The following is a 144,179-nucleotide window of genomic DNA, read 5'->3' as shown; positions in this document are numbered from 1 at the left end:
GATCCGGAAAATACAACTGGATTGGCATTCCATACAGGCACTGACTGTGGCTGACAAAAAGGATAACGACGTCAAAGATCCTAACTGACGCGAAAGAAGTGTTCCAGCAAGGACTCGGAACACCAAAAGGCATGACAGCAACGATTAAAATTGAAGAAAACGCAAGCCCAAAATTTTTTAAGGCCAGACCGGTACCTTATGCGATCCGCCCAGCCGTCGAAGCAGAGCTGGAGAGTCTGGAACGTTCAGGTGTACTGTCCAAGGTAGACTGGAGCGAGTGCGCTACACCCATCGTCCCTGTGATGAAAAAGTCGTTGAGCAGCACGCCTGGGGAGCCAAGGAAGGTTTGCATCTGTGGGGACTTTAAGGTAACAGTGAACCCGGTCCTTCACACCGTACAACTTCCACTTCCGTGGATTGAAGATATTTTCGCCTCGCTATCTGGAGGGAAACGCTTCACTAAGATTGATCTGGCCCAGGCGTATCTGCAAATGGAGGTAGAAGAAGCATCAAAAAAATACCTCACAATCAACACCCATAAAGGTCTCTACCAATACAACCGGCTGGTATTTGGGGTAGCATCAGCTCCGGCTATTTGGCAGAGGGCAATGGAACAAGTCCTGCAAGGGATCCCAGGGACCCAGTGTTATTTGGACGACATCCTGGTCACGGGCGAAAATGACAGTGATCACCTCGCCAACTTGGAGCAGGTGCTCACTAGATTGCAGGAATATGGGCTCCGAGCTAACCGCCCCAAATGCGAGTTTTTTAGAAAACAGATCTCGTATTGTGGCCACATTATCGATAAAGAGGGGTTACATAAGTCCCCAGAGAAGATTGAGGCAGTAGTCAAGGCTCCAGCACCGGAAAATGTGTCACAACTGAGGTCGTTCCTCGGGCTGGTAAACTACTACCATAAGTTCTTGCCAAATTTGTCTACAATACTACACCCACTGAACACCCTACTGCAAACTGGGGTGCCATGGAAGTGGAGTGATGAATGTAGACGAGCTTTCCAGAAGAGCAAAACACTAATCACATCGAAAGAGGTATTGGCCCATTACAACCCGGCATTACCAATTCGGTTGGCATGTGATGCGTCACCCTATGGCATTGGAGCGGTGCTGTCGCACAAATTCTCGGACAGCTCAGAGGGGCCAATAGCCTTTGGGTCACTAACCTCAGCCGAGCGTAACTACGCCCAGATTGACAGGGAGGCCCTCAGCCTAGTGTGGGGAGTGAAAAAGTTCAATCACTATCTGCACGGGCAGAAATTCACCTTGCTGACTCATCACCAGCCTCTTGTCTCCATTTTTAATCCGAAGAAGGGCGTTCCCGTGATGACTGCGCAACGACTACAAAGATGGTCACTTTTTCTAGGGGCGCACCACTATGAGATTGAATATAAGGGCACGAAACAGCATGGAAATGCTGATGGGCTATCACGCCTGCCACTGCCTACTGCGGAGGAAGCACCAGCAGTGGATCCTGTCGAAATATTCCATTTGACTATAGTTGAATACCTACCGGTAACTAACGCTTGTATCGAAAAGGAAACCCGAAATGACCCGACACTGTCTCGGGTATATGATTTGACGGTGAAGGGATGGCCAGCACATGGCGACTCACTGTTGCCAGCATTCTCGACAAGGAGAGAACACCTGTCAGTCTGCCGGGGGACCTTGATGTGTGGATCCCGAGTGGTAATTCCACCCAAGTTAAGGGATAGAGTGCTCAATGAGCTTCATGAGGGTCATCTGGGAGGGGTAAAAATGAAAAGCCTAGCCAGGGCTTATGTGTAGTGGCCGGGAATCGATAAACAAATTGAGGACCTGACCAAGAGCTGCTCAGGATGCCAGAAAGTCCAAAATGCACCACCACAGGCCCCTCTACACCCATGGGAGTGGCCCTCATCTCCATGGCAATGGGTGCATATTGAGTTTGCTGGTCCATTCATGGACTCAATGTTTTTAATAGCCATGGATGCGCACTCGAAATGGCCTGAGGTCATCAAAATGTCCTCCACCACCACGGAGAAAACTATTGCAGTCCTACGGACCATTTTTGCCAGGAATGGCTTGCCAGAACAGATTTGCTCCGACAACGGACCACAGTTTGTGTCCGAAGAGTTCCGGAGGTTCTTGAAAAAGAATGGGGTAAGGCATTACACATCCGCCCCGTATCAACCAGCCACAAATGGATTGGCTGAGAGGTTCGTACAAACCTTTAAGAAGGCAATAAAGGCTATGTACAATGACAACATTCCGCTGCAGCACAAGGTGGACAATTTCCTGTTCGCCTACCGGAATGCGACACATGCAGTCACCAACCAGGCCCCAACCATGATGTTCTTTAACCGAAGGTTAAGATCTCGCCTGGATTTGCTCAGACCAAACGTATGAAGAGATGTTGAGAGTAAGCAATTCCAGCACATCCATGAGAAGCCAACAAGGAGCTTCAATGTAGGGCAACCAGTCTTGGCCCGCGACTACCGAACAGAATAATGGCAGCCAGGAACGATATGCACATGGCAGGGCCCCCTAATGTACACAGTGGACGTTGGGGAGAGCATCGTGAGACGCCATGCTGACCAGATCCTAGAGTCACAGGAACAAGTCAACCCCATGCCTCGCCCATACGTACCTGGTGATGAACCCGATGTACAGGTTGCATCTACCCCAGAAACAGTAGCATCGGAAGCTGATGAACCAACCGACGACAGGGGGCAGAATCGCCTCCGCACCAAGAGCAAGACACTCGGGAAAGGCGCTATCCAGAAAGGATCAGGAAGCCTCCCCAAAGACTGAATATATAAATAGACTATTTTCAGCTAATGTTGCATGTTAAAAGTGTTAATTGTAATTAGTTTGATATTTCATTGTTAAATGAGTGTTATGGTACTGTTAATCTAAAAGGGGAGGAATTGTAATGTATATACCTTTAAGGGGGGAACTATCTTTTACAGCTCATGTATACTGTAGTACCGGCAGTGACCACACCTGTATATAGCACCGAGTAGTAATCTGTACAGATCAGTTCCTGTGTTAGCCACGTTGAGTAAACACTTGTTATACTGTTCTCCTGCAGTCTGTGTCTTATTATACACAGACACAACAGAGGGCTCTTCATTTCAACCTTGCTGTAGCTAGGGGACCGTGATGTGGATTCATTTCTGCTCATGGATACGGTGTTCATGCTAATTGGAACTTCTGTTGAGTCTGGACTGTGCCAGGACTGATAAAGGGTTTTGCGCACTGAATCATTTGGAGAATAGCCTCGGTACAGAGGTAGCTGTATAGTGAAGTTAGGAACAATGGATACCTGCAGGGGGTGGTGAAGATAACATGGCAAACAGCCAGCTGCACAGTCAAACATGTAAACCCCTGTAATGTTTCAAAGGCAGTGCAAATGGAGCTGGTTGGTTTCAAAACCTCTTACTCAGGGGTGGCCAATTATTTTGGGCTGGAGGCCCAGTTAACAATGCTGCACGGGCAGTCTCTCTTCCAGCAGCTCACTCACACCTGTTAAAGTGGCAAAAAGAATTGCCCACCCTTTGTGTTGGCTTGCTCTTTGCCTCTAACAAAGATGGCGGCGGCGCCTCCGCCTCACTCAAGTCGTCATGGGCTTCCTTGCCAGGCACGTTCCTTACCGACTGCGCACGCGCGGTCTTCAATGCACTCGGTGACCCCCACCCCACCGCGCGCCTCCTCCCGCGGCTCGCGGGAACCGTTTGATTTGAAACACCAACCGCCAATGGGCGCGCGACAGGCCGGGTTATCGTCAGATCGACACCAACGGCCCGCGGCCGCCCGGCTCCTCACTCCGAGCGAGCTCAGCTCGGGGCCGGAGGTAACCTTTCACCCTCTCTGCTCGGCTTGCACAGACTGAATAGAAATCAAAAGGATTGGTTAAAACAAATATATAGAAACATTCCGATGGAGAAAGGAAAACCATTAATTCATTAAAATGTAAAGGATTTAGAAAGGAGCAATGCCCGCGATAGTCTGTTAGAGTTCAAGGCGTGTGGGTCAATCACTCGGCCCTTTGACAGGAGAGGCTGCAGCAGGACCTGTCTTGTATAAAGCTCCCCTCCCTCCTTATATATACCCCCTGTAAATACCCCTCCTTATAACCCTATACAGTATATATACAAAAAAAAACCTCCCTCGTTATATATAGACAAACCCCCATGTATATACCCCTCCTTATAACTTTCATACTATATTATATATATACCCCTCATACATATATATATATATATATATATATACACACACATATATATAGCCCCTCCTTTATAATATGTATTTATATATATATAATGATGAAGCCACCTTATGTAAAGCTGCCTCCTTGTATGTAAAGCCCCTTCCTTTAACCCCTCTTTTTATTATTTTATGTGTATATATATATGTGTGTGTAAAACCCCTGTGGCATTGCCCACGTCAGTTGATGAATGTAAGACAGTCAACATGGATTTACAAAAGGTAAATCATGCTTGACTACTGGAATTTTTTGAGGATGTAACTGGTAGAATAGATAAGGGAGAACCAGTAGATGTGATGTATTTGGACTTTCAGAAGGCTTTCGATAAGGTTCCGCATAAGAGATTGGCGTGCAAAGTTAAAGCACATGGGATTGGGGGTAGAGAACTGGTTGGCAGACGGGAAGCAAAGAGTTGGAATAAACGGGTCTTTTTCCGAGTGGCAGGCAGTTATTAGTGGGGTACCACAGGGATCGGTGCTAGGACACCAGTTATTCACAATATATGTTAATGATCTAGACGAGGGAACTAGATGTAATATCTCCAAGTTTGCAGACGACACAAAGTTGGGTGGGCGTGTGTGCTGTGAGGAGGATGCAGAGAAACTCCAGTATGATTTGGACAGGTTGGGTGATTGGGCAGATGCAGTATAATGTGGATAAATGCGAGGTTATCCACTTTGGTGGCAAAAACAGGAAGACAGATTATTATCTGAACGGCAATAGATTGGGAAAAGGGGAAGTGCAACGAGACCTGGGTGTCCTTGTGCAACAGTCGCTGAAGGTAAGCATGCAGGTGCAGCAGGCGGTTAAGAAGGCAAATGGTATGTTGGCCTTCATAGTGAGAGGATTCGAGTACAGGAGCAAGGATGTCTTGCTGCAGTTGTACAGGGCCTTGGTGAGACCACACCTTGAGTATTGTGTGCAGTTTTGGTCGCCTTATCTGAGGAAGGATGTTCTTGCCATGGAGGGAGTGCAGCAAAGATTCACCAGACTGATACCTGGGATGGCAGGAATGACGTATGAAGAGAGATTGGGTCAATTAGGCTTATATTTGCTAGAGTTTAGAAGAATGAGAGGGGATCTCATTGAAACTTATAAAATTCTAACAGGACTAGACAGACTAGATGCAGGAAGGATGTTCCCGATGACAGGGGAGTCCAGAACCAGGGGTCACTGTCTAAGGATAAGGGGTAAGCCATTTATGACTGAGATGAGGAGGAATTTCTTCACCCAGAGAGTGATGAACCTGTGGAATTCTCTACCACAGAAGGCAGTTGAGGCCAACTTATTAAATATATTCAAGAAGGAGTTAGATATATTTCTTAAGGCTAAAGGGATCAAGGGATATGGGGAGAAAGCAGGGACTGGGTACTGAATTTGGACGATCAGCCATGATCTCATTGAATGGCGGAACAAGCTTGAGGGGCCGAATGGCCTACTCCTGCTCCTATCTTCTATGTTTCTATATACAGGATGGCAAGAGTTGGGAGAAAGACTTAAGCAACTCAGTCCACAGATTGTCTACAGGCTAGAGTCTACATCTACATAGTTACAGGCAACTGTTTACATTCATGATTTCCATTCCAAATGTTAGATGGATAGTTTCAGTGCTCACTGCTGACACAAGCATTACCAAAATATGGAACAACAGGAAGTTGGACAGGATTCGCATGCATGCACAAGATTTTTAGATTATGTTGACAGATTGGCATTTTTTTCATGTGATCCAGTGGGTTTGTTTGCTACTTGTCCCAAAGGTTAGTAGTTATGCAGCCTTTGTTTTAAGCCCTTTGACCAGATGACAAATTTTAGCTCCAAATCAAACATTTAGGTGAATTTGTGATCAGAATTTTGGCTAAATTGAGGCCTTTATGGAGTTGGGCCGTTTGAATGTGTTATCTGTATTGTGTGGAATTTTATGTTGAGGTAGGTTGCAGTTTTTGGTCCCGTGAATTGTATTTAATTTCAGCCTGTCTGTTAAGATTACTATCAGTAAACTAAAATGAGAAAACAATACTCTGACTGCTGTTTTCCCAGTACTGTGAAATGCACTGCAGCATGGTCACGTGGAATTCTCACATAGCAACATAGGAAAACATGGGATGAGAAAAAGACCACTTTGGTACCATTATTTCCACAATTCGATCCAACTATTTAATCTCACTCCCACCCCAAGTAAATTGGGGCAAAACTCTAGAATACATGTAGCCTTCAAAAGGGAATTGGATAAATACTTGAAGGGAGAAAAAATCCCAGGGATATGGGGAAAGAGCGGGGGAGTGGGACTAACTGAATTGCTCTTTGAAAGAGCTGGCACAGACTTGATGGGCCGAATGGCCTCCTTCTGTGTTGTACTATTCTCTGATTCTATCACCTTACATCCTACTTTATTCATGCTAGACGGTGTGCTTGCCTTTGTATAACATTTGTATGACCTCAGCAGAACAGGAATCCTCATGTTCCACACATCATTTGATTATCTTTTGCTGTACTTTTCTCAGTTCCACTCCTTACAATCTATTCCTCTAATTCTCTCTCAAAGTTTTATTTGATAATGCTATTGATTGTTTATCTGGAAGTCTATTCCACGTATCAATAAGTTGGGGATGGGGGAAAGAGAGTCCTAATCTCAGTTCTTGCCTGGGACTGTTTATGTTTATACTTATCCTCTAGTTTTGCACTTGGAATCGACGTTAAATAACCAGCTTGTGTCTACATTTTCCATTCAGCAGGCTGTGTGTTCTCTCAATCTTCTTTTCTCCAAAGAAAATAAGTTTTGTTTTGTTTTGTGAGCTTAGAGTGCGAATTCCTAGACTCCTCTGATTCCTAGAATCATCCTTGTTCTCTAAACCCCCAACACATTGGTGTCCTATTGAAAGTAGATACACAAAGCAGCACACAGTGTTCAAAACATGACCTTACATGATCCATACAAGGTGAGAATAACATAATTAGACTTGTAATGAAATGTTTGGTGGCAGTGATTTATATAAATAGTAATCTCTTTTTGATTCTTTAGGTATGTTTTCAGTGGTTGAGCTGAAATATTTTGGAGACCAACGAGCTACATTTAAAATCTTAAAACCATGGTGGGATGTTTTCACAGATTATTTAACTATGCTGATGCTTATGGTAGCAGTTTTTGGAGGGACATTACAGGTAATACATTGCTTGTATTCACATATATAAATATAGATATATAATGTGCTGCTCTGATTTATCTGGTTTACCAAATGTCCATTCTAACCAGATATTTTAAATGACTTTCAATGTAATGCCGTTTCACAGCAAATGACAGATTTTTAAAAAATGTTTTCAGTAGATTTCTAGCAAGATTAAAACCCTCAAACTGTGGAATAAGTATGTATTATGTACTAAGTACTATTTTACTATCATCATAGAGAGCAGAATTATTCCAGATACAATCAAATTGTGACTAATATACCTACACTTCCTGCAACTACAGTTAATTTAAAGAAATATCTGGACTAAGTAATGTGCCTGTCCACTATAATGAAACATATGTTCATTTTAATGCATTTGGTTTGGGAGACTGCCTTTTTTCTAGTTTACAAGATTGAACAAATTACCTCTAGCAACATTTATATACATAATTGTGGATGGCTGAGAGTTGTAAATAAAACCAATCTTTTTTGAGTTCATTAGACATTATAAAACATAGAGTGAAGTAAAGGTCATCTGAACCCTCGGATTCAATTGCAACCCTACTCACTTTCTACAATCTATAAATGTATAATGTGTATATGCTCTCAATAAAATGTGGTAATTATAGTTAAAAATAGCGCTGCAGTTACATTTATTTGTACAATCGCAAAATACTGCGGATGCTGGAAATCTGAAATAACAACAGAAAATGCTGGAAACACTCAGACTGCTTCAATACTATCAGCTGAGGATAACATTGTTCCATAATTCACACAATTGATACAACATGGAGAGCAGTGGATATTGGGAGCAGTTACATAGATTTAGACTGCTACCATGTATACTGTGTCTGGGAACTACATACAGGTAGACTATCCTTTATCCGAAAACCTCGGGACCAGCCGTGTTTCGGTTTTAGGAAAATTTCGGATTTCGGAAGGTGCGCGAAAACACTTCGGTTTTCAGAGGTAATTCGGTTTTCGGGAGTGCGGATAAAGGATACACTATCCCTTATCCGAAAGGGTGGGATAAATAACGACTATAAGTTCGGCCGGGGGGTCGGGGGTGGGGGTCGGCGGGGGTCGTGGTCGTGCGCATTTCGGTTTTCAGAAGTCATGCTTTGCTCCACTTTCGGCTTTCAGAGGTTTTCTGGTTTCGGATGTGCGGATAAAGGCTGGTACACTTACGCTGAGCGATTTCGGTTTTCAGAAGTGCGGAAAAATGCTACACTATCCCTTATCCAGCTAGGCCTGTAAGTCGTGCGCCACTCTGGTCATGTCGTGCGCACGACTTACGCTGACCGAAAAAACCTTCAGTTTTTAGAGGGTTTCGGTTTTCGGAAGTCCGGATAAAGGGTAGTCTACCTGTATTATACCCTTTATTTATATAGTACTTACTTTATGTACACTAAGCCACTGTCCCCAGTTCACAGAACAAGAACAGGACCAGATATTCTGAAATTTGTATTACTTGAGGCTAAAATGCACCTATTATGGCCAGGGGATCGTAAGCAGTGGAGGAAAGGAGAATTGGGGTGAACGAGCAAAGGAGGGCCATGGATAAAGTTGCAAAGGAGAGGAGCTCAATTAAGGAGCTACCAGTACAGGAGCCTTCTTAACAAATTAAGAAAGAAATGCAAAATATAGGAAACCTACCATACAATAGATTCCTGATCTTGTAGCCTGGAGAGGGAATCATCAAATATTGTAAAATTAGATTGTAGATATCACCCTAGGTCAGGATAGTGAAACTGAAAAGGAGGAAGAAAAATATCTTTGAAAAATGTTAGAATTTGATAGTTCTCCAAAAGCCAGATTTGCCAAGCAGAATCTTTTGACCATTACGTACCAGGTGAAGCTAAACATAGTGCCAGGCATGCAATCGTCAAAATAGAACAACCATTTATTGCCTGCCACAGACTTACTCACAGATTTACCAATTTTAAGAATATCTCTTGCCTCCACTTTGCCTGCCTATACAGAAGCAACAAAATTAAAGAAAATAAAACAAGAATTTCTTTATCCCTTGTAGCCACCCACACATACAAGGAGGATGGTGGGAAAATGACAGCACAGAAGCTGTTGCCCATACTTAACTTTAAAAAAAGGACCCGACTGCTGCCAACGAACCGGACGCGTTCTGCGCATGCGCTCTTCTGGTTCGTCACGGGAGCGGGCTGGTTAAAAAAATGTTAAAAAGCCGGGAAGGGAGTGGGCTGGTTAAAAAAAAAAGCCGGGAAGGGAGCGGGCTCATTAGAAAAAGCTAATTAGCGTGCTCATTTAAAAAAAAGCAGAAACATCATGCTTCCGGTTGTTGGGAGTGTGTAGTCACTCCGTTAACATAAGAACATAAGAAATAGGAGCAGGAGTAGGCCAATCGGCCCCTCAAGCCTGCTCCGCCATTCAATAAGATCATGGCTGATCTGATCCTAACCTCAAATCTACTTTCACTCGCCATCCCACCCGAACCCATGTGATCTCCCGGGAGAGGCGAAAAACCAGGTAAAAAACCCAATGGCCAAATTGGGAGAAAAAATCTGGGAAATTCTTCTCCGACCCATCTAGGCGATCGAAACTCGTCCAGGAGCGCAGCTTCCGGTCATTGGTAGCAGTCACTCTGTTGCTGCATAGGGTGATCCTGCATCCTAGTACCCCATAATGCACAGCTTGCAGGGTTCAGCTTCATAATGAACACTGTTCTTTGTCAACCTTCCAAAACAAGATCAGGTTGCTTAAAATGATCAATCAGTAGGTTGGACAGCTTACATTGTGCATTTTCAAAGCATATGCATTAGTTTGCATCCCCGTTCTACACATTGCCAACATTTGTTTCTTTATGATGGGTCCCATCTTAAAGACGCAATCTGCAGTAAGATATGTTCTGTGTATAGTTTTTAGTTCAGTCAGCAAACTCTGGCATTCTTGGAAGCCAGATGTGTGCAATGTAGTCAATTAATTGCCAGTAAAATCATAGAATAATACAGCACAGAAGGAGGCCATTCAGCCCATCGTGTCTGTGCCAGCTCTTTGAAAGAGCTATCCAATTAATCCCACTCCCCTGCTCTTTCCCATAGCCTTGCAAATGTTTCAACTCCTTTTCATGGGGAAGACAGAAACTAGGGGTCATAAATATAAAATAGGCACTAATAAATTCAATCGGGAATTCAGGAGAAACTTCTTTACTCGGAGAATGGTTAGAATGTGGAATTCACTACCACAAGGAGTAGTTGAGGCAAACAGCACAGATGCATTTAAGGGGAATGCTAAAAATACACTGCAGATCTGTAGCATCTGACAAGATAAAAGATTTCAATGTTTTGGATAGAGTCTTGAGAACAGAAAAGGGAAAGTTGGGGGACCTGTTTTTAGGACAATTAAACTTGGCGGGCAGGGCTTTCCACTAGGTTGCGCTGATTTTTTCAGCGCAATTCGCCTGAAATCGACCACACCAGCGCAAAAGATTGCGGAATTTTAAGCGCAAATTCTGTTCAGCGCAAATCGAGTTTCCACGATCTTTTGCGCAAGTATAAAAAAATCGCACTAGAAGCCGGCCCTGTCCACAAAACTGGCCACGCCCCCAGATCGAATTAATCACCATTGCGAGTTTCCGTTAATTACGCTCGTTCGATGAGGCTCTTAAAATTAAGGGTTTTTTTAGGTGCAAGGACACTAATAGTCACATTTTAGAAGCTTTAAAAAGTATTTTAATTTACTAAGAAACTGACTACTGTATACCAATGTAACTAGCAAATGGTTCTGTGTAGTTTTTTAAAGTAATTTTCAGATATTTAAAATCAGGTTACTCATAGGCGGTGGACTACACACTCAATAAAAGAAATGTTTATTTTTTGTGATAAACCCCACTTTCAGCTGTATTAATAAACCTGCAAGTGAGTTTGAGCGGAAACATAAGAAAAAAACCACCTCTCAGAACTAGCGCAATTTTGTGCGCAATTTGCGCCTGGATCGCTGATTGCGCCCAAAGCGGAAACTCTTGGCTGGCATCTTCCTGGTCTGCAGGGCTCAGTTCTGCCATTTACCAAGAGAGCCATGGGGTGCACTGTCTGGGACAGTTTCAATTTTTAAAAGGGGTCCTTTAAATATATTTTCTTTTAAATGTAAAACAGTAATGTCATGATGAATACATACAATTTACATTTTTTTAAAAGACAAATCGTGGTTTAACTATAACAAGTTAGCTGAACTTTACACAAAGTGAAGGTTTCTCTTCAATATATTGCTCTAAATGCCAAACAAAACGTAGATACATGTGCACAATGTTGTCAGAATTGCAGTACCATAGATTCTATGCATTTCTTTCAATGATGCCGTAACATTGAGACATACAAACAATGTTGTTTGACAGAAAAATAGATGGGGCGATATGACAGTCCGACATACTTAGTTGAACTCATGGCAAATTTATTTTATCTGTTGTATTTAAACAGATATCAACAGACAAGATCATCTGTGTCCCTGTGCCAGAGGGCTTCTCGATGGCCACCATGCAGTGGAACAAAAGTGCTCTTAAAGGTCGGAAACTAAATAGTTTTGATTCTGGGTTTAAGACCGATTTGGACCGCGAACAATACAATTTAATGGATCAGTATTGTTATGACCATGCAATTCAGTGGTATTCGAAGTATTTCCCGTACATAGCTATCATTCACACACTTATATTTTTGGTAAGCAGTAACTTCTGGTTCAAATTTCCAGGAACAAGTTCCAAAATTGAACATTTTATATCAATCCTTGGAAAATGTTTAGATTCTCAATGGACTACTAAGGCACTTTCAGAAACTGTTTATGAGGATTCGGATCTGCAGATTCCACAAAGAACAGTTTTATCAACTGAACCATCTGTATCTTGCTCTTTAAACCTACAGCAATCTTCTGATACCACCTTTTTATTGGGACAAAATGAAACCAGTAACGACAGACTATGTGAGACTGAAGCACAAGCATCATTGTGCAAGCCTCCATCTAAGACTTTCAAAACTGTTGGAGGTGGTGTTTATGGTCATGCTGCAGTGAAAATCCTAGATAAAAAGGAGGGAGAACAAGCAAAAGCATTGTTTGAAAAAGTCAAAAAGTTTCGTCTTCACACTGAAGAAGGTCATATTCTTTATATTATGTACATAAGGCAAACTGTTTTACGTTCTGTTCAAACAATTCTTGTTCTAGCCTATTTTGTAACTCGGATTCCTCAAATGAAACATATTGTCCACTGTGCAGATAAAATTCATATCACAGGCTTCACAGAATTTTTTTGCATCCATGGCCTTTGGAGGATCTTCAGGATGTTGTCCATCGTGTATGTAGTAGTCATTTTCATTTATTGTATAACTTGCATCTACACATTGTATTGGATCTTTTACTTTAAACTTAAGGAATACTCATTTGCATATGTCAGAGAAGAAACTGGGATTGATGACATTCCAGATGTGAAGAATGATTTTGCATTTTTACTGCATCTGATTGACCAATATGATAAACTGTATGCCAGGAAATTTGCTGTGTTTCTATCTGATGTTAGTGAAAACAAACTCCGTCAACTGAACCTGAGCTACGAGTGGACACACGAAAAGCTTCAGCAACGTATTGTTACTAATGCAGACAACAAAACGGAATTACATCTCTTTATGCTGCCTGGTATTCCCAATAGTGTTTATGATATTTATAATCTGGAAGTACTAAAATTGGAATATATTAAGGATGTCTCTATTAGTGCAGCCATCTCACAGCAAACTTCACTCCAAGAACTGTGGGTGTACAACTGTATAATAAAAGTAGAAAACCGAGCACTTGCATTTTTAAAAGATACAATAACAATTTTAAGAGTTCGGTTTGCAAATGCTTATGAAATACCACAGTGGATGTACTGTCTGAAGAATCTCCGTGAACTGTACCTGGAAGGCAACTTCTTAATTGACAACAAAACTTCTATTGTCCTGCAGTCATTATGTGACTTAGAACGTCTTAAATCTTTGCACCTAAAATCCAATGTCACCAAAATACCTGCAGCAGTCGTTGATGTTGCCCATCACCTTCAGCACCTCACAATCCACAATCAGGGCAAAAAGTTCACCACTCTCAACAGCCTTAGGAAGATGCTTTGCCTGTCTGTTCTAAAGCTGTATAATTGTGATCTAGAGCGAATCCCAAGTGCCATATTTAGCTTGAGCAATCTTCAGGAATTGGACCTCAAAGACAACAACCTGAGGACGTTAGAAGAGCTGGCTAGTTTCCAGCATCTTCGCAAACTCACCACACTGAAACTTCATCACAACAAAATTACACAGGTTCCTCTATACATTGTCAAGGCTAGCTCACTGGAAATGCTTTATTTAACTAAAAATAATATTACTGTTCTTCCATCAAATCTATTTAAGCTCACTAGGCTACGCCATCTTGAAGTCGGTCATAATAATATTACAAGCATTCCCACTGAAATAGACCAACTGGAGGACCTTCATTACTTTGATATTGAAAGTAACAAAGTATCTGAGTTACCTTTGGAACTGTTTTACTGTACAAAGCTCAGAATATTGATACTTTCACACAACCTTTTGACTTGCATTCCACCCAAGGTGAAAAATTTGACGCAACTGCGGCAACTAGAGCTGAAAGGGAACAAATTGCAGTATTTGCCACCTGAGCTAGAAAAGTGCCAGTGTTTGAAGAGAAGTCAATTGAATGTGGAAGAGGACATTTTCAACACACTGCCATATGACATCAGAGAAGAGTTTCTAAACAGAGAATCTAGGTGAACTGCGAGTATACTTAAATACTTTGGTTAAATGAACTATTTCCCACACATTTTTATGCACATCGGGAGTGTTTGAATAGACCTGCGTACATTTTTTATTCAACCAAGACAATTTTTCAAACGACAACTTTCACTTATATTTTCCTTTACTGATACTAACTTTTTATTCCAGATTTATTTAATTAACTGAATTTAAATTCCCCAGCTGCCGTGGTGGGATTTGAACTAATGTCTCCGGATCATTAGTCCAGTAACAGAACCACTATGCTACTTTACCCCTATTTTACATTAGACAGTCTATCACACTTTGCAAAATCCAGCCTTAGACATTTTCAACACTTCTGAGAGAAGATCTAAATTATGCTTTAAAATTAATAGAAAATTATTCATAATATGCAGCATTTATCAGATATTTAATGTGTTTGCTTTTATAACATCTAAAATGTTATTAATGGTTTATTTTTTGTTTTTTTTCAGATAACTAGTTCCATGAGGCAATTTTTGCTCTAATTGTACAATATCCACAAAGAGTTTGCAGGAGATTCAGCCTACAAAAATGTTGTATGGAAATTACATTTAATGTATCAAGTCACAGACAAATTTGCTCTGACCTGTGCTATGTACAAGTTGGGTTGCTGCCATTTCTGTATTGTATGTAAAAGCTATAAAACCTTATATAACAGTGACATTTTACTTGCCGTGACAAACTTTCTCTGAGAGTTGGCTGTGTAGCAGACTGAAAGCTTTGATTAGATGGAGAAAGTAGCAAGTTTCAGAAACCGCACATTAAAGCTTGTGTTCCTGGGGGTTTCTTTGGAGACTGAGTAACTACCTATCTGTTGTGGTACTGGTCCATACAAACCAAGAAGGTTCCATATTTGATTTCTGGTCTGTCCTGCTCTTAGTTGGACAGTGGTGTCACATTACAGTTGGCTGCAGTTTTCCTAGGCTATTGATGGGGATAGGTTAGCTATGGTTTCTGTTCCTGATAACTATCCAGTGGTGTCAGCCATGGCTCAGTGGTAGCACTCTCGCCTCTGAGTCAGAAGGTTGTGGGTTCAAGTCCCCCTCCAGCGTCTTGAGCACTAAAATCTAGGTAGTACTGAGGGAGTGCTGCATTGTCTGAGATGCCGCCTTTTCGGATGAGATGTTAAACCAAGGCCCCATCTATTCTTTCAGGTGGATGTGAAAGATCCTATGGCACAATTTCGAAGTGCAGGGTGTTCTTTCTGGTATCCTGTCCAATATTTATCCCTCAATCAACATCAATAAAAAACAGATTACCTGGTCATTATTACATTGCTGTTTGTGGGACCTTGCTGTGTGCAAATTGGCTGTCACGTTTCCTACATTACAACAGTGAGTACACGTCAGAAAGTACTTAATTGGCTGTAAAGCGCTGAATTAGTGAAAGGCACAATATAAATGTAAGTCTTTCGTTCTTTGGGAACATCAGGTCAGGGTGTGGCTGTAAAAGGTCCCCATCTTTCCCCCATCCCTAATGTTCAAGTGGCCTTCTAACACTCTATGTGGGCTTCAACATGCCACTTAGGCAAAGTACTAGAATGATTTCCGAGATGAGCTTCCAACCACATATCCGCACCATCACTAAGACCACCTATTACCACCTCAGCTCATCTGCTGCTGAAACCCTTGTTACCTCTAGCCTTGACTATTCCAATGCACTCCTGACCGGCCTCCCATTTTCTACCCTCCGGAAACTTGAAGTCATCCAAAACTCAGCTGCCCATGTCCTAACTCGCACCAAGTCCCGTTCATCCATCACCCCTGTGCTCACTGACTTACATTGGCTCCCAGTTAAGCAACGCCTCGATTTTAAAATTCTCATCCTTATTTTCAAATCCCTCCATGGCTTTGCCTCTCCCTATCTCTCTAATCTCCTCCAGCCCTACAACCCTCGAGATCTCTGTGCTCCTCCAATTCTGGCCTCTTAAGCATCCCCCATTTTACTCACTCTACCATTGGCGGCCGTGCCTTCAGCTGCCAAGGCCCTAAGCTCTGGAATTCCCTCCATAAACCTCTCCACCTCTCTTTCCTCCTTTAAGACGCTCCTTTAAACTTCCCTCTTTGACCAAGCATCTGCCCTAATATCTCCTTACGTGGTTTGGTGTTAAATTTAGTTTGATGACGTTCCTGTGATGTGCCTTGGGACTTTTTACTGCATTAAAGGTGCTACATAGATACAAGTTGTTAATTTTAGTGACCATGAGTCACTCCTAAGAGAAGGGGAGAAATAAGAGACAGCCACAAAGTGATCCTGAAGTTGATTTCTAAAGAAATGTCACATTATGACAAGCTGTGGTCTTGTGAAGGGCAGAATATGCTGCCACCCTGCTCCCAAATTTGGGGGAAAAAACAGTGTGAGAAAGAGTTAACACAGTCAATTTTGTGGCTTCTTGGCAAGTAACCAGTTTTTTTTTGGTACTTGATTGGAGATACTGCTTTCCATTGATCTGTGAGGTGCATTCTGTTATTCCTTATTCATTAAATAATGAAAGTAGTGCCTAGATTTTCACTATGTGGGTAGTGGTTTCTTTGTAATAGGAATGTTAATCCAAGCTGCATGCCAAGGGAATTGATATATTGAAATTTTTCTCTAGTATTTCAGTTCATAATAAACACGGCTCCCATTGTACTCCATAATTAAAAAGGCTAATGGAATGTTGGCCTTTATTGCAAGAGGGCTGGAACACAAAGGGGTGGAAGTTACATTACAGCGGCACAGAGCTCTGGTTAGACCCCATCTGGAGTACTGCAGGTAGTTCTGGGCACCACACCTCAGGAAGGATATTTTGGCTTTGGAGGGGTGCAGTGCATATTTACCAAAATGATACTGGGGCTAAAAGGGTTAAACTATGAGGAAAGGTTGCTTAGACTAGGTTTGTATTCTCTCAAGAGGTGATCTAATTGAGGTGTTTAAAATGATTAAAGGATTTGATAAGGTAGATAGAGAGAAAATATTTCCTCTGGTGGGGGTAGTCCAGAACAAGGGGGCATAACCTTAAAATTAGAGTTAGGCCGTTGAGTTGTGATGTCAGAAAGCACTTCTTCACACAAAGAGTAATGGAAATCTGGAACTCTCTCCCCAAAAAGCTGTTGAGGCTAGGTCAATTGAAATTTCAAAACTGAGATTGCGAGATTTTTGTTAGGCACGGGTATTAAATGTTACAGAACCAAGGCAGGAAAATGGAAGATATAGATCAGCCATGATCTAATTGAATGGCGGAACAGGCTCGAGGGGCTGAATGGCCTACTCCTGTTCTTATGTAGTGATAATACACAAGAACATAAGAAAATCCAGAGTGAGCAAAGGTCATTCAACCCATCAAGCCCACTCTATCCACAGCCTATGTATGATTATTCAATCATAGACTCCACTCTACCCTGCCCTGCCCTCACCAACCGTTGATCTTCCACTTGAGGGAGCACTCATTTCAACGTTGTGTCGTTTCACATTATAAAAGACATTTTGACTAGCTTACTTATTAAATTACAAAGTGCACTATCTTTAAATTGTACCACAGTAAATAACTTTGATAGCACGCTCATGTATTTTATCTACAAGAACATGATATTGCAAAATAATCATTTGATCAGGCTGAATGTTGTACAATATATTTTAACAAAAAATACTCAATCATTAGAAATGATGGTGCTTAATGATGCCATTCAGCCCATCGCATCTATGCCGGGACAAACTCTTCAACTGGAGCTACCCACTCTAATCCCATTTTCCTGTCCTTTCCCTGTATTCTTTGGTAGTCGTCCTTTTCAAATACTTATATAAATACAAGTCCTTTTCCTTCCTTTTTATTCAATTCCCTTTTAAACTACGTTACAGCATTTCATGTTCTAATAGGCCTCTGTGTGAAAACATTTCTTCCAACATCCCCTTTATTCTTGTGATAATCCTGAGTCCACGACCCCTTGTTATCAAATAGTCAACCAATAGAAACAATTTTTCACTATTTATCCTCTCAAAACCTTTCATAATTTTGAAAAACTCTATTATATTCTGTCCTTAACCTTATCTATTTCAATAATAAAAGACCCAATTCTTTGAGCCTTTCTTCGTACAGTAACCTATTATTCCTCGTATCATTCCAGCGCATCTTTGCTGTGCTTTTTCCATGGCTCTAATATTATTCCTTTTGTTAGTTTAAATTATCTCTTAAAAAAATTCAGTTGAATTTTTGTCAAAGTTGTTAATGTTAAAGTTTTCATAAGAATTAGGAGCAGGAGTAGGCCCTTCAAGCCTGCTCTGCCAGTTTTGCATTCGTAAGAAAAGTGCTATAGTATTACTGACAGGTATTTTTATTTTTTTGTTACTTAAGCAGGAGATGCTTTCCTCAATTTTATAGCTGCAATTAAAAAAAAAAATCAGGTCTGCCCTGGACCCCGAGTAGATTTTCACGTTGCTTAAAGCCCAGGGATGTAGTCAGCAGATGCCAGCTATTGACTCAGTTGATAAGCAACTGTATTGATAGAATAGGGTTCAGAATTCTCTTAACTTCTACTAGAGCCAGCATTTATTCTGCACACAGTACATTGCCATGTCCATTTTCAGCCAGTACTCTTACAAATGATTTTCAGTAGAATTAATTCTAACCGAGTGTATTTTACAAAATACCAATTAATGCCAAATTGTGGTTTCAAGATCTGTCTGTGTAAACTGTTCTGTGAAGTTGTGACGCTGCCTTCTCACAATTACGACTTGAAATCATGTGATTCTGTGAGAAGTTTCAGGTAAAGTGCCAAGCACGGAGAGAGGCCTCGGAGGTGAAAAGCTCATGTAACAGCAAAATCAGCAGCTCCATTTGTGGCCTGGCCCCTTAGTCTTCCTTTTTTCACTCTCACAAAGGAAAACTAAGAAGGAGAGGGATTCATTTTGATGAAAACTGCACGATAACTAAGTATAAAGCACAAGCCCCCAATCTTACAATTCCATCTGAATTAATTGTGACAAGATAATCACTCCAGTAGCGGCAGATAAAATACTTGATCTGACTGCAAGCATGAGAAAACTGTGATTGGTTGAGCTTTAAACAAGGCTATGTTATCGTTTTCTTCAAGTCCCATTCTGAAATGTTTGAATAAAGTGCTGCTACTGGTTAATTTATCCAACTTCTCTGAACAAGTGAAAACTTTGCAATCCCTAATTTAGAGAATATATAGTAAAGCTACATGATTTGCAATTACAGTATAGCAATCTTATCACTATGGGCTCAGGAAACAAGGCAGATCATTTTTCTTTAAATATGACATGAATAAAATCCTGGATGTTTGCACTAAGTCTGCCTGTGAATATTGATGTTGGTATAAACAATAGGAAAAAGTACACGTTATGAAAATTACAAGCCAGTAGTGAGGTCAACATCTTACACTATTACTATTTGCTTAAACATGTTAGCAGATTCATTATCACTTAAGGGTGGTAAAAAAAATTCAGTCACATAGAAAAAATACTCTAAAAGGTGCAATATTTGTTGTTCATAACAGCTGCTGGGTGGAAAATTTCAACTTTTTGTATACGATAAAAAGCTGTCGTAAAAATAAACTACTGTAAGTGATTAGAATCAATATTTTATTGAACAATGGCCTTGCGTAGTGTACACTTTTAAAAAAAGAACAATCCATCTCTTGTGAGTTCCTGCTTACTGGATCTGAAGACTTATTATTTTGAGGATTCTTTCATTCAAAAAGAATAAGGACTACTGCACATAAAGATGAGTATCAACACACAGCCAATCTTTATTCAGTTATTCTGCATGGCACAACAGACTAAGGACACCTGCAAATGCCTCATAGTAAAAAAAAAAGAGCTGCATTCACATAGTACCTTATCTGAAAAATGTTGTATAAGCAAGTTCTGCAAGCTATACCACTTTCTTTTGTTTACAGTATTCCATTTGTTCTTTTTTTCAAAAATTCCCTGAGCTTTTTAATTCTATAGATGTAGTTCCAGTTAGATGAGTTAGTCATTCTTATAAATACAATTAGTGGCACAATGTTAGGTTTTACTGTATTGAGCTGCATAAAAAAAATACATATTCATTTTTCTGAGGTGTAGTAGCCAAATGGTGTCAAAATATCTGAATTTGGGTTTTGTTAATGTTAGTTTGAATTCAATGTATGAACTCTGCTTCAACAATTGTATGGAGCAGAGAATTCCACATTATAACCACCCTGTGTGTAAAGATTTTTTTCCTAACCACCCCTTTAATTCTTTATGTGGTTCTTAAATTTGTTCGCTTTTGTTAACATCCAGTGAAAACAAGCAATCACTATTTACCCTATTATAACCTTTCAGAATCCTGCAAATCTCCATCAATCAGCCCTTATCCTTCTCCGCGCTAGTAAAAAAAAAACCTCTGATTTTTCAAGTCTCTCAAGTTCAGCTTGGCTCAGTGGTAGCGCACTCACCTTTAAGTCAGAAAGTTCAAACCCCACCCCAGGACTTGACTACAGAAATCTAGACTGGCACTTCAGCACAGTATTGTGGGAGTGCTGTATTGGCAGAGGGGCTGTCTTCCGGAGGAGATGTTTAACTGAGGTCCTGCCTGCCTATTTAAGTAGATGTAAAAGAAACCATGACACTTTTTCAAAGTTCTCTCTTGTGTCCTTGCCAACATTCATTCCTCAACCAACACTACAAAACATATTAATTGGTCATTCATCTCATTGCTGTTTTGTGGAACCTTGAATACTCCATAGAAACATAGAAGATAGGAGCAGGAGTAGGCCATTCGGCCCCTTGAGCCTGCTCCACCATTCAATGAGATCATGGCTGATCATCCAAATTCAGTACCCTGTCCCTGCCTTCTCCAATCTGACTAGGGTTTCGTACAAGTTCAGCATTACCTCCTTGATGCTGTATTTTATGTCTCTGGATATAAAACCAAGAATCATGTTGCTTCCGTATTTAAGCTCTGTTTCACGTTTCTACTGCATCTGCTATCTATGCCCATCCTAATAGTTTATTTATGTCCTCCTGCAGTCTTTTATAATTTTGGTGTTATCAACAAATTGTTCCCCCAATTTGCATGTCCATATGCAGTCCCAACACAGACCACTCACTACATCTTTCCAGCCTGAGAAACTTCCTTTTCCTTTCTGTCCTCCAATGAGCCCTATCCATTTAGTCACATTTCCCTTAATTCCATGTGCTAATATCTTTGCCGTAATTCTTAACTGCTTTATGAAACTTAATTTCCTTTATCCTCTCAGTTATTTCTTCAAAGAATTCTATAAGGTTAGCTATGCACATCCTATCGTTAAAATTGAGTACGGCTCGAGGGGCCGTATGGCGCTCTCCTGCTCCTATTTCTTATGTATTGAGGGTCTAGGAGCAGGTCTCCATACTGCCACCTTGGCCACAGAAGGTGTGCACTGAGTGACGATTCAGTGTTAACTGGAAGAAAAGTAACGAGTAACCCTGCATACTGTGTTGACAGTGAAATAACTGGCAGGCTTTTAACATTAGTACTGCAGTCCATCACAGGCAAGTGTTGCCGGGAGCTCAGTCTATGATTGACTGACCAGCTCTGTATCTCAGCAGCTCAGGGAACAGCACTATACGGAACCAAAGATGTGTGTGGTCAGCATAGGATTCCTTGAGCTAAAGCCACTCATAATATTGGCACGGTTGATAATCTGCTGAAGCGCAAAGGTTTGCCATATGGGCCTAGAAGTGAGACAGAGGCTCGCCTACTGGTATGCTGAGCAAAAAGCAGCAGCAAAATTGTGAAAAAAAATTAAAATCTGAAAGTCCTTGAATTCTGCAAAGAAAATCCACAGGAGGTGCTGGAAATACACAGCAGGCCAGTCAGTATTTTCACAGAGAAAAGACAGGTAATTTTGGGTGTTTACTACTTCATTCTGATGAAGGGTGCAAACCCAAAACAGTAAAAATTGGGAATGCAGCTTGGTGTACTGCTCCTGATAATTCATATTGCTAGAAGTGGGAGATGGATTGTGTGTACAATGTGGGTGAAACAAAATACTTAAATATTATTGGCATAATTGGCAATATAAACTAAAGGATACAATTCTAAAGGGGGCGCAGGAACAGAGACACCTGGGGGTATATGTGCACAAATCGTTGAAGGTGGCAGGACAGGTTGAGAAAGCGGTTAAAAAAGCATATGGGATCCTGGGCTTTATAAATAGAGGCATAGAGCACAAAAGCAAGGAAGTTATGATGAACCTTTATAAAACACTGGTTCGGCCACAACGGAGTATTGTGTCCAATTCTGGGCACCGCACTTTAGGAAGGATGTGACAGCTTTAGAGAGGGTGCAGAAAAGATTTACAGGAATGGTTCTAGGGATGAGGGATTTCAGTTATGTGGATAGACTGGAGAAACTTGGGTTATTCTCTTTAGAGCAGAGAAGATTGAGAGGAGATTTGATAGAGGTATTCAAAATCATGAGGGGTCTAGACAGAGTAGATAGATAGAAATTGTTCCCACTGGCAGAAGGGTTGAGAACCAGAGGACACAGATTTAAGGTGATTGGCAGAAGGTCCAAAGGTGACATGAGGAAAACCTTTTTTACGCAGCGAGTGGTTAGGATCTGGAATGCACTGCCTGAAAGGGTGGTGGAGGCAGATTCAATTGTGGCTTTCAAAAGGGAATTAGATAAGTACCTGAAGGAAAAAATTGCAGGGCTACGGAGAAAGGGTAGGGGAATAGGACTAGCTGAAGTGCTCTTGCAGGGAGCCGGCATGGGCTCGATGGGCCGAATGGCCTCCTACTGTGCTGTAACGATTCTATGATAAGTCAGGTAGTAACCATATAGATTTTAAAGTTGTCAAAATCAGGAAATTGTTGGGAGTGGTAAATATTAATAGTAACAGTGACTCATAGCAACCCGAGTTAAATGTAGGGTGCCGTATTTATTTTGTTGAGAGACAGATAGGAAAATATCTGTCATGTTTTTGGAACCAAAAATTAGTGATTGTCAATCCCAATGAGTGATACTGGTCAAATCTATAAGGAACAACAACAGAAAATGCTGGAAACCCTCAGCAGGTTAGGTGGCATCGTGGAGAGAGAAACAGAGTTAACGTTTCAGGTTGATGACTCTTCGTCAGAACTGGAAAAAGTTGGAGAAGTAACAGATGTTTAAGCAAGTGTGGGGCAGGGAAAGGGAGGAGGGGAGGAAAGAACAAAGGGAAGGTCTGTGATAGGATGGAAGGCAAGAGAGATTAAAAGACAAAAGGGATGATGGTGCAAGGCAAAAGGAGATGGTAATGTGACAAGTTAAGAAACAAAAGATGACTGTGATGAAATATTCCATTCATCACTGCCTGTGACTGTGGTTGGTTCCAGGTTCCCCCTTACCATTGTATTGCCTGTGACTGTGGTTGGTTTCAGGTTTCTCCTCACCATTGTATTGTGTATTGGAATGTATGGAATGTGTTGTGTGTAGGGCTCCGCCCATACCTGGCCTCTATGTAAGCCAGCTCAGTCTGGCCTCACAGCCAGTACTGCAGACCTCCAGGGAAGATACCTCTCTCCACTGCGTGTTATCTTCTAAGTTAATAAAAGCCTTGTTTTGTTTCGCTAACATCGAGTCTCGGGATTATTGAGGCACATCAATTTTATTAACTTATTTTTCAACACAATGGATCAACTCCTGAAACCCGAACGTTTGGATTTGGATCAGCATGCTCCGGACGCATCAGCACGCTTCGGACACTGGTTTATGTGTATGGAATTCTTCCTGGACAATTCCGCAGCCGTCAAAGACGCTACGGACGCTGCGAGTATGAAACTCGGAATTCTGAGGAATTGGGTAAGCCACCGGGTTTACCCCCTCATCCAAGACGCCGACACGTACCTGGCCGCCTGCGACATCTTAAAGGCGCATTACCAGCAGCCTACGAATGAGGTGTATGCTAGGCATCTGCTCGCCACTCGCGCACAGCGACCTGGGGAATCGGTGGAGGAGTTCCTAGGCACCCTGAAAATGCTTGGCAAAGACTGCAAGTGCCGAGATGTAAAAGCCGCAGTGTACACCGACGAGCTTGTTCGCGATGCCTTTATCACAGGCCTCAGCTCCACTTACATCCGGCAAAGACTGCTGGAAAAAACGGGATTGGACCTGAAACAGGCTGCGGACACCGCGCGATCCCTGGATGTGGCCCAGAGAAACTCGGACGCCTACTCTTCAGCCCGCGCCGTCCACGCCGCCACGTGTGCACCAAGGGCGCCGCCATCTTGGAAGGCATCTTCCCCGCCCGGCAGCCCGACACCGTCGGGGCCCCGCTCTCCCCCCAGAAGCCCTACGACAGCCGCGACGCGTCGGGGACCCAACTGCTACTTCTGCGGGCAGCCAAAGCACACCAGAAACCTGTGCCCGGCGAAAGGCACCACCTGCTTTAAGTGCGGTAAGAAGGGGCACTTTGGGAAGGTGTGCAGAGGGAACCCCGCTGGAAAACCAAAACCCGCCACCGCCGCGTGTGCGCCGTGGGAGCGGCCATCTTGGACGCCATCTTACCCGACCTCGTGGGGTCCGCCATCTTGTGAGCAGACAGCGCGGACGCCATCTTGTCTCGATCAGGGCCCTACAGTGGCATCGGTCACAGTGGACCAGACCAGGCCCCACCCGCTATCCAAATCAATGGTGGACATCGAGGTAAACGGGTGCGGGGTTAAATGTTTAATTGACAGTGGAAGCACGGAGAGTTTTATCCACCCGGAACTGGCACGACAACTCTCCCTAAAGGTGGTCCCTACTCGGGGTACAATCTCTATGGCTGATAAAACCCAGACATCGACCATTCTGGGTTACTGCACGGTACAATTGTCCGTTAACAGGACTGTATACGATAATTTTAAAGTATTAATCATGAAGAATCTATGCGCGAGCGTGATCTTGGGCCTGGATTTCCAGTGCAACCACCAAAGCATCACGCTCAAGTACGGTGGGTCCCAGCCGCCCCTCACAGTGTGCGGCCTGGCTACCCTGAAGGTAAAGCCGCCTTCGCTATTCGCGAACCTTACCCCTAACTGCCGGCCAATAGCGACCAAAAGCAGGAGGTACAGCTGGGAGGACAGGCGGTTTATCGCAACCGAGGTAGACAGGCTCCTGAAAGAGCGCATCATTGAATGCAGCAATAGCCTGTGGCGCGCCCAAGTGGTGGTGGTAAGGGGTAGCGAGAAGAAACGGATGGTGATCGACTATAGCCAAACGATCAACAGGTACACCCAACTAGACGCCTACCCGCTACCCCGCATATCAGAAATGGTGAACCAAATCGCCCAATACCGGGTGTTCTCCACCATCGACCTCAAGTCAGCGTACCACCAGCTCCCTATCAGACCAGAGGACCGCCCGTACACCGCCTTCGAGGCGAACGGACGCCTCTACCAATTCCTCAGAGTCCCCTTTGGGGTGACGAATGGGGTCTCGGTCTTCCAGAGGGAGATGGATCGCATGGTCGATGACCACCACTTGCAGGCAACCTTCCCCTACCTCGACAACGTCACCATCTGCGGTCACAACCAGCAGGATCACGACTCGAACCTCGAGAGGTTCCTGAAAACCGCACAAAAGCTCAACCTCACCTACAACGAGGACAAGTGCGTTTTCAACACCACGCGCCTCTGCATACTAGGCAGCGTGGTGGAGAATGGGGAAATCGGACCAGACCCCGACCGATTGCGCCCCCTACGGGAGCTGCCCCTGCCCAACACTCCCAAAGCCCTGAAAAGGTGCCTGGGGTTATTTTCTTATTATTCCCAATGGGTCCCCAACTACTCCGACAAAGCCCGCCCCCTCTTGAAAGCATCCTCTTTTCCGCTCTCTGCTGAGGCCCACGCCGCCTTAAAAAGCATTAAGCAGGATATTGAGCGGGCCACGCTACAGGCAGTGGACGAGAACACTCCATTTCAAGTGGAAAGTGATGCGTCTGACTTTGCCTTGGCGGCCACCCTCAACCAGGCGGGGCGGCCCGTAGCTTTCTTCTCGAGGACCCTCCAAGGGCCCGAGATCAGACACTCCTCCGTGGAAAAGGAGGCCCAAGCCATCGTGGAGGCAGTGCGCCACTGGCGCCACTACCTAGCCGGCAAACGCTTCACCCTACTTACCGACCAGCGGTCGGTAGCGTTTATGTTCAATAATAAACAGAGGGGGAAGATCAAAAATGATAAGATTCTTAGGTGGCGGATCGAGCTCTCCACCTTCGAGTATGACATCATTTACCGGCCAGGGGCCCTTAACGAATCCCCAGATGCCCTCTCACGAGGGATGTGTGCCAGCGCCACCGGGGATCGGCTACAGACCCTCCACAACGACCTCTGCCACCCAGGGGTCACGCGGCTGTTCCACTTCATAAAGTCCCGCAACTTACCCTACTCGATTGAGGAAGTTTGGTCTCTGACCAGGAACTGCCGCACTTGCGCTGAGTGCAAGCCTCGGTTCTACCACCCTGATAGAGCCCACTTAATCAAAGCTACACGGCCCTTTGAGCGGCTCAGCTTAGATTTCAAGGGCCCCCTCCCGTCCGTCGACCGCAATGTTTACTTCCTGAACATTGTGGACGAATACTCCCGGTTCCCATTCGCCTTCCCCTGCCCAGACATGACCAGCGCCACGGTCATTAAATGCCTCAACAGCCTGTTCTGCCTGTTCGGTATGCCGAGCTACATCCACACGGATAGGGGGGCGTCCTTCATGAGTGAAGAGCTACGCCAGTACATGCTGTCCAGGGGTATCGCCACGAGCCGTACCACCAGCTACAACCCCCGGGGTAACGGTCAAGTGGAGCGAGAGAACGGGACAGTATGGAAAGCAATCACTCTAACTCTAAGGACCAAGGGCCTCCCTATCTCCCGCTGGCAGGAAGTCCTCTCAGATGTGCTCCATTCGATACGGTCGCTATTGTGTACTGCCACTAATGCCACGCCTCATGAACGAATGTTTAGCTTCCCCCGGAAATCCACCTCAGGTGTATCCATGCCGTCATGGCTCTCCACCCCGGGTCCGGTATTCGTGCGAAGGCATGTGAGGGGCCATAAGACGGACCCTCTCGTGGAGCCAGTGCACCTACTCCACGCCAACCCCCAATACACGTATGTCCGGCACGCCGACGGAAGGGAGGACACCGTGTCAATAAAAGACGTCGCCCCAGCCGGTAACGACAACAACCACGGCAATAGCAGCAACAACGACCACAGCAACTCTTACCCACCCACTACTCTTTCATCACCCCCGGAAGAACATCGACCAACGGCACCCCCACCAACTACCCCTTCAACAACCCTGGCGGCACTCCCGGCAGAGACCCAGGAGGCCACCGGGGACACCCAGCCGACACCCGCGACACCACAACAGCCACGTCGGTCGCAGAGGACTACCAAACCCCCGAACAGACTAAATCTATAGAAGGGGTGAATGTGATGAAATATTCCATTCATCACTGCCTGTGACTGTGGTTGGTTCCAGGTTCCCCCTTACCATTGTATTGCCTGTGACTGTGGTTGGTTTCAGGTTTCTCCTCACCATTGTATTGTGTATTGGAATGTATGGAATGTGTTGTGTGTAGGGCTCCGCCCATACCTGGCCTCTATGTAAGCCAGCTCAGTCTGGCCTCACAGCCAGTACTGCAGACCTCCAGGGAAGATACCTCTCTCCACTGCGTGTTATCTTCTAAGTTAATAAAAGCCTTGTTTTGTTTCGCTAACATCGAGTCTCGGGATTATTGAGGCACATCAATGACTCTACTAGATAAGGTGTAAATGGCAATGGCAGAATCATCAACAGATGCCATGAGAGAAAAAAGAAAACATAGGGGCCGAGGTTATAGTCTGAAATTGTTGAACTCGATGTTGAGTCCAGAAGGCTGTAAAGGGCCTAAACTTTAACTTCCAGCATCCGCAGTATTTTGCTATTGTACAAATGCATAAGGAATTGCAACAGAAAATGCTGGAAACACTCGGCAGGCCAGGCAGCATCGAGGAGAGAGAAACAGGGTCAACGTTTCGAGTTGGGGACCCTTCGTAAGAACCAGTTCTGACGTTTCGAGTTGGGGACCCTTCCTCAGTCTGACCCTTCCTCAGGACTAAGGGTCCCCGACTCGAAACATTGACTCTGTTTCTCTCTCCTTGATGCTGCCTGACCAGCCGAGTGTTTCCAGCACTTTGTTGTTATTTCAGATTTCCAGCATCCGCAGTATTTTGCTATTCATAGAAACATAGAAGATAGGAGCAGGAGTAGGCCATTCGGCCCCTCGAGCCTGCTCCGCCATTCAATGAGATCATGGCTGATCATCCAAATTCAGTACCTTGTCCCTGCTTTCTCCCCATATCCCTTGATCCCTTTAGCCTTAAGAAATAGATCTAACTCCTTCTTGAATATATTTAAAAATGAATTGGCTTCTGTGGTAGAGAATTCCACAGGTTCTGGGTGAAGAAATTCCTCCTCATCTGTCCTAAATGGCTTACCCCTTATCCTTAGACTGCGACCCCTGATTCTATAAGGAATTGGTTGCCTTTTGAAAATTGTATAGTTGGGGGGGACTTTCTGCCGAGTTGAGTTTTGACAAAACAAATGGGTGTTTTTTCTGGGTATTGCTTTTGTGCGCAGGAACTGTTAACCCAATGACAGGAAAAGCCTGGCTAAGACACACCGCCGGTGCGACGCTAAATTCCGTCCTCCTGGTTGAAGCAAGTGGAAAAATAATGATAAAATATTAAATTCTAAACGGGTGGTGATGCCAAAAGCCCGTGCCCACGATTTTGAAAAGCTGTTGTTTGGTGCTGTGAGCTGGGTGGCGAGAGGCGGGTGCAGCGACTTGGTAAAAGCCAGTCCCCCTCTGCCTTTGCCTTGTCTGAGGGGCGGAGAGGAGGGGTTAGTGTGAAGGAGCCGGGCGGCGCCAGTGACTGAGGAGCAGCAGGAAGACATGGACGGGCTGAGAGGAGCGAGCCGGGGCTGGGGCGTCAGCGAGACGGACGGGCTGAGGGGCTCGAACCGGGCCTGGGGCTCGACGGACACGGAAGGACTGAGAGGTAGGACAGGCTGGGGAGAGGGAGAGAGAGAGAGAGAGTGAGTGAGCGGCCGCATTTCCCCTTTTTTCTCAAACCGGGGCCTGCGGAAACAGGCGGCTCTCGCCACGCGGCGTGTCCTCCGTCGCAAAAAACAACAAAAAGCGCAGGGGGGTGGCTGGCAGGCAGGCAGCGAGGCATCGAGCAATCGGCGGGGCCCCCTCTCCATCCACCCATCTCTCGGGGTGTGTGGCCGAGGGTCCCCCCAGCAATGGTGCGGCCGCTCCCTCGCTGCGTGCCCGGCCCGACTTCTCCCGTCTAAAATGGCGGCCGTCTTGCTTCACTCCAAAAATGCAGCTAATGCGTTAAAGGCAGCGGGGGTCGTTACCGCCTCTCTCTCTCTTTCCTCCTCCCCCCCGCGCCAACCCGTGTATTGTAATCATCGCCGATCCTGATCTTGAAAACAACATCAAAATCTCTAAATATGTCTGCTTAACCGCCCGTCTTATTCGTCGTCGGGAGCCATTTTGAGTTCGCTTGGCGGCAGAGCCTCTCAGTCTGCTCTTACCTTGCCCAGCGGCCGCTTTTTAAACATAAATCTCCACCGGCAATCGACTGCCCCAAATTATTATATTTAAATGCGTGAAATACGACTGCCTGGTCGTGTTTTTAAAAAAAAAACACACCACAGGGGTGGGTATGTTACTTAATTTTATACGTTTCCTTTGTTTTATTGTTTGGTTCCTTGTTGGGCCCCGCTTAAAGGGGATGCAAGCCCGTGTCTCCTTGCAGATTTTTATTCGTAAAAACACACACACTATAATTTTTGCATGTAATTCTTCAATTGAGCGTTATTTAATCATTATAAAAACAAACACAGAAATTGCTAGAAGGATAGAATAATATTTCAGGCGTCAGTCTTGGTTATAATTCAAATATTAACCTCTTCTAAATGATCAACTTGCTTTGCTTTTTTAAAATTTCAGATTTTTCTTCATTTTTTAAAAATCCCAGCAGTTTAGGTTAAGTGTTTGGAATAGATATACAATTCTGACTACCCACAAACTCGGAAATGATTCAATATGTAATGGAAAATTGGTGTTTGTGATCACATGTATGCAATTAAAAGATTGGCATAACTTAAATGGATAAGGTAATTGGGGGGGTTTTGTCCAGGGTTGTATTATTTTTGTCTGAGTGTAATATAGGAAATGCACGGATGTAGTTTGTCTCTAGCCACTAAAGGGAACTACTTCTCAATGTGTTGTAAGGCGATAGGCCAAATGACCCATCAGCCTGTGATCGATGTAATCAAACCCATATGGCAGAATTCAATTTTGAATACTGGGCTCACAAATGACCTTTTGTCAGTATGTTCCTAAAAGTTTTCAAAAAGGAAACCAGCTTTAAATGCGCTCATCTGCTGCTGAAACCCTCATCCATACCTTTGTTACCTCTAGACTTGACTTTGACTATTCCAATACTCTCTTGGCCGGCCTCTCACCTTCCACCCTCTGTAAACTTGAACTCATCCAGAACTCCGCTGCCTGTATCCTAACTCGCACCAAGTCCTGTTCACCTATCACCCCTGTGCTCGCTGGCCTACATTGGCTCCTGGTCTGGCAATGCCTCAGTTTTAAAATTCTCATCCTTGTTTTCAAATTCCTCCATGGCCTCGCCACTCCCTATCTCAGTAACTGCCTCCAGCACTACAACCGTCCGCGATCTCTGCACTCCTCCAATTCTGGCCTCTTGTGCATCCTGTTTTTTATCATTTCTTCAATGGTGGCCATGCCTTCAGCTGCCTAGGCCCTAAGCTCTGGAATTCCCTCCCTAAACCTCTCCTCCTTTAAGACAAACCTACCTCTTTGACTAAACTTTTGGAGACCTCCTAATATCTCCTTATGTGGCTCGGTGTCAAATTTTGTTCGATAACACTCCTGTGAAGCACCTTGGGACATTTAAGGCACTATATAAATGCAAGTTGTTGTTGTTGACAACTTAGAATCATAGAATTGTTACAGCACAGAAGGAGGCCATTCGGCCTGTCGAGCCGGTGCCGGCTCTCTGCAAGAGCACTTCAGCTAGTCCCACTCCCCCATCCTCTCACCGTAGCCCTGCAAATTTCTTTCCTTCAGATACTTTATCCAACTCCCTTTTGAAAGCCGTGATTGAATCTGCCTCCACCACCCTTTCAGGCAGTGCATTCCAGATCTTAGCCACTCGCTACGTAAAAAAGTTTTTTCTTACGTCGCCTTTGGTTCTTTTGCCAATCACCTTAAATCTGTGTCCTCTGGTTCTCGACCCTTCTGCCTATGGGAACAGTTTCTATCTATCTAATCTGTCCAGACCCCTCATGATTTTGAACGCCTATCAAATCTCCCCTCAATCTTCTCTGCTCCAAGGAGAACAACCCCAGCTTCTCCAGTCTTATCAACGTAACTGAAGTCCCTCATTTCTGGAATCATTCTCGTAAATCTTTTCTGCACCCTCTCTAAAGCCTTTACATCCTTCCTAAAGTGTGGTGCCCAGAATTGGACACACTACTCTAGTGTTTTATACAGGGTCATCATAATTTCCACACTTTTGTACTCTATACCACTATTCATGAAGCCCAGAATTCCGTAAGCCTTTTTATCTGCTTTCTCAACCTGCCCTGCCACCTTCAACGATTTGTGCACACATACCCCCAGGTCTCGCTGTTCATGCACCCACTTCAGGATTGTACCAGTTAGTTTATATATCCTCTCCTTTCTACCAAAATGTATCACTTTACACTTTTCTGCATTAAATTTCATCTGCCACTTCCCATTTCACCAGCCTGCCTGTGTCTTCCTGAAATCTATCACTATCCTCCTCACTGTTCACTATACTTCCAAGTTTCTGCAAATTTTGAAATTGAGCCCTGTACACCCATGTCCAAGTCATTAATATACATCAAGAAAAGCAGTGGTCCTAGAACCTATCCCTGGGGAACACCACTGTATACCTTCCTCCAGTCAAAAAAACAACTGTTCACCACTACTCTCTGTTTCCTGTCACTTAGCCAATTCCGTATCCATGCTCCCACTGTCCCTTTTTTTCCATGGGCTTCAACTTTGCTGGAAATCCATGTTCACTACGTCAACTGCATTACCCTCATCAAAGAACTCAATCAAGTTAGTTAAACACAATTTGCCTTTAACAAATCAGTGCTGGCTTTCCTTAATTAATCCACACTTGTCCAAGTGACTGTTAATTTTGTCCCTGATAACTGTTTCTAAAGCTTCCCCACTACCGAGGTCAAACTGACTGGCCTGTAGTTGCTGGGTTTATCTTTACGCCCTTTTTTGAACAATGGTGTAACATTTGCAATTCTCCAGTCCTCTGGCACCGCCCCCTGTATTTGAGGAGGATTGGAATATTATGGCCAGTACCTCCGCAATTTCCTTCCTCAATTCCCTCCTAGGATGCATTCCATCCGCTCCGAGTGATTTATCTACTTTAAGTGCAGCCAGCCTTTCTAATACCTCAATCAAATCAAATCAACTTTTATTGTCATTGTTAGTGCACAAGTGCAGTACAACGAAATGTAGGCTTGCGGCTCCCGAGTGTACATTTAGATTAAGACATTTAAACATTCAACATACATTTGGCTTGTAATACATTAACATAAACATAACCATAATAAAGTGCATTGGCAGATGTGCAGGCTTTAGAGTTTATTTGTGGAGTTCAGTAGGATGACAGCCCTGGGAAAGAAGCTGTTCCTAAATCTGGTCGTACGGGTGCGAATGCATCTGTAGCGTCTCCCAGATGGCAGGAGGGCGAACAGACTGTGGCTGGGGTGGGTAGGGTCTTTGATGATGGACCGTGACCTCCGTAAACAATTCGTCACACTGGATGGCAATAGGAAGCTCTTTAATAATGTGCTCTATGGTCGGTAGCCGGGTGCCGGCAATGCGTTGGGCAGTTTTGACTACCCGCTGCAGGGCTTTCCGGTCATAGGAGCTACAGCTGCCATACCATACTGTGATACAGTTCGTCAGGATGCTCTCTATTGTGCAGCGGTAAAAGTTAGAGAGGATCAGGGGTGACAGGTTACATCCCTTCAGCCTCCTTAGGAAATATAGGCGCTGCTGGGCCTTCTTCACCAGAGAGGAGGTATTGAGGGACCAGGAGAGGTCTTCCGTGATGTGGACTCCGAGGAACTTAAAGCTGTCCACCCTTTACACCACAGCCCCATACCTCCTCTTTATCAATTTTTATCCTATCAAGTATCTCCACTACTTCCTCCATTACTATGTCTATGGCAGCATCCTCTTCCTTGAGACTAGGAGAGAGGAGTTGGCCTGTGCAGAGTACATTTTTAAGTGGGGTTTTCCTGTGCAAATGGGGATCTTTAAATGAGGACCTCCAATGAATATCTGAATCAGTTTCAAGCATTGTAAGCTTTTAAGATAACCATGAAACTGCAGTGCCTTTGATCACCCACTTTTAAGATCGAATTTTTTAGTGAATGAATGAAGTTAGAGTTTGGCAGTGGTAAATCAGTTTGTTACCCATACCTTAGAGCTTGTTGGAGTTTGGCATTGAGAGTTAAATGGAGAGGAGAAAGCTAAATGATAGACTGGGGAGAGAGATGCTGCTTCCTGCTATCATTTTTTTTTGACATGCATTCTTGCAGCCATTAGCAGCTCTCAGTACTTCCCTCGGCTCTTTGTCCTTTTTATTCTGAGTCTCATTGACAGGATCCCATGATTAAAAATGGAAATTAACAGTATGAATGCACAAACCGTGCATTCATGGAATTGACGTCAGCCGTTGAACAATTCGTCACACTGGATGGCAATAGGAAGCTCTTTAATAATAAAAAAAAAAAAAAGAAAAAAGCTAACTATAAGTGGGAGGGTTCATTTTTTCCAAGTAGAACACTGAACATATAAAAAAAAAAAAATCCTGGAGCGTAAATTTTACGATGTAAGATTCCTGGATTTAATTTCTTTTAAGTTCTTCAAATTGAAACATATCTCTTATTGCGCTAAGGCAAACCCCAAGATGTTGAAGGGCACAACTTTTGCACTATGGAGGGTAGTCCCTCCATGACCTCGCCCTTCCCTATCTTTGTAAGCTACTCCAACCCTCCGAGAACTCTCTGTTCCTCTAACTCTGGCCTCTTGTGCTTCCCCAATTTCCTAGCCCCACCATTGGCAGCCATGCCTTTAGTCGTCTAGGCCTTAAGCTCTGTAATTCCCTCCCAAAATCTCTTCACTTCTCTGCTTCCCTCCTTTTTAGATTCTCCTATCTCTTTGACCAAGCTTTGTCAAACATCCTAATATCGCCTTCAGTGTCACAATCTTTGTCTGATTATGCGCCGTGGGACGTTTTACTAAAGGCGCTATATAAATGCAAGTTGTTCTAGTTGTGCTGCTCATATGTCTATCAGCATTTGAAAAGGGAAATCCGATTTAACATTTGGGTTGTCAGACACTAGAATAGACCTGTTTGGTAGCAGAAGTTTATGAAAAATAATCTGACTGGAATATTTTCATGAACATTGCAGACATTACACATTTTCCAGTGCTTATTGTGATACTCAGTGCATGTTCCTGATGCACCAAATAAGTTTTAATTTAAAATAGCACACAGGCGCCATCTAGTGACCATTGTGGGCGGTGCCTTCATTCTCCTCGATGCGAAGCCCCAATGAAATAAACTGGAAGGGAAACAAGTAAAACTAGTAATTCCATTCTAATTCTGCACATTTCTGCTGCCAACTTGCAGGTGCGTTGAGCTTCAATTTTACTCGGTTGTATGATAAAATGATCTCTCGCTCAGGCAGTACTGGGTTGTTTTGTCTTGTTGGAACACTGTGGCCTTGCTATAATATACTTATTGGGAACATGAAATATGTTTGCTATAGGAAGGTGTTTATTTTGCTGAAGTGCTATATTGTGGATGTTGTGATTGGGACTTGTTCAATGTCTGTCTATAGCATTAGTATCTTTACTCAACCTTGCTACAAGATGGATCAGGATCTCCATAGTGCAAGTGTTCAAAGCCTTGCTGATACACTTCTTGTGCTCATTATATTATGGATAGATCCAGCAATAAGAGTACTCAGATTATAGTAAATATTTGAGGAGAGAGTGTATCACCACAGTTTTGCTTTGCTCCACATATCTGATTGCACTTGTGAAATGAGGTTTCTCACATTAGGTAACATTACATAAAATGTAAGCAAACAAAAAATATATTTGAGACTCGCTCAGTACAGCAGCTGCTCTGGGTGCAGGTCGAGTGCTGTGCTGTGGCTGAACACACCGGTAAGCAATCCAAAATTGGTGAATGTTTGTTGCAGCTCATTGTACACTAAGCAATGCTCGTTATCGAAACTGCATTTTTTAAGCTACCTGGCAATGTTCCCTCTAAGCTGCGCAGTAATGGGAAAGGTCCCACGCAGGCAGCTCACCGGCTTCTCCACAAGGTTTGAGAATTTTAAATCCGAGGTGTTGAGGAATCGGGAGCCAATGTAGGTCAGTAAGAGCAGTGGTAATGGGTGTGCAACTTTGTGGGGGATAGGCTACGGACAGCAACATTTTCGATGCAAGATTGGCCTGCAGAATATTGGCATAGTTGTGTCTGGAGGTGATGGTTTCAGCAGCAGATGGACTGAAGTAGAGGCGAGCAACGTTGTGGAAGTAGGTGGTCTTTGTGATGGGAGGACATCGGTTGAAAACTCAGCTTGGGGTTGGATCAGACAGCAAGCTTACAAACAGTCTCTTGTGGCCTGAGATGATGGCCGGGGAGGAGAATGGAATCCGTGGCAAGGGTTTGGCATTTGTGGCTAAGACCAAAGATGATGGTTTTAGTTTGAACAAAGTTTAACTGGCTCATCCAAGACTGGATGTCAGTCGAGCAGTCTTGACGACACAGAACCTAGGTCCTTCTGGTTATTTATGGGTCATTATCACATCAGATGGTGCATTTACTCATTGAGTTGTCCAGGCACTTCAACACCAATAAATCTATATAATGTACGTTATTGGTATTTCAGGTCATTTCAACTCTAAAAGTTGTTAGTATGCTGTAATATGCCCCAGAGTCTTATTCCTTGTACTGTATATTGATATGTAACTGGTCAGTATCAAATTAGCATGTTGAAAAAAATTGCAATGGAAACCATGAAAGTTTCCACAAACTCGTAGAAAATTGGGTCCATCTAAGAGCACTTAATCAAAGAACCCTCAATACTGTAGACCTCTGAGAATTTTAGGGATTTTTGGTTTACCCTTGATTTGGCGCTATCATGATTTGAATTTTCATTGGTGCACAGGTGGATCGGAATGGCTGAACAGTGGCACCAGCAGTAGTTGGAGCACCAGGGACAACTGGAAAACAGGTGGGTTCTGAATGGCTAAGCAACGGAGTACTGGGGGATCTGGGAAACAGTCTGTATTCACTTTTCATTTGTCACTGCCATTTTGAGTGATACAGCAGCCATCTTGTGTTAGTACAAAAGCAAAATACTGCAGATGCTGGAAATTTGAAATAAAAACATTAGTGTTCCTCAGTCTAGTAGTTTAGTATGGTGGCAGCCATTTCAAGAGTGATCGACAGTTTTGACACAATAGTGAGCCAACTTGTGTTTTTTTAGAAACAATGTTTTGAGAAAATTTGAACTAGCTGGGTTCTTTATTCAGAAAAATTCAATTGCATACAAAACTGCACCAGGGTTTCCTATTGCACTGTTGTCACCGGGCTTATTTAATGTGTTGGCACAAGTACACAATTCAACATGTCAAATTGTTCCCATCACCGCAACTACCATTGACTCCTGTAGACTTCACCTTGGGGTTATACAGCTCAAAATGTTCCCTGGAGCCACAATTCAAGTTCGGAAGGACAAAATCCCAATCTCGACGGTCGTATACAGGAAACTCTTATTTAAACGGCACCTAAATATCCGGAATTCTCTATTAACCGGCAAAATTCTCACTCTGAAAACAACACCTCGATAACCGGCAATGTTGCCGAGTCCGAGTCTCCCGCGGTGGCCGAGTTAGTCAGTGGGGGTAGTCCTCCAAACTGCCACTACTCGGCTTCTTGGCGCTGTCGGAAGTCGGAACACCTCAAAACCCCTGTAACAGGAGTCTGACTCTCCCGCGCTGCCGCTAGTCTCTTCTGATCCGCCATTTTACAGGGGTACTGTGCGTCTCCCACGCTGCTGGTAGTCATTGCATTGCATTACCCTCAACTGGCAGTACTGTACTTAATCAAGCATCTTCCACCATCCATTTAACACAACATTCTGTAGGTGAGTACCCAATTACTGTATACTGCACATTACTTGATTTTTTTATTTTTCTTTGTTAAAAATAGCCTCGGTAGATAACCCTCTCTGTCATCTGGAATTTTTGATCAAACGGCAACACGCCGGTCCCGTCGGTGCCGGATACCAAAGAGTTTCCTGTACTTGATATAAATAATATTTCTACTATTACTATCCAGTTTGAAGTATTTTCCTAGGTGAAGTGGAAACACTGGGTAATTTTCCTTGTAGGTTACTGATAAATAAAGTTGGCATCTTCCAGTGGATATGTTGTGTGCATATGTTAAGTGGTCCCTTGCGTGCCAGAATTGCTGCTAGTTCTTCACAATATTTGCAAGATACCTCCATGCTGCAAAACTTAAGGATATCGGCCTTTAAAAGCAATCCTAATGATTAGCAATTTAGAATTCCCACCTCCTAAATTGGTCTTTTTTTGTTTATAAAACAAACAGTTTTACACTTGCTATTTGTGATGCTAGTAGCTGTATCTTTTCAAATAATTTGCACTTTCTGTGCCAAATTTTTAAATACTGTATACTGCAGGGCTCAAGATACATTTGCAATTGCTTTGAAGAGCAAACTGCTAAGTAATTTAGTTTGAATTGCTGATACATCAGCATGAATCTGATTTAATACAATTCAATGGAAAATCTGCTAATGAGGTTGACAGTAGAGCAGTGATAATGAAGTCAAACAAGAAGTTGAACCCTGTAGCATCGTTTCTGTGGTGCATTGCATGTTAAGTCTGAAGTGTAGTTGTGTTCAATTTTGTTTGCAATTTACAAAATCTGGTTAAGATAACCAATGGTTTGATAAGTAAATTTAGTCTTCCAATGCAAAACAGTTGAAACCTGATCTGATTGGTGTCACAGAAGAGATTTGGGTTTGTGTGCATCATTCAGAGAATAATCTTTACCAATGCGTTTAAGGAGAATTGTAAAAGGCACACTGAAAGATTACAGGGTAGGATTAAAATTGGCTTGTCAAAAAGGATTGATGAATTTCTAATATTGATAATTTATATAAAATTAAACACACGAGTGAAAACATACGAGTATGGCAGACTTTAACTTTAGCCGGCGGTGGGAAACTGGCACTAGCAGGTTGGCCACCTGTTCTACACGCTGACTGGTTTACCTTTCCATTTAAGCCAATGAAAAGAAAATTGGGCAGTGTGTATAATGGGCGGCTGGATGCCTGTTTTCCATCTGCACCAGTCTTGTGAAAACTTAATCGTTGCTTATTGCTGTTCAGGCTGCTGTAGGCCCAGCATACAGAATTTCTTAATGCCAACAGTTTTGCAAGCAAAATTTAAATTATTACGGGCAGGTAAAAAATCCAATCTAGATGTGCAGCGCAATCAAATATCAACTCGGGAGTTTGGGCACATCTCATGGCAGACGGCTGGAAAATGAATTTAATATCTTGAAATCTCCCTGGGATTCCTCATGATTATCATATCTTGTGAAGATGTGAAACTTTGAAGTTTGTCCTGAAGCATTGATTCCCTATTTTCTGATTACAGTAGTCTCTGCCTTAATTACTATATGTTTTTCAATTGGAGGACATATATCTGTAAATCCCCAACTCCCTCCTTAGCAGCAAATGAATTTCCTGAAATGAATAGCTTAAGCAGTAATTTGTGATTAAATCTGTTGAGTACAATTATTTGTGACTGCTTGAGTGGGTGAATTTTTGATAAAAATCAAAAGGTCTAGTCCTTGTTGCTGTAGGGTTTTGAAGGGAGAAAAATTTTCACCATGGAGAATATTGATGTCAAGTCTTGTAAATTTTGGTTGCAATAAGCTTGACTCAAGAAATACATCCATTAAGGGAAAACTGGACATGATTTGGGTGGGGCGGAGGGGGGGGTGGTGCACAGTGGTGGCAGGCAAGTATGTGGTCTAAAATATGAATAGGAAATTTGATCTGTGACCATGCAATTGGGGTCACCTGGGTTTGAAATGAAGGCGACAGAATGATTAGGCAGACTGGCCTGCTGTAAAAATCAATGGTTTTCCATAATATTTTATAAATATTATAAAAGCAGTGGTTGAGTTTAGCATGCAATACTGGTGAAAGAGGTTGCTGTTTACAGGGTAGGATATCCCTTTAATTCCTGTTCATAATGAGGTAAATGTATTGCAAACTGTTGGTTGTATTGTGTAAATGGATAAAATCTGATCTTGTGTACAGAGCAACTCCGGGATTGACCATACTGATTTTTGGTATTTGCAATGTACCTGATCCAAAATTGTTATGCTAAAGAGTAGTCGGTTGAAATTTGATAAATTAATTGAGAAAACCATTGCTCTGTTACTCTCCTAAATGGGGTCCTTCCCAATTCCTTCCTTCTAAAGGTAGACTTGTGTCAGGAGAGTTTCCAAAATGCATTTTTTTTTAAATAATAAAAAGTTGGTCCCAAATACGTGTGAATCTTCCTTGTTTCATTTGGGCAGCTAGCGCTTTTGAACATCTGAATTATGCTGCGTAAGAAAGTTCTCATAGTTTTGCAAGATGGGGAATTTCTGCTTACAGTGTACAGCAGTTGCATTGGGCAGGATCTGAGAGAAGGAAGAAAGCTGCCAGTATGGATAGGAGAAGGGTGTTGGTGTGAAAGCAGAGAGAGGGAAAAGGGTGCCAGTGTGAACTGAAATGGGAGGGAGAGAAGAGTGCTGCTGTGCGTGTGGGTGGGAAGACGATAATGCCAGCCGGGGGGGGGGGGGGGGGGGGGGGGAAGGGAAGGGGGGGGGGGGGAAGGAAAAGGGGGGGGGCGGAAAGTACCTCTGAAGTAAAGGAGAGGTGAGTGTCACTGTGGCAGCGATTATAAGCAATTTAACAATCAGATTTAGCAATATAGAGTGCCAATATACATCTGCAATAGCCTTCAATTTCTCTGAAACAAATGAGGGAAGATGCCTGCAATTTTTGCCCGTCATCCACTGTACACGTGATAGAATGTTTAAGTTGTGGCGAGCAAATGCCCCACTGCACCTTCAGTGTAACTGGATTTTATAGATTGGTATTTACGGCTCCCCCCCCCCCCCCCCCATTTGTCAGCTTTTTATAAAGCTGTGATGCTGTTAGTCAGATTTCACTCATTTTCTAGGTGGCATGCAATGGTCTCTGTTGTGCCTTGCCTGTTCTTCACAAGTGAGCCTAAAGAGTGAATGTTGATGAACTCTTCCAGCATGGGCCAGTGCAGCTCATCCTCTTATTCTCAGTCAGCTTCTACATCAATTAGTGAGCATTGATGGACAGCAATCAATAGGAAAAACCATGGCCATTTTTCCTTGTCCATGTCTTAACCCCCCCCCCCGATCTCTAGCTGAAGTCAGCCAACTCTGCAAAGAACGGGTGTTGAACCTGGGGCCACACTTGTCTGTATGACCAAGTACTGCATCATGTTCTATATTTACTCACAGAGCTAACGAGATGGGGAGTGAAGCTGAAACCTTCTGCTTTAATACAAAGAAAATGGAAATGAGAAATGTTCATTCAGCCAATCTAGCTCTCCCTGCCAATTAGTTGCATGCATTTTTGTCTCACTTTTGCCTTGATGCCAAGCATATATCTCTACCTGCTCAGCCATTTATTTTTGAATGCTACGAGGGATTAATGGTCTGTTAAATAATCCATTAGTTAAATGTAAATATTCATTTTAATGAGAGCTCTGCTGAAAAGATTAACTTTTTTTTTAATTAAAGGTATGATGAGTGGTGGTGACTATGAGCGTAGCTCTTATGGGAGCTCCAGGTCTTTCCTGGAAACTTACCCTAGTAGGAGTGAGAGGTAGGTGAAACCAGCTTAGTTACTTATTACTGTCTTATCTTTAGAGTCGTGCTGCACATTTTTAATTCAAAGATAAGAAGGAAAAAGTATTAAACTCATTACAAATTTTAGATCAGTACTGGAGCTCAGATAAGCTTAACATAACCAGGCAGGTTACCTTGCAATAATTCTGCCTGGTTATGAATTTTTAATTTCTAAGGCTAATTGTATTGCAGTAGCTGATTTATACCACTAGAAACTGCTAATTAGACGGTTTGAAATTATTCTGCCATTTTAGCAGTACAGCCAAAAAGGGAAGCTACAGTTTAATTATTTCACTGTCCTATTGAGCTTTAGAGTGATTGTTTTCTTTAGATCCAACCCCAGCAGAAGCAGGTCACTGGTCACAAAACCAGCCCTACCAAAATTGAGGGTACATTTTAAAGTAAAAGATTACTGTGTTTGTAGAATGAGATATAACCTGGGGGGGTGGGGGAGGAATTCAACAAATATCCAAATTATGTAATCTGTAAATAAAGTTAAAAAAATTGCAATAAATTGAGTGTATAATTTCTAGGCATAATGGGCTTTTGTAAGGAAATCCGTATTTATCGAAGGTAAGATTAATACAGTAGCTGTTCGGAGATGTTAAGCAGAGTTCCTTAAAGAGGGCAAGTCCTTTTGCTATGGTCTTAGATTTAAAAAAAAAAAAAATCTGACGTTACACTAATTTTTTCAAAGTTGCAAAAGCTTTCCATTCCCCAGCACTGATGTTTCTCACCTAATGAGCACAAAACTTAGCAAAAAAGTTTTCATGGGGAAATTAAAATGACCATGTGAAACTACCTGCTTCTCTCAAATTGGATTTGCTTGATCCGTAATGGAGATTGCAATTTAAAATGTCTAAACGCTGGGGGTTTGGCAGCACAATGGAAATAACTAGGTTCAAATGTAGCTGAGACAGAGGAGACAATGGTCTTCTTTCCTTGATGGCTGTTTACACCTCAAGTCAAAACTCAGTTGGCTTGTTTTTAATCCTGTTCCCAGTGGTCACAAAGCCACACCACATAAGTACCCTGAAAACATAGAACGGATTTGTTAAAATCATTCAGATATCAAAATGATAAAGTGTGGAAATAGAAGTGTTACACTGTACTCTTCTAAGGCTGGAATTGAAGCTTGCTGTGTCTAGGCATTGTAGGGTGATCTCTGCATTGCACTTTGACCTGAGAGAGCTCGATACGCCCCACCACATTCCCATCTTTCACTGTGGGTTCATACACACTTGAACTCCATTTGAATTTTCAGAACCCATTTCCAATACCGTATGGCTACAATAGCCAGTAGTATTTGTAGGGTCTATGTCATCATCCTGTATGCTTATGTGAAGGGATTTGTAAACTTTATTTTTAAAGTTGACCGTCATAGTTCAGGAAAAAAACTTCATAAAGTTATAATTGAAGTTGCTGTGAAACCTGGGCTTCTCCGAGCATGAGTGTGCCTATGGATGTTCAGAAGATGCTGCATCTGCACTGAGTGCTTAAGTGCATTACAGGTACAGCTGAAAAGATTATGGCCACAAATTTGGTGAAATGCCACAGAGCAGACCTGGAATGCCTGGCCTTTAACTCTTGAAAGATATGTCGACTTATCCACTGCATGTAAGCGTACTGATGATTTCAGAGACTACAAAAACTGTTCCATTCACAACCCTGTTCAGAGGCAAGGCTGTCTGAAATCTCCATGCTAAGATATGAAAACTAATTGGGTTAACATTGCTACTATTGCATAAAAAGAAAAATGCTCTCTGGGCACTTGTTCAAAAAGTGATTTTTAAAGATGAAATTTTATTAACACAAATATTTGTAAATGTAGTTCAGACAGAATTATAAAGGTTAGCTGCTTATGATTGTTGCTAACTGTGAATATGCTTTCATATTCTAGGTAGGTTTTAACATTTTAGTGAAATGCTTTAACTTTACTGTAAATAAGTTTTCACGCTCATTTATTTAAAAAATACAGGAAAGTAGCAACTTCCATGAAGTAGTCTATATTTAATACTGACTACAGTAATTGTGTATTGATTAATAGTTTCAGTACAAAAAGGACTTTTACTTATGCAGAAAAAATGCAACATAAAAGAACTGTTGTAAATCTTAGACCTGTGTCAGCATGTATTTATTAACCCTTTTCTTAAATCATGTATGGTAAAATGTTACCTTTTGTTGAGTTTGAAAACTTATTTTCATAGCACATTTAACAATATTTTAACTAATGCTGTATATATTATACATACGTGAACAAGAATATATACCTACGAAAAAGGGAATGAATATTTGAACCCTTTTTAGCAGGTAAACAGTGTTTTGTTCTGGTTTTTATTGTATTTCACTGGTAACTTTACCGGTTTCCTTACTGTGCAATTTTTCCAGGTTTGGACCTTATGAGTCGCATGACTCCAGGTCTGCTCTGGATGGCCGTGATCTGTATAGATCTGGCTACGATTTACATGAACCAGGACGAAGTCGCTTTGGGGATAGCTATCCTGATCGATCCGAGAGCTCCTACAGGAATTTCGGTGATCAATACCTTGACCCTTATGAAGGTAGAAGCCAGAGCCGGTTATATGATAATGGCAGGCCTAACTGGGATGACACCTACACACATTCAAGTTCAATGCCTAGGGTGTGGGCTGATTCGGAAACAGGAAGAGGAAGTTACTCTTCCTACAGCAGCTTTTCTTCACTCCTTTCGAAGCCTTCAACTGTAGGCTCTCGGGGGAGGGGAATGCTTGCTTATGCTGGCAACGAGTATGGAGGCGGATCCCTTTCGATTCTGGGAGGACAAGGAGGAGGCAGAGGTCGAGGCAGAGAAGTAAGTACAGAATCTTTGAGATTCTATTCCCTTGCCACCTTTTTTTAAAGGGTACAAAATTAACTTTTTCTGGTCACTAGCATTATTTTGCTAGTGAGGGAAAATAAATTTTCCACATGAGCTAAAACATTTGATTGGTAGTATAGTTAATGCAATGTTTTAAAATCAAGTGCAAATTTTTGTTAACAGTAGGTGTTAATTTTGGACCCCATTTTAAAACAGTAAAACTATTTTGAGTTAATAATATTCATACTTGCACAAAATATTTTTTCCTTCCCGAAACCCCTCCCATTTTGGATTTAAGTTTGGAATACAATCTCCACTGTAGGGATTTTCAGTGTTTAAAAGAAATGTAAGCCATTTTTTCATAACATTGGATTGTGTTGAAATTTCCTTCCAAATTTAACTGTTAGTCTGAAAAACTGCTGTTGCTGCGGGATGCTTTCGTATGTGAGGCAGTTTAAGTGATGCTCTGCCAAGTCACCAGCATTCTCATAGGAGAAACGGAAGGCATGGTTGCAGGTGGACATCGTGGCTGTTTTTGGCTCTTGCATCCATTCACCGCTGTTGGTCAGGCAGCTTTGGAAATTGTGCTGGATTCAGCACAATTCTTAAGACTTGTTAAATATCTGAGCTCACAAAAAAAAGGCCCAGTGCCATTTTAGTTTTAACACCAGGCCTGATTTGCTCGGGGGAACCGTGCTCAAATTAGGCAATCTGGTGTGTCCATACCCATCTTTTATTAAAAAAAAAGTTATACCCTCTGGTCCAAGTCCTGAAGCAGAACTGCTGGAGCTGTGTTCCCACCCACTACTTAACTAAACTCTTAAGGAGAAGGAAAATTTGTGCTCATTGTGTGCATGATAAAACAAAAAGTGTGATTTATGGTGACAATCAGAATGAGCAGATACCCCATTTCTTGCATCTTTTATAAATTATTAAATTATCTATAGAACAAAAACAATTAGGATCACTAGCTTTAGGAGAAAACATAAAAACAGTGCCAAGAACAGTTTAACTGCTTATTATGTTTAGATTTCTGTGTATGCACAATATGCCTTGAATATCTGTTTCCTTGTGCATTTTTATAATTAATATGAATAATTTATGCTTGTACATGCTTATTGGTTATTAGTTGTTTCAGTTCTTTTTGATAAATATTTGCAGAAATGAGTTTCCTCTAAATATAAAATGTACATGTTTAATTTTTGGAAGTTGTTTAGACACAAGATTTTAGTGTATTGTGGGAGGTTTTCTAATGGTATCCATATTTGATAAAATTAAGTGGTTAAAATGTTATGTCATTCATGCAATTATCTTTTTATTATTACTAGATGTCTTAAAGTATGCTTTGTAACTACTGTACATTGTACTATTCACCAGCATCATAGCCACATCTCCTGCCAAAATCTGACTTGATATGAGCTATCTAGTTTGGATAACATTTTTGCAACTATGAATGGCCACCAAGTCTAGCTATACCATGGGAATGCAGTGCATATCAGTCAGCTAGCAAATTGGCTAAGTTATGCATCAATAGTAAAGTGGATTTTTTGCAAAACTTTCAGGCATGTAGTGTTTTGCTGAACCATTTGCCACATGGTAAACGGTTGCAAAATGCTGTATATTCATATTCAAAAGAGCACCCCATGTTGTACCAAGTGAGAACTTTTCCACTTCTCTCACTCGGCCATTCTTATATGTTCAGTTGAGATTGCCAGTTCATTTTGAGGATGGTTTTACTATCAAAACTAAGTTCACATAGCCAGCACAGACTTTCATCCCACCTCAAGTTTTTAACTTAGATTCTAAAGATGAAAGCGTAGTGTGGTCACCCAGGCTCCAGATTCTAATTCCTAACCATTCCAAACCTACTGATTGTCGTAATGTTTGAACAGATTTCACAAGGACCTCTTTTTTTAATACTCAAGAACTGCAAAAAGACAACTTTTTTTCTGACCAGATTCGCAAGTGTTCAAGGCCTCTTCCATTCCAGCTTGGCGAGGGTGGCATTGAAAGTGGCTTTCTGCTGCTGTTGGCTCTGCAGAGGTTGTATAGAGAACCAGAAGCCTGGAGTCCCATCACACTCATTACATTAAATGTGCCATACATTAAAATGAATACTGTTTTTGTTGCAACAAAATTCCAGTCACCGTATTTTTAATTAAAGGTAGTTAGTTGCCAAAAAGTGCAAGAATCCCAGTCACTAACGATAAAAATTGACAAACAAAATTCATCAATATTTGATAAACATTAATAATAATAATTCAACTTTATTGTCATTGTACAACGAAATGTGATCTTGCAAGCTCCCATGAGTCCAGTACAAATAACATTAACATTAAACGTAAATAGCACCGTCCTGGGAGAAGCAAAGCCGCTGCGTTTGTGCGCGCTGCCATTCCATTTCCACCATTCCTCCTGTCTGACAATCTTCAGCCCAACGCCCGGGCCTGCTCACCAGCCGCCCCTCCCGGGGCTCCTTCCGTGACCTTCTCACCAACCGCCCCTCCTCGGGGCTCCTTCCGTGACCTTCTGCACCTGGTCTTCCCTGATGGTCACTCCTCCAGGTACTAACCAGGCCTGGCTCTGCTTAGCTTCCAAGCCTTGCCAGTGACCCTGTCCCTAGTCCCAGGAACTGGCAATAGTTGTTAAGCTCAGTGTATTTTAGTTGTAGTTATAGTGAGAATCTGTTTGCATTCCACAGTCAGGCATACTGATCCGTGCATCTTGAAAGCTTTGTTTCTCAATTGTAAATCTGGTTTCTATTCCTTTGCGTAATCATAAAACTGAACTGTGAGCATAAGTTAGGACAGATCTGTATTTTGCTTTTGCTCGAAGGGTCGTATGGCCGACTCCTGCTCCTATTTCTTAGGTAAATTCTCTGACCGGTTTCATTTCCCTTCCCTTAAAAGAATTCAATTGAATAGCACTTGACATCTCAAACATTGGAGTATTTCAACATGAGCCCTGAAACTTTGCATTCCATTACCATTATCGGCAATGCATCATATTTTGGAGATAAAATTATCACAACCTAGACCCATCACCGAGCCAACAGCATCTACTCGGTTGGTTGCTTGCTTGGTGCATTTCTCTTCATGCTGCTGCTTTCTCTCCCAGTGTCACTTGCAAACACCGCATCCCTCCCCTAAACGCTGGCCCTGCTCCACTGAAATCTGCTTCTGCAAAAAAAAAATTGTTTTCTACTTCGAGTGCAATGCACACAAGTGCTGCAGCCACTGGATCCAAGAGCCCTTGAGTAACAAGAGCCAGATGTGGCTCCCAAGCTCTGTGTCAGCCATTGCCCAACTAAACTGAATCACTTAACTTCTAACGAGACTGGAAAGCTGTGGAAAGATACATTTGCAACATTAAGTATCACTTCATTTTCTGATGATACAGCAGTGGCTGGGTGAAATAATTTGTTCATAATCTTTTAACACCATGCTTTTAGCTAGCAAATTAGAATACAGCAGTAAGTTCAGGTTTTTTTTCCTCTTGAAGAATGTCAGGACAATAAAAGCAGTATTGATATGCCACTGATACATTTAGTTACAAAGCATGCTAGAAGCATCTAGTGATATTTAAAATATTCTTCTGTTCACATTTGAATGGACACTTTTTTAGGATTTTTTTGTTCCCTATTTCTTGACAGCAAAATGATCCTTTTTGCATTAAGGGATAATCTTGTCAAATATGTAAATACTGCATAACTGGTCTGATACAGCCAGTGTTGTCACTATATGCAAATTAATTTACGGATGAAATGCTGAATTAACGCAGTCTGACAAAACTTTAGTAATTCAGTATATTGATAATCTAGACCTGGATGCAAAAATCCATTTATTCGAATTAATAAGATTTTTGCACATGGCTTCTTCACCTGCCATGATTCACATTTTAAATTAGCATATGTGGAACTGTGTGCCATCCCACATGACCATGCATTTATAAACAGACACTGATCAAATGTAAAAAAAAAATACGCTTCAAATTAAAATAAAAGCTATATTGTCTTTTTCCTGTTTTCCTCCCTTTCTTTCTGGCAGTGCATCGCCTGAGGCTGAGTGGAGAAAATTATTTTCCCATGTGCCTAGTTGCACACAGCTGAAGTGTGACCTGGGGAAACCAAAGACGATAATGGGATTTCTCTTTTCCAAAAAATATCTATGCACTGCTTTAACAGTGTGAAGTCAAAATGCAGTAACACCAAGAATACTTGTAAATTTGTCGGGTGGTGCATTTTTGTTTTTTTTTTGTCATGTTTAATAAAATAATAGTTATGGGGTAGTTCGATTTTTTTTTTTTTTTTTTTCCCCCCCTCTTTTTTCCTCCAGAATTTCTGCTTGATTGTCCCTAATTTAGAATCTTTGGTTGCATGTCATGTGCTGCAGTTGAGATAAAAAATAATTTTTTGATTTGTGAAGAACTGTTCAGATGCTATAGTTAACCTTGAAGTAGTCCTCTATTCTAAGATTATTTTTGCGTTCTAACATTCCCTCTCAAATCCAAAGATGATTTTGAGTATATTTTGACCTAGTTCTTGTATACCTCTCTTGCTTCTTTTCACATAATGAATGACTTACAAAACCCACCTCTGTTATCAGATGCCTTCTTCCCTGTATTCAAATTGTCATCATAGGACAGAGTAAGGTCCTGTAGCAATTATGTTGCACTGAAGGCTTGATGTAGAACCCCAAACTATGGTTTTGAATGACATGCCATGGAGCTGTTCCAGTCATCACAAAATAAATATGTGAAACCTGGCTAATGACCATCTTCAGACCCAGTTTCAGGTGGCATTTTAAACACTTGCTCTCCAAAAATAGATTCAAAATCTGAATAATTTGGACATGTGGGACTGTGGTTTGCGCATACAGCTTCAATGTACAGCTAAGACCTGTGGACTGTAATTTTAAATGGGGGGGGGGGGGGGGGAAAGAGGAGATGAGAAAGAAGTAAACAGGAAATTGTAAGAATACCTAAAGTATGAGGAGAGGGAACTGAGAATTTCTACAGTAAATCTGAGAGCACTGAAAACCTTTATGGGGGGCAGGGAAGTTAGGCATATCTTAAAAGATTAAATAATGCTAATGGTAAGCAATTAAGAATTTTTTCTTAATGATATTCCAAACATAGTATATTGAAATTATAGAGTGAAAATTATTTCCTCAAAGTTTGTCACTACGAAGCAAAGTTTACAAACACATGACTCAACTGATTCAGTGCATGCTTGTTTTTTGAGAAGTGACTTAGATTTTTATGATTAGGGTTGTAGACATTCACAGGATGATAGTTAGATTTTGACATTTTGGCTAGATTGACTTGCAGATTGTAAGAAAATTTAGGTATGTTTGTGGTCAATGTAGTAACATTTGTGCTTGGCTTTAAAAATACATTACAGCTGCCAGACTTAGATTTGTTCTCACGAGCTGGGAGTAGTCTGTCATACAACAGAGGTGGGTTTGGATCCAATGCCGGAAGAGGCATGAAAAGGAAAGGGGCACAAGCCAACAAAGCTGCAGTAAAGAAACAGAAAATTGCAGCTGCTGAAAAAGCTCTAAAAGCAGCTGGTAAGTACTCACGCATTGCCTTATTGTGCAGAACACTTGCATGTCTCCATGTTACCAACTTGAGGAACTGAATTGGTAGAGTAGGCTTGTTACTGGGCCCAATTAATAGTAAATTTGTTGATGCTAATTAATTAATTAAAAAGGTTTTTTTACTTTACTGAGAGTAATCACAGTCGGACAATTAAACTTTTTTAAATTACTTCTGAGTAGATCTCTGGCAAGGCTGCATTTTTGATGAAGGTGGGCTTAACAGGCCATTCCTGTCCACCTCCAGGCTGACCCTAATCTGTATGCTGTCGATCAGATAGCTACAGGACAGCCACTATGCCATTGCTGTGGCACATTCCAGATCAACTTAAACAAAAAGTAATTTTAGTAATACTTTAGCAGTTGAGATGCATGGTGCCCTTATTCTAAAAAACTGAAGCATGCAGGCCTCTTAATCTGTGATGTGCAGTGTATTATGAAGAGGGCCACAGTGTAATAAATACAGTAAGAGCATTGATTTGTTTTTAATAGTGATTCATGTCAATTCAATAAAGTGTAATGGAGGATGCTACAAAGCATCAGAATTTGGAAAAATGTGCTGTTTTTGGGCTAACTCGATGTATGTACTATCGTATATCATGCTAATTCTTCACAATGAAATTTTGAATGATCAGGCATTGCTTTGCTGCTGTCTATATATTCATAAATGTGTGCATATTATAATTGTTTTTGATGTACAAGACCAGTGTAATGAAAGAACATTGATGTATTATCCATTTGAATTTATTTCAGTGGCCAAGGCAGCCATCCAGGCTAGCAGTGCAGCAACTAAAGCATCAAAGGCCCAGGTAATAGTCTCATTGAATCTAGATTTTTACTTGTGGTAAAACTGTATTTTGTAGTGTCTATAACCTGGTACTAAATAGGTAGTCGTGCTCAAGAGGCCAGAAAGATGGGTATTGCATGAAGTGAAAATTTGAAAACAATGCAATAAAGGAGTGTTTTACCGAGGTTCGGGTAAAGTACATTATTGGGCAGAGTTGTGGAGAGTACACCTAACCTATGGTATGTTTTATCTGACATTGGTTGCAGTGGCACTCTTGTCAAAAATCGAAAGCATCCCATTCCCTGGTGCTGATGTGCTTATTGTAAAGGATAAAATTGTCCATGAAGTTAGACTGCAGTTTTACAAATAACTCTTATCTTGTTTTAATTTTGTTCCTTTTCAGAATACCACAACAAATGTGGTTCAGGATCAAGAAGCAAAGGATGAAGATTTTACTAAAGATGCTTATGAACCAGATGCATATGAATGCTTTGACAAAAATGAAGGTAGGTAATTCAAGTTTCTTCATAAAGTATGTTGTTGCTTTATTTTCAATAGTAACTTTAAAAAAAACAAACAAATTATTCCCATCAAGGTAAAAAGAAAACCGAGAACGAAGATGAAGAGGAGAAAAAAAAACTTGAGGCGAGAAGAGAGAAGCAACGGCGTAGACGTGAGAAGAATACTGAAAAATATGGCGAGGATTACCGGTAAGTGTAAATGCAATGGAGCCCACTTACAGGAAACTTTCAATTTACCGGCACCTAAATAACCAGAAATCTCGGTTAACCGGCAAAATTCAGGAGTAGGTTCAGGTAACTTTTATTACTTGCCTTCCTCCATTTGTTGCTGTGCAAGGGTGTGGTTGCAGCTGTTGCTGAGCTACAGAGACGCTTGCAACTTGTGGCCATTGTTCTGAAGCAACAGGGTTTGTTGCTTTATACGGAGCTCTCCGCTCCGTATCTTTTACTATAGCGTTCGGTTATCCGGAATTTTTGATGAACCGGCACCACGTCGGTTCTGTCCATGCCGGATTTAAAAAAAAAAGTTTCCTGTACTATTAAAGCCAACCTTTACAAGCTAAATGCCACAAAAATTGCGTTACTATATTGCATTAAGTAATAAAAAAAAAAGTGCACATGGACTAGGAAGTCCAGTTTGCATAAATGTTGCCAAAGAGTAAAGTGGGTGTCAAATTGTGGCACTTTGTATATCCAGTTCTGATTGAAAATTTGCCTGTAAACATACTGGAAGCTGCCACAATTAATGTCACCTGGATATGTAAGGGTGTATTATTGAAGTTTCTTGGAAGGGTATTGCATGTTGCTTGTTTGTGGACTTTTAGTTGAAATCTATTGCATTGGGGAGAATGGAGAACCTACTCCCCTTATCCGCCCTGCTTGACTTAAGCCCTCTGCCAAGAAATATTCAGCCCCATCACCCTCAATTGTACTGCTACTGAAATGCACAGGACTACATATGGTCTTCAATGTATTCTACAAGTACCATCTGACCTATAATCTAAGAAAACATGTACACTTTGAATTCAGTAAAAAAAAAAAAAATTCCAGTATATCCTAAGTTGGGAGAAGAAGCCTCAGCAGCGTGCTTAACGGTACGAAGTTGTCTATGGATATTGATGGTGTTTATTTTATTGGAGGCCAGAAAGGTGAGGCAGCTTTCTTGTGCATTTAGCTGTTAAACCGTAGTAGAATACTCTGGGACTTGGTGGGAGGGGAAGGAATGGGGAAGTCCACTTGCAAATTTCACCTGGACAATTTTCATCCCCAGCCTCTCAGATGAGCTCTTTAAAACTGGAAAATAACCACTCGACTGATACAAGCTGATTGTTTTACGTAGATTCAAGCAGCTCCATTTCAATTAGCACAACTAGTGCCTTTTTTTTAATTTTGTGATGCCAACCTGGAGATATTAGCAGCATAAAAAATTTCAATCATGTTCTCTGTAAATTGCATAGGGGGAATCACTTGATACTGAAATTATTATCCACTCTTGCTTCTCTCCCTTTCCCAGTTTAAGGAAAGTGCGAAATAACAACAGAAAATGCTGGAAAAACTCAGCAGGTCAGGCAACAGCCGTGGACAGAAACTTGAGTTGACGTTTCGGGTCAACTCAAATTTCTGTCCACGGATGTTGCCCGACCTGCTGAGTTTTTCCAACATTTTCTGTTGTTGTTTCGGATTTCCAACATCCGCAGTATTTTGCTATCATTAAGGAAAGTGCGTATTGTTTCAGTAATTCCACTTTAAAATGCACGAATGTGAATTTCCTGTGGAGTTGCTTGCACTTCTAGGAGTGTAGTGAAATTACAGAAATATCAGGCAAGTTTGAGTCTTGAGACTAGAATCTACTGAGGAATGGCAAGCAGAAAGGGTTTCCCCAAATCATTCTATAACCAATTATTTTTGGACCACAAAGTGGAATTCACAGATTTCTGTATGAGGTGCAGAGGTTCAAGAAGGTGGTTCACCACCACCTTCTCGAAGGCAGTTCGGGATGGGCAATAAATGCTGGCCTTGCCAGCGATGCCAACATCCCATGAATGAATAATTTAAAAAAATCTGAAAATGAACTTGTATCTTTTATTTTTTAGGAATGCATTTACGTGTTCCCTTTGTAAATTCCGAACCACAGAGGAACAAGAGATTGAGGCTCACCTGGAAACTCCTTATCATAAGGAAACTCTTGAGTACATTGGAAAAAACATTCAGTTTGAAAAAGGAGCTGCTGACTTTCTTCATGTAGGTTATGTCTGTTCTGTGGAATTGATTTGAATTTTGAACTGAACTGAATCTGCGTATAAAGTTAGAAAAACAATTATGCCTATCCCAATAGTAGTCCATACAAAATTCTGTATTGGTCCAGCTTAATTTGAGATTTGACCCTATACCAATACCACAACATATTTCATGTCGTTCATAGTTTACAATTCGTATATTGGCCATAGTTTCCTACTTGGTTGGAAATTATTTTTGAAGCACTTTATATTCTATGGAGTGAATGTAATTGATCAGCATAGAGCGCTGACAACTACTGCCAACTTAAAAAGGATAGGACTTGCATTTATGTAATGCCTTTTACAACCTCAGGATGTCCCAAAGCTCTTTACAGCCAAACGACTGTTGTAATGTAGGTAAATGCGATAGCCAATTTTTGCACATTCAGGTCCCACGAACTGCAATGAGATACATGACCAGAGAATTGGTTTTAGTGATTTTGATTGAGGAATAAATATTGGCCAAGACACCGGGACAGCGCTCCTGCTATTCTTCGAATAGTGCCATGGGATCTTTTACACCACCTGAGAGAGTAGGCGGGGCCTCGGTTTAACGTCTCATCGGAAAGATGGCATATCCGGCAGTGCAGCACTCCTTCAGTAGTGCAGTGAAGTGTCAGACTGGATTATGTGCTCCAGTCTCTGGCGTGGGGCTTCAATCCACAACCTTCTGACTCGGGCAAGAATACTACTACTGTGCCATGGCTGACACCTAACATGAGACCCAAAATTGAATTGACCTATACATATAAACTTCAAATTTACATATTGAAGAGTGATTTCCGGATTACTTCCCAGGGTTTGGTTAAGTTATAAACAGCTTTGGCTTTTTTCTTCTGATTTATGGTACCCATTGAACCTCTTGATTAAATCACTGCCTTGTTGTAATCCCTGGGTATTCATTATTCTGCATATAATCTCGTTTTCCTGTAAAATTTTGTTTCTTCAGAAGTGCATAATTTGTTACTGGCAGCCTTGTTCATATATATTTTTCTGCTAGAAGGCACTCGTGGGCTGCTTGAATACTGAACAGTGCAATTAAGTAATTTTTTTCCCTTTCACAGCTCCTTATGGTAATCAATGCGGAAGCAGTCCAGCCTGTGGCATTCATACCCTTACTGCTAAACAGCTCTAGTTTACTGTGCAAATTGAGCCTGCCTATTACTGGACTATTGATTAGTACCCTGCAGGGTTTTTAAAGCAAAATATGGAGAAGATTCTCTTTCTTGAATTTTTTTATTATACACATTTTTTGGTACAAAATGCTGTTTATGCAAAATAGAAAATTAGTTGAAGAAATGGGATTATATTTACTATAGCAGTTTGAAAAGCTGAATGGCCTGATCTATGGCGTATCAAGGCCATTTTACTTTCTCGTTTATATTGCTTTCATGATGCCGAGTGTTAGAAAGATTTATAGCACTAAATGTTCAGCCTTAATGGTCATTACTTCTCAGAATATGTAAGGTTGTAATATAATCTTGGAGTTTGAATGATTTGTAAACCAGTAATAATACTTGCATTTATATAGTGCCTTATTGGATTAAATTCTCAAACCACTTTTTTTTTAATGCTGTTATGTAGGCTAACACATCAGCTGTTTGGCACTGGCAGTGTCTTAGAAACAGCATTGAGCTGACTTTCCTAAAGCCAACTTAAGAGTTTGCTTTCATGATCTTTTAACAAGACTTTTGACCATCTTGTCAAAAACTTAATTTATTTAGGCATCTATGGTCAACAAAAATAAGAAGATTGCTGCTCGTAAACAGCTGCAACAACAGGAGCAAAAGGAGCCAGCACAGAAACTCTCAAAGGATGTTTTGATGGGTAGGATATGTATTGGCACATTGTGAATCACGCATTTCTTATTGATGTAATCCTATTTGCTATGCAGAGGGTGAAGCTTAAAGATGTAGTGATGGACATCACTGGCTATTCACTGTTCTAGATCTCCACAAACAAGTTCATTATTGTGGAGTTTCTTAATCTAATGAAGATACTGTAGTGATTATATGACAGCTTTGAATGTGCCATTCCCCTTTCAAAACATTTTGTATTGGAAATGGGTAAGTAGATAGCGAATATAGTGAAAATTTATATTTCACTGGCAATGATCTCCATTTTGAAAGAGCAGATTAATCATACTCTGGGTTAAGCGATCTGCTTACCTCCGGAAGCAAATGGCTGCCGTCATGAAAATTTCCTTTGAGTGAAAAATGGTTTTCACAGGGCTGCATTGGTTGAAAATGTGCTGTATTGCTGAGTTGCATGAAGTCAGGATGCATTTTTAGTAATGCTGTATACATTTTAAAAATTGGAATTTGTCCACCGTACAAAATTGACCATCCAATATAACACTCAATTATCCATTTTAAAATCATATTCACCCCTGATTGTCTCAGTGATGCACTGTGTTCTCTACTGAGCAGAAGTGGTCCCATTAATTTTCTTTGCATGCCTGCTAAGAGGATTCAATATGGTAGCCCCTTGAGTCTGTTCCACCAGTCAATGAGATCATGGCTGATCTGTATCCTTAGCTCAATTTACCCACCTTGGCTTCATTTGGTTTAATACCCATGTCTAGCAAAAAATCTATCGATCTCTGATTTTAAAATGATTAATTGAGTTAGCATCTACTGCTTTTTGTGGGGGAGAGTTCCACACTTCTACCACCCTTTGCATGAAGAAGTGTTTCCCAACATATCTCCTGAATGACCTGGCACTGATTTTAAGATTATGTCCTCTTGTCCTAGACTTCCCCCACCAGCGGGAAAAGTTTCTGTCTGTCTACCCTGTCGATTCTATTTCAAAATCCTAAAACCCTCAATCAAATCACCCCATAACTTTCTGTATTCCAGGGAATGCAAGTATAGTTTATGTAATCTCTCCTCATCATTTAACTCGTGGAGCCCTGGTAACATTCTGGTGAATCTGCGCTGCACTCCTTCCAAGGCCAATATATCCTTTCTAGGGTGTGGTGGCCAGAATGGTGCACTGTACTGCAGATGTTGTCTAACCAGGGCTATGTATAGCTGTAGCAAAACTTCCTCCCCTTTATATTCTAATGCTCTAGATTTTGTACCTGACCACTACATTTTAGTGATCTCTGTACCTGGACCCCTGAATCTCTTTGGACCTCCACTGTTCCTAGCTTTTCACCATTTAAATAATACTTGAATCTATCTTTTTTGATCCAAAATGGATGACCTCACACTTGCCTGTGTTGAAATCCATTTGCTCACTCACTTGAATCTTATCAATTTCTCTTTGTAATTCATGCTCTTGTTTACACTACTTGCTATGCCACCAATCTTTGTGTCATTGGCAAACTTGGATATATGGCTCTGTATTGTGTTATCTAAGTCATTACTAAATATAGTGAATAGTTGCAACCCCAACACAGATCCTTGTGGCACACCACTAGTCATTTCCTTCCAATTCGAGTACATACCCATTATCCCTACTCTCTGGCATATACCACCTAACCAGCTCAATAATTTGCCATCAACTCCATGAGCTTTAATGTTATGTAGCAGCTTATCTAAATCCTTCTGGAAATCCACACAAACTACATCATGGGTGTTAATACAGGAGGGGGAGAGAGAGCTATGCAGATTGCTCTAGCAACAGGCAGTGAAGGCCTTGGGGCTGAAACTTGAAGTGCTGCCAATAGAATGGTCACAACAAGTACACTGCAAATTATGTGATGGGTAAAGACTTTTAGATGTGCATATGTTGTCGAAATATGTAGATTTGTGTGCATATATACAAAATGACTCTGCATTAAGCCAGAGACTACAGAAGAAGGCAATGCCAGCTCGATAAGAAGAGTGGATAAGGAGAGGCTTTGTGCTCAGGTTTTTGGAAAAGAGAAGGGACAAAGAGACGAATGTATGCCTACGTTCTATCTGCTGACAAAACTCCGCTTATAAATTGCTTTATACTGTGGGGCAGGGGCTGTGTAGCCCATTCACATTACAGGAAACTTTGTGCTATCCGGCAATCTGGAGCCACCGGCAAAAATCAGCAGCCGTTTTTTATTCTTTTTGTTTGTTTTTTTTTGCTTTGTTTGAACAGTCAAGCTGTGCAAGCTCTGTAGCTATAGCAACAGCTTCAGCTACAGAGCTTGCAGGCCACACCCGAGTGTTTAGAAGCTGTTGCTAAGCAACAGTGTTTGTTGTCAAATACGGAGATAAGAATCTCCGTATCTCTCAACATTAACTCTGGAGAGTACGGCAGTTTTGAGGCAATGGCAGCAGCTCGGTCCCGTGGGTGCCGGATAGCACAAAGTTTCCTGTACATTGAAAAAGCCGGTCCCGTGCTGCGCGGGACCGGCAGGGAGATGTGCGGCTATGCACCTTATAGGGAACATAGATTGTAACTGACTTCCGTTGTTCACTTGAGTAGTAATGAAGGATGTTTTTAATAACAATGGGTAATATGTAAATGATGGTTCTTTAGAAAGATCTTTTTTGTTTATAATTGCTTTTGTATCCAACATATATTGGCTAGAGTATATGGCATATATTACTGTGTATATATAATGCACATGTACATGCTTTTGTAGTATAAAATCATTTTTGCCATCAATGGAAATTCTGAAGAAAAAAATAAGGTATTTACTGAACAGGATTAAGCTGCTTCACAACAATAGAATTAGTGGGAAGATCAGATAGACTTCCTGCAGATAATGTTTTTCAGTTTGTATATCCAGTGTTTCACTAACAATTTTATTTAAATGTATGAAATTCAATTATACAAAGCAAATCTGGTTATTCATGGATGTAACTGTTAGACAATTCAATAACATTGTGAAAGCTGGACACAATGTATCCATTTATGGACAGACATGAATGGGGGAAATTTAACACAATTGTGCATTCTTGGGCTGAGTTCTTCAAATGAAATACAAGAGTCCTAAATGGAAATCACTTCTCGGCATTTATTGTCCTATAAGTCTTATTAAAATGCATTTTTATTTTCTTCCTTTTGGTTTTTAGGAGTTGCTCCAGATGACCAAATGAAAAAAGTTGAAGCTGTTCAGTGTGCAGTCTGCAATACCTATATTCCTTTCCTATTTCACTCTGTGCAGCAGCATTTGAAGTCCAATGAACATACCAATAGCAAGAAGGTATATGTTTTCTATTTTTATAAAGAAAACTTAACAGACGAGTATTTGAGCCCAGCATTGTTACGTTTTTAAAAAGTTTATCAAAGTATCTTAACGTCCCAAAAATTTTTTTTTTAAACCACCTCCACTAAGGTTGAGAATGCAAATTGGATTGGTTTATAAATGGTATGGACATGTTGTCTATATACTAGTTTTGAGCTAGCCAATAACAAGTTACACTTGCACAGTGCCTTTTTTAACGTCACAAAGTGTCTCAATAAAGAAAGGAGATGGGTTAGACACCAAGCCAGAATCAAGAGGGAGAAGTGGGAGAGAGAAGCTGTTGATAGCTGAAGATTTTGCCATGAAGAGTGGAGGGAGGGTGGTGAAAACCCAAAGTAGCTCTGAGTGGGAAGAGTAGAGGGTACGAGCTGAGAGGTAGGGCTGGAAGAGGTAGCAGAGATGGGTGGGGCTAGGCAGTGGGAAAATTTGTAGATGCGAACCAAGATTTTGAAAGCAATACATTGCAGGTATCCAGTGGGGTTTGGCAAAGACTGGTATAATCGGTAAGTGGGGCTTAGTTTGGCATAGGAGCTAATCAGAAATTGATAAATAGCCGAGGCTGGTATAATTTGCAAGTTAAATCCAAGGTGCTTCAAGAATATAAAAGTTGCCTATTTTTGGCCCGTAATTTCCGATAGGCTTCCTGCGTGCAGGTGCCTCCTATCGGGGGAAAAACAATCTACGCCCTTTCCTGAGGTCCGGCCATTTCCGATCCTGGACCTCTCCATGACGAAATGCACAGGACCCACGTATCCCAGGTGCGCAGGCGGTTTGCAAGCGTCCCTGGGATCACGTGGGCCAGGCGAGCCAATGGGAGAAGGGATTACTGAAAAAAGACATCAAAACATTAAATTAAAAAAAATTTAAATCGCGTTTTTAAAATGAGTTAAACTTACCTTTTTTAAAAGTATTTTAAAATTATAAATGAGTGGATTTTTTTTTTTTTTTTAAACTTATGCTGGTAAAAGCAGGCCATATGTCTGCTTTTACCAGGCGTAAGATTTTTAAGGGATTTCAGCGGCGGAGGTTCTGCAGAAAGCGGAACTCTCCACCTGCAGAGGCCCTTCTCCAGGGCAGGCGTGCGACCTCTTGACAGATCAGAAATGTCGTTTTTCAGCGCGTGCGCTTCGCATGCCTGAAACCGGCATTTGCGAGGCCCCTACAGGTGTGTGTACACCCATAGGGATCGGAAAATACGGGCCAATGTGTTTTGTTGTCTCATTGACCATTAAGTGAAGGTAAACATACTTGTGCTACTGAACAATTTTCTTTTTCTGTTAGTGCTAACTTTCTTTCTTATTTCAGAATTACCATGACCAGGTCAGAAGAGAGAGTCTCCTCACAGCCAGCAGCATGCTGAACAACCCAACTGTAAAGGCTAAATTTGATATGTTCTTAAAGGTAAGGCTTCTAATAAAGCTTTGCATCATTAAAATGTATAAATGATTGTGATTATTCTGAGCATAAAGTAAAAGGGCTGCCTATTCTAGGATTATGACCTAGCGATGATGAACGGGCAGGTGATTGAGCTCCCACAACACTGCTGCTCTTGGCCTTCTTGGTGGTAGAGACCATGGGAGGGAGGTGCTATTGAAGCACACATTTTCTTAAGGAATGAGATTCAGCCTGGTTTCACTGAGAGTGCATTGAAATGATTGGGCTGATCTGCCCGTAGTTAACAGACTGCCTTGAATTATTACTTAAAATAACCCAAGGCTGGCCAATTCAAGGGCATAACTCAATTTCTGTTTCTTCTTGCACTATATTTTTAAGTATGTCCATTTATGTATTCGTCAACAGTTGAAAGGGAGGGGCAAAACATCCTGCATTTAAACAACGTAGAAGAATGTCCAAAGGAGCTTCACAAAGTTGGAGACAACCCATGTGGAGCCTTTTTGGGAGAGTTACGAGCAGGCGATCAAAGGCTTGGCAAAAAGAGAGGTTTTCAGGAGATGTAAATGTTGAGCGAAACTGCAAACTGATTAAAATTGCTTATCAATGGGCAAGGCTTCAGAAGTGTGATAGAAAACATAAAAACATCGAAAAATAGAAGCAGGGGTAGGCCATTCGGCCCTTCAAGCCTGCTCCGCCATTCATTATGATCATGGCTGATCCTCTATCTCAATACCATATTCCCACTCTCTCCCCATACCCCTTGATAACTTTTGTGTCTAGAAATCTGTCTATCTCCTTAAATATATTCAGTGATTTGGCCTCCACAGCCTTCTGTGGTAGAGAATGCCACAGGTTCACCAAAATTTCTCTTCATCTCAGTTCTAAATGTCCTACCCTGTATCCTGAGACTGTCGCCCCTCGTTCTAGACCCCCCAGCCACAAGTCAGCAAGGAGAGCAGGGGAGGAATTTATGTGAAGGGTGAGGTAGAGTGAGAACAGAGAAGTCTGATGAGGACAAGGGGAATTTTTAGGTATATGTACAAATCACAAGTTGAGTCACTGTTTGGTGCAGGGGAGAAGAGGAGATTACACAGGATATACAGCACAGAAACCGGCCATTCGGCCCAGCCAGTCCATGTTGGCGTTTATGCTCCACTCGAGCCTCCTCCCGTCTCTCCTCATCTAACTCTATCAGCATAACCCTCTATTCCCTCTCCCTCATGTGCTTATCTAGTCTCCTCTGAAATGCATCTATACTATTCGCTTCAACCACTCCCTGTGGTAGCGAGTTCCACATTCTCACCACTCTCTGGGTAAAGAAGTTTCTTCTGAACTCCCTATTTGAATTCTTGGTGACTATCCTATATTGATGGCCTCTAATTTTGCTCTTCCCCACAAGTGGAAACAGTCTCTTGGGGGAAATTTTAGCATTAAAAAAACAGGTGGGTTTGGAACATGGGGGTAGTTAAATTGTTAAAAATGGGATACCTGACCCGATCCCGCCCACTTACGGTTCTGACGAGGGCAAGTGACCAACCCGCTCCCAGGGGGCAGAATGTCAATTTAAATATTATAACGAGGCTGGAAGCCTTTTTTTTATTTAACCTCCACTCTTTTAACAGCATGTGGACGGGTTTCACACAATTTGTGAAACCCGGCAGCTACAGCAAGATGTGGACTGCTCAGTCCAAGAGTTAAGTGCCTTTATACCTACCTCCTGGATCCAGGGTTCCTGCCTAATTCATCCCCCGCAGTCGGAGACCCCCTCACGAGGCCTTCGATCACCTCCCCAGGCATTCCCCCCCCAAGCGATGATGCGCGTGCCAGCCACAATCTTCCCTTCACTCGCCCCGCTCCCCTGTTATCCGACCACAATCCCCCCCTTCTCTTCAAACCCCCAATTGTCTGCCCGATCCACTACCCCCCTCCTTTGTGCAGCCGAAGGCCTACCCGCCCGCAGATATTTGTTAGCGAGTTGCCATGGGATCTAGGGTTGGTGTGGCTAAACAACTTTGCAAAAGGTGGAAGGGATGAGCAGGGTGAGGACTTTGAAAGAGGGAAAGGTGCCAAGGTAGGATGTGGCTATGAGAACTATGCTGTTGTTTGGATAAAGCTTGTGATGTGTAGCCAGGTTATGGGGCTTTGGTAAGCCGTGTATTCACCATTTGGATTTCTTGCTTGTGTATAGGGTGAAAACCCTTTTGAAAATCCTCAGGAGCAGCAACAACAACAAAAGCCTGATCAAGCATCAGACCAAGCTCCAGATCAAACTCCAGAAGAAGCACCAGAAGAAGCACCAGAAGAAGTACCAGAACAAGCACCAGACCAAGCAACAGAGCAAGAAGAAAACCAAGCTGATATGGGGGAAGGGGCAAGTGAACCAACTAACCAGTAGCATCTTCAGAATGAGCATGAAATAATTTCAATTCTGAACCTACAAAATGCAGCAGTAATGAAAACGATATGTTTGCTCCGCTGTCCTTCAAAAACACTGTTGTAATGGTTTAATATTCCTTGGCTGATTGTAATCGAAATGCTTTTTCGCAAGCCTGTGTATTTGTGTTTTTTGTTAACAAAATAGTGATAGTTTTCCATGAATAACCATGTATTAATGGAGGAAATGCTAACTGCACTCTCGATACTAAAGAAGACTGAGTAATGAATGACTTGGTCAAAAATGAACACTTGTAGTAGAGGGAGAATGTGTTCAATTAGGCCTTTGAGTTCTCTAATGCTGAACAATGTTCATTAATGTCTTTTAAAAAATCTTTTTATGCATCTTAGTATGTATGCTGTTTAGAACTTTGTAGTATTCAATAACCCAGTGCTTATTTGTTGCATAGTTTAGAAAGATATGGAAATTACCGTGTCATTTTTCTTAGACATTTATATCGGAACCAATTAGAAGACAGTTGTGTGACTAGTTTGGTAAGCGAATACTAGTTCGTATTGAAAGGTTTTGCTTGTTTACCTACATTGTAAAGTCAAAGTCTGGCTTGATCATCCTTTCATTGATGTTAACCTATGTATACCTTTGTACGCTATTGATGGCAATAAAGAATTTTAGATATGCAATCTATTGATTTTAACTTTCTGTTTGTGAACAAAGTTAAATATTTGACAGCAGCATAGCCACTTGCCCAGTGCACGTTAAAATTGGAAGAGTGTGCAACTGTTACTTAAATATGTGGCCTTCAAAACCTGAGAACTTGAACAAAACCTGAGAACTTGAACAAATATGAGTTGATCAGAGAGCCAACGTGGCTTTATGTCTGGCTAATCAAGTTCACTTTTTTTGATGAGATCAGTACCAAGGTAGATAATGGAATGTCAATGGATGTTATTTATATGGACTTCTAGAAAGCAGTTGATAAGGTTCCACACAAGAGATTATTAGTAAAATTGAGAGCCTACAGTATTGGAGGTAGCCTTTTGACCTGGGTTAGAAATTGGTCCGTAGGTAGGATATGAGAGTGGGGATAAAGAGGTAGATACTCTGAGTGACGTGTTGTTCCCCAGGGATCTCCAATTTTCACCATATTTGTTGATGACTTGGATGAAGGAATAGAGAGTTGTATATCCCAAGTTTGCACATTACACGGAGTTAGAAAGGGCAGCAAGAAGTGGCAATGGAAGCTGGAAGTTGCAAAGAGACAAACAAATTCGGTGAGTAGATAAATCTATGGCAAATGGAGTTCAATATGGGCAAGTGTGAATTCATCTGTTTTGGACCCAAGAAAGATAAATCGGAGTATTTTCTAAATGGTGAGAAACTAGGGACTAGAGGAGCAGAGAAATTTTGGAGTTACAAGTACCCAAATCATTACTTTAATACCCGTGGACTAGCTTTTAATAAATGGAATGTTGGCTGTTAACTCTCAAGGGGGGCTGGAATACAATGGGAAGGAAGTTATACTTTAGTTGTATAGAGCCTTCGTTAGACCCCATCTGGAGTACTGTATTCAACTTTGGGCACCCCTCCTCAGGAAGGATATATTTGCCTTGGATTGGGCGTGCTGCTGAGTCACCAGAATGATGCTCATATTCCCTTTTAATATAGAAGATTTAGGGATGATTTGACCGAGGTATTTAAAATGTTAAAAGGATTTGATAGGGTAGATACGGAGAAATTACTTCCTCTGGTGAGGGAATCAAGAACAAGCGGACATGATCTTAAAATTCGAGCTGAGCAACTTCAGGAGTGAAATCGGGAAGCACTTTTTCACAAAGTATAGTAGAAATCTGGAACTCTTGCCCTCTTTCCTCCCCTGCATGCCCCCAACTCTTTTCCCCCCCCCCCCCCCCCCAAAAAAAAAAGGCTGTAGATACTAGGACAGTAGGAGCTTTCAAGATTGAGATAAATAGATTTTTGTTAGGTAAGGATATCAAGGGATATGGAGCAAAGGTAGAAAAATTGAGTGGAGGTGCATATCAGGCATGATCTAATTGAATGACAGCAGGCTCGAGGGGCTGAATGCTCTTCTGTTATGTTCTTAAAATGGTCATATCTTTTCACATATTTAGAACACATTGCTGTATTGATGGGTATTAGCACCAAATGGATGACAAGACTAGATGCTGGCTCCAACACTTGCATTATTACGTAATCTAAATTGCTGTGGCTGTGTTTCAACAGGGTTCATCTAGCACAGCTTGTCCTTAATACCTCTCTATCTAATATCTGCCACTCAGTACCCTAGGTGCGATGAGCTTTATGTTAGCTGGTATTTTAAAATAATGCAAAAATTGCTAACACACAAAAAAAGTTTCTTTTTCACATTTGAAATAGATGAAATATTTACCTCTATTTGATCTGGTCAAAAAATTGTAGAGTTAATTTAAAAGGTGTTGCTCTTTATTTACTGAAATTGTGGCTAACATCAATACTTGAGAGTGGGTGGGATGTTGCAGTATTTACTTTATATAAAAAAAAATATATATTGCTTCCCACCCCCAAACAATTTCTTCTCCGTTGTGCAGGCGGTAACGTATGCTGAGATGGGGTTCAGTGGATGCCAGCTGCCCATTGGACCAAGTGGCCATTCGTCATGTACGGCAGGTTATTTTGGGGAGCGCCACAACTGAAGCTGATGAGCACGCAGTGCACTTCTCAGCTGTGGTCACCGGATAGCGATCAAGAATTGGGATCCTGGATAATCGTCTCCCCTCCATAACCGGTGTGTGGAGTCCAGTTATAGTGCTCCTCATACAAAAATCTTCCTCTTTGACCTGGCGAGGCTTGGAGTTGTGGCTTTTCTGTATAGCGGGGTCAGTAAAGCTTTACATTTTTATATATCATTGCAACATACACACCTCACATTTTACTTGTGTTGTGATTATTAATGATTTTATCATTTGTTCATTAGTCTCTTGCTACAAAATTAGACAGAAATGTGTTTTGTGGTCTCACTGGGCTCCAATCCCTACGTGGTGCTCCTATGGACCAAGAATTGAGGTCTAGCTCAGTGAGGCTGAGTCAACTGAGCTGGAGAAGATCAACTGCCATGAATAGTAAAAATTTATAAGGACTGGTGCTCAAGTGAGTGAGTGTCCATCATAACATGGAAGAAATTCTGTTTAAAATTGGCTGAACTACTGTAATCTAGAAATTTTTGCTGTCCATTCAGTTTTGCTATATTTGGGTCCACGCATTAAGTAAATTTAAATTTACATCGTTGATCAAACTCATGACATAGTATAGCAGGCAATATGTATGTGAAAATATATATATGAATTTTTAAAATTGGAGCAGATTGCATCCAAGAATATTTCAAAATGATAAGAACAGAAGTAGGGGAGCAACAATTGGAAAATTATGCAGCTCTTGAAATAGAGGAATAGTACCAACAGATTGTAAAATAGTTAATGTTCCAGTTTTTAAGAACAGTCAGAAGCACAATCCTGAGAGTAGGCCTACCAGCTTGACATGCAAAGGAATTTAAAATATTGGTGTCTTATTCTAAACATTAATTAAGGTATTGGCAATAATTCCAAGTGTTGCCTGGGTTTATGAAAGGCAACCCATTATTTGAGTATGTAATGGATTAGTACAGTAAATGATTGATTGTAATGTAAATATTGTATGTGTTGACTTTCATAAAGCATATAAGAAGTTGCTTCACAAGAGACTATTTTGCCTGAAGTGAAACCTCTTCGGATAGCAGAAGCAGCAATCCAGCTAAATAGTCAATGATAATTTGGCAGCTGTGACCAACCGAACACCTAGATCCGCCTTGGGGATCCAGCTGTTCAATGCTTAGTTTTCTCACCTCTGCCAACTCACGCAGGATGAGGGTGCCCGGGGTGCTGGCCCCTGGTACTTTGCCAAATTGTCTGTTCCTTATTTGTGACCCTAAACCAGGAGTATTGGCAAGTACTTGACTCAGGAGGATATTACAGTTAAACCCAACTTGTCCAACACATTTTCCAACAAGTCCCTGGACATCAACTGGCAGTAGGAATCCAGGTGTTGAAGCCAACTGCAGCTACCCCAGCTGAGAATGGGCTAACTCAGCATAGAATCAAACCTAGGAATTTTTCATCTGTGTGATCTAGTGTTTTACTAGTCAGTATCTTTATCCATTAGGCTATTGTGGAAGTTTAAAAACAAAAACAAAAAAATGATATTGTTGAAGTTATTAAAAATAGAATGGCTCAAATTTGCAAATGCTACCGTTATGAGAAAACCAGATGATTGGAGGAAAGGGGTGAAGTTCAGAGATGACTGCGCAGATGAATCACAAGACAAATATAATAGAAAAGTGTATTTGATATAGATGTAGGCACTATAAACAGCAAATATGATTTCAAAGTAAAGGGTATACATTTATGTAAACAAATGCAAAATACTGCGGATGCTGGAAATCATTTATGTATGTTGAGCGAGGGGGAAAAATTGTAGTTATAGCGTGTGTAGGGGGGGCATCTCTTAACTGGTTTAAGGTAATTCACCTGGTCAGCAGCCTTTGCCTGCACTCTGACCAATTCCAATCTTTTACCTGGTTTACGGTAATTCACCTGGTCAGCAGCCTTTGCTGCTACACTGTAAACCAATTCAAACAGCGGTTTCGAATTGCTACCCCACCTTCCAGTTCTGACTGGAGGGTTTATAATTAATGATATCAAACAGACAAATGGTCTGGATGAGAGAGAAATCAAGCTTTATTAACTAAAAGAAACGATACCACACGAACACAGTAATTACAGTAAAATGCTTAACGGGAAGGCAGACGGCAAAAACGAGGGGTAAGTGGCTACAATGTTAATTTAACAATCTTAGCAATATCCCCTTAAATCACCACCCCCCCCCCCCCAACTCCTGACTAGGTTGCCTTGCTGAGGAGTCAGAAAACCTGCTCACCTGTGGTCCAGCGAAGTATGAGAGAGATAGCTTTTCAGGAGCTATCTTTATACCTTGTGAGCTCCTGCTGTTTTGCTGTTTGCAAAATTCGCGCCCAAAGTTCCAGTATACAAGAAAAACGCTGTGATTGGCTGATTCAAAGTGGTTGGAATGGGTTAATGTGTCTGCACTGTGGGGCCAAAACGTTCCCGCCCACATCCGGAGCTCACCTGGGCTAAAACAAAAGGGAATCCAAGTGCCCTATTGTTCAGAATGATGGGTGATTCAAGCCCATCCATTCCTAAACTGTTGCATATCAAAGAGTCCTTTCCACAGTTTCAATGTGCCTCATTGTGAGTGCTTTGAATGGGTTTGGATTTCTGTATAAATAGAGGCGATTGTTCTGCGGTTAGTCTCAAGTGGGCTAATCTCTTAAGTAAATAAACATCCTGCAGTTTCTTAGAAGGGAACCTCCCTTTGATTGGCAGGTCTTTCTCACAGCCACTGCTAGATCCTCCCACACAGACATACTCCAAGCTGCTAGTTGCTCTTTTAAGCCTCTTGGCCATGCTTTCTGACGGCCATTTTCAAACTTCTTTGAAATATACGCAGTTCGAAACTCAGAGGTACCATTTTTAATAAAATGTAATGTCTTAGATTCTGATGTTGCCCAACTGCTGCTCTGCCCAACGCAGCTTTTCACGATTCTGGGTATGTTTTAAAAACACTGTCCTACCCAGAGGCAATTCAAAACACATGATTCTTCATCCACGATGTGGATCAATATTTTTCAATCTTCAGGGAAAATAGGGGAATTTTGCAAACCCCTACACGTGTGACTCCAAATATTTGAGCACATAATCTTGGGCTGATACTTCAGTGCACTACTGAGGGAGTTACTGCACTGTCGTAGGTGCTGTCTTTCAGATGAGCTGTTATACTAAGGTTTGGATGTAAAAGATTGCATGGCATTACTTGAAGAGCAGGGCAATTCTGATGTCCTGGTCAATATTTATCCCTTAACTAACTTAACTTTTTTTTTTATCTCATTGCTGTTTGTGGGACCTTGCTGCATGCAAATTGGCTGCTGCATTTCCCTACATTACAACTTCAGAAGGATTTCTTTGACTGTAAAGTGCTTTGGGATATCCTGGGGTTGTGAAAGGCTCTATATAAATGCAAATTCTTTCTTTTCACTTTTTAGTGACTAGTTAGCACAAATCTGTTTTGTCCTAAATAAAAATCCAGAGGTTGCTGTAAATTTTTGATCGAAGCAGTGCGAGCTTTTATATAATTCTCTTGATTCTGGTGCTGCCAAAATAACAACATAATTGTGGAAAGTGTTTCCTTTTTCACGAGGTCAGACTGAAACCTTTCCGGCTGTAGCAGTTCCTCAACCAGGTGTCTAAATAAAACGCTATCAACTGCCCATGTTAATTTTTTTAGAAATGAATTCCACCACTGATTCATATCACTGGATTGAAACTCTAAACTGCCTTTCTCTTTTAAGGGAATTTTCTGCACAGAATATCTGCCTCTAACCAACGGTTTTTAAGTTTAAAACCTTAAATGGAGATGGACTGAGAATTAGTGTATATTTTACAACATTTAGGAATATATAGAAATTTGTATGGATGCATTTCCTTTAAAAATATTTACGCATCATTCAATATTGTGACGGTCAAGTCTGAAAGAATCCTGCCAACTGTTGAGATACACCAACTATTTTATTCCATTAAAACCCCCCTTCCAAATCGACTAGACATAGAGTGCATCTTTAATTTTTTTTTGATGCCTTCTGTGAATTTGCTCCCTTTTACACCTTGATGTCTCCCTGTACCCAGTGTTCCCTCCAAGCTGCCCACGCAGCAATCGGGAAGGTGCCGCTCAGAAGCTGTTCCCTCTGAGATACCACGCGTGTGTGGTCGCGCAGCAAATTTAAAGGTGGTGCGCACAAAAGAAAAACATTTAGAGAATTTTTTAAGCCTTCCCCCCCCCCCCCCCCCCCCCACCCAGCATCCCGCCCCTGACTCTGCTACGTGACCGTTCGCAGGTCCCAGGGCATCACCTTGTTCAACGCTGATTTGATTGTCATAGAAACATAGAAGATAGGAGCAGGAGTAGGCCATTCGGCCCTTCGAGCCTGCTCCGCCATTTAATGAGATCATGGCTGATCATCCAAATTCAGTACCCTGTCCCTGCTTTCTCCCCATATCCCTTGATCCCTTTAGCCTTAAGAAATATATCTAACTCCTTCTTGAATATATTTAATGAATTGGCCTCATCTGCCTTCTGTGGTAGAGAATTCCCAGGTTCACCACTCTCTGGGTGAAGAAATTCCTCCTCATCTCAGTCCTAAATGGTCTACCCCTTATCCTTAGACTATGACCCCTGTGTCTGGACTCCCCCCGCCATCGGGAACATCCTTCCTGCATCTAGTCTGTCTAGTCCGGTTAGAATTTTATAAGTTTCAATGAGATCCCCTCTCATTCATCTAAACTCTAGCGAATATAAGCCCAATCGACCCAATCTCTCCTCATACGTCATTCCTGCCATCCCAGGTATCAGTCTGGTGAATCTTCGCTCTGCACTCCCTCCATGGTAAGAACATCCTTCCTCAGATAAGGTGACCAAAACTGCACACAATACTCAAGGTGTGGTCTCACCAAGGCCTTGTACACCTGCAGCAAGACGTCATGTCTTTGCAGCACACAGACCATACTCCCTAACCTGACTCAGGCAGATCTTTATTTTTCAAGGCTGAAGTCAACATTTTGTGCTGTCCCATGTCTCTGCAATAACTTTTTGGTTTTAACTTTTCCCCACCTGAAAAGGATGGTGTATTCGCAGGTGAATCCGAACTTATCAACTAATTACTGGAATGTCTTTTAATTAGGTCCAATGTCCAAACTGACCGTTGCCCTTCTGCATTCATTATTAATAAAATAAAGCAAGCCTGTCTTATGATTACACTTTTAAAACTCACTTAACAGGCAAAAACTAAAAGTTAATATTACTACAATATAAAGAGACTTCAAAGCAGTCTACTTAACCCTTTCCTTATACTTACCACTGGCAAAGTGAATTGGTGCAGATTTGAAATCGCACCATTAAAATGCCCAGAGTTTTGAAGCACAAAGCATTTAGGTCTCTGGAAAAAGGGAAGAGAAGGCGGTTAAGAAGGCAAATGGTATGTTGGCCTTCGTAGCGAGAGGGTTTGAGTACAGGAATAAGGACGTCTTGCTGCAGTTGTACAGGGCCTTGGTGAGACCACATCTTGAGTATTGTGTGCAGTTTTGGTCGTCTTATCTGAGGAAGGATGTTCTTGCCATGGAAGGAGTTCAGCGAAGATTCACCAGGCTGATACCTGGGATGGCAGGAATGACGTATGAGGAGAGATTGGGTCGATTGGGCTTGTACTCGCTGGAGTTTAGAAGAATGAGAGGGGATCTCATTGAAACTTATAAAATTCTGACAGGACTGGACAGACTAGATGCAGGAAGGATGTACCCTATCGTCGGGGAGTCCAGAACCAGGGGTCACAGTCTAAGGATAAGGGGTAGGCCATTTAGGACAGAAATGAGGAGGAATTTCTTCACCCAGAGAGTGGTGAACCTGTGGAATTCTCTACCACAGAAGGCAGTAGAGGCCAATACATTAAATATATTCAAGAAGGAGCCACACAAAAGATTATTGCTTAAGATAAAAAATCACGGGATTGGGGGTAATATTCTGGCATGGATAGAGGATTGGCTATCTAACAGAAGGCAGAGAGTTGGGATAAATGGTTCATTCTCAGACTGGCAATCAGTAACTAGTGGTGTTCCGCAGGGGTCAGTGCTGGGTCCCCAACTCTTTACAATCTATATTAACGATTTGGAGGAGGGGACCGAGTGTAACATATCAAAGTTTGCAGATGATACTAAGATGGGAGGGAAAGTAGTGAGTGAGGAGGACATAAAAAACCTGCAAGGGGACATAGACAGGCTAAGTAAGTGGGCAGAGATTTGGCAGATGGAATACAATACTGGAAAGTGTGAGGTTATGCACTTTGGCAGGAAAAATCGTAGAGCAAGTTATTATCTTAATGGCAAGAAACTGGAAAGTACTGAAGTACAAAGGGATCTGGGGGTCCTGGTGCACGAAACTCAAAAGGTTAGTATGCAGGTGCAGCAAGTGATTAAGAAGGCCAATGGAATGTTGGCTTTCATTGCTAGGGGGATAGAATATAAAAATAGGGAGGTATTGCTTCAGTTGTACAAGGTATTGGTGAGACCGCACCTGGAATACTGCGTACAGTTTTGGTGTCCATACTTAAGAAAGGACATACTTGCTCTCGAGTCAGTACAAAGAAGGTTCACTTGGTTAATCCCGGGGATGAGGGGATGGACATATGAGGAGAGGTTGAGTAGATTGGGACTCTACTCATTGGAGTTCAGAAGAATGAGAGGCGATCTTATTGAAACATATAAGATTGTGAAGGGGTTGGATCGGGTGGATGCGGGGAAGATGTTCCCGATGATGGGTGAAACTAGAACTAGGGGGCATAGTCTTAGAATAAGGGGCTGCTCTTTCAAAACTGAGATGAGGAGGAACTACTTCACTCAGAGGGTGGTAGGTCCATGGAATATGCTGCCCCAAAAAGCTGTAGAAGCTACATCATTACATAAATTTAAAACAGAAATAGACAGTTTCCTAGAAGTAAAGGGAATTAAAGGTTACGGGGAGCGGGCAGGAATTTGGACATGAGTCTAGGTTCGGATCGGTCATGGCCCTGTGGGTAGCGGAGCGGGCCCAGGGGCCGTGTAGCCTGATCCTGCTCCTATTTCGTGTGTCTAATTCTGTTAGATTCAGGAGATGGTTCTGTGATAGTGGATTGGCGGTTAGGATCAGATCAGCCATGATCTTATTGAATGGCGGAGCAGGCTCGAGGGGCCGATTGGCCTACTCCTGCTCCTATTTCTTATGTTCTTAAATCTAAAGGGATCAAGGGGTATGGGGAGAAAGCAGGGACCGGGTACTGAATTTGGATGATCAGCCATGATCGCATTGAATGGCGGAGCAGGCTCGAGGGGCCAAATGGCCTAATCCTGCTCCTATCTTCTATGTTTCTAGAAGTTAAATGACGGGTGTCTTCAAAAACAATGAGTTCAGTAACTTTATTTTTAAAGTAATTTTGTGGATTGTCCTTAACTGTTGATTTCTATCTACATAGATCTGTCACAGGAATTGCATTACTCAGGATGACTCTCGGGATACCAAATTCTATTTTTTTCCAGCCTAAAGCCACCAAATTTAGTATTACTGTACTCCCACTTGTATTGCTTGTGTCTCGGGATCCCTGCTGATAAACAAGAGAATTGAGATTTATGAGTTTATTTCATTCACAAGCTGGGACATGTGAATCAGGTCATAAATCCAGAGGTGAACAGGTATACAAAGCCGCAGAGATTTCCCCTTATGTAAAACTGGAGAAGCCCAGGATCCCCAACAGACAAGCATGCAGTGTGTTTTTGAACTTACTGGTTTTGAGTTCCCTGCGGGTTTGCAGCTACCATGGTTGCACACCTGCTCAGATCCATTAACCACCTATACCCAATGCTGGGGTTTGTGGGGGTGGGGGTGAAGTGCAATGTTTGTAGCTGATGCACTGATATGCATAGGCCACAGGAGGCTCATATTATCATGCACTGGGGCCTGTTGTGCATAGCAGGGGTGTGCCTATCCCAGGTAGGTGCTAGGCTTGTTCTTTTTTTTGAGGTCCTTGTCCCATAATGGGGTCTTGGCGCCCATATAAAATGGACGCTGGATGATAGACGTATTTAGGCATGTTGGTTCCAGTTCTTGAAGGCTTGAATCTAATTGGTGGTTGCATTAAGTAGCTGAATGTTGACCCAGCAGTTTCATCCTTCATTTTGTGATGTCCTTGGGTTTCACTACTGCAGCTATTTGCATCTTAAAGCCGCACCTCGTCTGCCAGCTGTGGGTGTTAGCTGAGGGAAATATCCTTGAGCTTTTGCGTAGGTAAGATTGTGGAGTATCCAGATGGCTCGATCTACTGATTCTGGGGAAAGAAAGGCAAGATCAGAGGCAGCAAAAGTTACCGTGGCAACCTTCCCGAGCCCAGCAAATTTCTTCCTCACCTGCTCCCAGGATCAAGCCAGCGGTAAGGCAGCCAATGTGCACACAGCAGGGTACCGCAGAGAGAAATGAGATTAATGAGCAGATAATTGTTTTTTTTTAGCGGTTTTGGTTGAGGGATAAATATTGGCCAGGACACTGGGGGGAAAACTCCCCTGCTCTTCTTCAAATAGTGCCATGGGATCTTTTGCATCCACCTGAGAGGGCAAGTAGTGCCAGAGTTTAACATCTCATCTGAAAGACATCACCCCTGGCAGTGCAGCAGCCCCTCAATACTGCACTCAAGTATCAAATTACACGCTTAAATCTCTGGAGTGGGACTCGAACCAACAAACCTCTGACACCGAGGTGAGAGTGCCACTACTGAGCCAAGGCTAGCATCTTTATATACATATTTTGCCTTCCAAGGTGCTTCCAATTTCTCACCAAGTAACCATTCTTCATGTATGAGTCCAGAACTGTCAGCAGGCTATTTATACAGGAGGGTGGGAGCAAGCTTCTAGATTTAGGTACGGCCGACTTCAAGATGAGACAAAGACTGTCCACCGTAAACTGGGCAAATCTATTAAAGGGTAAAACGACAGTGGGAGGTGTACAAAAAAGAATTTAAGGTGATACAGAACCAGTTTATACCCCTATTGGGCAAGAGCCCTACTTGCCCAAAAAAAAGCCATGGATTTAAAAAAAAATTCGTTTATGGGATGTGGGCATCGCTGGTAGGGCCAGCATTTATTGCCCATCCCTAGTTGCCCTTGAGAAGGTGGTGGTGAGCCGCCGCCTTGAACCGCTGCAGTCCGTGTGGTGAAGGTACTCCCACAGTGCTGTTAGGGAGGGAGTTCCAGGATTTTGACCCAGCGATGATGAAGGAACGGCCGATATATTTCCAAGTCAGGATGGTGTGTGACTTGGAGGGGAACTTGGAGGTGGTGGTGTTCCCATGCGCCTGCTGCCCTTGTCCTTCTAGGTGGAAGAGGTCGTGGGTTTGGGAGGTGCTGCAGTGCATCTTGTAGATGGTACACACTGCAGCCACGGTGCGCCGGTGGTGGAGGGAGTGAATGTTTAAGGTGGTGGATGGGGTGCCAATCAAGCGGGCTGCTTTGTCCTGGATGGTGTCGAGCTGTGGTGAGAGAGGGAAACCAAGGAATTGTTAGCCTAACATCTGTTGTTGAGAAATTACTAGAGTCTATTATTAAGGATGAAGTGACTGAGCACCTTGAAAATTTTCCACTGATCAGAGAGCCAGCATGGATTTGTAAAGGCCTGACGAACCTGATTGATTTTTTTGAAGAGGTGACTAAAGTAGTGGACAGGGGAATGTCTATGTATATTATTTATATGGACTTCCAAAAGGCATTCAATGAAGTCTCTCATAAGAGACTGTTAGCTAAAGTTGAAGCTCATGGATTTTAGAGCAAATTATTGACCTGGTTCGGGGATTGGCTGAGTGGCAGGAGGCAGAGAGTAGGGATAATGGGCAGGTACACTAATTGGCAGGATGTGACTAGTGATGTCCCACAGGGATCTGTGCTGGGGCCTCAACTATTCACTATTTATTAACGACTTAGATGATGGGATAGAGAGCCACATATCAAAGTTCGCCAATGACACAAAGCCAGGCAGCATTGTAAGCAGTTTAGATGGAAGCATAAAATTACAAAGAGATATTAATAGATTAAGTGAATGGGCAAAACTGGCAAATGGATTTCAATATAGGCAAGTGTGAGGTCATCCACTTTGGACCTAAAAAGGATAGACCAGAGTACTTTCTAAATACAGGAAACTCTTTTTTATCCGGCACCGACGGGACCGGCGTGGTGTCGGTTGATCAAAAAGTCCGGATTACAGAGGTATACTTTATCAAGGTACGAGAGCCCCGTACACGGCCACAGGTGCAGGAGCCCCGGTTACACGGCACTTGTGCAGGAGTCCCGGTTACACGGCCACAGATCCAGGAGTCCCTGTTGCACGGGTACAGGAACCCCGGTTACACGGCCACAGATCCAGGAACCCCGGTTACACGGCCACTAATATATGGTAAAACTTACCTGAACCTACTCCTGCATTTTGCCGGTTAAAAGAGAGTTTCCTGTAGTGAAAAGCGGAGGTCCAAAGAGACTTGAGGGTCCAGGTACACAGATCATTAAAATGAACAGGTACAAAAAATAATCAAAAAGGCTAATGGAATGCTGGCCTTTATATCGAGAGGACTAGAATACAAGGGGGTAGCAGTTATGCTGCAGCTGTACAAAACCCTGGTTAGACCACACCTGGAGTACGGTGAGCAGTTCTGGGCACCACACCTTAGGAAGGTTATATTGGCCTTGGAGGGAGTGCAGCGTAGGTTTACCAGAATGATACCTGGACTCCAAGGGTTAAATTACGAGGAGAGATTACACAAACTAGGGTAATATTCCCTAACATTTAGAAGATTAAGGGTTGATTTGATCTAAGTTTTCGAGATATTAAGGGGAACTAATAAGGTAGATAGTGAGAAACTAGTTCCACTGGTTGGGAAATCTAGGATTAGGGGACATAGTTTAAAAGTTAGAGCCAGGCCTCTCAGGAGTGAAGTCAGGAAACACTTCTACACGCAAAGGGTGTTAGAAGTTTGGAACTCTCTTCCAGCAGTATATTGTTAATTTTAAATCTGAGATTGATGGATTTTTGTTAAGCAAAGTTCACAGAATCACAGAAACCCCACAGTGCAGAAAGAGGCCATTTCGGCCCATCGAGCCTGCACCGACACATATCCCACCCGATCCCCGTAACCCCTACACCAACACATATCCCACCCTATCCCCACGTATTTAATCCCCCTAACACTAAGGGTCAATTTATCATAGCCAATCAACCTAACCCGCACATCTTTGGACTGTGGGAGGAAACCGGAGCACCCGGAGAAAACCCACGCAAACACGGGGAGAATGTGCAAACTCCACACAGACAGTCACCCGAGGCCGGATTCGAACCCGGGTCTCTGGCGCTGTGAGGCAACAGTGCTAACCACTATGCCTCTGTTGTTAAGTTGTTAAGTGATATGGAGCTAGGTCACAGACCAGTCATGATCTCATTGAATGGTGGAACAGGCTCGAGGGGCTGAATGGCCTCCTCCTGTACCTATGTTCCTATATTCCCAAGAGCAGTAATCTCAGACAATACCAATCCTATCTTCATGCAACATCATCTTACCTTCCAGAGGAGGGAGAGAGGTCTTTCGGTACTGATCAAGAATTCTCATTGATTTTTCTCCTCACTCCAATGGCACTGAGGCCAATTGTCGCACTCATGGGCTAACCCAGTTCTAACCAAGGATTGAACCTTCCTGATCTATGTTATTCAGCACCACACCAAGCAATGCACTTTAACCAATGCCCATGTGAACCAACTCCCAGTGAATTAAGTTTTATGAATGAAACAACAAAGATTTGCATTTATATAGTGTCTTGAATGTAGTAAAACGTCCCAGGAGCGTTATCAGACAAAATTTAACACTGAGCCACATAAGAAGCTATTGGGACAGGTGACCAAAAGCTTGGTCAAAGAGGTAGATTTTAAGCAGCGTCTGAAAGGGGGAGAGAGAAGAGAAGCAGAGAGAATTTAGGGAGGGAATTCCAAAGCTGGGCCTAGACAGCTAAAGGTACAGCTGCTAGTGGTGGGGCGAAGGAAATCGGGAATGCACAAGAGGCTAGAATTGGAGGAACACAGAGATCTCGGAGGGTTGTAGGGCTGGAGGAGCTTACAGAGCTAGGGAAGGGCAAAGCATTGGAGGGATTTAAACACAATAATAGTCTGAAATTAATTTAAATAAGACAGTAAAAGAAAAAAGAAAGACTTGCATTTATATAGCGCCTTTCATGACCACCGGACGTCTTTACAGCCAATGAAGTACTTTTGAAGTGGAGTCACTGTTGTAATGTGGGAAACACGGCAATTTGCGCACAGCAAGTTCCCACAAACAGCAATGTGATAATGACCAGATCATCTGTTTTTGTTATGTTGGTTGAGGGATAAATATTGGCCAGGACACCGGGGATAACTCCCCTGTTCTTCTTCGAAATAGTGCCGCGGGATCTTTTACATCCACCTGAAAGAGCAGACGGGGCCTCGGTTTAAAGTCTCATCCTAAAAACCAGCACCTCCGACAGTGCCGCACTGGAGTGTCAGCCGAGATTTATTATGTGCTCAAGTCCCTGGAGTGGGACTATGAACCCACAACCTTCTGACTCAGAGGTGAGCATGCTACCAACTGAGCCACAGCTGATACTGTACGATAGCAAAATACTGCAGATGCTGGAAATCTGAAATAACAACAGAAAATGCTGGAAAAACTCAGCAGGTCAGGCAACATCCGTGGACAGAAATTTGAGTTGACGTTTCAGGTCGAACCCTTCTTCAAAACTGGAAAGAAAAGATAGATTGGAGGCAGGGCTGCGATCGGACAAAAGAAACAAAAGAAGTAAAAAAGAGACAATAAAAGGTATTAGAAGCTAGACAAGATGGTAATAGGCTGAGATTGGGTGTAAAGTGTACTGGCAGGGCAAGGGATAGCTGCCAGGTGTGAGAGTGAAACAAAAGGAAAGGGGGGGGGGGAAGGAGTGGAAAAATTACAAGAACAAATGAAATAGGGGCCGAGGTTATGATCTGAAATTGTTGAACTCGATATTGAGTCCGGAAGGCTGCAGAGTGCCTAATCGGAAGATGAGGTGCTGTTCCTCGAGTTTACGTTTAGCTTCCGTGGAACAATGCAAGAGGCCAAGGACGGTGAGGTCCGAGTGGGAATGGAGCGTTGAATTAAAATGACAGGCGACCGGAAGCTCGGGAAATTTGAGTTGACGTTTCGATACTGTATTTGTTTTCCTGCTTGTTACAATTGGCATTCTGCACCAATATTTTCACAAAGTAAATTTGCACCAGTTCATGCAACACAATCCCTCAATCAGCAGGTAGAGGGCACCATAACTATAATTCTTCAGCTAGAAATGACAAGCAACGAACAGAGTATTTTTTATATATATAAATATACACACACACATTAGAGAGCGATATTATTGTTTGATAACCCAATAAACTGCTTAGATATTATGAAATACATTTTTCTGCAGCATTTAAAGGAGAGAAAAAATGTTAGTAAAATGAAAGGTTGTACATTTTCTTAACTATAACATAAATAGTAAATAGGATGTGAAGAGTTCCCTGAATCTAATGGCTGCGGCTAGTAATTTTCTACTATCACTAGTTGACAATTGTAGCTAGTAATGTATGGTAATTCTTCCACATCAACAACAGCGAAAAGCTTTTTTAAAATTTGTTCACGGGATGTGGGCGTCGCTGGCCAGGCCAGCATTTAACTGTTGGAAAATGAATGACTCGTACCAGGCTTTGACAAAGTTTTGTACGCACGTTGCGGGTGTCAGCAGCTATTTGTTGGCATTATAGATCACATTTAATGCAGCAGAATGCCATTTAATTATGTCATAATGCCAAATTGTCAGCAATGTACGAGGCACATGAGCAGCTCCATGCTGATTAATTCTTGAGGTCATGGGTTGAGGCGCTTAATCAAAATGCAAGTGCCATTTATTGCATAAACTTATGGTGTTGAAAGAATTAATGATGAACTTTAGAATGTCAGAAAGATTAGGGCCATATTATCCTCTAGGTGCTAAGTTTAAGGAAAAGTTAGTTATGACTTAGATAGACAGGTGAGAGAGAATGGTAAAATGTGGCGATGGTCTTTCCGTCCATTTTAACTGTTGTTCAGAGTCTGTCTCCCAGTCTAAAAATGGGTGTGTAGAAATTAGGAAACAACTCATGACCGTTCAAGGCCCATTCTGGGAACGTTGTGCAAAATGTTGGGTTAGTTGTACAAATTGTATCTGACGGGCGTATGAATATTTCTTTTCCAGTGCAAAGACAATGCAGTTAGCTCAGATTGTGATGCAGCTGCAGCAGGAGATGCTTAATAGAAGCCTAAAACTTTACAGAAACCAAGGATTTCAAACATACACAGCTGAGGTCTGAGTGATTTAGAACCTTTGTAATAGGCAGTAACGAAAGGATTTATAGTCAGGCCTTCAGGTCTTGCCACTGCCGATTGCTAATCTGAAGAAGCTATTTCTTTATAAAACTATTCATTCTGCCAAACATTTGAAGTGAATAATTAATGTAGTTCTTTGTGAGTTACACAGGCTTTTAGATTGATCTCGTGTTTTGTGAAGGAATAAAGAACACGTGTAGGATTCTCCCTCCCTCTCCCCAATTGACTATTAATGATAGCAAAATACTGCAGATGCTGGAAATCCGAAATAACAACAGATAACGAAATATCAAGTCTTGATAAAGGGTTTTGACCCGAAACGTTGACTCTAATTTCTCTCCACGGATGTTGCCTGGCCTGCTGAGTTTTTCCAGCATTTTCTGTGACTATTAATGATGGTAAGGAAGATTGGAACTAAGGGCAAGGATTTGGAGGTATCAGTGTAGCATTGACACAAGTGAATAGTGTAGAGGATATTCCATCCCCACAGACTAGGTGCAGTAGCCATTGCCAGCTAGCTCGGTGCAGCCAGAGTTTGAGGAGTGTGCCTAAGAGGCTGCACGAACTGATTATGTTCAGAGAGCTGAAGATATTCACTTGGCTTTACTTTGAAAGAACTGACCCTTTTTTTTTGCAGCGTGAAAGACCACAATACATATTAAAATTAGCACAATTTTATTGTCTGTCATTGGACGTGGCGCCTGAAGGCATATGCTCTAAGTCTGCTTTTCTGGTGCACCTTTGAGTCATAAAATTCTTGCCCCCTTCTCCAGGTGCCCTACTCCTACGTACTCCCCCAGCTGAAGGAGAAACAGTGGTGGTTAGCCCCTCAGCTAACTGACCGGCCATATTGGATTTGTCGCAATGCCTAACTGCACGTGTAACTTCCTCTGATATACCGGCATCAGTGCCTGGGGAGCTGTTTACTTGAAGCACAAGGGGGGGCCTCAGTGTTCTCGGATGTGCCACCTGCATTCTCTTGTACAGTGCCACTGACATGAGTGCCAGCTAGCTGATCTTGCGCATCTTCACGTACGCCACTGTTGTAGGATACATGCTCATGAGCCCCAATAATCTTTCTGAGCATCAAACAGTAGTCAGGGTATGAGTTAGCTGAATTTTTCCTTATTTAGTGGTTTGTGGCTGCTCCCCACAGGCTGTGACTGGGGCAACAACAACTTGCATTTACATAGCACCTTTAATGTAGTGAAACTTCCCAAGGCGCCATGGAATGCACACAGGCAAATGCCCGCTCAGCTTTGCTTATGTGTTGTTTAACATCCTCTGTTTGGAAAACAGGCCCCTAAAGATCTGAATTCTGATGCAAGTCAGAAAGGTAATTGCTGGGCCTCCATCCTCCACTTATTCACCCCTTATCACCTCACCTTTTCTGTCCCCTCACCCCCAGTGCCCTGTGCTTCCTCATGCACGTCACTATATATGCTTTGTGAGGTGTCTGAAACTAGTGGTGCTTGCTTAAATTGGGCGTGGTGCTCTGTTGACTACTACTCTGCAGCTGAAGGCTAATTGGTTCAGTGAAAAGAGCAGAGGAGAAATCAAAAGTATATAAATAGACTTAACCGCGTGATTTTGTTGTCCTGACATCAACTATTAACCATTTGTGAATTAGTGTATCAACACATTGATGTAGGATATGGTAGACATCCTGGAAGAATTGACAAATATAGTACGTACTGCTTCCTCTGCACATCCATTCAAGTTCATCTGACCGAATGCCTTTGAATCTCCTTATTAATGGAACAATTCTGTTTTCACATACAGTAAACTCTTTCGTATCCTATGGGACCAGGATGGTGCTGGTTGATGAAAAATTCTGGATAACAGAGAGGTATACCTACCAAGGCAATTTTTAACACAAACAAAAATAAAAACCACTGACTAACTCGGCCACCGCGGGAGACTCGGACTCAGCAAAACGAGTGCTGGATGGATTCGGCAAGATTACCGGTTATCTATTTTGCTGGTTATTAAAGTATTCCGGATGATTAAGTGCCATTTAAACAAGAGTTTACTGTATTGGGTTAATTGTTTCTCCTGGGAAGCACTGCCACCTGTTGCATGCGGGTGATCTTCGACTTCCACAGCGGAGAAGCCATGCCGCCCGCCCGCCTGCCCATTGTTGCCGGTGTGAGGCTGACAAGCCGCCGACAACTGCGAGCGCAAAGCGGGCACCCTGCCGCAGTTCGCCGGTTGTGGGAGGGCAGGACATCATCCACCTCCCATGCTCAGCCCAGCCGGCAGGTGGGGGGGGAGGCTATCCACGTCTCTTCCCTCAGACGGGCTGGCAGGGGGCTGGAGTTTTCTGTGGTCCTGCTCCTGCTCTTCCTAGCCCAACAAATTAGGTTACTTGAGCCATATCGTGAGCGGCCCCAGTGGCCCCTGGGAGGAGCAGACCGCTATTTAGGCCACTCGGTGCCGCCTGGTATAACTGGGCAGAGCGAGCACGGTGCCTACTCTGCCCCTTTGTTCCTGACAATTGTAATCCGTGTTCTACAACCAGCGTACGATCCTGATTTGTATATTTAAGCAGCCTCTTGCCTCTTTCAGGCAGTAAGGGTGCTGGCCCCATGTAAGGCCTGCTTGAAAATTGCATCAGGGAGGACTGGGTATCAATGGCTGAGGTGTCCGCACAATATTCAATTGGTAAAGTCCGTTTTTTTAGGTGAGAAACGGGGGTGGAGGGGCGGAGGGGCAGCAAGTTGCAAATCAAACCCACCCCCTCACCCCACCCCTTCCAATTAGGAGCTTGTTTTGTAAAGTGATTTGGCAGTTTGAGATGCTTTCATTGTTTGGTATGAGTAAGCATTAGCCCTTAAACATCAAAATCACACATGTCCTTCATCTCCTTATTAACAGAAGGTAATTTGGCACAGGCATTCATTCCTTAATTGACTTAATTGAATGAGGATCCCTGATGATAATCGCTCAAACTTTGGTGGCCGTGCCTTCTGTTGCCTCGTCCCTAAGCTCTGGAATTCCCTGCCTAAACCTGTCTGCCTCGCTACCTTTCTTTCCTCCTTTAAGACACTCCTTAAAGCCTACCTCTTTGACCAAGCTTTTGGTCACCTGCCCTAATTTATTCTTATGTGGATCGGTGTCAAATTTTTTGTCTTAAAATGCTCCTGTGCAGCGCCTTGGGGCGTTTTACTACGTTAAAGGTGCTATATAAATACAAGTTGTTGTTGTTAATGTCAGTAAAAAGTAGCCCTTTTAATAACCCATATATCCATAGCTGTGACTTGCTTTACCGTGACACCAGCCTTGGTTCAGTGGTAGAACTCCTGCTCTGAGTCAGTTGATAGTCGGTTCAAGCCCCACGCTCGAGATTTGAGCACATAATCTAGGCTGAATGCTGCACTGTCAAGCTGTTGGCTTTTAGATGTGATGTTAAACTGCAGGCCCTCTCTGCCCCCTCAGCAAAAGATCTTATTGGCACTAGTTAAAATAGAGCATGGGAATTCTCCTGGTATCCTCCCCAACATTTAGCCCTTGACCAAAAACAGATTACCTGGTCAGTTACCTGATTGCTGCTAGTGAGACGTTGCCATGTGCCTGCCTCCATCACAACAGTGACGACACTTCAAAAGTACTTCATCGGCTGAAAAAGCACTTTGGGATGTGAAAGGTTGCTATATAAATGTAAGTTCTTTCTTACTAATAATGGCCCCTTTCATGCCATGAAAATTCTTCTGAACCTTCATCCAGCTCCTCACACTATTGGACCCTGAGTTTACCTGCTCTGTTCTGTATCGCCATGCCCAGGACGCCAAAAAGATTGTTATCTCTTTCTAAAATATCAGCGTGGTTTGGTTGGTAGAATTCAGAGAATCAGAATCCTGGAAACTTACAGCACAGAAGGAGGTCATTCAGCCCATCGTGCCTGTGCCGGCTCTTTGGAAGAGCAGTCGTGCTTAGTTCCATGACGTTTTGTCCGTAACCCTCATCCTCAGGTACCTGCCCATCTCCCTTTACAAATTATTTATGGAATCAGCTTCCACCACCTCGTCAGGTAGAGTGTTCCAGATCCCGACAACTTTCTGAGTGAAAACAATTCTCCTCATCGCCCCTCTAGATCTTTTGCCAATGATTTTAAATCTATGATCGCTGGTATTGACCCACTCGCCAGAGGGAATAAATAGAAACATAGAAGATAGGAGCAGGAGTAGGCCATTCGGCCCTTCGAGCCTGTTCCGCCATTCAATGAGATCATAGCTGATCATCCAAATTCAGTACCCTGTCCCTGCCTTCTCCCCATATCCCTTGATCCCTTTAGCCTTAAGAAATATATCCAACTCTTTCTTGAATATATTTAATGAACTGGCCTCCACCGCCCTCTGTGGCAGAGAATTCCACAGGTTCACCACTCTCTGGGTGAAGAAATTCCTCCTCATTTCAGTCCTAAATGGCTTACCCCTTATCCTTAGACTATGACCCCTGGTTCTGGACTCCCCGGACATCAGAAATATCCTTCCTGCATCTAGTCTGTCCAGGCCTGACAGAATTTTATAGGTTTCGATGAGATCCCCTCTCAATCTTCTAAACTCCAGTGAGTATAAGCCCAATCGACACAATCTCTCCTCATACGTCATTCCTGCCATCCCAGGTATCAGCCTGGTGAATCTTCGCTGCACTCCCTCCAATAATTTTTCTCTATCGACTATCTAAACCTCTCATCATCTTGAAAACCTCTATTAGGTCACCTCTTAACTTTCTCTGTTCCAAGGAGAATTCTGGCCTCCGAGTTACTTTAATATCCACCTGTGCAGGATCATGGTCTAAAATCCCATTGTATGGTTTGAAGAGGAAGAGGTTCTCTCAGTGTTTTTGGCAAACATTCTTGCCTTAACTAACACAACCAAAAGTAGATTAACTAGTCATTCATTTCATTACTGTCGGTGAGATTTTGCTGTGTGCAAAAATGGTTCACCAAAACTAATTGTAATTCATTGGATGTAATTGTTTTGGGATGTTTCCGAGGGTTATGATGAGGTGCCGTGTAAATGCCAACTCTTTCTTTTGACTCTCATCGACGAGCACCTCCAAGCCTTGATCAGTAAATTGGGGGTTTGTGAATCTCATTAGAATGGTTTTATATACTCTGTAGCTGGATAAATAAATGGCAACTGAGATAATTGACAAGTGTGAAAGGAACATTGTTCCAGGTCTATCGTGATTAGATAGTTATCCGTCCTTGCCTCTGTTCACTTTGTCTTTCATGGCATTGTTGTCAGCTCCAGTATGCCAGACGCCATTTTTACTTGGTCTTTAAAATATCCCTTTTAAATGAATTAACAATTAAAATCCGTTCGAGTTCGCAATGTTGACTTCACCCTGTCCCTGTGATGTGATTGCCTGATGCATAAATTATTATACAGTATAAATTCAGCTGCCTTGCCCGCACTAGTGGACTGAAAATGGCAAATGTGTCAGGATAAGGCGTGGAGCTCTTGGGCACAAATATAACAGTTGCCATAATATGAAAGGAGTTGCTGAACTTTGATTGAAAGCTTCTTCCAAGTCTTGATGATAGTGGCTTTAGTGTGTGGGAGCTCATTTATGAAGAGATTTAATAGTTGTTTCCTATTCCTCTGTGTTCTCATTTACTTACAAATCAATATAGGCTGTAACATTGATTTTTTACCCCCCTTAGTTTTTCTGTTATGCTAGTTGTCAAGAGATACAGAAATGCAATACTGATTTGCTAAGTAATAAAAGCAATTCCTACAGTAAGGGGAGCGTCTATCTTGTGCATTTTAAATAAAACTTCTGTATCTTAGATGCCGTTAAAGTTTTAAAGTCATGAGCAGGAGGGTTTGTGTGAGAGATGTGCATTGTTTTTGCCTCATCCGTTGATATCTATTTTCAAGATCTAACACCAGATTCAGATGAACAAAGTGCTTTGACCCATTTTAGCTCACCTCTCCAGAACCAACTAGAGTCCATCTTTAGCACTCTAGGTACAGAGCTGCGCCCACCAGAGATGTAGATCAAAAATTTGGGCTGTTTACCTTTTACGTGGCCCCCTACGATTTTCTGTCCACTAGAAATAATAAATAGATGTGCTTCCAAATTCCTGATACGCATGCCCAACATGTAAAGCTCTGCACCAGGAGTGCTAGAGACGAGGTCCACTGTATTTTTTAATATTCATCTGAGTAGGTGGACAGAATCTTGAAGAGCCAGGACTATAATGTCTTTGTTCTGGTTCAGGTTTATGATCAATGTTACCTCTAAATTTTTTGCGCGCGGTACCTTTAAGTTTGCCGCGCACACGCGGTATCTTGGAGGGAATAGCTTGTGAGCGGCCTGTGCGGTACGTTCCCGATTGGTGCACGGCCACGCACAGCTTCGAGGGAACTTTGTTTATGATACAATGGCCCAGAAAATCGGGTCTCCACGGGTGAGTACACACGGGATACTCACCCGTAGGCCCAATGGAAGTGCCGGTTTCGTGCATGCACTGCACATGCGCGGGAAACCGAAACTTCCGTTCCCTTAAAGGAAGGGGTTCAGAGGTCAAACGCGTACGCTGGAGAGGCAGCGCATGCGCATGGAACTTACGTTTTTTTTGCAGGTTTCTCCGGGAGGGGAAGTCTCCAGGAGTTACACTTTTAAAAAGCAGGCACAAGGCCTGCTTTTAACAAGGTAAGTGGTGAATTAATTAAAATTAAAACATTTTTTCCAGAGGTTTATTATTTTTAAATACTTTAAAGAAAGGTAAGTTTATTTTTAGCCCCGTTAGAAAATGTAATTAATTTTTTCAAAAATTTAAATTATTGTTTAAAATAGTTATTTTATGTAATTTATAGTTATTTTAAAAATGTGATTAAAAAAAATGTATTTGAAGTTTTAGTGATGTTTTGGGGCTTATAGTATTTATAGGTTGGACAGCTCTTCCTGTCAAATTTATGAATGAAGCGTTCCCTGCTACCATTGGCTCTCCATGGCCCATGTGATCCCAGGAGACGCATCGAACTAACTGCGCCCCTGGGATACGCAAGCACTACGCGCTGGCAGTTGGAGGAGGCCCAGGATCGGAATCCCACGCGGTCCCACAGCTCAACGGCCGGCGCGCTAGGTAAGTGCAGGTCGGAGGCTTGCACCCGCGGGAAGCCCCCGACCCGAATTTCTGGGCCATTGCTTCGTGTCACGCTCAGTAAGATAGATAGGCCCTCTCCATATGCTTCTTAAAGGCCGTCACTGCGGAACAGGCCATGCCCGGCCTTCTCGTCTAAACCCATGCTGAGTTTCTGTAAGCGGACTGCACTTCCCATGGACTGAAACTTGCCTTCTTTATTCTCTGCTGCACCGGGTTACCTGAGCCCAATAAGTTGCTTACCGGAGAGCATGTAGGAAGCTCACTCCTGGCAACTTGGAAGATGCTCACAACAGTATCGACTAAGTTACCGTCTAGATTTACTCTTCAATACTTATTACATTACTTGCGCTGAGTTAATACGTTAATTGTCTTCTACTGTCACAGAATTTAACCAATTCACACTTTCACGGCAAGAAGCTTGTCGAGAGTCCCTGTTAACAGCAATTTTACAGTTTTATGCATCTTTCCTGCTGCCTGTTTCACATAAAATCTTCCACTTTCCTGTTCTCTGATTCAAGATTTTTATGTGTCTGCCACTAAACTTTGCCAAACTGCACATCAGAACACTGACTTGTCCCTGCTATAAACTCCCCAAGATGTCTTCACAGGCCAACAGCGTCAATAAACTAAGAGCGGCCTCCAATAATCCCGTAGTACATGATGCCCCTGCATTTTACCCCTAAATCACACCCAAGGGGGAGCATTCTATCTGTCCCAATAAATGAAAAGGTTGATAGGATAGCACCAAATATACAGAAAATCAAATCAGTCTGGGTGTTTGACATCCAATCATAGAATTATACAGCACAGAGAGATGCCATTTGGCCCACTGTGCCTGTGCCAGCTCTTTGAAAGAGCTCTCCAATTAGTCCCACTCGTCCGCTCTTTCCCCATAGCCCTGCAAATCTTTCCTCTTCAAGTGTATTTTCAATTCCCTTTTGAAAGTTACGATTGAATCTGCTTCCACCGCCCTTTCAGGCAGTGCATTCTAGATCATCACAACACGCTGCATTAAAAAATATTCAAGTGGCCTTCCACCTGTCACTCCCTCTGATGTCAGGAATGATATTTTTTGAGGTTTCAATTTTAGCAATCTTGCTTTAAAGGTATCAGAAGTGCTGGGTTTCTTGCACTGCAGCTTGTGTTCCAGAGCAACCTTTAGTCTATTGTCAACAGGGTCCCCATATTTCAGACTTCAGCCTGGGGACTTTAGTTGCCATATAATCCCTGAACAAAGCGAGACAGTTCATTACATGAGCTACTTCTTTGTTTTCCCACTTTCTTTGTGGAAATGCTTGTTTTCCAGAACCCCCCCCCCCCTCAAAAAACTGATTACTTGGGCAGCTTTAACTCCCGATCCCATCTTGCAAGCCTTACAGGTTTTCTGAAATCCCATGGAAATTGGCATTCAACATTGGAGTTCACTACTTGTAGTCCAACTGGCTGCTCTTTGGGGTCAGTTACAACTGCACAGATTTGCAGTCAAGCCAAGCAGACTTATTATGACCGTGCTTCAGTCTGCCACTGTCTATAATTTAGGCTAATAAAAGTGTTAGCATCTGTGTTAGTGTTAGACCATCACAAAGATGATCTCGAATGTCAGGAATGTAAAAAAAATACATATATATATATATTAAAAATGTAATGTTTCTATTGACAAGTATTAGTTACACTGGTCTTAAACCATCAGAGGCCACAAGAGGATCATAAGGGCTTCGCTAGACTCCCCCCATTGTGTTCTAGCTTGTTGTTTATAGAGTCGTTCTTATCTAGTTGTGCAATGTCCGCCTTGCATTGAATGCCCCTCAATTTTTGTGAACAGTAGATTGAAATATAATATTAAAAATAAATTTCTTTATGCACAGCTGCTAATTTTATAAAGGATGGAGATGTTTACTGCTGGCAGGGTTGGGCTTTGAAGCTCTATGTGGTGCCCCTTGCAGTGGGTGACACTTGTCTGAGTCCCATGCTGAGACTGCACTGTATGGGAGACACTGAGCAGGCATCAGACACCTCCCACACAGACGGAGGGAATTATTTGAAGGAGAGTCGCCTCCAGGCTGCTGTCTCCTCGTGGTCCTCACCGAGCAGTGCTGGCAGAAGTCTGAGAGTAGATTGGCAGCCTGGCTTCTTGGCCACAGGATGTGTGTGGACCAGGGCAAAGATTGTTTACAAGCTCTGATACTGAATTTCAAATTTTAAACTTTAATTTTTTTAAGCACTAAAGAGGTGGCAGACATTAAAATAGAAATTTTAAATACATGGGGGTAGATTTTGACTTTGTGTGATAGTGTAAAATGGAGTGGTTTGAAAGCACTTTGCAAAATTCACGCATTTCATTCGCACTTCATTAACTGGGAGGTGCAGAAAACGTGGATAAACTCTACAAACCCAAGTATGCATCTCTGCTGATGAATAGATTAATCATCAGAGGGTTGCCATTACACTGAGCAGTATAAAGTAGCATTAAAACACTAGAAATACCAACCAGAGGAAACCTTCAGGAAGACATTTCCAATGTCGTAACACAGCAACAAAGGCAACTCTTCCTCCTAAAAGAAATTTAATAAAGCATTTACACCTGAAATTATAAGATTCAAAACTGCATAAGAGATTTTGCACAGATAGAAAGCAAAATCTAATATTTAAATCAGATTTTAAGGCTATAAAGGTATGTATATTTAAAACAGGGAACGATAGCATAGTGGTAATGTCACTGGGCTAGTAATCCAGAGGCCTGGACTAATGATCCAGAGACGTGAGTTCAAATCCCACCACGGCAGCAGGGGAATTTCAATTCAGTTAATTAAATAAATCTGGAATAAAAAGCTAGTATCTGTAATAGTAACCATGAAACTATCGGATTGTGGTAAAAATCCATCTGGTTTACTAATGTCCTTTAGGGAAAGGAAATCTGCCGTCCTTACCCGGTCTGGCCTATATGTGACTCCAGACCCACACCCTCTGAAATGGCCTAGCAAGCCACTCAGTTGTAAAAAAAACGCTATGAAAAACAATAAAAATAAAACCGGACAGACCACCTGGCATTGACCTCGGCACTGGCTACAGACCTAGCCCAGTCGACCCTGAAAAGTCCTCCTCACCAACATCTGGGGACTTGTGCCAAAATTGGGAGAGCTGTCCCACAGACTAGTCAAGCAACAGCCTGACATAGTCATGCTCACAGAATCATCACTCCCTCCACCACTGGTGTACCATGGCTGCAGTGTGTACCATCTACAAGATGCACTGCAACAACTTGCCAAGGCTTCTTCGGCAGCACCTCCCAAACCTGCGACCTCTTCCACCTGGAAAGACAAGGACAAGGGCAGCAGGTGCAAGGGAACACCACCACCTCCAAGTTACACACCATCCTGACTTGGAAGTAGGTCGCTGGGTCAAAATCCTGGCACTCCCTCTGCAGCGGTTCAAGAAGGTGGCTTACCACCACCTTCTCAAGGGCAACTAGGGATGGGCAATAAATGCTGGCCTTGCCACCGACGCCCACGTCCCATGAATGAATAAAAAGAAAACGCACCTATGTATTATAACTACACTATACAAGTTTTCATGAGCTCCTTTGCTAGGTTCAGCTGATGGTCATCTTTTGGTTGAAATCCAAACACAATGCAATAATTTCTAATGTTCGACATTATGACTGGAGTAATAGTTTCCTGGTCACAGCCGACATACTCTCGGTTCAATGGCTTTAAATGCTAGAGCTCGTAATCAGTTTAAAAATCTCCAGTCAATAAAATGTTTCATCGACCAAATACTCAAAGGAAAGGAATCTAGCTTTCATGGTGGTATAAATGTTATCAAGAGAGGGGTTAAAGTTTATTAGTGAATGTGTAGTTAATGTTTTATTTGGTAGGAAGAAAAAGCTTGTGAAGACTTTGCCATTATAAATTAATCTTTAATGAAAAGCTCTCCACTGAAGAACAGAATGTTCAAACCTAATGTAGCAGATATAAGATATTCTGAGTTTTGTCTGTTCTAACATGCCAAGAAAACCCACAGGCAATTCAAGAACATAGGCATTGCCCAGATCTGCCTTCCAGCAGTCTGATCTAGAGACAACGTTCTCATTAGCTTTTCTACACAAAAATAAAAATAAAACATTAGCTTTTTAGCATAAATTCAGTCAAGATGAAAAGTATACTTACCATATCTAATTCTGTGTGGTTAATAGTTCGTTACAGGAACAAGATCAATTAGAATCTTCAGATTAGAAGACCGTGTACTGACGAAGTTTATTTAAAGAACTACCTGACTAATAGTGGTAATCTGAGACCATATAACCCAGCCGAGTCCCAAGTGTCCTGCTATGCAAGCAGAGAGAAGCCCACAGGCAGTCCCTCCAAGGTGAAGATGATGGGCACCTGTCCATCCTAAAAGTACTAGCACATATCCTGTGCCAAGCAATTTATCAACTGCTTTTCCTTCCCTATAGATGCACAATATTGGCGCTTGGTTTTCCCGAACAGGTAACTTTGGGATTTCATTGTACTGTGTTTACTAGATCCTCATTTATTCACCTTAAATTAGCTCTCTAAAGAGCCACTGCCCAACTAGAACCACTTTGTTTACCAAAACAATATCTTGAAAATGGCACTGGTGCTAAACGACCATCATTATTTTCAGTCCTATTCTCTGCAATGAGCCCAAACGGAAATCTTATTAAATATGAATGTGCTTAGGGTGTAAGTTGGTTAAATATTTACAGCCTTGATGTTAATGTATAATCTTTTTACCATTACCAGTCAACTGAAGTGATGCTACTGCAATAAACCTTGTTGTTACTTAATAGATGACCACATAATTACAAACTATGGTGTTATCTTGCACACACTGTGATCACAATTTCCCATTAATTTAAGAGAATATACAGGGAGATTGTTTAAACAATTGTTCAGAAATACAGTGAAGCCTGTCAGTTGCTGGACCAGAAGTTTATCTTCATTGAAGAAACTCAATAAAATGAAGGTTTTTTAAAAAAAAAACAGACTTTATGTGCTATATTAACTCTTTGTACATTTTCTGATAGAGATAAAAATTCTCAAATTGATCATCACAGAGAACTATTTCATAGCGACAGTTTAGTACTTTTGCATTATATGATGTGTTTTTGAGCCATCAATAACCAATCACCCATAAATTGGTGGTTTTATAAGGGTGTTTTTATACACTGGGTGTTGTATATATGGATTTTGAAAGAATAAGGAGGCCACATACTCCTTGGAAAATAAGGGCTCAATTTTAATAGCCCTGAGGAGGCGGATTTGGAGGCGGGTCTATAGCGAAAATCGGTAAAAATGGCTTCAGGCACCCAACTCGCCCCACCCGATTTTCATGAGTGTCTGTTTAGCAGCTCCCAAACTGACCCGTCTGGAACCGGTGGGACAGGTAGTTAACAGCCTGTTAACTGCCTTGCTAATCCTATTTTCATAGTGGTTTCCCATTTTCGTGCCTCTGGCTCCTGTTTCCCATCTTGTCAGAAACAGGCCAGCTGCAAGGAGACGAGTTGCTGGAGGACATGATTTGTATGCATTGGTGGAGCGCTTTAAAAGTGCCCCTGAAACATGGCTGACATTCAAATACAACTATTTTGCTGTTGTAGGTATGGGATAAGATTTTGGACATCTACTGAGCTTGTGACTGTTCAAGCTGACACCCATCTGCAGTGTGTCATGAATGGAATAATTTCAGGCCACTTCGACTGTGCGCATGCAAGCTTGTTGCCTCAAATGAAATCTATAGCAAGAGGATGGGAAAAATGTATGTCCTCTCATCCTTGTCCTCTTAATCGGACGAGCAGCAGCCGCGTGGCTCAGTGCAGGTCTTCCTGGGAAGAGGAGTAGGAGGAGGACGAGGAGCGCCTTGCATGCCCTGTTGTGACCAATGCAGCATCCCTCCAGTCCACTGCTGACCGTCAAGCAGGGTATGCACACTGCCATGCCACATTCGCATACGCTTACTCTTCAACCATAGGTGGCTACCATATGGCTCTGTAATTGTAGGCGACATTCATCCAACGTCATACATCATCTCTGCTATACCATTGAGAGGGAGGAGGTACTAGCAGTTTTAGCGGCCTTAAAAGTGGATAAATCCCCAGGCCCTGACGGGATGTATCCCAGGCTGCTGTGTGAGGCAAAGCAGGAGATTGCAGGGGCTCTGACACAAATTTTCAGAACCTCTCTGGCCACAGGGGAGGTGCCAGAGGACTGGAGGACAGCTAATGTAGTACCATTATTCAAGAAGGGTAGTAGGGTTAAACCAGGGAATTACAGGCCAGTGAGCCTATCAGTGGTAGGGAAATTATTGGAAAAAATTCTGAGGGACAGAATTAGTCTCCACTTGGAGAGGCGAGGATTAATCAAGGATAGTCAGCATAGCTTTGTCAGGGGGAGATCATGTCTAATCAATTTGGTTGAATTTTTTGAGGGGGTGACGAGGTGTGTGGATGAGGGTAGTGCAGTTGATGTAGTCTACATGGACTTCAGTAAGGCTTTTGACAAAGTCTCGCATGGGAGACTGGTCAAGAAGGTAAGAGCCCATGGGATCCAGGGCAATTTGGCACATTGGATCCAAAATTGGCTTAGTGGCAGGAGGCAGAGGGTGATGGTCGAAGGTTGCTTTTGTGACTGGAAGCCTGTGTCTAGTGGTGTACCGCAGGGATCGGTGCTGGGTCCCTTGCTGTTTGTAGTGTGCATTAATGATTTAGATATGAATGTAGGAGGTATGATCAGTAAGTTCTCAGATGACACAGAAATTGGTGGAATGGTATAGAGCGAGGAGGGAAGCCTCAGGCTACAGGATGATATAGACAGGTTGGTCAGATGGGCAGAACAGTGGCAAATGGAATTTAACCCTGAAAAGTGTGAGGTGATGCATTTTGGGAGGACTAACAAGGCAAGGGAATACACAATGAATGGTAGGACCCTAGGAAGGATAGAGGATCAGAGGGACCTTGGTGTGCATGTACATAGATCCCTGAAGGCAGCAGGACAGGTAGATAAGGTGGTTAAGAAGGCGTATGGGATACTTGCCTTCATTAGCTGAGGCATAGAATATAAGAGCAGGGAGGTTATGATGGAGCTGTACAAAACGCTAGTTAGGCCACACTGGAATACTGTGTGCAGTTCTGGTCGCCACACTATAGGAAGGATGTGATTGCTTTAAAGAGGGTGCAGAGGAGATTCACCAGGATGTTACCTGGGCTGGTGCGTTTCAGCTATGAAGAGAGACTGGATAGGCTGGGGTTGTTTTCCTTAGAGCAGAGAAGGCTGAGGGAGGACCTGATTGAGGTGTACAAAATTATGAGGGGCATAGATAGGGTAGATAGAAAGGAACTTTTCTCCTTAGTAGAGGGGTCAATAACCAGGGGGCATAGTTTCAAGGTAAGGAGCAGGAGGTTTAGAGGGGATTTGAGGAAAAACTTTTTCACCCAGAGGGTGGTTGGAATCTGGAACTCACTGCCTGAAAGGGTGGTAGAGGCAGGAACCCTCACAACATTCAAGAAGCATTTAGATGAGCACTTGAAACGCCATAGCATACAAGGCTACGGACCAAGTGCTGGAAAATGGGATTAGAATAGATAGGGCTTGATGGACGACACGGACACGATGGGTCGAAGGGCCTCTTTCTGTGCTGTATAACTCTATGACTCTATGACCTTCTTATTTCCTAACACTTTCACCACCAGCATTACAAAAGCAAGTCGCCCTGAGCACTCATTGCGCTTTTGCCATTTCCCAAAACACATAGGCCACACAATCAACTGTTTGCCATAATTTTTCTTTTACACGACAGAAGGATCATAAACCAACAGTCAGAAAAAAAAGACAAAACACCCACGTGAGTCTCCTTGTGACTATATGTGCTTAATCTTTCTCTTACGCGTGCTTCTACGTGGTGCTTCCCTTGTGGCTTCAGCAGATGTAGAAGCACCTTGCTGACCAGGATGCTACGCCTGCTTAGATGCCTTTGGCGGGCATCCTCTGGGTTTGGGAGCCTGGGAGGGCACTTCAACAGTCTGCTCTTCCTGTGGCTGTGCAGGGGCTGAAACAGCCATCTCAGTTGTCTCCGCAAAGTGGGTCTCTGACCGAGGGCTCCACAATGGCATAGTCGTGTGAGCGCTTTGAGAGGAGCCCACACTTCCTGTGTCCAGCCAACAACATCCCTCTCATGGGTCTGCCGCACCTCAGTGCTGGCAAGTGGCTGGAGTGCACCTTGCTGCACATCAGGGGGACCATGAGGACCCGTATCTGCACTGGCAGTCCTCATCAAAAGAACGTCCATGAAGCTCTGATCTCTCTGCTCAATAGCTGCCCATCACTCCTCCAGAGATGACGTTCTATTTTGAACAGTCACCGGCCTAGAAATTCAGTTGCGTTTGCGCCCACTTAGGGGCGAAAGAGTGGGTTGCGCCGGAAGTTTTTTAGTGCCTGAAATTAAGTTGGGCCCTAACATCGGCGTTAGCCGGTAGCGCTGCGCCGGCACCGATGACGTCATCGGTGTGCGCAGCGCCCCGGTTCCAACGCGATTCCGTGCCGAAGGCCAAATTCAGTTGCGGCCGCCTCGCCCGCAGCGGCCACAAACAACGTTTGGAAAACGGGGCCTTGCAGCTCTGAGAGGCCGGCGCATAAAGGTGGAGGGGCGGCCGGCCGCTTTCCCGGCGGCCGCATGGCCGCACCTCCCTCCCCGGACTCCTGCACCACCCCCCCGCGGCATTGCTGTCTGACTCCCGCGAGCCCGGCACTTCTCCGTGGTGCTGGGCTCATTTGCCGGGGGAATCCAGCGGCGATCTCACGGCTGCAGGCAGCTCCTCCTTAAGAGAAGGAGGAGGCCTGCAGTACCCCAGCCTGCCGCACCGCATCGGGTGGCGCAGCGGCAGCTGGACGCCTGAAATAGACTTTCATCGCCCCAAGCGAGGCGGCCAAACCCTGCAGTAGCGCCCGCCTCCGTCTTGGCCCGTCGCAACTGAATTTCAGGCGGGCGCTGCGGGAATCCGGGCGAGCGCTAAATTTCGGGCGCTGAAGACCTGGCGGGGCCTTACTGAATTTCTAGGCCACCATGTTTTCCTGACTCTGGTGACTTAATTCCTCCATGGCAGTAGCCATCCTTTCCACGGAGGTAGCCAGCCTTTCCACGGAGGTTGCCATCCTATCCATGGAGGTTGCCATCCTACCCATGGTGGTGTGTTCATGCGCCATTGCCTCCGCCATGGCAGTGCTGATGTTACAGATGGACTCCTCCATTCTCTCCACACTCGCACTAACCCTGGAGGCAAACCCTTCCAGAGACTCCTGCACTTGTTCCTGTATTTCACGAACTGCTCTTTTTCTGGATGGCCCCAGAGGCACAGCGTCTGCATGCAACTCAGCAGAGCTAGGAGATTGCTGTGACCTCCGCCGAGGACTCTGCACTGCTGTTGCTGTCTCCACCATCTGCTGATGCTCACTTGTGCGCTGTGATAGACCAGGTGGCAACACTACTCTAACTCGCAAGGGCCCCACCGAGGTGTGCATTGCTGCGCTGGTGCTGGGTGCTTTGAGTTCAGGTGACGCTGGTCCCTCAGAGGCTTCAGGTTCCTCTGAGGAGTCGTTTGGCTCTTCGTCCTGAATCGTGGAGAGGGGGGCGCTCGATGCTCCTGTGGGAGAGTAAAGGCATGATTTAGACATCTGATATTGATGTAGCAGACACATCCTTTTGAGCAGATGATACAACGCGATTCTCTATGAACATCATATGCCATTGCAGTCAATCACTAAATGTCAGCGAGAGCGATGAGACTCTATTATGTCACCAGCTTCCTCTAGTGTGTCCGTCTCTCCATCGCCCACTTCCAGGTCCTCGCCACCTCCAACAATATCGTATACAGCCTCCTCAGCACTGGTCAATGTGGCTAGGGTAGGTGTTCCTCCTCCAGTCAGTGCTCTCTCCCTCTTATTGTCCGCTATCTTTTCCTGCAAAGAGGGACACAAGCGGTGTTTCAGCCACAGTGATGGAGTAAGTGTGAAGAATCCCTACCATTGAAGCTTTGAGGGAGACGAAGATGGAGTAAGGTGCCAAGATGAACCTAGCTCCCTGTGCGTTGTTAGTTGTTGTCACTGCATGACAGTGAGAGCGAGTCTAAAGGGTGCATAGGCAGGATGCTGAAGTGATTCAGTGCAGAGACAGATGGATAGGTGAGGGTGCAAGGGAAGTAAGGGTAAGGTGGGATGTGGCGGAGGCTTAAAACGCAGAGTGCTGGTGATGAGAAGAGAAGAGAAGCAGATTGAAGGTAAGTGTGATGGAATACTCACTTTTGATGTTCGCACAAGATCATTAAACTTTTTTCGGCACTGGATACATGACCGTGCATAAATGCACCTTGCGCTGACCCCCTGAGCAGTGCACAGCCAGGCTGCCTTGGTCTGCTGAGGAGGCTTCCTTTGGCCCCATTGAAATCAACAAGCTCATTAAATAAAAATCGGACATCAGCAGCTGATCCCGCCAGAAGTGGCTCCGGAACCCGTCCACCACGCAACCCGACTCCAATCTGCCTCGGAAATAAAAATTGAGCCCTATGAGTCTGAATGGGGTAGAGGAACAGAGGGATCTGGGGATACAGATACACAAATCACTAAAAGTAGCGGCGCAGGTTAATAAGGCCATAAAAAAAAGCAAACAAATTGGGCAGAGTCAACGTGGATTTATGAAAGGGAAATCCTGTTTGACAAACCTATTGGAGTTCGTTGAAGATGTAACTAGTGGAGTAGACAAGGGGGAACCGGTAGATGTAGTGTATTTGGATTTTCAGAAGGCCTTCGATAAGGTCCCACACAAGAGGTTGGTGAACAAAATTAGGGCACATGGAATTGGGGGTAATATACTAGCATGGATTGAGAATTGGTTAACAGACAGAAAACAAAGAGTAGGGATAAACGGGTCTTTTTCAGGATGACAGGCTGTGACTAGTGGGGTACCGCAAGGATCAGTGCTTGGGCCCCAGCTATTCACAATCTACAGTATATCAATGATTTGGATGAGGGGACTAAATGTAACATTTCCAAATTTACTGATGACACAAAGCTAGGTGGCAGTGTCAGTTGTGAAGAGGATGTGAAGAGGCTTCAAGGGGATCTTGACAGGCTCAGTGAGTGGGTGAGAACATGGCAGATAGAATATAATGTGGATAAATGTGAAGTTATCCACTTTGGTAGAAAAAACAGAAAGGCAGAGTATTTTCTAAATGGTGAAAGATTGGGGAATGCAGATGCTCAAAGGGACCTGGGTGTCCTTGTACATGAGTCACTGAAAGTGAATGTGCAGGTGCAGCAAGCCATTAGGAAGGCAAATGGTATGCTGGCCTTCATTACAAGAGGATTTGAGTACAGGAGTAAAGAAGTCTTACTCCAATTATATAGGGCCTTGGTGAGACCACACCTGGAGTACTGTGTACAATTTTGGTCTCCTTACCTAAGGAAGGATATACTTGCCATAGAGGGAGTGCAATGAAAGTTCATGAGATTGATTCCTGGGATGGCGGGACTGTTGTATGAGAAGAGATTGAATAAACTAGGCCTGTATTCTCTTGAATTCAGAAGAATGAGAGGAGATCTCATTGAAGCATACAAAATTATTACAGGGCTTGATAGGGTGGATGCTGGGAGAATGTTTCCCTTGGCTGGGGAGTCTAGAACCAGGGGCCACAGCCTCAGGATAAAGGGTAGGCCATTCAGGACTGAGATGGGAAGAAATTTCTTCACACAGAGGGTGGTGAATCTTTGGAATTCTCTACCCCAGAGGGCTGTGGAGGCTCAGTCATTGGGTATATTCAAAACAGAAGTCGATAGATTTCTGACTAGTGAAGGCATCAAGGGATATGACAATAAGGCCGGTGAATGGAGTTGAGGCAGAAGATCAGCCATGATCTCATTGAATGGCAGAGCAGACTCGAAGGGCCGAATAGCCTACTCCTGCTCCTATTTCTTATGTTCTTATGTAAAGCACTGTATTCCATTTCCCACATTACATCAGTGACTCCACTTCAAAAGTACTTCATTGGCTGTAAAGCACTTTGAGACGTCCGGTGGTCGTGAAAGGCGCTATATAAATGCACGTCTTTCTTTTTCTTTTCTTTTTCTAGAGAGATGGAATTGAAATGCAAGGAAGTTATGTTAAACTTCTATAGAAACTTGGTTAGACCACACTTGGAGTACTGTGAACTGTTCTGGTCTCTATTATAAAAAGGATATAGAGGCTCTGGAGAACGTGTAAAAAAGATTTACCAGAACTGAGCAGTTACACCCATCAGAAAAGATTGAACAGGTTGGGGCTCTTTTCACTAGATAGAGAAGACTGAGGGGTGACCTGATAGAGATCTTTAAGATTATGAAAGGGTTTGATGGGGTCGATGTAGAGAAGGTGTTTCCACTTCCGGGCAAGACCAGAACTAGGGACCATAAATATAAGATCGTCATTAATAAATCCAATAGAGAATTCAGGAGAAACTTCTCTACCCGGAGAGTGGTTAGGATGTGGAACTCGCTACCACAGGGAGTGGTTGAGGCGACTAGCTTAGATGTATTTAAGGGGAAGCTTGATAAGCATATGATGGAGAAAGGAATAGAAGGATATGTTGATGGGGTTAGATGAAGAAGAATGGGAGGAGGCTCATGTGGAGCATAAACACCGGCATAGACCAGTTGGGCCGAATGGCCTGTTTCAGTGCTGTAAATACTTTGTGTCATAAACCTCATCATCGAGAAACTACCTATGAAATAACACTGGGTGGCCAGCTGGTGGCGCCGTTCAAGGAGTATAAATACTCGGGCGTTGGCCCCAGCTTGCCAGGGACATTTTGTAAAGACAAGGAACTAGTGAAGTACAACTAGACTTCCATGTTCTGAAACAAGTTGATTAAAGCCTTGCTTTCTACTCAAACCAAGTGCGTAGTGAGTTTTATTACGTCACTTTGTAACTTTATAAATTTTTTAATTTTCAGAAGGCATTCAATAAAGTGTCAATAAGAGTTTTGTTACAAAAATTAAGGCACATGGTAACACACAAAAAGAGGACAAGACCAAGCGTTCCATCCAGACATGTTGTAGCCTACATGTGGCATCAACCCAACCCCCAGACCTGCAATCTCCTGGATGAAGCAAAGAAACAGGAAAAAATACATTAGGCCAAATTAGGGAACAATCTTTAGAAAATTCCTCTCTGATCCCCAAAGACAAGCTCCAGGGGAACGGCAGTATTGATATCACTAGTCACAGGTAACCCCAACTATCTTCTATAACTCCAGATGTCTTCCACTTGTAGAAAGTCATCCTACTATCTTTGGAGGTCTACAGGAAACCACCTCTGTTTGGTAATCTATTATAGAGATGGATGGCCTGGGTTTTACCCCGGAGGTGCATTCCGTGCAGGGGGTGGAGTGGGGTGCTGTTTTGAGGTCGGGAAGAACGGTTTTCCCGCACGTCCTGCAGTTTTTTTTACTGCGAGGCTCCTTTAAATTTTTTTCAGTTGGTTTCCCGCCCACAGCCAGCCTGATTGACAGGCTGGAGGCCTGTCGGGCGAAGAAGCCTACAGCACAAGGCCGCAGCCCAGGAGAGCAGGTAGGTCTAGTGGGGGGGTGGAGAGATTGCGGGGGGTCCGATTGCGGGCTGGAGTTTCCGATCGTATAGGGGTTTGACTGTGGGGGGTTCCAATCCCGAGGGGAGATCCGATCGTGGGAGGGCCGATGGTCATCGCGGGGGGTCTGATGGTGGGGGGGGGGGGAAGTGGGGTTTGCTTTACTGGGTAGCTTGTTGGGCCTGGAGGAAACACTCCTGCTCCTCCTAGCCCAGAAGCAGTGCTGTAAAGGCTTTTACCTTATGGATTCAGCCCTTCACGCCTCTTTCCAGCTGTCGCGTTTCCCAAGGCTTGGGAAACCCGGCCGACATGAGGTAAAAATAGAATGATTGTTAAAATGAAGGCACGCAGCCTCATTATAATACTTAAATGACCAAACTGACTCCTGTGAGCGGATTGGTTGCCCGCCCCTCGTCCCACCTCCATTAAAACCGGAAATGGGCGTGTTTGAGGCGGGTTGGGTTCCTGTTTCAGATTTTTTGAATTTTAACCTCTGATCCAACCCACCAGTTTTTGGGAGTTAAGATTCAGCCGATGACGGCATAAAGAAGCACTTCCTGGTGTCTAACCTAAGTCTATGGGGGTGAAATTGGGGCGATAGCTTTTAAAAGTTTGGAAAATTAGCGCCGGTTTTTTCTAACTTTTAAAAAATTTGTTTTTCTCGCTCCAAGAGGGAGGTGGAGCATTAAATCAAGCGCTCCACTTCCCTCTTGGAGCGCGATTGGCAGCAGGCGGGGCGGTGAGTTCTGCAGCGCTGTACCCCGGGCCATGCAGCGCTGCCGCGTTGGAAGGCTCCTACCCTCCCTTAAAGGGACGAGCCATCACTGCAGGCTCTGCAATAGAAAGGGCACCTACCTGGAGCACCAAGGGAGCGATCAGCCTGGCACTCACTCAGAGTGGCGGGCTGATCGATCGCGGGCAGGAACCTGCGAAAGAAACCGGATCAAAAAAGGTACTTTTTTTTTTACTTACCTCGGCCACTTCGCCTTTAAGCATCGCCCCCCCGAAGCAGCCGGTCGCCCGATGCACGCCCCCTGAAGCTGGCGTTGTTTTCGTGCGGCGATGCTTCAGGGGGCGTAAATGAATTTCAGGTCCAGGGTGCTACCGGGGCGAGGTGTGGCCGGATGATGTCACGATCTCCGGCCGCAGGCGGGTGTGGCGATAGGGGTTACCGTCGCCACAAACCAGCAGCTGAATTTCGCGGGCGGGTGGTGAGACCGTAGCTCCCCGCTACCGCCCCCTGGAGGCAATAATGGGAGGCGCTAAGGTACCGAATTTCATTATCTTTTCTTATTTTGCGCTGATGACCCTATTCCTTCCTTATCTATCTAGCTCAGATAACCTATTCACCAAACAATCTATTCCCTTCTTCATTCTAAAGACTTCAATCATATCCCCCCGACCTCTATGTTTCTCCAATGAGATAAGCCCAGTACTCTGAGCCTACCCTGATAACTAGGAGCCCTAAGACTAGATATCATTCTGGCAGCTCTCCTCTGGATCTTCTCCAGGGTCTTTTTACCCCCCACCATGTGAGAGGACTGGCTTCCATGGATTCAATCTTAGCATCACATCTCATCTAACTATCAGCTTAGGCAACTCAGTATCATCTTCAGTAGTGAAATCAGGTGCAAACTGACCATTCCGTACCTCAGTCATGTTTCAGGAATCTAACCAAAAATGCACCTCAGGATCTCTCAAATGCCTTATGTGATCCTTGATCACTCTCTGACTCCGAACATAACTTAAAAAAGGGCCTTGCTGTCACTGCTGTGCCTATTCACAGTCATTTTTTTCCATTGCTCTTTTGGCCAATCTGATAGCAAATTCTGTTACCCTCCACTGGCCCTTATCTTAAAAGTTTCAAGTCTGCCTTTAGTATTGTCAGCAACTGTAAAAAGACTGATGGTGTTGGAACTAGAGTGATCCAATACCTTTTGATGATAATATTAATTGTAGTTACTTTGAGGCATTCAGTCTCAGAGAATGTTCAATTACAATCAGTGTGGGAGTTGGAGTTGCAGAAACCAATTATCAGAGAAGGCAGGTGAAGCACTGACCAACACCAAGTTAAATATTAGGCTTGATCCAACAAGAACAAACACAACTTGTATTTATATAGCGCCTTTAACATAGTAAAACGTCCCAAGGCGCTGCACAGGAATATTAAAAGACAAAAAAATTTCACACTGAGCTACATAAGGAGAAATTAGGGCAGGTGACCAAAAGCTTGGTCAAAGCGGTAGGTTTTAAGGAGCGTCTTAAAGGAGGAAAGAGAGGTAGCGAGGCGGAGAGGTTTAGGCAGGGAATTCCAGAGCTTAGGGCCTAGGCAACAGAAGGCACGGCCACCAAAGGTTGAGCGATTATAATCAGGGATGCTCAAGAGGGCAGAATTAGAGAAGTGCAGTTATCTCGGGGGTTTGTGGGGCTAAAGGAGATTACAGAGATAGGAAGGGGCGAGGCCATGGAGGGATTTGAAAACAAGGATGAGAATTTTGAAATCGAGGCGCTGCTTAACCGGAACGTGGGAGATCAGCCAGGAGTGCGTTGGAATAGTCTGGTCACAACTTAATGCTGCATGCTCTTTGGGAGTGGAGGAGATGCTGTGACAAACTGGCTTCTACTGACATTGTCAATTTCTGGGAAGACTAATAAGCTGCCCCTAGTGACTCCTGGAATGAACACACTCTACAGAATTCCATGGGATAGTTTCAATCTCTAGTTACTAACTATATAACAGAACCAATGGCCTTATGCCACATCAAAGCAAGTAAATAATCCAACAAAGGTCCCAACATTGCCCGATTGCAAGTCTATGACTCACAAGGCATCGCAAGGTGTCGGGTTGTCTTAAAGGGATGCTTCAGACTCTCACCTCCACTTGCTCGGCAAATTTGTAATCACTAAATAGGCCATTTGAGGAACAGAAGGAGAACCCTGCAATCCTTACACAGCTTAACTCAACTAGAATGTTATGCAGTGAAGCAGACTGCACATACAAGCTGCCTTTAACAACTGTAAGGAATTCCATGAATGGGAAACTGCACTCTGATTGAGAGTCTGCCGGACATTTACTACACAACCACAGAGCGATGCTTAGGGCGGTAGACTGTATGAGAAAACCTGAATAAAGCATAATGAGACCAAATGGACCACAAAGGTCAATGCAAGACTTTTGCCCTAAAGCAAAGTACCCCTGAGAAAAAATACTACAGGTGCCCAAGTGTGCAAGATAAGCACAGCCCCTTATTCAGCCGAAGAAGTACGCACTCTCGCTACATCATTTAAGCACTGCCAGCCAATCCGAACTCCTGCAGCAGACGTAACAAGATCAGGCCAACCATTTGCAGGCTTAACATTACTGCAACAATATCGTGGCGAATGGTGGGGTGGGGCAAAGGCTAGGCAGTTGGGAGTTGGCAGGAAGGCAGGAACAGGGTACTGAATTTGGATGATCAGCCATGATCTCATTGAATGGCGGAGCAGGCTCGAGGGGCCAAATGGCCGACTCCTGCTCCTATCTTCTATGTTTCTATGTTCTATGTTCTATGAAAGTGCAGTTATAAGTAACAGAGATTGAGAGGGGTTTTAATAGAGATTTTTACAATTATGAAATATTTTTTAAAGTGAAAGATTATTTCTACTGATTGGCGATTCTGTAACAAAGAGGCATAGATAAGATTATCCCTAGAAGAATGAAGGAGGAAGTAGAGGGTTATTAGAATATCCATTGTTTAATCACTAGTGGCTATTGAGGCAAAGACTATGACATTATTTTAAAAGGAACTTGATAAGCATTTGAAAAGGAGATTATAAAAGGCAGTGAATTGGGATTAGAGCAGACAACTGCAGTGGAAGATCTAGCACAGCACAGTTGTGATGGGCCGCAAGGTCTCTTTCTATGCTGTAATTTTTGTGATTCTTTGCCTTCTATAAGTAAGACAGTGATGTGGTGCAATCTTTTGTAACCTCGCTTCATTTGGATTCTACTGTTTGTCAGGGCTATGCTATAAAGCCACTACTTTTAAGTTCTAAACATGCCCTTGCTCTTCCCAACAAGCTATTACTTTGGAAGACCTATCCCCTGTTTATATTACAGTGATGAATTTAGAGGCAGGATTGTAATATAAAGCAGGAAGCAGTGGAGTCTCTGAAGGCACAGAACACCGCTTCGTAAAATGGTTTTTACAGTGCTGGCCTGAATGGACCTTCCCTTGACATCAGCAACGATCCATGGACAGAAACTTAAAACATGCCTTTTAAGCCACGACGTTGTCAAGTCAGCACATGCGCAATTGCTTCGAATCGTGCTTCTGAGTCACTGCATTTCTGCAAATCCTGCACACGTGCAGTTAAGAACATAAGAAATAGGAGCAGGAGTCAGCCATTTGGCCCCTCGAACCTGCTCCGCCATTCAATAAGATCATGGCTGATCATCGACCTCAACTCCACTTTCCTGCACTATCCCCATATCCCTTGATTCCTTTAATATTCAAAAGTCTATCGATCTCTGTCTTGAATATACTCAACGACTGAGCCTCCACAGCCCTCTGGGGTAGAGAATTCCAAAGATTCACCACCCTCTGAGTGAAGACATTTCTCCTCATCTCAGTCCTAAATGGCCAACCCCTTATTCTGAGACTGTGACCCTTGGTTCTAGACTCCCCAGCCAGGGGAAACATCCTCCCGGCATCTACCCTGTCAAGCCCTGTAAGAATTTTGTATGTTTCAATGAGATCACCTCTCATTCTTCTAAACTCCAGAGAATATAAGCCTAGTCTACTCAATCTCTCCTTATAGGACAATCCCCCATCCCAGGAACCAGTCTGGTGAACCTTCGTTGCACTCCCTCTATGGCAAGTATATCCTTCCTTAGGTAAGGAGACCAAATCTGTACACAATACTCCAGGTATGGTCTCACCAGGGCCCTATATAATTGCAGTTGACCCTAGTGTTGGCGCTAGTAAACTGAATTTGACCACAATGCAAGTAGGGTTAATTCAGAATACCAGCGGCCCCACCATCATGCTTTTTCAAATCTCCTTTGTTTTCTGCTATTCACATACTGAGCGTACCCATAAAGAATCGTACAATTTTACAGCACATAAGGAGGCCAGTCGGCGCATCATGTCTGCAGAAGCTCTCACCTGCCTTCACCCTATCCCCTTTCACAGAATCATAGAATTTAACAGCACAGAAAGAGGTCATGAGTGTAATACTGAGGACAGCTTTAAACAATGAAGAACACTGATCAGCAACGTTGCCCCTAAGATGCGCGGGCGAGCGGCCGCACATCGATCAGGAGATCCCGTGCAGGCCGCTCACCAGCTGTTGCCGCTGGAAAAGATTCCGCGCAGTAAATTTAAAGGGACCACGCATGAAAAAAAAAATTAAAGGAACATTGCTGATCAGTAGACTTTTAGTTAGGGAACTGTTGGATGTATTGCAACAGTTCCCTAAAATGCATGAGATATACAGAATATTCATGTAGAATCTATTTCTCACTTGTGATGTAATTAAAGAACAGCCTTGATTATGGGTGAGTGAACGAGTTTATAAAGGTTTCCTCACTGAACAGGCTGCAGGCCAAGACGTGTGCAATAGCATTTGAGGCTGATATTCCAAGCGCACATTATTCCATTATATCTCAGGGGGCAGGATAACATAACTCTGTTTCAAACTGTGCCACCCTTTTTTTAATCTATTATTTGGCAGCTCGCTTTTTCTTTTAAAATTTTGGATTCTTTTCCCCAGCACTGTTTTTAATTCAATATTTATGACAGAGAGCAACGTGTTTCTGCAGTCCATGCCATGACACCGTACAAAGACATGACCCCGTTTCTATCTAATGACTGGTCAGCCTTTGATACACTTCCTACGAAGATTTGACCCCCGTCCCTGTCTTATTACAATTACATGCCATGATAGAATGGTTATTTTAGTACAATCATTTCCTGCATACTAACTTTCAAAAGGGAATTGGATATATACTTGAAAAGGAAAGATTTGCAGGGCTATGGGGAAAGAGCAAAGGAGTGGGACTAATTGGGGAGCTCTTTCAAAGAGCCGGCACAGGCACGATGGGCTGAACGGTCTCCTTCTGTGCTCTATGATTCTATGAACTTGTTATTGAGTCCTAGAATCATAGAATCATAGAATGGTTACAGCCCTTTCCCCGTAGCCATGCAAATTTTTTTCCTTCAGGTACTTATCCAACTCCCTTTTGAAAGCCACAATTGAATCTGCCTCCACCACCCTTTCAGGCAGTGCTTTCCAGATCCTAACCACTTGCTGCGTAAAAAAGTTTTTCCTCTTGTCGCCTTTGGTATCTGAAGGGCCGAATGGCCTACTCCTGCTCCTATTTTCCTATGTTTCTATGGTTCTTTTGCCAATCACCTTGAATCTGTGTCCTCTGGTTCTCGACCTTTCCACCAATGGGAACAGTTTCTCTCTATCTACTCTGTCCAGACCCCTCATGATTTTGAACACCTCTATCGAATCTCCTCTCAACCTTCTCTGCTCTAAGGAGAACAACCCCAGCTTCTCTAGTCTATCCATGTAACTGAAGTCCCTCATCCCTGGAACCATTCTTGTAAATCTTTTCTGCACCCTCTCTAAGGCCTTCACATCCTTCCTAAAGTGCGGTGCCCAGAATTGAGGCCGAACCAGTGTTTTATAAAGGTTCATCATAACTTCTTTGCTTTTGTACTCTATGCCTGTATTTATGAAGCCCAGTATCCCGTATGCTTTTTTAACCGCTTTCTCAACCTGCCCTGCCACCTTCAGCGATTTGTGCACATATACCCCCAGATCTCTCTGTTCATGCACCCACTTTAGAATTTTACCCTTTAGTTTATGTTGCCTCTCCTCATTCTTCCTACCAAAATGTATCACTTTGCACTTTTCTGTGTTAAATTTCATCTGCCACGTGTCTGCTGATTTCACCAGCCTATCTATATTGTGAGCTATGGGGGCGGTTTACTGGTGGATGGATGGTATGTGGCCACCAGATGGAGACAAAGTCCCCCTTGCACTCCAATTCAGGAAGGCCACACCTACCTCCAAACACATGAGGCAAATCTGCCCATTAACTCACTAGTTTAAAAGGCCAACTAGTGCGTCCCTTCAGGGCCAGAGAAAGGGGACATGAGAGAGGACCAGGCCAGTCCCTGAGGGGACCAAAGCAGTGCCAGAACTCCTTGAAGCCAGGGCCTGAGGAGAAGGCCAGTGCCTGAGTAGATTGCTGTTGTACTGTTGTGGGCCAGTTCCTGAGGAGAAAGCCAGGACAGAGCCAAGATTGCTGTTGTGGGCCGGCACCTGAGGGTAAAGCCAAGACAAGGCCGGTACCTGAGGGTAAAGCCAAGGCAAAGCCAGTTCCTGAGGAGAAGGTGAGGACAAGGCCGGTACCTGAGGGTAAAGCCAAGACCAGGCCGGTACCTGAGGGTAAAGCCAAGACCAGGCCGGTACCTGAGGGTAAAGCCAAGACCAGGCCGGTACCTGAGGGTAAAGCCAAGACCAGGCCGGTACCTGAGGGTAAAGCCAAGACAAAGCCAGTTCCTGAGGAGAAGGTGAGGACAAGGCCGGTACCTGAGGGTAAAGCCAAGACCAGGCCGGTACCTGAGGGTAAAGCCAAGACCAGGCCGGTACCTGAGGGTAAAGCCAAGACAAAGCCAGTACCTGAGGGTAAAGCCAAGACCAGGCCGGTACCTGAGGGTAAAGTCAAGACCAGGCCGGTACCTGAGGGTAAAGTCAAGACCAGGCCGGTACCTGAGGGTAAAGCCAAGACCAGGCCGGTACCTGAGGGTAAAGCCAAGACCAGGCCGGTACCTGAGGGTAAAGTCAAGACCAGGCCGGTACCTGAGGGTAAAGCCAAGACCAGGCCGGTACCTGAGGGTAAAGCCAAGACCAGGCCGGTACCTGAGGGTAAAGCCAAGACCAGGCCGGTACCTGAGGGTAAAGCCAAGACCAGGCCGGTACCTGAGGGTAAAGCCAAGACCAGGCCGGTACCTGAGGGTAAAGCCAAGACAAGGCCGGTACCTGAGGGTAAAGCCAAGACCAGGCCGGTACCTGAGGGTAAAGTCAAGACCAGGCCGGTACCTGAGGGTAAAGCCAAGACCAGGCCGGTACCTGAGGGTAAAGCCAAGACAAGGCCGGTACCTGAGGGTAAAGCCAAGACCAGGCCGGTACCTGAGGGTAAAGCCAAGACCAGGCCGGTACCTGAGGGTAAAGCCAAGACCAGGCCGGTACCTGAGGGTAAAGCCAAGACAAGGCTGGTACCTGAGGGTAAAGCCAAGACAAGGCCGGTACCTGAGGGTAAAGCCAAGGCAAGAAAATGGATTTATTCTATGTGAACGTCTTATGATTTTGGATTGTGCCAGACGTGAACCTTTTTCCCCGTTTGCTAAAATAAAACACAGCTAATTGCTGGTTTTCATAGACCAATCTTGTGACTGTGCTTGTGTTCTCCTGTTCCCGCATCAACACACCCTTCGGTCTAGGGGGTGGTTGATCACAATATCTTCTTGAAGTCTATCACTATCCTCCTCACTGTTCACTGTAATTCCAAGTTTTGTGTCATCTACAAATTTTGAAATAGTGCCCTGTACACCCAAGTCCAAGTCATTAATATATATCAAGAAAAGCAGTGGTCTTAGTATTGACCCCTGGGGAACACCACTGTATACCTTCCTCCCGTCCGAAAAATAACCGTTCACCACTACTCTCTGTTTCCTGTCACTTAGCCAATTTCGGATCCATGCTGCCACTGTCCCTTTTATTCCATGGGCTTCAACGCTGTGGCACTTTATCAAACGCCTTTTGGAATTCCATATACACCACGTCAACAGCATTGCCCTCATCAACCCTCTCCGTTACCTCATCAAAAACTTGATCAAGTTAGTTAAACACGATTTGCCTTTAACAAATCCGTGCTGGCTTTCCTTAATGAATCCACACTTGTCCAAGTGACTGTTAATTTTGTCCCTGATGATCGTTTCCAAAAGCTTCCCCACTACCGAGGTTAAACTGGCTGGCCTGTAGTTGCTTGGTTTATCTTTACACCCTTTTTTGAACAAGCGTGTAACATTTGCAATTCTTCAGTCCTCTGGCACCACCCCCGTATTTAAGGAGGATTGGAAGATTATGACCAGTACCTCCGCGATTTTCTCCTTAACCTCCCTCAGCATCCTAGGATGCATCCCATCTGGTCCTGGTGACTTTTCAACTTTAAGTTCAGACAGCCTTTCTAGTACCTCCTCTTTATCAATTTTTATCTCATCCAGTATCTCCACTACCTCCTCTTTTACTATGACTTTGGCAGCATCTTCTTCCTTGGTGAAGACAAATGCAAAGTACCCATTTAGTACCTCAGCCATACCCTCGGCCTCCATGCGTAGGTCTCCTTTTTGGTCCCTAATCAACCCCATCCCTCCTCTTACTACCCCTTTAATATTTATATGCCTATAAAAGACTTTTGAATTCCCTTTTATGTTAGCTGACAATCTATTCTCATACTCTCTCTTTGCCTCTCTTATTTTCTTTTTTACTTCCCCTCTGAACTTTCTATATTCAGCCTGATTCTCATTTGTATTCTCAACCTGACATCTGTCATATGCGCCTTTTTCTGCTTCATCTTACTCTCTATCTCTTTTGTCATCCAGGGAGATCTGACTTTAGTTGCCCTACCTTTCCCCTTCGTGGGAATGTCCCTTGACTGTACTCAAACCATCTTCTCTTTAAATGCAGCCCATTGTTTGATTACAGTTTTGCCGGCCAATCTTTGATTCCAATTTACCCGGGCCAGATCTGTTCTCAACCCACTGAAATTTGCCTTCCTCCAATTAAGTATTTTTACTCTAGATTGCTCCCTGTCCTTTTCCATAGCTAATCTAAACTTTATGATACTATGATCACTGTTCCCTAAATGTTCCCCTACTGACACTTGCTCCACTTGACCCACCTCATTCCCCAGAACTAGATCCAGCAATGCCTCTTTCCTCATTGGGCTGGAAACATACTGATCAAGAAAGTTCTCCTGATTTCAGAAATTCTTCCCCCCAGTCTTCCCTTTACACTGTTACTATCCCAGTCTGTATTAGGATAATTGAAGTCCCACATTATCACTACTCTATAGTTCTTGCACCTCTCTCTAATTTCTCTGCAAATTTGCTCCTCTATCTTTCCCACTAGTTGGTGGCCTATAGAATACACCTAGTAGTGTAATGGCACCTCTATTGTTTCTTAACTCTAACCAAACAGATTCTGTCCTTGACCCCTCCAGGGCATCCTCCCTCTCCAGCACTGTAACATTCTCCTTAACCAATACTGCCACCCCACCACCTTTCTTTCCTTCCCTATCTTTCCTGAACACCTTATATAAAGGAATATTTAAAACGCAATCTTGCCCTTTATTGAGCCAGATCTCTGTTATCACCACGACATCATATTCCCATGTGGCTATTTGTGCCTGCAGCTCACCAACCTTATTTACCACGCTTCGTGTATTTACACACATGCTCTGTAAACCTGTCTTAGACATTCTTGTATTCTCTCTTAATCTGACCCTGTGACGGAGCCACCAAAGGACTCAGAGCGGTTGTACATAATTCCTTTAACAGCAATGTAGTTACTGTCTGTGCCTGTACCTTTAATTACACTGTTTGACTGTACAATGCCAGTTACCTTTACAGCACGTGATGACGTCATGCCGTTAGTCACGTGATGCCCCAATGGCGGGAAGAACGTGATGACGTCACTCTCCTGATCAGGGGATCTGTCCCCGTGGAGCCCTCAAGGAGAATAGACCTGTTATTGATGTGTCCTAGCAGTTTCTAGTTTAAACTCGTTTGTTTTCATTAAAGTTCATTTAATTTAATTACCTGAGTCGAACTCAGTCTTTTTGATAGGAACCTCTGTTCCTACAACCCCACCGAATACAGTACCTTACTATTTATTACTCTAGTGCTGTCCGTCTCTCCCAATCCCTTGTGCACTTTATTTCTCCTTTCTAATGCTACATCATGGTGCCCATCCCCCTGCCAAATTAGTTTAAACCCTCCCCAATAGCACTAGCAACCCCCCCCCCCTCCCCGCGAGGACATTGGTCCCTGCTCTGTTGAGGTGCAACCCGTCCGACCTGTACAGGTCCCACCTCCCCCAGAACCGGTCCCAATGCCCCAGGAATCTAAAGCCCTCCCTCCTGCACCATCTCTCCAGCCACGCATTCATCTGCCCTATCCTCCTATTTCTACACTCACTAGCTCGTGGCTCAGGGAGATTACTACCTTTGAGGTCCTGCTTTTTAATCTCTTTCCTAGCTCCCTAAAATCTGCCTGCAGGACCTCACCCCTTTTTCTACCTACATTGTTGGTACCGATATGGACCACGACCTCTGGCTGTTCACCCTCCCCCTCAGAATGTTCTAGAGCCACTCAGTGACATCCTTGACCCTGGCACGAGGGTGGCAACATACCATCCTGGAATCATGTCTACGGCTGCAGAAATGCCTGTCTGTTCCCCTAGCTATCGAATCCCCTACCACTATTGCTTTCCCGATTGTCTTCCTCCCCCCCGTACAGCTGAGCAAATGTGGTGCCATGGACTTGACTCTGGCTGTACTCCCCAGAGGAACCATCGCCCTCACCAGTATTCGAATACTGTTGGAGAGTGAGATGCACTCAGGGGACTCATGCACTACCTACATGCTCCTCCTTGTCTCTCTGCCTGCACACTCTTATGCTGCGGGGTGACCACCTCCTGAAACGTGCTATCCACAAAGCTCTCAGCCTCGCGACTGCACCGCAGTGACGCCAGCTGCTGCTCAAGCTCCGAAACCCGGAGCTCGAGCTCCTCCAGCTGACAACACTTCCTGCACATGTGGCCGTCCAGGACACGGGATGCATCCTGGATTTCCCACATGACACAGGATGTGCATTCCACGGGATCCTCCTCTTGTAATAACACAGAGGTTCCGGTGGACGATTGGAAGAAGCTCCGCAGAAATCCAACCCCTTACTGTCTGTGTCAACTGCAAATGGTTGGCATGTATATCAGAATAAACTATTGACCTGAAGATTACATGGTGATCAAGAATATCTTGGCATTCGAGGTCGCTTCTGTAACCCAAGGAACTGTAGTTTACTTTCTAGCAGGAAAGCTGTCGGTAATGTTTGTTTTGTTGTATCTTTGAGTTAAATTTGTTTAAAACAAAGGAGGTTTTGAACCTCTAGTTGCAGGTGAAGTGGGTGGCTTATGGAACTAATGGGCCAGATCTTACTGGAACGGGGCATCTCACGGTGTATGCCATCAGACTTTTCCCTGCACTCCTGAACTGAAAAGTCTTTGCGTCGTAACTTGTTGGAAGTGTGAGCTGATAACGGCACAGCGGGGGGGCATCGGGGCATCTGGGACCTTAGTGAATGGTGGGACCAACAGTGTATCTCCTAAACCAATGACATTTAAAGATTGAGAAAAAAACTGAGGAACAACAGAGAAGGAGGGTGAATTAGAGTCAAATCAGGTACAGAAAGAGAAATAAAAAGTGGGAGAAAAAATAGACAGAGGAAAAGTAAGAAAGAAATTAACATTTAAAATTTAAATTAAAAAAAATCTTTAACAACAATTTACTACATGCAGTAATGAAATTGAACAGAATGGTTGATTGGCATTGCATTGGCAATTATTACATCATTAAAAAGGTACTTACGCTATTAAGTTCCAGCCCTAATTTTCTGCTGCAAGTTTAATAAGCAATGAATGGGAAAATTCAGCAAGTTCCTAAAAATAATGGGAAGCTTAGGGTGAGATGTTGTTTGTGCAATGTATAAATCAACCAGCAACTTCGGGAGATTCACAACTCCCACCGTATCAGGGTGTCAGCCAATGGCTCAGTGGGTAGCACGCTCGCCCCGGAGTCAGAAGGTTGTGGGTTCAAGGCCCACTCCAAAGGCTTGAGCAGAAAAATCTAGGTTGACACTCCAGTGCAGTGCTGAAGGAATGCTGCACTGTCAGAGGTGCCGTCTTTCGGATGAGACGTTAAACAGAGGTCCCGTCTGCTCTCTCAGGTCGACGTAAAAGATCCCATGGCACTACTTTGAAGAAGAGCAGGGGCGTTCTCCCCGGTGTCCTGGCTGAATTTATCTCTCAATAAACGTCACTAAAAAACAGATTACCTGGCCACCAACGCATTGCTGTTTGTGGGAGTTTGCTGTGCACATTTCCTACATTACAATAGTGACTGCACTTCAAAAAGTACTTAATTGGTTGTAAAGCGCTTTGGGACGTCCGGTGGTCATGAAAGGTGCTATATAAATGCAAGTTTTTCTTAATCTCCTGACCTTGCTGGCCGATTTGCAAATTAATATCGGCGTGCGTCACTTACTTTTTGTTATTTTTCCACCACGATCTGGCCCAATATTTGCTGTTATGTTGCTTACTACAGTCCTTTGCCACTGCTGTCAATCAGTAAGTAACAGTGCAAACTATCTCCGAACACATGATAGCTCTTCAGCTAATCACATTTAGGAGGTGAAATTCGATAAGGTCTGAAAACAGGAGCGGGCACCGCGATGCGAGTTATGCCCGTGCCTGTTCAGAAAGCGCAGGCAGCACATCAGTTTGGTGCTGCCTGCTAATTTAAATGATTGTAGCGCACAGCTTAGCAACTGTCGCACCGCTGACAGGCCGTGTGCTCAGCAGGGGGCCGAAGTTCTCATCACTTGGAGTGAGGCTGCCTTTACTTAAAGCTGGCCTGTTCCTTTTCAAGGCAGTCTCTAGCCCTTAAAGCTGAACTGCCTTCTGAAAAAAAAATTAAAAACCCTTCAGAACTAGGCAGTCTGCAGCTCTTAAAGCGGAACTGCCTTTTGCAAATAGAAAATGCAAAAAATGCTTCAGCACCAACACAAATGGCTCAACAGGCCAGGGAAAGGGCACCCAGGGTCTCAGACACAGCACTCGAGCTTTGTGCAGGGGTCAACACTGGAAGAGAGGTCCTCTACCTACAGGGGGGCCAGGAGGGCCTCCAGAAAGAAGGATGTGGGACAAATCACTGAGACCATCACTGCTGCAGTGTCGCCCCCAGGACCTGGCTCCAGTACCCAAAGAAGCTTCATGACCTTAGACGATTGATAAAGGTCAGTGAATGCATCTCCAAAAGCTGTCTCCTAGCAACTGCACCACCAGCCTCACTCACTGCTCAATGCATGTCATCCCCCCCATCACTCACCTACCAACAATCTCTACCAAACACAAGGCACACCTCACATTCTTAGCTTCACCTCACCCCCTTGGAGGAGATGGTGCAGGCAATTCTTGGCAGTGGCGTGGTTGTGCCCTTGGCCAGTGGGGGGCTGAAAGAATACAAGATGCTGGTATCCTCATACGTTATCTTCCTTCTCACATCCCACTTCCCCTTCATCCCACAATCTCTTCTGAGGCACATGGTGTAAGCATGCAGCTCTTGCTTTCCCACCCTCCCCTCACCACAACCTTACCCTTGCGCCTTCCTCATTTCACACACCCAAGAAATCCAGCCTGTCCAGCCAGTGGTTGAATAAGAAGAAGAAGAAGAAACACCGTCACTCGATTTCACACTCCCAGCCACCAGCTCCTCGAGGTTGTCCTGAAGGCCATCTGCAGTGTCTCCCGCTCAAAATCAGCAGCCTTCCACCAGCCATGCTGCAGCCACTGGGGTAGCATTGCATGACGTCACTGGGATAGGCAAAGGCAGATGCAAGACAGTCACTAAGAGAATGCGCAAGGGTGATTAGTTGATCTTTTGATGTCATATTGGATGCATATATGGATAAAGTTGGATTAGAAAGTTTGCTTTGTGGTGGCTTTTATTTCAGTATTGTGGCCAAGATGATGCTCTGGTGGTCAGTAACAGAGGGAAAGTAAGGTGTGGGACAAGTGTTGAAAAGGGAATTCGGGTTGCGTTCACTGGTATCGCAGGCGGACGACTCCATCCTGGATATCCCAGCCAGAAAGGGGCCGTCTGGGTTGCCTCCTCCCTTCTGATTCCTCCTCTTCTGCTTCCTCCTCTTCCCTCTGTGAGCAGTTTTTCCCCTTTGTTGCCTCTGCTCCATCTCCATGCGAAGTTGCACCGCAAGGGGGACTGCAACTAGAGCCTCCCGGACTGTGAGCAAGTGGCGTTTTCTGAGGGCTTCCTTTAACATCCAGAGCCTTGCAAGCATCCAGCAGCACTCCCTGCACTCTTTAACAACTTTTTATATGTATTGCACCAAGCCATGACTAATAAAATGTTAAAAAAAAGTCCAAAAGCTAAAATCTAAACTTACCTGAAAAATGTGTGTGCCCCTATAAGAAGCAAATGGGTATGATCTGATCGCCATTACAGAGACATGGTTGCAAGGTGATCAGGGCAGGGAACTGAATATTCCAGGGTATTTGACAATTCGGAAGGATAGACAGAAAGGAAAGGGAGGTGGGGTGGCTTTGTTGGTAGAGGATGGGATCAGTGCAGTGGTGAGAAGTGATATTGGCTCAGAAGATCAAGATGTAGAATCGGTTTAGGTGGAGATAAAAAATAATAAAGGGAAATAGTCTCTGGTGGGCGTAGTCTACAGGCCCCCGAACAGTAGCAATACTGTTGGACGGAGTATAAATCAACAAATAATGGATGCCTGTAAAAAAAGGTACGGTAATAATCATGGGTGATTTTAATCTCCATATTGATTGGACAAATCAAATTGGCCATGGTAGCCTTGAGGAGGAGTTCATAGAGTGCATCCGGGTTGGTTTCCTAGAACAGTATGTAATGGAACCAACCAGGGAGCAGGCTATCTTGGATCTGGTACTATGTAATGAGACAGAATTAATAAATGATCTCATAGTTAAGGACCCTCTAGGAAAGAGTGATCATAGCATGGTTGAATTTCAAATTCAGTTGGAGGGTGAGAAAGTTGTATCTCAAACTAGTGTCCTGATCTTAATCAAAGGCAATTACAGTGGCATGAGGGCAGAACTGGCTAAAGTGGACTGGAAAAATAAATTAAAGGGTAAGACAGTTCAAATGCAGTGGCGGACATTTAAAGAGATATTTCATAACTCTCAACAGAAATATATTCCAGTGAGAAAGAAAGATTTTAAGAGAAGGGAGCACCATCCGTGACTAACTAAGGGAGTAAAGGATGGTATCAAATTGAAAACAAAGGCATACAATGTTGCCAAAATTGGTGGGAGACCAGAGGATTGGGAATTTTAAAAAAACAAGCAAAGAATGACTAAAAAAATAATAAAGAGAGAGAAGATGAATTTTTAGAGTAAACTTGTAGTGTATGTACCTTTAAGAGAGAACTACTTTTACTGCTCCTGTATACTGTAGTACCGACAGTGACCACACCTGTATATAAGCCTTGAGCAGGCATCTGTACTGTTAGTCTTTAGACTACCCTCCTCCAGTAAACACCTGTTGATTGTTAATTTACAGCCTCCGGCCTAGAAATTCAGTAGCGTTCGCCAGCCGTTAACGCCTTAAGAGGGGTAGATTTCCAGCGCTAGGCACTTAGCGCCCGGGCGCAGTCCGAACTGCGCCTACGCCCAACTTCAGTTGACATTTAGCGCCGGCGCAAAGTGTTTGCGCCCGCTAAGCTGCGCGCGCAGCTTATGACGTCATTTCGTCGTGCAACGCTGTTTGTGCGCCCCAAACCGGAAATTCAGTGGCGCCCGCCCAATGTGGGCGTGGCGCTGTTAAGAACTGTGAACTGGAACGCAGCAGAGGCCCTGCGGGCCTCGGGGAACGCTAATTAAAGGGCACTTAGACTGAACTATAAAGGCCAGCCATTTTGCTGCCATGACTTTAGTGCTTTGGATTTCTGGACAGAGACCAAGGAACAGACCTTACTGATTTGGGACAACATAGGAGAGGTATTTTTGGCTTCTGGCCAGAGCTTGGAAATTAGACTCATTGTGATTTCACTGTTTGCAAGTTTATTATGGGGGCTGCATGGGGTTCCAACCCTCAGTTCCAGCATTATGTGCGAAGGGCTCGCAGACGCTGTGTGAGAGGGGCAGCCATGCCTAGACGCAGAGGGGCTATCAGGCGTCAGCAACGTAGGCCTTACCCACTCAGGGAATACCGGCAGCAGGTGTCCTATCTCACCATGACTGCCGCGCATTGTGTTAAGAGGCTGCGCTTCAGAAGGGAGGTGGTTGCAGAGATCTGCCAGCTGCTTCACAGAGATCTGCGTCCACAGCTGATGTGCAGGACGTCTCTGTCGGTGGAAGTGAAGGTCACGGTGGCTCTGAACTTTTATGCAAGCGGCTCCTTCCAAGCCGCTGCTGGGGACATAGCGAACATCTCCCAGTTCGCCGTGCATCGCTGCATCCGGCAGGTCACCGATGCCCTTTTCGCAAGGAGACACCAATTCATCTCCTTCCCCATGACCCTAGAGAGGCAGGAGCAGCGTGCAGTCGGATTTGCCAGGATCGCGACTTCCCCATGGTGCAGGGCGCCATTGACTGCACGCATGTGGCTATGCGGGCACCTATCGACAATGCCGAGGATTACCGCAACCGGAAGGGCTACCATTCCCTCAATGTACAGCTGGTGTGTGACCACAGGCAGCGCATCCTAGCTGTCAATGCCCGCTTTCCAGGAAGCAGCCACGATGCATTTATCCTGCGCCAGACTACTGTGGCTGACATGTTCGAGGCACAGCCTCCACCAAGGGGATGGCTTATCGGGGACAAGGGCTACCCTTTGTGCACATGGCTCATGACCCCGCTCCGCGCGCCCAGGACCCCTGCGGAGGAGGCATACAACGAAAGCCATCAAGCCACAAGGAACATCATAGAGCAAACGATTGGCGTCCTGAAGCAACGGTTCCGCTGCCTGGATCGATCCGGCGGATCTCTACAGTATTCGCCGGATAGAGTCTCCCAGTTCGTCGTCGTTTGCTGCATGCTGCACAACCTGGCTATCCGCAGGACTCAGGCACTGCCACCTGATGTTGCACCACCACCTCAGGAGGACGAGCAGGAGGACCATGAGGAGGAGGAGGAGGAGGAGTACCAGCCCAGAAGGGAGCCACAAGGTCCAAGGGCCGTCTGCCGGCGGCTTATTGAACGACACTTCTAGGCCCCCTGTCAGGGAATGGCTTGTGGCAATGAACGCACCTGAATGCAGCCGCTCCGCAAGCCCTCAGCCGGTTAACGCAACAACCACTTGAAACATGACACCTGGACAAGCTGAATAAATAAAAAGCTTTATTTAACAAACTCAGGGCCCTTCCCACATGAAACAGAAAAACAGACAAGACCCCCAAAAAACAGTGAAAAACATATCTCACTCCCACAACCTGGGGAGGAATAACAAAACTTGTCAATCCAATTGGCCTTCATCTTCGGCCTTTCCAAAATAAGCCCCCCCCCTCCAGAACACAAACACCCCCATATAAAAAAAACAGTTGCCGACACCCTCTACTTGGTGTGCCGAGAGGGCGAGTCCTTGTGCAGGCTTCTCCGGCCCCTGCCCGACCTGTTGTTCCGCCTCAACCTGGGCCCTGTGGGTGTTGGAAGGCTGGGGAAAGGCTCCTGAGGGCCGCAATGCGTAACGGCAGATGCCCTTGGGGGTCGGCCTAGACGAGGTCCGGCCCTGGAGGGTCCGGCTGCTGACTGCTGCAGCTGTGGCTGGGCAGCATCAGTCTCTGCAGCAGCTCGTCGCACCTTGGCTGGGGGAGTGGCAGTGGCGGCTGCAGCAATGGGGGCAAGCTGGCTGATGCCAGGCGCTTGCTGGTCGCCAGAGACATTGGCACTCGGCCGGGCTGGCACTGCAGCAAGCGCAGCAATCTGGTGGAGGCCAGACCGCTGTGCTGCAGCAGGGCGGCGGGTGCCCTGTCGATGCTTCCGTGACACAGCGAGTGTGGCAGAAGTGAGTGCCCAAACTGCCCTGTTCTGTGCCCGCATCAGATCAGCCAGTGTCTGCACGGCACCACTCATGAACTCGCGACTCGCGTCCTGTGCTGCCGCGAGTTGGTCGACACCCCTGGCCTGTGCTGCCGCGAGTTGCTCGACACCCCTGGCCTGTGAGTCCCCGAAAGCGGCCACACTATGAGCCAGGGACTCAATGGCCTGAGGCAACTGTCCCACAACCCCCACGAACTCGTTGTGGCGCCGCTCGGAGGCCGCGGACATTTCATCAAGGAGGCGCACCTCCTGGGCGAGGACCGTCTCCGGACTGGAGGGCGGACTCTCCATCTGGGGAGAAGGCCGCTGAGCTGCCCGACCCTTCCCGCGTGCCTGGACGCCACTGGGCCCAGCAACTGCCCTTCCCTGCAACACTTCCCCCCTCTGGGGAGAAGGCAGCCGTGCTGCCCGACCCTTCCCGCCTGCCTGGACGCCACTGGGCCCAGGAGCTGCACCCCCCTGCAACACTTCCCCCTGGCTCTCCTCCAGGCAAGACGTGTCCCCTCCATTGCCATCCCCTGGCGCGGATGAGGGTTCCCCCGATGTGCCGCCTTCCTCTTGGTCCTCGTCGTCCTCCTCTTCCGAGGAACTGGCACTCTCAGCTTCATGGACCTCCTCCTCACCAGCTGAAAGCAGGAAGGCACAAGAGTAGCTTTAGAGTGAGGACAGGGCGTCAGCGAGGGAGGCATGAGTGGTGGCATTATGCGTATTGGTCGGACAGTGGCAAAGGATGTAGATCTGAAGCGCAAGGGGAACGAGAGAGGTCCAAACGGTCATGTCCTTACCATTGGGGCCCAGCACAGGGTCGGCATCTCCAATAGCAACGGGGCCAACCACCCGGCCACGCATGAGTCGAGCCACGCGCTCCTCCAGGTCACTGAGCTCCTGGAACTGGCCACGGCCTCCCCCGGTGACATTCCGGCTCTTCATATTCTTGGCCAGCTTGGCCTGCAAGAGAAAGGACGGCCTCTAAGTACAGTGTGTTGCCCTGTTGTTGTCTGCACTGCCTCCCATGGTCGATTAGCATGGCCAGTGTGGTGCCCTGTTGTTGTGTGCACTGCCTCCCATGGTCGAATAGCATGGCCAGTGTGGTGCCCTGTTGTTGTGTGCACTGCCTCCCATGGTCGAATAGCTTGGCCAGTGTGTAAAGTGCAGAAAGTGCTATTGATGATCATGCCAGTGCCATAGCTGCGGGAGGAGGGATGGCCATTAGGCCTTTGAGGTCCCTTTGCCCATAATGTGAGGTGCACATGCAAGGATGAGGAGGACACTGGAAAGGGTACTCACCCTGACCAACCGACTGAGGTCGTTGAACTTCTTGCGGCATTGGTCAGCAGTCCTGGGGACATCGCTGTTGGCTGACACCCTCAGTGCGATTTCCCTCCAGGCTCTCCTGTACTGCCTCCTGGGAGCCTTCTTGCCACTGTCCGGGCACAAGATCTCTCTGTTCTTTTCCAACCCCCTAAGCAGCACCCTCAAAGCATGCTCTGAGAAGCGCTGCGCTCGTTCACGGGCCTTCTGCATGGCTTCAGGCGCTATTTGGGTCCACCAGCAGTGTTCAGGCCTAGCTGCAGGGCTCCACTATCCAGGGCGTGGCTGCAGACAAAGTCGACCCTTCCCCCTTTAAGAGCTGGCCGGCGTCAGGGTGTCTGCTGTCAATCAAAACATGACCGCACCTGCGCTGCGCCCGGCCTCGGCGTTATCAGTCCGCACCGCCGGCTTAGCGCCTAAAGATAGGAGTGCAACGCCAGTTTCAGCGCTCGCCCAAACTCCTTGGCCAAAGCTACTGAATTTCGGCGAAGTGGCCTCCACTTTCCGGCGGGCGCTAACTTTAGCGCCCGCCCGACTTTACCGCCCCAAAAGTGGCTATACTGAATTTCTAGGCCTCCGTCTAGTTATTGGAAAACATCATATTTTAAGAATCAACGGATTCAATAGTGGCGACGAGGTCGATTCGAATCTACCTGCAACTCTGCATTTCCTTTCAAGGATTCGCTCCGGGAGGACGGTGGAAGAAAGTCGAGGCCAGAAGCACGGGCGTCGACCACGAGCAACCGCCCAGTCATCCGGCAGAGAGTGAACATCGCAGGGGAGGCTGTTGAGAGCTGGGCTTGGTTCTCCAGCCACGACGATCCAGCAACAGACTGGCAACAGGTACAGCGCAGACCCTTCCCGGACAGCGGCGGCTGGAGCCGACCACGGGGTAAGAAAGAGGGTGAAGCGCACAGGGCGCAGCCGGGGGGGTTGAAGACCGAGCGGCGTCAACGGAAAACAAAAAGAGAGAGAGGGTAAAGCACAGGAGAATGCGCAGAGCACAGCCAGGGCTGAAGGGCTGAACAGCGTCCGCGGAAAAAAAAAGGAAGCGCGGGAGACGCCATTGAGCCGCGGAGAAGAAGGGAGAGCGTGGGAGACGCCATTTTAGAAGCCGCAGCGGAGAAGAAGGGTGAGCGCGGGAAGAAAGGAAAGCGCGGGAGATGCCATTTTGTGCCAGTGGCGAAGAAGGGAGAGCGCGGGAGACGCCATTTTAGACAGTTTAATCACACCCAGGGATGTCGAAGAGTGGCAGTATCACTGCGTTCGACAATGAAGTCGAAGATTGGGCGACATATGTGGAACGCATTGAGGTGTACTGCAAGGCGAATGAAGTGCCAGATGCTAGGAAAGCACTGGTTTTGTTAAATTCCATGGGTGCAAAAACTTATGGCTTACTGCAAAACCTAATAACCCCAGGGAAGCCAGTGGATAAAAATTTCAAAAGCATAGTGGAAATCCTACAGGATCACTTAAACCCCACACCGCTGCTGATAGCAGAAAGATTTAAGTTCCACAAAAGGAACCAGCATAAAGACGAAAGTAATGCTGAGTACTTAACGGAACTGCGCAAGCTATCGAAACACTGCCAGTTTGGATTGGGACTAGCAGATACGTTAAGGGACAAGTTTGTGTGTGGGCTTCAAAGTGAAGGAACCCAGAAACGGCTTCTATCAGAAAAGGATCTTACGCTGGACAAGGCTTTCATCATGGCAGTATCACACGAAGCAGCCGTACGGGGCGCTGCAGAGATACAACGGAGACCGCAAGAATATGGCACCAATGAAATATCATATGGAGCAAGGAAGTGTTATCGCTGTGGCAGAACAACGCACGACCAGAAGGATTGTTGGTTCAAGGACCAAGTGTGCAGACAGTGTGGAAAAGCAGGACACATAGCAAGAGTCTGCAGGTCAGGTTAGAAAACCAGCAGCGAACAGAAAAGTGATACAGACTCCGGAAGCAAGGAGCTGGGTTGTCTGAAACTACATAAGGTAATCAAAATGGAGGATCACCAGACTATCTGGGTCACGCTCAAGATAGACGGAGTCCAATTGGAAATGGAATTGGACACAGGATCAGCCCTAACAGTCATAAACCAAAGGGACTACAAGCGGCTATTCTCATATATACCCTTGAAAGCTACAGAGATTGTCTTGAAGACGTACACGGGGCAAAAAGTCTACCCCAAAGGAAAAATAAGGGTGAATGTGATATACAAAGGCCAGGAAATACCCAAAATGGACCTATATGTATTGCCAGATGGAGGACCACCACTACTAGGACGTGAATGGATCCGGAAGATACAATTAGATTGGCATTCCATACAGGCACTGAGGGTTGAGGCCAAAAAGGATGATGACGTCACACCTGGACGACTGTCAAAAATGCTAACTGACACACAAGAAGTGTTCCAGGAGGGACTCGGAACATTAAAAGGCATAACAGCGACGATTAAAATAGAGGAAAATGCAAGCCCAAAGTTTTTTTAAGGCCAGACCGGTGCCTTATGCGATCCGACCAGCCGTCGAAGCAGAGCTGGAAGGGTTGGAACGTTCAGGAGTACTGTCCAAAGTGGACTGGAGCGAGTGGGCTACACCCATCGTTCCTGTAATGAAGAGGTCGTTGAGTAATACGCTTGGGAACCAAAGAAGGTCCGCATCTGTGGGGATTTTAAGGTGACAGTGAACCCAGTCCTTCACACTGTACAATATCCACTTCCACGGATTGAGGATATTTTCGCCTCGCTAGCTGGAGGTAAACGCTTCACCAAGATTGATCTGGCCCAGGCGTACCTGCAAATGGAGGTGGAAGAAGCCTCGAAACAATACCTCACGATCAACACTCATAAAGGTTTCTACCAATACAACCGGCTGGTGTTCGGGGTAGCATCGGCTCCGGCTATTTGGCAAAGGGCAATGGATCAAGTCCTGCAAGGGATTCCAGGGACCCAGTGTTATTTGGATGACATCCTGGTCACGGGCGAAAATGACAGTGATCACCTCGCCAACCTGGAGAAGGTGCTCACTAGATTAAAGGAATATGGGCTACGAGCTAATCGCCACAAGTGCGAGTTTTTCCAGAAGCAGATCTCGTATTGTGGCCACGTTATTGATGAAGAGGGGTTACATAAGTCCCCTGAAAAGATTGGGGCAGTAGTCAAGGCTCCAGCACCGGAAAATGTGTCACAACTGAGGTCGTTCCTCGGGCTGGTGAACTACTACCATAAGTTCTTACCAAATTTGTCTACAGTATTACACCCACTGAGCATCCTACTGCAAACGGGGGTACCATGGAAGTGGAATGACGAATGTAAACAAGCTTTCCAGAAGTGCAAATAATTGATCACATCAAAAGAGGTGTTGGCCCATTTCAACCCAGCACTACCAATTCGGTTGGCGTGTGATGCATCACCCTATGGTATTGGAGCGGTGCTGTCGCACAAATTCCCAGACAGGTTGGAGAGGCCAGTAGCCTTTGCGTCTCGGTCACTAGCCTCAGCCGAGCGCAACTATGCCCAAATTGACAGGGAGGCCCTCAGCCTAGTATGGGGAGTAAAAAAATTCAACCACTATCTGCATGGGCAGAAGTTCACCTTGCTGATTGACCACCAACCACTTGTTTCCATCTTTAATCCAAAGAAGAGCGTTCCGGTGATGACTGCACAACGGCTACAAAGATGGTCCCTTTTTCTAGGGGCGAACCAATATGAAATAGAGTATAAGGGCACGAAACAGCATGGAAACGCTGATGAGCTATCACGCCTGCCACTGCCCACTGCGGAGGAAGCACCAGCAGTGGACCCTATCGAAATATTTTATTCGTCGATAATTGAACGATTGCCAGTAACTAACGCGGATATAGAGAAGGAGACCCGCAATGATCCGACACTGTCTCGGGTATATGATTTGACGGTGAAGAGAACAGCTGTCAGTATGCCAGGGGACAGTGATGTGTGGATCCCGAGTGGTAATTCCACCCAAGTTAAGGGAGAGAGTGCTCAATGAGCTTCACGAAGGCCATCTGGGAGGGGTGAAAATGAAAAGCCTTGCTAGGGCTTATGTGTGGTGGCCGGGGATCGATCAACAAATCGAGGACCTAACAAAGAGCTGCTCAGGATGCCAGAAGGCCCAAAATGCACCACCACATGCCCCTCTACACCCATGGGAGTGGCCCTCCTCTCCATGGCAACGGGTGCATATTGATTTTGCTGGTCCATTCATGGACTCAATGTTCTTAATAGCAGTGGATGCGCACTCGAAATGGCCTGCGGTGATCAAAATGTCCTCAACCACTACAGAGAAAACGATTGCAGTCCTACGGACCATATTTGCCAGGAACGGCTTGCCAGAGCAGATTTGCTCTGATAACGGACCACAGTTTGTGTCCAAAGAGTTTTGAAAATTTATGAAAAGGAATGGGGTAAGGCATTACACATCTGCCCCGTATCATCCAGCCACAAATGGATTGGCTGAGAGGTTCGTACAAACCTTTACAAAGGCGATAAGGGCCATGTGCGATGATGAAATTGCACTACAGCATAAGGTGGACAATTTCCTGTTAGCCTACAGAAATGCGACACATGCAGTTACCAACCAGACCCCGGCCATGATGTTCTTTAACCGAAGGTTGAGATCTTGTCTGGATTTGCTCAGACCAAATGTGTGAAGGAATGTTGAGGATAAGCAATTCCAGCACATTAATGAGAAGCCGACAAGGAGCTTCAATGTAGGACAACCAGTCTTGGCCGCGACTACCGAACAGAGAAATGGTAACCCGGAACGATATGCACATGGCAGGGGCCACTAATGTACACAGTGGATGTCGGGGAGAACATTGTGAGACGCCACGTCGACCAGATCCTAGCGTCACAGGAACGAGTCAACCCCATGTCTCGCGTACCTGGGGATGAACCAGACATACCGGTAGCATCTACCCCAGAAACAGTAGCAGCGGAAACTGATGAACTAACCGACGAAAGGAAGCCAGAATCGCCTCTGCACCAAGAACAAGAACCTCAGGAAAGGCGCTATCCAGAAAGGATCAGGAAGCCGCCCCAAAGACTGAATCTATAAATGGACTATTTCAGTTTAATGTGCATGTTAAAGTGTTAACTGTTATTTGAATGTTATGGGTACTGTTAATCTAAAAGGGGAGGAATTGTAGTGTATGTACCTTTAAGAGAGAACTACTTTTACTGCTCCTGTATACTGTAGTACCGGCAGTGACCACACCTGTATATAAGCCTTGAGCATGCCTCTGTACTGTTAGTCTTTAGACTACCCTCCTCCAGTAAACACCTGTTGATTGTTAATTTACAGCCTCCGTCTAGTTATTGGAAAACATCATACTTTAAGAATCAACGGATTCAATAAAACTGGCAAGAAACATTAAAACAGATAGTAAGAGCTTCTACAGGTATAAAGAAAGGAAGAGGATAGCTAAAGTAAACATTGGTCCCTCAGAGGATGAGACTGGGGAATTAATAATGGGGAACAGGGAAATGGCAGAGACTCTGAACAAATATTTTGTATCTGTCTTCACGGTAGAAGACACTAACAACATCCCAATAATGGATAATCAAGGGGCCACAGGGAGGGGGGAACTAAAGACAATCGCTATCACTAAGGAAATAGTACTTGGTAAAATAATGGGACTAAAAGACGACAAGTCCCCTGGACCAGATGGCCTGCATCCCAGGGTCTTAAAAGAAGTGGCTGCAGAGATAGTGGATGCATTGGTTGCAATATACCAAAATTCCCTGGACTCTGGAGAGGTGCCAGTGGATTGGAAAACCGCTAATGTAACATCCCTATTTAAGAAAGGAGGGAGTCAGAAAACAGGAAACTATAGACCAGTTAGTCTAACATCTGTCGTTGGGAAAATGCTGGAGTCCTTCATTAAGGAAGCAGTAGCAGGGCATTTGGAAAATCATAATGCAGTCAAGTAGAGTCAGCATGGTTTTATGAAAGGGAAATCATGTTTAACAAATTTGCTGGAGTTCTTTGAGGAGGTAACAAGCAGGGTGGACAAAGGTGAACCAGTGGATGTGGTGTATTTGGATTTCCAGAAGGCATTCGGTAAGGTGCCACATAAAAGGTTACTGCATAAGGTAAGAGCTCACGGAATTGGGGGTAATATATTAGCATGGATAGAGAATTGGCTAACTAACAGAAAGCAGAGAGTCGGGATAAATGGGTCATTTTCTGGTTGGCAAACGGTAACTAGTGGGGTGCCACAGGGATCGGTGCTGGGGCCTCAAATATTTACAATCTACATTAATGACTTGGATGAAGGGACCGAGTATAATGTAGCCAAGTTTGCGGATGGTACAAAGATGGGTGGGAAAAGAAGTTGTGCGGAGGACTCAAAGAACCTGCAAAGGGATATAGACAGGCTAAGTGAGTGGGCAAACATTTGGCAGATGGAGTATAATGTGGGAAAGTGCAAGGTTATACACTTTGGCAGGAAAAATAAAAAAGCAAATTATTATTTAAATGGAGAGAGATTACAAAATGCTACAGTTCAGAGGGACCTGGGGGTCCTTGTGCATGAAACACAAAAAGTTAGCATGCAGGTACAGCAAGTAATCAAAAAGGCAAATGGAATGTTGGCCTTTATTTCAAAGGGGTTGGAGTATAAAAGCAGGGAAGTCCTGCTACAACTGTACAGGGTATTGGTGAGACCATACCTTGAGTACTGCGCACAGTTTTGGTCTCCTTATTTAAGGAAGGATATACTTGCATTGGAGGCAGTTCAGAGACGATTCACTAGGTTAATTCCAGAGATGAAGGGGTTGACTTATGAGGAAAGGTTGAGCAGGCTGGGCCTATAATTGGAATTTAGAAGAATGAGAGGTGATCTTATTGAAACATATAAGATACTGAGGGGGCTCGACAAGGTAGATGCAGAGAGGATGTTTCCCCTCGTGGGGAAATCTAAAACATGGGAGCACAGTTTTAGAATAAAGGGTCGCCCTTTTAGAACTGAGATGAGGAGGAATTTCTTCTCTCAGAGGGTCGTAAATCTGTGGAATTCTCTGCCCCAAAGAGCCGTGGAGGCTGGGTCATTAAATACATTTAAGGTGGAGATAGACAGATTTTTGAAAGATAAGGGAGTGAAGGGTTATGGGAAGTGGTTTTGAGCCCAAGATCAGCCATGATCTTATTGAATGGTGGAGCAGGCTCGAGGGGCCAAGTGGCCGATTCCTTCTCCTATTTCTTATGTTTCTTAAGTGGCGGCAGCATCTCTGTAGTACTGCTGCACGCACGCTCTTCCGTGCATGGTTCGGAGAGGGCGGTATCCTGAGCGGCGACGTCCAAAATCACAGTTGCGCGTCAGTTCAGGTGCTGCACGCAGATTGACGGTCACGATCTGTATAATTTGCATGTGGGCGGCGAGCACAGGCAATGGCAGTGCTACCGACCTCCAAATTTCAAGGCCTTAGTCTTTTAGCTCAGGGATGTGAACTGTTTTGCTTATTGGAAATTCAGCAGTAAATGGGAATGTTACAGTACAAGTTCGTGCTTTGATCACAATTATTTCAGAATCATTTTCTGGACATGGTTATAACTCTTGATTTGTTATCTTTATTTACATTTTGCTTCTGAAGCTCTTGATTCCTTTGATTTTTGCATTGGAGAGCAAACAGTTGCAGACAACACAGCTTCCACTTCTAGATAAAGAGGCAAAACCGCACATGGTGGAAATCTTGAACCTCTGTCAGAACCGGAATTCTGAGGGTCTCTGCCCCAGATGTAAACTTGTCCTTTTCCTTTCCAGATGCGAATGAACCTCCTGTGTATTTTCAGCACCTTCAATTGTGTTTTTGCCTTTCATCCTGCCTGTGGTGGGATTTCAACTCACGTTTCTGGCTCATTAATCCAGGCCTCTGGATTACTAGTAACATAACCACTACGCTACCGTACCCGGGAATGGTACTCTTCATAGCTCTTCAAAGTCATGAACTCCAAACAACAGCTTCTTCGCCAATACAGAACTGCCCCAGTATTGCACTGCAGTGACTATCCACAGGTTATGGCCCCTAAAATCTACAGGCTGCGATCTCAGTAACCATGACAGCTATTGTTCTCCAGTGCTGACCCCACTGGAGTTTGACTGCCCCATGTAGCCGGAAAGCCTGGTGCTTGTCCGTCATCGGGAAGGATTGTCCTCCTGACTCCACTGAGCCCCCTGTGTAAGGGGGCTGATCTAGATTTTTTTTTTATTGCCAGTCTCGAGGGGTCCAGCTTCACTAACGAAGACCCCTTCCCCAGTCGAGCCCACCTACACCCATCTGGAAGCCAGTACGCCTTATCCATCCCTGAGTACCGGCCTCCATTTGTTTTTGCTACTTCCAAAGTGAAGCAGGAGCTCCCAGCAGAGGGCGTCTAAACCACTGGCTCTGCCCCCAGAGCCACACCCTGATATCATTAGCCTTGTAAGCGACGAGAGGAAGTTCAACTCATTAACAGGCTGACTGGAACGTCCTAGGAATAGCTGGAACTTGGTGCAAGTAGCTCTCTGCCATTTTCTCATGGTTTCCCTGACAGAGTTACTGCGGGAGTCCGGTGAAGCCCCAAGGAAATTTGAGTCCGATGTAACCAAGTATAACTCTGGTGTCGGCTTGAAATCCCCCACCGTCTGATCAAGAATTAAGCCAACTGACCTACTGCTGCCCTCACCATGTTCTACCATGCATTATAGGGACACATTCATGTCTTGTATCAGGACACTCTGAGTGTTTGGACTAAATTTGGCCATTGTTTCTTTCGGTTGAGAGATTATGCATATCTGGGATTACATGCCGATTACGTTTTAATACGGGGGGGGTAAGCAGGGATCCATGTGGTTCGAGGTGGCTCCAAGATCACACAACCGACAATGGACACACAGAACCAAGTCAATCCCCTGTGGTAGGTATGAAGAGGTAGGCAATGTACATATCAAAAGCGAGGAAGTTGATGAGAAAAGTACTAATGAGAAACAACTAACATATCATGTAAATTACCAATCCTGAATGACCAGTCAGGAAAAACTGTCAATAAAGGATATGATGAACCAATTGAATAATCTACTTTTGGAAAAAATATTGCATCCACAACTCTTGGAAATTAGCAATGTGCAAAATAATGTTTTAAACAAAATAAAAACAGCAAAAGTAACATATTTAACAATTACATTTATCCATTGAAGTGTCTTTTAGTGCCTTCTTTAAAGTATTTCGCTCAAAGCCTCAGCCTGTCCCAGGTCCCCGGACTGCTCTGCAAAGCTCTCAGACCCCAGGACTTGCCTTCCCAATGCTCCCAGATTCCATGACTCCTCTCCCAAGGACGCCAGATCCAGGAACATGTCCCATTGCTCCTCGTAATCTTCTCCGAGGTGCTCCTCGATCTCGGAACCTGCTCAAAGTGCTGGTGGACCCTGAAACCACACCCCGGGACTGTCAGATTCTGGGCTCCTTTCTCTGAAGTCCCATGGTTGCCCCCAATGGCAATAAATCAGTATCCCTGATACTACTACTACTTGGAACAACACCCCTGGATCTTATAAAAATGAGCAATGCTATAGCACGTCAGCTAGTATGTTTAAAAGCCTTGCATAGCATATGCATCTGTCACACCTTAGATGTCACATTTGAGTTGTCACACCCTAAATGTGGCATCCCAGATATCACACTTCAAGGTATCAGAATCTGTTACATATGCAAAACAACCTTAAGAAAGGCAATCTGAAATTCACAAGCAATTACAACTGCCCTGTGATTGGCCTCTTGGGTTTATAACTAGCTACTATGACTTGGATTTTCCCATCAAGCACACTGGCCTCAACAAAACAGGTGACGTTAGCAGCTAAACATCACACCTGTGCTGCAGACCCCAAGCCTACCCATGAGCAACCATACAGAAGATCCACTAATACATCTAAAATTTATCAGCTTCAGTGAGCAAAGTATACATTATCTAACATTATATAATCACTTTTTTCCTTTATAAATTATGCTTTTAGTCAGTCCAGTAAAATATTGATTGGCACACATGGGAGGGTAGTGCCACTGCTGACTGATAAAGCCAGTGGGATTCTCAACAAGGTAGGAACCACGGGCTTAGCAGGCCAATTAAGGGGAAGCCGGTTACAGAGAACATCAGCGTATGACGTTTCATCTGTCAAAAATTTTTGACAGATGAATTGTCATCATTTGACAGCTCTGTGAAACATAGAAACATAGAAGATAGGAGCAGGAGTAGGCCATTCGGCTCCTCGAGCCTGCTCCGCCATTTAATGCGATCATGGCTGATCATCCAAATTCAGTACCCTGTCCCTGCTTTCTCCCCATATCCCTTGATCCCTTTAGCCTTAAGAAATATATTTAACTCCTTCTTGAATATATTTAATTAATTGGCCTCAACTGCCTTTTGTAGTAGAGAATTCCACAGATTCACCACTCTCTGGGTGAAGAAATTCCTCATCTCTGTCCTAAATGGCTTACCCCTTATTTTTAGACTGTGACCCCTGGTTCTGGACTCCCCTGCCGTCGGGAATATCCTTCCTGCATCTAGTCTGTCTAGTCCTGTTAGAATTTTATAAGTTTCAATGAGATCCCCTCTCATTCTTCTAAACTCCAGCGAATATAAGTCCAATCGACCCAATCTCTCCTCATATGTCATTCCTGCCATCCCAGGTATCAGTCTGGCAAATCTTCGCTGCACTCCCTCCATGGCAAGAACATCCTTCCTCAGATAAGGCGACCAAAACTGCACACAGTACTCAAGGTGCGGTCTCACCAAGGCCCTGTACAACTGCAGCAAGACATCCTTGCTCCTGTACTCGAATCCTCTCGCTATGAAGGCCAACATACCATTTGCCTTCTTAACCGCCTGCTGCACCTGCATGCTTACCTTCAGTGACTGGTGCACAAGGACACCCAGGTCTCGTTGCACTTCCCCTTCTCCCAATCTATTGCCATTCAGATAATAATCTGCCTTCCTGTTTTTGCCACCAAAGTGGATAACCTCGCATTTATCCACATTATACTGCATCTGCCATGCATCTGCCCAATCACCCAACCTGTCCAGCTGTCAAACAGTGACATTCTCTGTAGTTTGATGAGTTCTTGAATTCAAGACTCATCAAACCTTTTTCTTTAGCAGAAATGAGATGGTTGTTGCATTGGAGAATGCAGCAGCCATCTGTCATCTCTGCTGCGGAGATGCGAGACTCTCTGCATACACATCGACTGAAGCCTGCAGGAAGAAACAAAGGTAAGTAAACTTTTTTGAACAGTTTCCACTTACCTCAGATACTCACCTCTCCACACTTGCACCCATCACTTACCTTCACAGCGCACTTTTGCACCCCTCCGACCCCCGCAGACCCACTGCTCGCCTCGGTGACCCTGGCGGGGTTCGGAGCCTTTGGGAAGCCTGCACTTGTGTAGGTAAAATGAGGATAATCCTCTTATCTGCCTGTTAACAAGCAGTTAAGTGGCTCTAATCCCCTTCCCGCCTCCAAGGAGACGGGACCCGGCGCGGGTCGGCTACCCGCCTCCTGGCAAGATGGCACGGGGGTGGGATGGGCACCCGACCCAGATTCTGCCATTTTCCCGGCAGTCCCGCCTCCAAAACCGCCTCCCCAGGGTTGGCAAGATCGCGCCCACAGTGTCCAATTCTGGGCACCGCACTTTAGGTAGGATGTGAAGGCCTTAGAGAGTGTGCAGAAAAGATTTACAAGAATGGTTCCAGGGATGAGGGACTCCAGTTGTGTGCTTAGACTGGAGAAGCTGGGGTTGTTCTCCTTAGAGCAGAGAAGGTTGAGAGGGGATTTGATAGAGGTATTCAAAATCTAGGCAGAGTGGATAGAGGAGCTATTGGCGGAAGGGCTGAGAACCAGAGGACACAGATTCAAGGTGATTGGCAGAGGAACCAAAGGCGACAGGAGGAAAAACTTTTTTACGCAGTGAGTGTTTAGGATCTGGAATTCACTCTCTGAAAGGGTGGTGGAGGCAGATTTAATCGTAGCTTTCAAAAGGGAATCGGATAAGTACCTGAAGGAAAAAAAATTGCAGGGCTACGGGGAAAGGGCGAGAGAGTGGGACTAGCTGAAGTGCTCTTGCAGAGTGCCGGCACGGGCTCGACGGGCCGAATGGCCCCCTTCTGTGCTGTAACCATTCTATGATTCTATCAGCGATGGAAGGAAAATCTGGCAGGTTCTGTAATGACGTTGGGAAGTGAGTGAAAAGTCGAATTGTGGGGGAAAAATCCTGCGCTATTACACTATTGTGGGTTTCTGTGATATTGTACAAAGAACGTTTTCTCCATTACTTCATAATTTAACAGTTGTCAAGAGATTCATAATTCATTCTGCACTACTTTATTTTATGTCGCAGACAGCAAGACATCCAAAAAAAAGTGACTAAGATTTTAGCTTTGGTTATCTTCCTAAGATTCTTCGGGCAAGTTTTCCACACTGTTGAGAATTTTCTTTTACTTCAGGTTTTGTATTCATCTAACGTTAATGTACATCTAATTAGAAGGCACTACGTGAAAATGTCACTGTCACTCCTGGGAACAGTCTGTGGTATATCAGAGCAGGCACAGATCTCCCCAGATTTCATGCTCTCTCATCATCGACACAGCTTAAAAATTTAATCTAAAGTCTTGTGATCCAAACCTCAAGTCTAGCGATAGGAAGGAACCAGCATGAAGTGCTGGTAGCGTTAAATTTTCCTTTTTGAAAGATTTAACAGCAGGATGTATTTTAAAAAAAAAGAGATTCTGAAACTGGTCTAATAATCTTTTATTTAGGTGCAGATGCAGAGACGTGGGTCAGTAATAAAATAGCTTTTCATATGCTTTATTTTCAGCATCGCAACAGAACTCAATTGTAGATTGACAAGCGTGCTGGCAGTCTCAGGCAAGCATTGAAATTATTTACATTACAGCACATATCCCAGATTTATCACCCTTCCATCCACATTGCCCTCCTTTCTATGAGTACGGCCCCTTTAACAACTCACCAGACTTGAGGCCAAAATTCCTCCCATCGTGAAACAAGTCCAACAAAAAGGCACGGTTTCCTGTTTTGTACTTGTTGCTAATGTTCAGCACAGGAACTGGCAATAGGGGTCTTGTTTTAACATCTCACCCAAAGGACTGTGGGGGAAAATTCAGTTGTTTGCGCCTCCCGTTAGTGCCATAAGAGGGCACTAATGGGGCGCAAAGCAACTAGTGCCCGGGCGCAACGATGTTTGCACCGCTCACGAAATTAACTAGACATTTTGCAGCGGCGCTAAACACTACCGTCACGATCTCCTGCGCCGGCAGATCGTGACATCAGTCGAGTGCGCAACGCCCCGTTAGCGCCCCGGATCGGATATTGAGTGGCGCCCCCTGCCTTACCGTCTGCCGCTAGCAACGACAGGCTGAGGGGAGCGTTATGCTGTCAGAAAGGGACTGGGGAACGCTATTTAAAGGCGACCACTTCCTGCCTTTTTTTCGGTGACATTTTTGCACCACGCATTCTGAGAGAGAGAGAGACTTCTAGAGAGATTCAACGCTGTGTGAAGGAGTTTTGGGTACTGAGCAGCACTTTGCAGGTTGGTTTTGATTTGCCCTTCCTTGTATCGATTTAGAAGAGACTGTGGGGGCTGCACTCTGAGCTCTTTTCCTGGTTCTCTCCATTGTTCTTTCCAGCAGATTTGATGTACAGGTCTCTCCAGGCTGAGATTCAGGCCGAGATTCAAGGCTGCAATGAGCAGGATGTGGATGGAGAGCAAGATCAATCCTCCCCTTTAAGATAAAAACAGAAAATGCAGGAGAAACTCAGCAGGTCAAGCAGCATCTGTGAAGAGAGAAACAGAGTTAACGTTTCAGGTCGATGACCATTCGTCAGAACTCCCCTTTAAGATTTGGACAGTGCCAGTGTGTCTGTGTTCCATTGCTGACTGACATCACATGAGCTTCGCCAGCGCTGTGAGGTAGCACCTTGCTCCTCGGCCTTAGTGCCTTAAGAGAGGTGTGTAGCGCCTGATTTAGCGCTCCAATCACCTCCAGGGGTGATAAAAGCCAAGTTTGCTGTCGGAGGCAATAATTAGCGGCAGGCGCTAAACTTTGCACCCGGCCGATAATTGCGCCCCAAATGGGACGATACCGAATTTCTCCCCCTATATGTCCTGCGGTGCCCACCGGTCATGGAAGGCCTCAAGCATACCAGCGGACAGGTTTTCATAGGTGCTATTTGGCCAAATTTCTGAAGACCAAAGTGTAGCACATGAGCAGGCAACTGATCCGGACATAGGAACAATGACGGACAGACAAAGACCCTCTGGTCCATCCAGCCTGTTCCACACAATTGTGATACCTTCTGCATCACATTATATACACGCCCCACTCCTACCCAAAACCATGTGATCTCCTGGGAGAGGCGAAAAACCAAAGCCAATTTGGGAAGGGGGGTGGAAGAAAGGAATAAAAGCTGAAAGCGGACATTTGTTTTTATTGTGTTAGGTTGTTGGGCGTGAGGACCATTATAAGCCATTATTAGGTTTTTATAAATTGAATCGCTTTTGAATTCCCAGAGAAGGAACTGATGAAATTAACCTCAAATCCCACTCTCGATTAGTTTTAAAGGAATCTTTAATGGACCGATTTTCTGAACACGCACTGCTGGTAGGAGCCTTGCCCGTTGGGCATATTGAAAATTCATGGGCATGCTGTCCATGAGTTTCCATCTGTTAATTCTAGTGGGTAGAAAATCACGGCAGCATGTTTGCTTGCATCGGGTGATGCCAATGCGCATTCTGTGTACCTCGAGAACTATTTATCACCCAAACAAAGTTAATTTTATATCGGGATATCGACTGCATTCATCTGTACAACATGTGTTTGGACATGAAAACAGAAAATGCTGGAAATACTCAGCAGGTCAGGCAGCATCTGTGGAGAGAGAAACAGAGTTAATGTTTCAGGTCGATGACCTTTCGTCAGAACTGGAAGAAGTTAGAGATATCACAGGTTTTAAGCAAGTACAGAGGCTGTGAAAGGGGGAGGGGAGGATATATTCTGTTATATATCCCTGTAAGCAATATGTAAATGTGATAACATTATGACCAGTGCTAGCACTACCTCCCCTACAGCTACCTTCAATCTACCATGTTTGGGAACTATCTGACAGCAACACCACTTCTGACTGATGTAAGGCTCGAAACCTTAAGAGATGCTTTTTGGCTGATGGTAAATTTGAAAGGTATTAAAATTTTTGATTTATGTCAAGTACTTATACTAGGTAGATAACTCACTGATGGAAAAAAACACATTGAGATCGAAATGGCCGATAAATTTAAAAAATAGACATATATACAGTAAATATACAATATAAAACATATTAAAGCGACCTTTTCACACGCAATAATTACCATTAAAACTACATAAAAGGGCGCTGGGAGTTGCTTTGGGTTAGCACACTGTCCTTTCACATCGGGAACCTGGGTCTGAATGTTGCCTAAATCAATGGGATGAGATCCAAGAGGTATAGAATGTAAAAGTAAAGCTGTAATGGCGAGTCTACATAAACCGTAGTCAGCCCACAGTTGGATGACTGTGTGAAGTTTTGGGCTCCAGTCTGTAGGAAGGGGCTGAAGCAGTAGAGAGAGTACAGCGCAGGTTCATTAGGATGCTGCCTGGTATGAGGAAATACAAATACAAAGAAAGACCTGGAAAAATTGGGACCATTTTCATTAAAACAGAGGAGATTAAGGGATGATTTGATCAAAGTGTTTAAAGTTATAAAGGGATCGGACAGAATAAATATAACCAAACTGCTTCCACTGGTTGAGGGGACTTGTATCTAAGATTAAAAGCAAGCGATTTAGGACAGAGATCAGCAGAAACTTTTTTACACAGAGAGCTGTGAGGCTGTGAAATGCACTGCCGGAGTTAACGATTGAAGCAGAGACCACGGCGATATTTAAGAATGGATTAGATAGGTGTGTCAGCCATGGCTCAGTTGGTAGCACGCTTGCCTCTGAGTTCAAGTGGGTTTAAGTCCCACTTGAGAGACTTAAGCACCAATATCTAGGCTGACACTCCAGTGCAGTACCGAGGGAGTGCTGCACTGTCAGAGGTGACGTCTTTCGGGTGAGACATTAAACCAAGGGCCCTGTCTGCTCTCTCAAGTGGCCGTAAAAGATCCTATTGTGGCGACACGCCACCATTGGACATAATCCGCTCACGGCGGCACGGACAGTTTACGCAGGCGCACTGCCGGCAGCAGCCGCCCCCAGCCGGGGGCCCTTTCCTCCGGCAACTTGTTTCCCGCAGGGACAGGCTGCCGGGAGCACTTCCTGTCTGGGGAGTATTTAAGTGGTTGCGCGGGCTTTTCAAGCTCTCTCTTTGCCATGATGTAAATTAAAGCAGTTGTGTTCCACCAACTCTGGTCTCGACTCCCACGTTTGCCGCGGTATCTCAACACTGGTGACCCCGACGCTCAGGACGAATCCTAAGCTAGCATGGCGGATACAAATGCAGTCACGGTTAAACTACCGGACTTTTGGGAGAACCTGGCCGAGGCCTGGTTCGTTCAAGCCGAGTCCAGATTCCGGCTGAGAAGCATTACAGTCGACACCACGTAGTACGACTACCTCGTCGCCTCTCTCACCTGCGCCACAGTCCCCAAGGTTTGGGCAGCGCTGCAGGATCCACCAGTGGAAGGCAAGTACGAACATCTGAAGGCCGCGCTTCTTAAAAAATTTCAGGCGTCCTCTTACCAGCACACACAGAACCAGGGGAACAGGTCCCCGTGGCCCAACCTCCAACTAGAGGCCGCCCCGCCAGCAAGTCAGCACAGCCGGCGGCGAACCGCCCGGCCCCACCAACTAGACCGGCGACCACTCAGAGCCGCTCCGGCAGAACCATTAGACCACCGTCACGACTCGTCCACTCCTCCTAAGTGGATTCTGGGGGGAGCTCTGTGGCGACACGCCACCATTGGACATAATCCGCTCACGGCGGCACGGACAGTTTACACAGGCGCACTGCCGGCAGCAGCCGCCCCCAACCGGGGGCCCTTTCCTCCGGCAACTTGTTTCCCGCAGGAACAGGCTGCCGGGAGCACTTCCTGTCTGGGGAGTATTTAAGTGGTTGCGGGGGCTTTTCAAGCTCTCTCTTTGCCATGATGTGAATTAAAGCAGTTGTGTTCCACCAACTCTGGTCTCGACTCCCACGTTTGTCGCGGTATCTCAACACTATGGCGTTATTGCGAAGAAGAGCAGGGGAGTTATCTCCGGTGCCCTGGCCGATCCCTCATCCATTACAGGTCCCTCCACCACCTGGACCAGTCCCTCATTGAGCATTACTAAAAACAGATTATCTGGCCATTATCACATTGCTCTTTATGGGACCTTGCTGTGCGCAAAGCTGCATTTCCTCCATTACAACAGTGACTATACTTCATTGGCTGTAAAGCATTTTGTGACATCCTGAGGTTGTGGAAGGTGCTATATAAATGCAAGTTAAGTTAAAGGAAAGGGGGGAATAAATGAATATGGAAACAGAGCAAACACTTGGGATTAGGAATGTAAAGACCAACATGGACAGGTTGGGTCAAACGACCTGTTTCTATGTAATTCCCTGTTAGCTGCCAAAGTCACAAACCAGCTTCAATTGTAGGGTACAAAATTGTCCAGAACTTTACACAAATTAGCATTAAGTTGGGAATTCGCTCAAGGAACAAGCTATTTTTCATAGGAAATAGAAACATTGACATCAATGCAACAGGGGTTACTTTTTGAGACGGCTGACTAAGGCACAGTATTGGGGCAGACCAGGGAGAAGGTTATTCTGCACATAGTCATGCTCTACATGACTTTGGAACTATTCCCAGCTTTACAGATTGAAATGGCACAAGAATGACACTCTACAATTTTCCACATCATCTGGGTATGGTGTTTATGGTACTGGATTAGCAGCCCAAGGGTCGTGACTTCATACCCCAACACGACAAATTGTGAGACTGAATTCAATGAACCTGGTAAGCTGCGGACTGGCACAAGAAAATACCCTTGAAAGTTGCCGGATTGTCGTAAAAACCCGAATTAAAATAAATCCATTAAAGTGGGATGACTTTTAAAATCTGGCAGCTTGAGTCTTTGGGGATCCAGGCCTGGAGACAGGTATGCCTCCTTTCATCAGGTGTGCCAGTCGCATGGCAGATCCCAGACCAGGGATGAGGTAACTGCCTCCCTTGACCATGTCCCTCTGACATGGAGGGTTTGTGTGCGGGACAGATGTGAGTACCAACCCAACGAAGCCCCATGGATACCGACAGCTCAGACAGCAACCTGACCTTTCCAGGTTCCGGCCTAATTTGTGAGCTTTCTGCAGCACGTCTGCCCGGCTCATGGTGGGTGTCTGCTGGACATCCCACGTAAACTCGGGGCCAATTTCATCAATCATAATTCATCAGGTCTTTCCCAGTGGTGGAATAAACCTGGTCTTCCAATGCTGTGCTATTTATACATGCGAATATACTAGTGTCGTATTAGCGACTTGTGCACAGTACAATAGTAGGGTTTATTTAGCCTTATCCTTCACCTTGCTTTCTCATTTTGGTTGAATAAACCTAAATGACTTCAGGTAAAAGTTCAATGACCTTGTTAAACCACATCTTAAGTTGTTTGTCTGCAACAAACACATAGTTTCGTTCCGCACCATTAAATGCCTTTCCAGTGTTACAAAATGGTAGCAGAGAGTGTCGGTGAGTCTTTGACCAACTCTGCCACGTTGTTTGTTGCAGTGCAGGTTCTTTGTGTTATGAGAGAGGTCAGATCTCCCGGTGAGTCGCTTGGAGAATCAGCTCCGTCACTCTGCCCAGTGTAACTCCATCAGTTACCTGGCAGTGATTTCCAACAAAGCACAATAATCTGAAGGCATAAATAGAGAACCAAAAGACTTCTATTTAGTGAGGCCCAGCTATGTCTCAACAAAATCACCAAGTGCAACACAACCCAAGGCTTCTTCGGCAGCACCTCCCAAACCCGCGACCTCTACCTGGAAGGACAAGGACAGCAGGCGCATGGGAACACCACCACCTCCACGCTCCCCTCCAAGTCACACACTATCATGAGTTGGAAGTATATCAGCTGATCCTTCATCGTCGCCGAGACAAAATCCTGGAACTCCCTCCCTAACAGCACTGTGGGAGTACCTTCACCACACGGACTGCAGCGGTTCAAGAAGGCGGCTCACCACCACCTTCTCAAAGGCAACTAGGGATGGGCAATAAATGCTGGCCTTGCCAGCGACGCCCAGATCCCATGAATGAATAAAAAGAAATTAACCAGTAAGTGAACCGACAGAAGACAGTCTCTGCAGCTTACTAATTAACAACAGAAGATTACACTTGATGCAGTCGGCAACCTCTCACTCCTGTAGCTTGACTCGATTTTTTTTTTAATCACATAAGATCTTTTCAGGCAGCCCATAAGTACTCAACACATCGCACTGTGAAGTGGTTCGGCGAAATACCCTACAGGATAAGTTGCTGATTTTGGTCTTGCTGTCTGGGAGCAGTGGTGACCTGAGGGTAGGCACTTCACACAGGGAGGGAAGGAAAAGTGGCATGTGCATTTGTGCATGTTCAGCTGTCAGGAAAGTTTCCACCTGATGGTCCTGTATTAATAGTGGAATGGAATCCTTCAGATATGGCTCTATATTGGCTTTACCCTGGTTTCGCTAAGTGCAGCATTGACGCGTGATTTTTTAAGTCTTATTTTACTTATGTACTAGAGAAAATCCATTTTCCAAAGCCACATCGCTACAGCTCTGCCTTCAAATCAAATTTCCCATATTCCATCCATTCCCAGTATGTAGGAATGTTGAGAGTGAAGTAAGAGCAGCGATCTGTGTGTGGAGAGAGGACTCATTGAAGCTTATAAAATTCTAACAGGACTAGACAGACTAGATGCAGGAAGGGTGTTCCCGATGGCCGGGGAGTCCAGAACCAGGGGTCACACTCTAAGGATAAGGGGTAAGCCATTTAGGACAGTGATGAGGAGGAATTTCTTCACCCAGAGAGTGGTGAACCTGTGGAATTCTCTACCACAGAATGCAGTAGAGGCCAATTCATTAAATATATTCAAGAAGGAGTTAGATATATTTCTTAAGGCTAAAGGGATCAAGGGATAGGGAGAGAAGGCAGGGACAGGGTACTGAATTTGGATGATCAGCCATGATCTCATTGAATGGCGGAGCAGGCTCGAGGGGCCGAATGGCCTACTCCTGCTCCTATCTTCCATGTTTCTATGTTTCTATGTTATTAGAAGAGTCCTTTTGTTTGCTTTGGGGTCTCCCATTGAATCGACAGTCGTTGTGAGTGCAGCCCAGGGTGGGAGAAGAGCCCCATCCTAGACGCAGATACACAGCCACATGTATTACATTGAAAGCCAGATGAGGTGGGTAGATGAGCTTCCTTGCGTGCCAAGTGCTTGGCAACCAAATATCGCAACCTCGAAGCTCCATGTTCAGTCAAGCCGACCCACCAGACATGCTGTTATTGTGGTCTATCGGTGGCTGTGCCTTCCTAGGTATTGGGGTTAATATTTCAAGGTTGCCTTTAGCATGTCTTTATAGCAGGGTCTGGGAAGCAGGGCTTTAATGCACTAGGACAGAGGTCCCATGATCTGGGAGCACTGGGATAGTTTTCATGTAGTCTGGAGGCACTGAGATTGTTGTCAAGGAGTTTGGAGGCACTGGGATTGTTGTCATAGAGTCTGGCGGCACTGAGATTGTTGTCATGGAGTCTGGGGTCGCTGGGATTGTTGTCATGGAGTCTGGCGGCACTGGGATAGTTGTCATGGAATCTGGCAGCACTGAGATTGTTGTCATGGAGTCTGGGGGCGCTGGGATGTTGTCATGGAGTCTGGAGGCACTGGGATTGTTGTCATGGAGTCTGGAGGCACTGGGATTGTTGTCATGGAGTATGGAGGCACTGGGATTGTTGTCATAGAGTCTGGCGACACTGAGATTGTTGTCATGGAGTCTGGGGTCGCTGGGATTGTTGTCATGGAGTCTGGCAGCACTGGGATAGTTGTCATGGAATCTGACAGCACTGAGATTGTTGTCATGGAGTCTGGAGGCACTGGGATTGTTGTCATGGAGTCTGGAGGCACTGGGATTGTTGTCATGGAGTCTGGAGGCACTGGGATTGTTGTCATGGAGTCTGGAGGCACTGGGATTGTTGTCATGGAGTCTGGAGGCACTGGGATTGTTGTCATGGAGTCTGGGGGCACTGGGATTGTTGTCATGGAGTCTGGAGGCACTGAGATTGTTGTCATGGAGTCTGGGGGCACTGGGATTGTTGTCATGGAGTCTGGAGGCACTGAGATTGTTGTCATGGAGTCTGGGGCACTGGGATTGTTGTCATGGAGTCTGGAGGCACTGGGATTGTTGTCATGGAGTCTGGAGGCACTGGGATTGTTGTCATGGAGTCTGGAGGCACTGGAATTGTTGTCATGGAGTCTGGAGGCACTGAGATTGTTGTCATGGAGTCTGGAGGCACTGGGATTGTTGTCATGGAGTCTGGAGGCACTGGGATAGTTGTCATGGAGTCTGGGGCACTGGGATAGTTGTCATGGAGTCTGGCGGCACTGAGATTGTTGTCATGGAGTCTGGTGGCACTGAGATTGTTGTCACGGAGTCTGGAGGCACTGAGATTGTTGTCATGGAGTCTGGGGGCACTGGGATTGTTGTCATGGAGTCTGGGGGCACTGAGATTGTTGCCATGGAGTCTGGAGGCACTGGGATTGTTGTCATGGAGTCTGGAGACACTGGGATTGTTGTCATGGAGTCTGGAGTCACTGGGATTGTTGTCATGGAGTCTGGAGGCACTGGGATTGTTGTCATGGAGTCTGGAGGCACTGGAATTGTTGTCATGGAGTCTGGAGGCACTGAGATTGTTGTCATGGAGTCTGGAGGCACTGGGATTGTTGTCATGGAGTCTGGAGGCACTGGGATAGTTGTCATGGAGTCTGGGGCACTGGGATAGTTGTCATGGAGTCTGGCGGCACTGAGATTGTTGTCATGGAGTCTGGTGGCACTGAGATTGTTGTCATGGAGTCTGGAGGCACTGAGATTGTTGTCATGGAGTCTGGAGGCACTGGGATTGTTGTCATGGAGTCTGGAGGCACTGGGATAGTTGTCATGGAGCCTGGGGCACTGGGATAGTTGTCATGGAGTCTGGCGGCACTGAGATTGTTGTCATGGAGTCTGGTGGCACTGAGATTGTTGTCATGGAGTCTGGAGGCACTGGGATTGTTGTCATAGAGTCTGGAAGCGCTGGGATTGTTGTCATGGAGTCTGGAGGCACTGGGATTGTTGTCATGGAGTCTGGAAGCGCTGGGATTGTTGTCATGGAGTCTGGAGGCACTGGGATTGTTGTCATGGAGTCTGGGGTGCTGGGATTGTTGTCATGGAGTCTGGGGGCATTGAGATTGTTGTCATGGAGTCTGGAGGCACTGGGATTGTTGTCATGGAGTCTGGAGGCATTGGGATTGTTGTCATGGAGTCTGGGGTGCTGGGATTGTTGTCATGGAGTCTGGGGGCACTGAGATTGTTGTCATGGAGTCTGGAGGCACTGGGATCGTTGTCATGGAGTCTGGAGGCACTGGGATTGTTGTCATGGAGTCTGGGGCGCTGGGATTGTTGTCATGGAGTCTGGGGGCACTGAGATTGTTGTCATGGAGTCTGGAGGCACTGGGATCGTTGTCATGGAGTCTGGGGGCGCTGAGATTGTTGTCATGGAGTCTGGGGGCACTGGGATTGTTGTCATGGAGTCTGGGGGCACTGGGATTGTTGTCATGGAGTCTGGGGGCACTGGGATGTTGTCATGGAGTCTGGAGGCACTGGGATTGTTGTCATGGAGTCTGGGGGCACTGAGATTGTTGTCATGGAGTCTGGGGGCGCTGGGATTGTTGTCATGGAGTCTGGGGGCGCTGGGATTGTTGTCATGGGCCCTGTGCACACTGGGATAGCTGCATTGGGACCAAGGAGCACTGGGAAGCATTTTCATGGTTTGGGAACATTGGGAAAGGGGATGTGGTGATCTATCAACATTGGAGGGAAGTGAGCACAGGAAAATCTGGCCTGGCCTGTTCTGCTTCTGCCCTGAAGTACTGCCTCCAACGTGGTCTCTGATGGGCTATTGTGATCTCAAGTGCTGCAATTGGGACCATAAAGTGACTGATGGTTCCAGGGATGAGGGACTTCAGTAACATGGATAGACTGGAGAAGCTGGGGTTGTTCTCCTTGGAGCAGAGAAGGTTGAGAGGAGATTTGATAGAGGTGTTCAAAATCATGAGGGGTCTGGACAGAGTAGATAGAGAGAAACTGTTCCCATTGGTGGAAATGTTGAGAACCAGAGGGCACAGATTTAGGGTGATTGGCAAAAGAACCAACGGCCACATGAGGAGAAACTTTTTTACGCAGCGAGTGGTTAGGATCTGGAATGCCCTGCCTGAAAGGGTGGTGGAGGCAGATTCAATCGTGGCTTTCAAAAGGGAGTTGGATAAGTACCTGATAGAAAAAAATTTGCAGGGCTACGGGGAAAGGGCGGGGGAGTGGGACTAGCTGAAGTGCTCTTGCAGAGAGCCGGCACGGGCTCGACGGGCCGAATGGCCTCCTTCTGTGCTGTAACCATTCTTTGATTCTATGATTCTCTAGGAGCTTGGACCTTTGCATCAGAGCAAAACCTGAGTCCCAGGCCCATGATG

The 144,179-nt window shown here is 44.5% G+C and overlaps 2 protein-coding genes and 1 long non-coding RNA gene across 5 annotated transcripts; all 3 read left to right on the top strand.

The window, feature by feature from the left end:
* Positions 1-3,659: 3,659 nt before the first annotated feature.
* LOC147122343 (volume-regulated anion channel subunit LRRC8C-like) lies at positions 3,660-19,512 on the top strand. 3 transcript variants are annotated; one of them, XM_085983389.1, is made up of 4 exons: positions 3,660-3,849; positions 7,286-7,425; positions 11,879-14,196; positions 14,677-19,512. In XM_085983389.1, the coding sequence occupies exons 2-4, from the start codon at positions 7,288-7,290 to the stop codon at positions 14,678-14,680; spliced, it is 2,460 nt and encodes an 819-aa protein (XP_085839515.1). In that variant the 5' UTR covers positions 3,660-3,849; positions 7,286-7,287; the 3' UTR covers positions 14,681-19,512. The 3 variants fall into 3 exon arrangements, with proteins under 3 accessions (XP_085839515.1, XP_085839518.1, XP_085839516.1); XM_085983390.1 differs by lacking the exon at positions 3,660-3,849 and adding an exon at positions 6,775-7,202; XM_085983392.1 differs by lacking the exon at positions 14,677-19,512 and having other exon boundaries at positions 11,879-14,200.
* A 9,463-nt stretch (positions 19,513-28,975) lies between these two features.
* Positions 28,976-62,995, top strand: znf326 (zinc finger protein 326). The gene is made up of 13 exons (XM_085983388.1): positions 28,976-29,233; positions 36,525-36,590; positions 41,228-41,312; positions 43,724-44,165; positions 49,573-49,741; positions 50,522-50,577; positions 50,959-51,061; positions 51,151-51,265; positions 53,170-53,317; positions 55,077-55,179; positions 58,353-58,483; positions 59,831-59,926; positions 62,109-62,995. Exons 1-13 carry the CDS (start codon positions 29,128-29,130, stop codon positions 62,313-62,315), a joined length of 1,827 nt encoding a protein of 608 aa, XP_085839514.1. The 5' UTR covers positions 28,976-29,127; the 3' UTR covers positions 62,316-62,995.
* Positions 62,996-64,198: 1,203 nt separating this feature from the next.
* On the top strand, positions 64,199-91,560 carry LOC147122341 (uncharacterized). The gene is made up of 2 exons (XR_015077736.1): positions 64,199-65,188; positions 81,220-91,560. It is a non-coding gene; the product is annotated as an uncharacterized LOC147122341 (long non-coding RNA).
* Positions 91,561-144,179: the final 52,619 nt, after the last annotated feature.

The sequence above is a fragment of the Somniosus microcephalus genome, chromosome 3 (assembly GCF_052327205.1).
Source record: "Somniosus microcephalus isolate GS21.2 chromosome 3, FLI_Smic_1.0, whole genome shotgun sequence".
In the NCBI taxonomy this organism is placed as follows: domain Eukaryota; kingdom Metazoa; phylum Chordata; class Chondrichthyes; order Squaliformes; family Somniosidae; genus Somniosus; species Somniosus microcephalus.
The sequence above is the reverse complement of the archived record's forward strand: the minus strand, read 5'-3'. Positions and strand labels throughout refer to the sequence as shown.

Excerpts from the sequence above, each read along its gene's own strand:
- LOC147122343 (XM_085983389.1), top strand. The coding sequence starts at position 7,288 with ATGTTTTCAGTGGTTGAGCTGAAATATTTTGGAGACCAACGAGCTACA. Across the intron at positions 7,426-11,878 it reads TTTTTGGAGGGACATTACAG|ATATCAACAGACAAGATCAT; the intron begins GTAATACATTGC and ends GTATTTAAACAG.
- znf326 (XM_085983388.1), top strand. The coding sequence starts at position 29,128 with ATGGACGGGCTGAGAGGAGCGAGCCGGGGCTGGGGCGTCAGCGAGACG. Across the intron at positions 36,591-41,227 it reads CAGGGACAACTGGAAAACAG|GTATGATGAGTGGTGGTGAC; the intron begins GTGGGTTCTGAA and ends TTTTAATTAAAG. Across the intron at positions 51,062-51,150 it reads ATGCTTTGACAAAAATGAAG|GTAAAAAGAAAACCGAGAAC; the intron begins GTAGGTAATTCA and ends ATTCCCATCAAG.